Here is a 144,179-nt window from a genome sequence, read left to right on the forward strand (position 1 = left end):
AATCTGAAGATCAAGAAAATCAATAGTGTCTTTATGTATGTGGTGAGTGAATTTCATGCCAATGTCATTGTGATTAAGTATATCTATGAAATCATGAAAAAGTGTAGTGTCACCATCCCAGAAGATCAGTATATCATCAATATACCTCCCCCAGAATAGTATATGACACGTGAAAAAAAGTAGGTCTTCATTAAAAATTAAAGTGTCCTCCCACCACCCTAGAAATAAATTTGCATAAGTGGGTGCACAAACTGTGCCCATTGCTGTGCCTTTTACCTGGTGGTAAAATTTACCATCAAATAAAAAATAATTGTGAGTTAATAGAAATTTGAGAAGTGAAAGTATCAAAGTGTTGTGTGCCTGAAATTGTGTTCCCTTAGTGTTCAGAAAGTACTGTACCGCCTTTAAACCCAAATCATGTTCAATATTCGTGTAAAGTGATTCTACGTCAACAGTGGCGATTAAAGTAGTGTCAGTGACATTGATCCCCTGGATTCTGGTGAGGGTGTCCTTGGTGTCCCTCAGAAAAGAAGGTAGGGCTTTAACAAAGGGCGCCAACATTTCATCAACATATGTACTGATGCCCTGTGTCAGATTGTCGTTTCCAGAGACAATGGGTCTCCCAGGAACAGGTCTTGTGTCCTTGTGAATCTTTGGAAGTGCATAGAAAGTTGAAATAGTCGGAGTGGAATTGTACAGGAATTTAAATTCATCTGGAGTAATAAGTTGTTTAGATTTAGCATCATCCAATAGAGAGCAAAGTTCTGATATAAAGAGATTAGTAGGGTTCCTCTCCAGGATGACATATGTGGATCTGTCATCAAGTAGTTTGTGGACCATGGATGTGTAATAAACACGGTCCATGACCACAATGTTGCCACCCTTGTCTGAGGATTTTATAATAATTTCATCATTATTGCACAGTGTGTCTAGTGCAGCCTGTTCCATTTTATTCAAATTATGATTGATGCCATGTTTGTTGGCTTTAAGTTTCCCCAATTCGGAGCTCACCAATTTGACAAAGACGTCGATATGTGCATATTGTGCAAAGGGAGGGGTCATCTTTGATCGAGGTCTTAGAGACGAAAAAGGGCCTATGGCTGAACTGATACGATGTTCATTTTCATCAGACAAATCCTCAAGGGCCTGTAAAGTCCTACGTTCACTAAAGTCCATTTGATGTTCATCACTGGTTTTGGTCTTAAAATATTTATGCAATGCCAGCTTCCTGGCAAAAAGATGAATATCCTTAACCCAGGAGAACTCGTCAAAAGCAAATGTAGGAGTATAAGAGAGACCCCTACGTAAGAGCGACTCTTGATGGAGACTTAACTGTACAGAGGAAAGATTGTAAATCTGTAAATCATCTAAAGTGTCACTAACAGATGTTATTTCGGTTGGTTCCATGGAGTGTGGTGTGTCCCTAAAAAAGGAAAAGCATTCAGGGGGCCACTCATCAAAGAGCTGGTGGACGATGTAGATATAGGGTTTCTCCCCAGAACGTCTACACTTGAAATCGTCCCCATGATATTTGGGGTTGATGGAATATTTGTGGTCATAGTTGTGAAGGAGGGACGAGCCAGAGTGGAGACTGATGGTGTAAAGGAGGAAGAAGAAACTGGATATTGTCCGCTGCGAGGAGAACATGGTGCAGTGAATCTCTGAGACGTGGCAGGTGCTCTCTTCGACGGATTATATTTATTGCCTCTAGTTTTACGTTTTGCTCCTAACCTGTTGTCATCAGAAGATGGTCTCGAATCTTCTGTTCCAGATACATCAGACTCTGAAATGTCCCCTGGTCTATATGTACGGTTAGGGAATGAAGCAGCTGGAATGCGAGAGCGATAGGTATACACCTGCCCCGTGTCAAAATCCCTGCGATCACGTATATATTTTCGGTGTTTTCTCTCTTTTATCTCTTTTTGTAGATATTCTATATTTTTTTGTAATTTAGACTCACACTCTGCAAATTCAGGAGTAGAACTGAAAGTGCGTATTTCTACAATCTCTTTCTCCAATTGTGCACCTATCTTGCTAAAGTCTCTTCTTTCGAATTCCAGCAAGTAATGTAACATACGGGATGAACAGTCACTCAAAATCTGCTCCCATCCCTTCCTAAAGGTGTCATCATTGCGGTATGAGTTTGGAATGATATTTATGCGCAGTCCCCTATAAACAATTTTCTGCTGGATGTATGTTTCTAGGCTGGTTATCTCCCAGCAGGAGCGGACATATTGTTTATAAGTTTTCTGCAAATCTCTAAAAGCCGACTGCACGTCACACTTATTCAGAGGAATATTTTCAGTGGAGAAAACAAATGCCGCATCTGATGATAGAACATCAGGGTTTAGGTCTCTAGACAGGAAACCGGCCATAGCAAGCAAGAAATAATAAAGAAAGAAAAACCTTTAATTATGCTGAAAATAACTAGAAGATAGTCAAAATGAACTAATGATGTATAACGAAGACTGAAGTACCGAAGTACAACATAGCGGGGTCCAAATACGGGTGATTAACCCAATTCAATATGAAAAAGCAGAAAGGGGACCCCCAAGTGGCTGGCAGGGATAATTAAACAATGAAGAGAAATGTGCCTAGGCACAAAGTCCCAATTTCCCAGCCACCAGTCAATTAGTCGAAATGTCAGTAAAGGCAGTTAAAACATAACTTTTATTAATGTATCAGACAGACAAACGACACTGAAGGGTTAAAATTGTATCAGAAGACGGCCAGTGTGTAGCAAAGAGTCAATGTGCATGCATCCAGTACAACACTGGACGCAGTGAGAGAAACTGATTCGGCAGCTGCAGACTGCCGTGCATAGAAACAGTTCCCCCGGGTAAAGGCAATAACTGGACCGTCAGTGATATATTAAAATGGCGATAGCCCCCCCGACATGTTTCGCTGCAGAAGCAGCGTCCTCAGGGGATAACACGGGGCTAATGAGCGCGCGTTTTGAAAAATGCTCCCTATATAGACTCGCATGCCCACGTCTGCATGACGTGCGACGGCAACGATTCTCCTCAAAGCCAATCAGGTGGCCACAACAGACAAGCCCCCACGCCAAAAAGAATGGCATGACAACAAGCCAATAGAACACCGGAATCAGGCATCCAGTCACCACGGAGGCTGAGCGCAAGCGCACATCAGTCACAGTGGGTGATAGTCATTCAGAGAATACTGTATGCGGGGAGATTGACAGCATGAGCAGCCAATAAGGAGTGCAAAACGGCACCCAATTGGGATAGCAAAATCCAAGTGGATACCGTAAAAAGCCTCAATACAGGATAACAGCAAATGCATACAGCACAATATACGTGTCATGCTAGCCGCAGGGAGAACAAATTGCAGTCACACAGCACAACATGCAGAGTCGGCATACGTGAGTGCATAACAATATATTGATTAAACACAATACATCCATTCTAGTCAAGTCCAATGGACAAAAACGAATAGTAGGAGAGAGCAGGGATCAGAGCGAGTCGTCTGTTGGATTGATAACAACATCAATAATAATATACATGCTCACCAAGCATAAATAAGGTTAGCTAAGTTTCTTACAATATGGTAGCTTCCATCCACCAGCACTCAAGAGGGGGATACCTATCGGTCAGTATCTTAGGGCCAGAAGGAACTGTTCCGATGAACACACTTTCAAATTAGAATGTGATGCCCTTTTCCATAAATTCTCGGCAAGAGGCTACCCCAAAAAAATACTACACCGAGCTTATGCCAGAGCTAGGGCCACTCCCAGAGAGGAACTGCTCTTTGGCAGAAATACTAATGTTGAGGAAAGATCTGGAGGTTCCAATATTAGGTGTATTGGCAATTTTGACACTTGTTCCACTCAGATCTCTAGGATTCTAAAGAAGCATTGGGCTATTTTGCGGTCTGACCCTGATTTAGTGGACGCCATTTCGGACATTCCTAGTGTGACCTTTCGACGCGGTAAGAACCTCCGTGAATTTCTTACGCGGAGTCATTATTCTAGACCACTCATCCCTCGCGATACATGGCTCTCAGCTCCTGCGGTGGGCTCCTTTCCTTGTGGAAGGTGCTCTTTCTGTACATATATGCCCAAGACCAAATGTTTTACCAACCCCCTAAATGGTTGTCAATTTATCATCAGACACTTTATTAACTGTCAAACTACTGGTGTTGTATATGCTGCCAGATGCCCCTGCCCCAAACTGTATGTTGGCAAGACCACTCAGCAACTCAGGAGACGAATCTCCAGACATGTCAGTAGTATCAATATGAAAGAGGATACTTCCATTTCTAGACATGTGAGATCTTTTCATGGGAGCGACTCCAAGGTCCTTCAATTTTGGGGCATCACGCAATTAAAACTTGGACCTAGGGCCGGCAACTTGGACAGAAGATTACTGCAGGAGGAGGCACGATGGATACATAGGCTCAGCTCTCTGAGTCCTAATGGCCTAAATGAGGGGTTCACCTTCATGGCTTTTTTGTAGTTGGCACTGTACCCTCTCTTCTCTTTTCTTATTATCATTAACCTTTATTGCTGAATTAATTTTCTCTGCTGAATATACTTTCCCTCATTATACCTCTGTCGTTCTGACAGTTATGTGACACATTGATTATCATTGCTGTCTTGATGTGTACTTAGCTAACCTTATTTATGCTTGGTGAGCATGTATATTATTATTGATGTTGTTATCAATCCAACAGACGACTCGCTCTGATCCCTGCTCTCTCCTACTATTCGTTTTTGTCCATTGGACTTGACTAGAATGGATGTATTGTGTTTAATCAATATATTGTTATGCACTCACGTATGCCGACTCTGCATGTTGTGCTGTGTGACTGCAATTTGTTCTCCCTGCGGCTAGCATGACACGTATATTGTGCTGTATGCATTTGCTGTTATCCTGTATTGAGGCTTTTTACGGTATCCACTTGGATTTTGCTATCCCAATTGGGTGCCGTTTTGCACTCCTTATTGGCTGCTCATGCTGTCAATCTCCCCGCATACAGTATTCTCTGAATGACTATCACCCACTGTGACTGATGTGCGCTTGCGCTCAGCCTCCGTGGTGACTGGATGCCTGATTCCGGTGTTCTATTGGCTTGTTGTCATGCCATTCTTTTTGGCGTGGGGGCTTGTCTGTTGTGGCCACCTGATTGGCTTTGAGGAGAATCGTTGCCGTCGCACGTCATGCAGACGTGGGCATGCGAGTCTATATAGGGAGCATTTTTCAAAACGCGCGCTCATTAGCCCCGTGTTATCCCCTGAGGACGCTGCTTCTGCAGCGAAACATGTCGGGGGGGCTATCGCCATTTTAATATATCACTGACGGTCCAGTTATTGCCTTTACCCGGGGGAACTGTTTCTATGCACGGCAGTCTGCAGCTGCCGAATCAGTTTCTCTCACTGCGTCCAGTGTTGTACTGGATGCATGCACATTGACTCTTTGCTACACACTGGCCGTCTTCTGATACAATTTTAACCCTTCAGTGTCGTTTGTCTGTCTGATACATTAATAAAAGTTATGTTTTAACTGCCTTTACTGACATTTCGACTAATTGACTGGTGGCTGGGAAATTGGGACTTTGTGCCTAGGCACATTTCTCTTCATTACATGTTAACATAGGACCCCTTCTTTGATATCACCTTCACAATTCCATTTGGAATTTTGAGGCAGATTTTGCTCTGCCTGCACACAGATTTTCGCTGCGTTTTTGGCCCGCGGCCATTGAGCGCCGTGGGAAAAAAACGCCACAAAATATGCTATCTCTGCCTCCCATTGATGTCAATGGGAGATAAGGACGTAAACGCCCGAAGATAGGGCGTGTTCCTTCTTTTTCCTGCGAGCCATTTTTTACGCTCGCGGAAAAATAACGTCTCCGTCTCCCATTGAAATGGGAGGCATTTTCGGTCATTTTTTGGCGCCTTTTCCGATGCGGTTTTTGCGTCAAAAATCGTGTAAATAAAACTCAGTGTGAGCTAACCCTTAGTATGGCCTGTTCAGTGATTTTAAATTAATATAGTTCTTTCTCAGTGATTTGTTAGAGTATGTTCACGCGGCCTATTTTCGGCCGTTTTTCGGGCCGTAAACGCGTGAAAAACGGCTGAAAAATCGGAAGCAGAACGCCTCCAAACATCTGCCCATTGATTTCAATGGGAAAAACTGCGTTCTGTTCCGACGGGTAGTTTTTTTATGCGGCCGCATTGAAAAACGGCCGCGTAAAAAAACGGCAGCGAAAAAGAAGTACAGATCACTTTTTGAGACGTTTTTGAAGCCGTTTTTCATAGACTCTATTGAAAACAGCTCCGTATTTTCAGACATTTTTGAGTTTGTGTGTGAACATACCCTTAGTTTTAATGTATGTGTGAAAAAAGAATTGTTATGCAACTTAACATACAGGGCAACCATAGTGGGAAAACTACACAAGATTCTTAAAGGAACATTCCAGGAAAAAATTACACACTATTGTATGCCTACATATACCACAAAGAGACAGAAAAGAGCCTTTAACTCCAATATATATATATATATATAAAAGTATAAATCTTTATTACACAAAACACTGTACATAATTTAAAATAACATAAAGAGACTCTAGTATAGAAAAGCGGAGACTGCATCAAATGTTATTGCTACCTGTCATACAAGAGTAATGCTACGACTATTTCAGCAGTTCTCTAATTATCAGTTATCAAAACTATGTATAAAATTGGTGCTTGTGGCTAGACACATATATTGGGAGTATTGGAAGTATTCTATCTTTAACTCATCTGGGTGTGTATTGATGCATTCTCAATACTTTAATCATGTGATGGAGGGGATATCCCAATCTTAGGGATGAAATGTTTATTCATTTTGTGGGATTTATCTATGCAATTATGAAATTAATGCACTTTATGTACTGTTTTTTATGTAACACCTAAGGGTATGTTCACACGGCGGGGGTCCGTAACGGCTGAAATTACGGGGATGTTTCAGCCTGAAAACATCCCCGTAATTTCAGCCGTACCGGCATGTGCAGGCGCTTGAACGCCGCGTCCATTACGGCCGTAATTAGCGCTGCTATTCATTGGAGTCAATGAATAGCGGCTCCAATTACGGCCAAAGAAGTGACAGGTCACTTCTTTGACGCGGGCGTCTAGTTACGCGCCGTCATTTGACAGCGGCGCGTAAATATACGCCTCGTGTGAACAGACAAACGTCTGCCCATTGCTTTCAATGGGCAGATGTTTGTCAGCGCTATTGAGGCGCTATTTTCGGCCGTAATTCGGGGCAAAAACGCCCGATTTACGTCCGTAAATAGGCCGTGTGAACATACCCTTATACTTACTTTATTATATATTTATGTTTTGTTTTATATTTATTTATATTTCTATTTATTATATATCTTCCTTGCACTTTCCCCTTTTTCCCTTCACTCTATGGCACATGATGTTTTCATGTGTTACTTATAAATGGGTTACCCCTGATTAGTAGCACATATATTTACAATACACATATATATAAAAAAAACTCTTTTGGCACGTTATGTATCACATTTTGCTATGTATATCCCCTTTTCTTCTCCCTTCCTCTTATATTATACTTATAAAAGCCCACATATGTCCGGTTTTGTTTATATAAACCCTTTCACACTAACATACATATGAACATAAACATATATAATGAAATAAAAATACCTCTTTCTTTATTTCGTAAACATATTACTCTATATAGCCAAGATACAAGGATACATGGGGGTAGTTTATGGCCAGGGATATAGGTCTATGGCCATGGCCATTTAGTTTATTAACAAGTTCCGCGACAGCATTATTTATAGTGAGCGGTTCATGGGATCAATTGACATGAGGTCTGGATGCAGGGTTTTACACTCAGACTCTGGTGCCGTTGTGCGCATGCTCGCTGTGGCGGCTGTCGGCGGTGCCGTCCCCCTCTGCTTCCTTCGGCGCACTGCGCATGTCCGGAACTCCCATTACGCGTCGGGAGCCCGGACGTGTGCTGCCGTGCTGGGAGCAGGATGTGGGGACTGCCTCGCTTCCGGCGGTCCCAGTGTGGATGCGCCGCTGTACGACACCACAGTCTGATTACTTAGGACACCATATAAGGGCTAACATGGAGCATACAGTAGTATACATCCCCCTGAGGAAGCACTACGTGTCGAAACGCGCATCAGGGTTTATGCAGCGGAGCGGACTTCACTCCTTTACACTCACCTGATTCTTTCCATGGGTAAGTCTGTGACTTAGCAGCCTTGCTTTGAGCATACTATTGTTTGTTATGACATACACTACACCTTTGTTCCTTGATATACTTGTTACCTATGGAGACATTGTTCTCCCTTTCCTTTTCTTACAATTTAAGGATGGTGTACTATGGTTTTGATAACTGATAATTAGAGAACTGCTGAAATAGTCGTAGCGTTACTCTTGTATGACAGGTAGCAATAACATTTGATGCAGTCTCCGCTTTTCTATACTAGAGTCTCTTTATGTTATTTTAAATTATGTACAGTGTTTTGTGTAATAAAGATTTATACTTTTATATATATATTGGCGTTAAAGGCTCTTTTCTGTCTCTTTGTGGTATATGTAGTATCATAGAGCTGCCTATATGATATGGGGGGACGGTTGTGATATAGACAGTCCCCAGCCCCTGTTACTACTCTGTTTGGAGTCTATATATCTGATACTATTGTATGCCTAGTGCAGAGCATGAAGGGGCAGTGCATCATTCACAGCCTCTTATTTAGAAATTAAAGCCTCCTGTTGCTTATTATTTATTTTCATAATTCATCATGAATTCTCTATTATTTAACGTAGTGTCAAATGAAAGGCTATAGATATTAAGCCATTAACCCCTTTCCGCAAAACACCGTCTCTGGTACGTCAAAGTGCGGGGGGAATGTATGGCGCACGCTCACGCGCTGAGCGCTCTCCACACGCTGTAAAACACAGCCGACACCCGAGACTAAGGCCGGATTCACACGAGCGTGTTCAGTGCGGGATATATGGTCCGTATGTCGGCAGTATTTCCCGGACTGAGCACACTGCAGGGAGCTGGGCTCTTATCGTCATCGTTATCTATGACGCTAGGTGTCACTGCCTCGCTGCGGGAAAACTGTCCCGTACTGTAATCATGTTTTCAGTACAGGACAGTAGTTCCGCGGAGATGCAGGGACTCCTAGCATCATAGATAACGATGATGCTAGGAGCCCAGCTCCCTCCACTATGTTCGGTCCGGGAAATGCGGCCAACCTGCGGACCGTATATCACATACTGAACATGCTCGTGTGAATCCGGCCTAACTGCCAGGAACAGTGATCGTGCCTTTCCTGGCTGTTTAACCCCTCAAATGCTGCAGTCAATCGCGACCGCAGCATCTGAGGTGTTGAAAAGAGGGGGGCGGACCTGGGAAGTGATGTTGGTTATCATGCCAGCCCAGGGGCCTAATGAAGGCCCTCAGGGCTGCGTTCACTCTGCCTCTGTTGCAGGGCTTAAAGAGGCTCTGTCACCAGATTAAAAATGCCCTATCTCCTACATCATTTTATCGGCGCTGGAATGTAGTTAACAGCAGTGTTTTTTGTTTTGAGAAACAATCTTTTTTCAGCAAGTTATGACCTTTATTACATTTATGCAAATTCATTTCTTAATGACCAAGTGGTCATTTTTTAACTTGTAACCAAGTGGGCGTATTACAAAGAAGTGGATGACGCTGACCAATCAGCATCATACACTTCTCTCCATTACACCCAAGCTTGTTTCACTGAACAGCGTGATCTTGCGAGACCGCGCTGTGATGTCACTTCCGCCCACAGGTCCTTCATACCTGAGTCTGAAGACTGAACATAGATCGTCTCCAGGCGTATGAGATGTTAGGCTGGGTTCACACGACCTATTTTCAGGCGTAAACGAGGCGTTTTACGCCTCGAATTACGCCTGAAAACACGGCTCAAATACGTCGGCAAACATCTGCCCATTCATTTCAATGGGTTTGCCGATGTACTGTGCCGACGACCTGTAATTTTACGCGTCGCTGTCAAAAGGCGGCGCGTAAAATAACAGCGTCATCAAAAAAGTGCAGGACACTTCTTGGGACGTTATTTGAGCCGTTTTTCATACGCCCACTTGGTTAAAAGTTAAAAAATGCCCAGTTGGGCATTAAGAAACTAATTTGCATAAATGTAATAAAGGTCATAACTTGCTGAAAAAAGATAATTTCTCAAAATAAAAAACACTGCTGTTAACTACATTCCAGCGCCGATAAAATGATGTAGGAGATAGGGCATTTTTAATCTGGTGACAGAGCCTCCTTAACAGAAGCATGGTGAAAATGGCAATATACTGTAATACATTAGGGTATGTGCACACGTAGTGTTTTCAGCTGTTTTTCGGCTGAAAAATCGGAAGCAGAACGCCTACAAACATCTGCCCATTGATTTCAATGGGAAATACGGCGTTCTGTACCGAGGGGGCGTTTTTTACGCGGCCATTTTTAAAAAATGGCACGTAAAAAGACGCCCGCGAAAAATAAGTGCATATCACTTCTTGGGACGTTTTTGGAGCCGTTTTTCATATACTTGTATGAAATTCCAATATTTCTCCTGAATTTCACAACGCAAGCGGTTTTGCTTCATTAGTTTACCATGTACTGTATATGCCCCATGTCTTTTCATACAGAACAGCTGCTTCGACCTATTGTATGTGTGTTTCTGGTTTTTCACTCTGTTCTTTATTATACTGCTAAGTTGCCAACAGCTGAAGAAACAAAATAATGTAAATTGCTTTTACAAACTGCTACACAAAATCTCAACTGCACTTTCACTGGAGGCTCAGCTACTGTTGTCCAGGGACAGCAGAGGCAAGGAAAAAGTGGTCTATGTCTAGGTTTATCTGTATATTTATAAGGCTATGTTCACACGCTTAACAAAAATGGCTGAAAATACGGAGCTGTTTTCAAGGGAAAACAGGCTCTGATTTTCAGCCATTTTTTAAGCAACTTGCGTTTTTAGAGCTGTTTTTCTATTGAGTCAATGAAAAATGACTCCAAAAATGGCTCAAGAAATGACATGCACTTCTTTTTACGAGGCGTTTTTTTACGCGGCCGTTTTTAAAAATGACCGAGAAAAAAATACCCCGTGGGAGCGAAACTTCGTTTTCCCCATTGAAATCAATGGGCAGATGTTTGGAGGCGCCCATCCCCGCATTTTTAGCCCTTTTTCGGGGCATTTACGGGCTGGAAACCGACTGAAAATGGGCCGTGTGAACATACCCTAATACCCTGAAGGTGTCTGGATGGAATAGTATAGAATATACTATAGCAAGGAACATTGTACAGTATAATTAAAGTTATAATATATATATATATGTGTGTGTTATGGTACAGAGGAATATAGATCTGCAATTTGAACCCGAGGAGAAATCTTGCAGCCTTTAATTGATAGTGGTAAAAACAACAAAAAAAAGATCAAGGATGGAGCAAAAGTATAAGGGCCTGTTCCCATCAGCGTCGGCCATCCGTTCATGGGTTCCGTTCGACCTTTCCGTCAGAGGAACTGATGAACCGAACGCTAAGGGTATGTTCACACGACAGCGCAAAATACGTCTAAAATTACGGAGCTGTTTTCTGGCGAAAACAGCTCATGAATTTCAAACGTAATTGCTCGTACTCGCGTTTTTTACGGCGTCCGTTACGGACGTAATTGGAGCTGTTTTTCAATGGAGTCAATGAAAAACGGCTCCAATTACGTCCCAAGAAGTGTCCTGCACTTCTTTTGACGAGCCGTCTTTTTTACTCGCCGTCTTTTGACAGCGACGCGTAAAATGACAGGTCGTCGGCACAGTACGTCGTAAAAGCCATTGAAAGTAATGGGCAGATGTTTGTAGGCGTAATGGAGCCGTTTTTTCAGACGTAATTCGCCCGAATTACGTCTGAAACTTGGTCGTGTGAACATACCCGGTACGTAAACTATAGCTTCTGTTTGCATTACCATTGTTTTTGAATGGTAATGTTGGCTTCCGTTTGTTTCCGTTCTGTAAGGTTTCTGTTTTTTTAGCGGAAACAGTAGCACAGTCGACTACGCTATTGCTTACGTAAAAAAACCCGAAACCTTACAGAACGGAAACCAAATGCAACAGAAGCATTAACAGTGAAAACAATGGTAATGCAAACTGAAGCTATGGTTTCCGTTTGCCTTTCCGTTCATCGGTTCCTCCAACGGGAAGGTCTAACGGAACCCATGAAGGGAAGGCCGATGCTGAGGTGAACAGGACTTAAGTTTGGTAGAGGTCAAGGAGCTAAGGTGGGGTCATGTTATGAATGGATTTCAAGGTGAAGCACAGCAGTTTGAATTTATCTCTCATGTTTATAGATTTGCCCAATAGTCATGTGGTGAACCCCATAGCTGTGGTGTTTTAATTCCAAACAAAAGCTCTGCTGATATAAGAATTGTTTAGATTTCTCACTTGCTAATTGACTCTTTTTTTTTTCCAACGGGGCATGTACGGATAAACAAACATAGAAAAACTCACGCAAACTGCTTTGCAGTGAAAAAAGTTCCAGAGTTTTAATAAAATGACTGTATGTTTTAGAACCACCCCCTCACCTTTTCGAAAAAAGCTTAGGCCAACAACTGATATATAATTTACATGATAAAAACTCTCTGTGTTACTCCACACGCACACGCACAAGCACACACACGCACACACACATACGTACAAGCACGCACACGCACACACACGTGCACACACACACATACGCGCACACACACACGTACACGCACACACATACGTACACACGTGCACACATGCACACACACACACACACATACGCGCACACACATACGTGTGCACACACATACGCGCGCACACACACACAAACACACATACGCGCACACACACACATACGTGCACACACACACACACACATACGTGCGCACACACACCCACACACATACACACACACACACACACACACACACACACACACACACACGTGCTTATAAAAAATATTAGTATAATTGTTTTAAACGTCTCTCCTTTCCGAAGCTGCTAGTTCCCTATACTTCCCAATGATGAATCTTTCAATGGTGACCTAGGGTTAAGGAACATGTGGGGAAGGTATCTTATTCTTTCTTGCAGTTGTTTCATTTCATCCTATTTGATAACTATTTATATGCAGCTGTTGCTTTTGTGTCTTTTTTGGCAGCAATTTCTAAGTTGTACTTTTACAGCCCCGTCATCTGTTGATGTTAACAACTTAACAAGTGCCACATTGTCACCCTCTTTGGTTGAATTTAGCTAGGTATCAGCTGTCACTGAGTAAGTACAAGTTTGAGTTAGTGACACAGGTGCATAATCTCCAAAAGTTTTTGGGGAATGTAGATTTTATGTTGCTGTCAATATTCCTTTTTGGTCATTAAATTGTTTCTGTGAGTATAATGAGAGTAGTGTTGTTTCACTTGTGTTAAAGTGTAACTAAACGTTCAACAAACTCTTGACATGTCATAGAGTTTTGACTGGTGGGGGTCCGAACACTGGGACCCTCACCAATCGCTAAAATGAAGCGGCAGATGTGCTCGTGTGAGCGCTCAGCCGCTTTGTTTCTGTTCGGCTTTTTCCGGAAATCAATGTATCAGTGTACGGGCTCAATAGAAAGTCTATGACCCCGTACACGGTTACATCGGCTTTCCGGAAAAATTCTGTTGCTTCGTTTTAGCGATTGGTGGGGGTCTCATTGCTCGGACCCCCACCAATCAAAACTTCTGACATGTCAAGAGTTTGTTTTACGTTTAGTTACCCTTTAAAACAGATAAGGGAAGATTCACATGGGGTGTTTTTGTACCATCTTATGTAGCATCAAAAACGACAGTAACCTTATGTAACATAAAAGTCAGTGGCAAATATATAACTTTTGCATTTTTTTAAGTAGTTTTTTTTGGCATTTGTTTGTATGATGATAAACAATACAGTTGGATTAAAAGGGTTTTCCACGGATAACAATAGTTTTTGTTAAGCTAAAAATATACTTTCCTCTCCAATAATCTGCTGACAGTGTCCTGTGCCCCTAAACACACTTGTCTCATTCTGTGTGATGACATGTTGTTCATGGCATCTGTGGTCATCTGATGTGTCATCATGGACCACACATTATCATGAAGGGTAGGACACAAGAAGAGGCAGGTGATGTGGGACTAGACAGAAATTGGTAAGGTGAGTATTGTTACAGCTGCCACTTCCCACCACTGTATACTTACCTCTCTATGACATCCTCTGGCTCCTGGCCAGCGCCGCGTTCCTCCCTCACTCTCCTCTGGTCAGTCTTCCTCTCCACCTCTCTCTTTCTGCATCTCTTGCACTCCTTAGTGTGCACTCACTGATCCTTCCTCCCTTAAAGGGCCAGTACTTGTCAAATTCTACGCAGCTTTCCCAGGGTATAAAAAGGTACCACCCTTTCCAATCCTCATCTGAGCAATTGGGTTCCTCCTAGCTTGCTAGTCATAGTAACGATTGCTGATTCCAGAACATAGCTCCTTGTGAAAGGAGCAAACGAGCGCCGATCAACAAGCTGTCTCGTTGATCGGCGCAGGTTTACATAGCCCACATAGGGATGTGTAAGGGGACCCTTAAAGGGGACACCAATCACCACTGCCATCTCTGGTTCAAGAGTCTTGACATTCAATTCATAGTGCCAGCACTCCTTTTGATGTCACCGCCTAACTTGCCTCTACCTGTAACATCATCTCCTGTGATGTCACCACTCATTTTAGGCCTTAAAGGGAACATTTTACTGACCGTTCCCATTATAATGTCACCACACATTTGACGTTGCCAACCCTTTGACACCAGAACCCTTGTGGCTTAACCACCCTTGTGAAATTATTTACCATATGATGTCACCACATGCACTGGTGCCCTACAAAGAACTAACAAGCCTATGTTCATGACAACCCACTGATGTCATTGCTGTGATGTCACCAAGGCAGTGATGTCATGCCCAAGGCATCACTACCTGCTCAGGAGACTTAGAGAGGAAAAACAAATATAGTCCAGCATTGGCCAGCCCGGTTCCCGGTCGCATCCACTATGACTGTCTGGCAGCTGCTGGACTCTGTGCTCAATTGATTTGGGTAGTACCCCTTGTGATGTCATTGCACAAACCTGTGACATCACCTGTAACATCATCACTAGAGATGAGCGAACCGGGACAACCGAACCTGGTTTCGGTCCGAACATCCGGAAAAGTTCGGTTCACAGCGAATCCGAACTTCACCGGGTTGGGCCGAACTCATTTTGACCGAACTCGGTCAAAAATATTATACAAATCGGCAGCCACTTGTCTCTATCAATCACTGATAGAGAAAAGAGGCTGCTGATTAAAAATAAAATAAAAAGAATTTCATACGTACCCGGTCGTTGTCTTGGTGACGAGTCCCTCTTCTTCCTCCAGTCCGACCTTCTTTTCTGACGCGGCAGCCTGTGATTGGCTGCAGAGGCCTCTGCAGCCTGTGATTGGCTGCAGAGGCCTCTGCCGCCTGTGATTGGCTGCAGAGGCCGCGGCAGCCTGTGATTGGCTGCAGCGGTCACATGGGCTGTATCGTCATCCAGGAATGTCGGGCCGGATGTCGAGAGGTACGCGTCACCAAGGCAACGGCCAGGAGACCGGACTGGAGGAAGTAGAAAGTTCTCGGTAAGTATGAACGTCTTTTTTTTTTTACAGGTTACTCTATATTGTGATCGGTAGTCACTGTCCAGGGTGCTGAAACAGTTACTGCCGATCAGTTAACTCTTTCAGCACCCTGGACAGTGACTATTTACTGACGTCGCCTAGCAACGCTGCCGTAATGATGGGTGCACACATGTAGCCACCCGTCATTACGGGGCCTCATGCACACGACCGTAAAAACACCCGTTATTACGGGTCGTAATTACGACCCGAAATAGCGGGCCCATAGACTTCTGTTAGCCACGGGTACCTTCCCGTTTTCTCACGGGAAGGTGCCCGTGCCGTTAAAAAGATAGAACATGTTCTATTTTTTTTATTTTACGGGCCGTACTCCTATACTTTATAATGGGAGCACGGCTCGGAAAAACGACCGGCTGCCCGTGGCCGGCTGTGCTCATCTCCTGAAATACTCTGTGCTGCCTTAAACTCTGTGGACAGGTCAGGATCCTGTTTCTTTTAAATGCTGCTAGGGAACCCGCTCGATCCACTATATAAGGCTGCGCTACAGTGCAGCATTTAAAAGAAACAGGATCCTGACCTGTCCACAGAGTTTAAGGCAGCACAGAGTATTTCAGGAGATGAGCGTGCAGATTCAGTGCTGCTGTGAAACTCTGATCTTACCATTACGTAGCTCTCAGTCTGTTACCTCTCCTCCACTACTGTCCTCAATAACACCTTCATGATTGGCAAGTCACCACGTAATGGTAAGAGCAGAGTTCACAGCAGCACAGAGTATTTCAGGAGATTAGCGTGCGGATCTTGTGCGGGGTGGTGACTTGCCAATCATGTGAAGGTGTTATTGAGGACAGGAGTGGAGGAGAGGTAACAGACTGAGAGCTACGTAATGGTAAGAGCAGAGTTCACAGCAGCACAGAGTATTTCAGGAGAGGAGCGTGCAGATTCTGTGCTGCTGTGAACTCTGCTCTTACCATTACGTAGCTCTCAGTCTGTTACCTCTCCTCCACTACTGTCCTCAATAACACCTTCATGATTGGCAAGTCACCACGTAATGGTAAGAGCAGAGTTCACAGCAGCACAGAGTATTTCAGGAGATGAGCGTGCGGATCTTGTGCGGGGTGGTGACTTGCCAATCATGTGAAGGTGTTATTGAGGACAGGAGTGGAGGAGAGGTAACAGACTGAGAGCTACGTAATGGTAAGAGCAGAGTTCACAGCAGCACTGAATCTGCACGCTCATCTCCTGAAATACTCTGTGCTGCCTTAAACTCTGTGGACAGGTCAGGATCCTGTTTCTTTTAAATGCTGCACTATAGCGCAGCCTTATATAGTGGATCGAGCGGGTTCCCCAGCAGCATTTAAAAGAAACAGGATCCTGACCTGTCCACAGAGTTTAAGGCAGCACAGAGTATTTCAGGAGAGGAACGTGTGATTGGCTGCAGAGGCCGCTGCAGCCTGTGATTGGCTGCAGAGGCGGTCACGTGGGATGAAGCGTCATCCCTGGAGGCCGGCCTTCTGACGTCATCCTGACGTGCGTGACCGCCACTACAGCCTGTGATTGGCTGCAGCGGCGACATGGATGAAACGTCATCGCTGGAGGCCGGACAGGAGGAATGTAAGTATGAACGTATTTTTTTATTTTTTTTATTGCATTAAAATTTTATTTTCCGCGCACCGAGCATGTACTGTCAAGGTTGCTGAAAGAGTTAGTGCAGCCCATTAACTCTATCAGCACCCTGGACAGTACCATGCTCGGCGCACGGAAATTACAGGTTCGGTCCGAATCGAACTTTTTCGTGAAATTCGGCGAACTAGCCGAACCGAACTTTTCATAAGTTCGCTCATCTCTAATCATCACCTTAAAGGGCACCAGTATCCACTCATCACAGAAGCACCTAGTCAGCACAGCAACACAATTATCCCCCTCTCAGAGTACCACGTCCTCACTTTTTCACATAGCAGCACATCCCCCTCCTTCCCTATAGCAAGACATTTTCACTGTTTTAGCACAGCAGCACATTTTACCCTTAGCAGCATATACTCCCTTCACTGTAGCACATTCTTACCTTCCTTCCAGTAACACATTCCCTTTTCCCTAAGCCTCAGCACTATCAACAGTTTATCCTACCCCTCACTACAGAGGAACAGTTTTCAGATTAAACCCATCCCCTATATTCTCCTACCATTTCCCTCCCAGCAGCACATCTCCACCTCAAAGCAGCATTGTCTCTCACTTTCCTGTCAGAATTAAAGCCTCCTTTTCCCCTTCCCCAGCAGCACATGAGCTCTTCTGTCCCCTCATAAAGCATGTGTCATCACCAGGGGCCGGACGAGAAGTAAATGAAGTAGGCATTGCCGAGGGCGTTATTGGAGGGGTGCAATTTATGATAAAAAAAAAAAAAAAAAAGATTTATCAATACTGTCCTAAAGTTAGACAGGATATAAAATAATATATACATTTAGACAACTATAATGCTAAAATTCATAGACTGAGGGGAGCGCATTCTAAAACCACCACTTTGGGCACCAACAGTTGTTGTCCCATTCCTGATCATCCCAATGCCATTCATGTGAGAACTGTTACTTTACGATGGAATTCTGTAAAAATATTTTTTTGCCCATTTTATCCAGAAAACTCCTGTTGATGGTGTTGCCAAAACAAAAATGAAAATAAATCAATAAAAAAAAATGAATCCTAGTATTAAACCTAGGGAAGTAAACTATAATTCCAAAGCATTGCTTTCAGGAGTAAAATGTAGGTCATTGTATACAGCTGCTATGTTGTGTTGGGTCATTTAAAAAGAAGTATAATCTGCCTGACCTGAAACTCAATAATAACATATTAGTTCAAATATATCCAGTGCTTTCAAGCCAACAGGTGGGGAGGGGGCGTTTACGAAATGTTGAAGTTGAGCAGAGAATGGGCTTTGTGGCCTGGATACTGAGTCAGTTTTAACAGTTGTCTCACAGTCGAGTCATAATTGGCAATAAAAAAATACTTGGCTATTGTACATATATTGTTTTTAAGCAAAATATTTAATCATCAGTTTACAGAACATGATAGAAAGAGGCGACATGTATAAAAGCTGGCAACGAACTGTGCAAATCAGATCTTATCGAAAATTAATGAAAAAACACTGCTCAGCCATTATATCATAATACTGCATGTTTTTAGAAATTCGGCCTAAATGTCAGATGTTCAACATAAACTTTAATATGTGAAATGATTGTTCAGTAAAATAAAAATGAGTTAAGATTAGTCTATCTATCTATCTATCTATCTATCTATCTATCTATCTATCTATCTATCTATCTATCTATCTATCTATCTATCTATCTATCTATCTATCTATCTATCTATCTAATATTTATCTATCTATCTCATATCTATCTATCTATCTATCTATCTATCTATCTATCTATCTATCTATCTATCTATCTATCTATCTATCTATCTATCTATCTATCTATCTATCTATCTATCTATCTATCTATCTATCTATCTATCTATCTATCATCATCTTGCAAACTAGCTTATGATAACATATATTGAACTATATGAACCACAATATGGTCAAATCTTTTGTGATGTCACAAGGGTGCCCACAACCTTTTTTCTTATAAAATAAACAGAGAGTTTGGGACAAAGCAAACCTGCTTTTTTACTACGACTTGCACGCATCCAAAACTCATCATGTAGACACAGCCTAAATGTAGCATTTGCATTTTTTGAATGTTGCTCTATACAGAATGACTGCCCAGTAGAGGCAGTAGACTGGAGATCTAGGGTGTAGGGATATCGTACATAAACTCATTGCATGAAATTCTTCCGTTTGGCTTTTCCTTCTAGTACACAGTGTATTTAGCCTTGAGTATTTTCTATAGTGTTGGCTGGAAATTGTGATTTTATGCTTTGCTATAGCATTAGAAAGTGACTTTATTTTTTTTATTATTATTAAAATTGAAACAGTTCAATTTTGAATATAACAAATGTAAACTGTTAGCAAACTGTTGTAATAAAACTTCTAAACAGCTTGGTGGTCAGTTTTAACTAGGTGACTAGTAAGAGAGTAAGGATGATAGGGAATGTCTTCACTGCAAGATATTGCTCTCTTCAGGATTGCAGAGCTGTGAGCGGACAACGATTATTCCAATTCCTACACTACTACTAGGTATTAAGTGATCAACCGAAAGGAATTCCTCATTGATTCACTATGGACTGTATATGTCTTCCCAGCCTAGCAGCAGGGATGTATTATGTATGTACCCTAGCATCCAAGGATGGCGGTATAGTATTTATGTATCTTGGTTAGCCTGGAATCATAGAGCATTGAGTAGACCAGAGACCTAGAGATTGAGACTGGACAACCCCATTATTATAGAAAACACTGATCCTACTAGGATTCCCTGCCAACATCCCATTATGTTTCTATAACTATTTAGGGGAGGGCGCCAGGTAGGTACATACAGGGTTATGGGTAAGCAGCTACTATAAGTGAATTTTTATTTTACTCTAAACTAATATTTCTTACCTTGATAAGGGCTATTATAATTATCACTGCTCCTATTATTGTCTGCTTTTTTGGGTGTAGAGAAAATTGTTCCTGATGTGTATATACACCTATTGTATTGCTATATGTGGCTGTACTGGGTCTGATCAGTAAGGCTGGATTCACACGAGCATGTTTGGTACGTAAAGGACGGACATATTTCGGCCGCAAGTCCCGGACTGAACACACTGCAGGGAGCCGGGCTCCTAGCATCATAGTTATGTACAACGCTAGGAGTCCCTGCCTCGCTGCGGGACAACTGTCCCGTACTGAAAACATAATTACAGTACGGGACAGTTGTCCGGCAGCGAGGCAGGGACTCCTAGCATCGTACATAACTATGATGCTAGGAGCCCGGCTCCCTGCAGTGTATTCGGTCCGGGACTTCCGGCCGAAATACGTTCCGTCCATTACGGACGTAATGTGCTAGTGTGAATCCAGCCTAACTGTGCGACTCATTTTCTCTATAGATTTTTTTATATGTACTTTCAAGTGATTCAATAAAATGTTACTTTTTATACATTTCCACCCGATGTGTTGTTTGATAATCACTCCATCTTTGTGTAGGTTTAGTATTTAGTAAAGATGTAACAATATAAAATAGTAATTTAGTAGAATAATCATATACAAATATACAAATGTAACTCTTCTTATAAAACACTACATAATAAAAATGAGATCATAATAAGATGGTAAGATAATCATTGAGAATAATATTTTACTTGCTCAGCCAAAGCCCAGGTAATTTTTCTCCAAATATAAATATCAATTTATCTGCTAATTAAAATGAAAATTGTAAATTCAGGATTAATATTTTACATACTCATATGGTTAGAGGAAAAGGATTATGTTATTTGATGACTTTGTCACGCACATTAGGTTTCTATTACTCATTACATAGTTTTCAGAGCGTCTCATACTTCCCTCTAGTGGTCACTTTCAGTATATTCTCTACTATTTCTATGGTGAAAATTAGGTGGCTATATGTATTTTATTGCAAATTATATTTATCTTTATGTTTCCATAAAAAATAAATACCTACTTTGCCTAAATAAAAAATATGGCACAGTTTCTCTTTTGTTTTTGGAAAACATAAATATAGGACACTATATTGCTATTAGTATTATCAAATATATGTAATACTATTAGTTATTTTGTTTGTCTATTTGATGAAGAATTGTGTATAGAAGAATAGCCAGGTCTGAACTGATTATATATTTGAAAGAATTAACTTAAAGGGGTTTCTCATCTGAAGCATTTATGGCACATCCACAGTATATGCCATAAAGGCCTGATAGTTAGGGGCCCCGCTTGATGATGCAAAGTGGCCACCAGCTGCATTGGCTTCATATGAGAGGTGGCGTGCATCTCCCTCTCCATTGAAGTCTATGGGAGTTATGGAAAGAGAGAGTGTTGATTGAGTTTTTGGATATATGGGGAAGAAATACTATGCATTGTTCTCCAATTCCTCAATCGAAAACATATTTGCCTAAATTAAAGTAAATAGCAATGAGTAAATGAATCTAATAGCCAATAGCACTTTCTTAGGTTATCCTTGCAAATTTCATGTTCAGTAGTATGTGATTTACACACATTATTATGATGTACTGATAACTTCAAGTGTGCTTTTACATGCAGTACCGTAATGTATGAGTGATTCCAGAAAAACGACAGTAAAAAACACATTTATACTGTAAACATGTGGTTTGCCGAGGTTTTTTTGATTGAGGTGGCACAAGTGGAGTATAACACTAGCAAGCTAGAGTATGAAGCCTAATTGCTCAGGCATGGAGCAATGTAAAAGGATTTTTTTACACAGGCAAACTGAACGGAATTTTGACACGCACTGGCCCTTTAAGAGGAGAAGGAGCAGTGGCAGAAGAACCAGGAGGAGAGCGCTGGCAGCGTGGGAGGCTGCCAGCAGCATGGACAGGAGGAGAGGAGTGGTCTTAGCCAGGAGCCTGTAGATGCCAGGAACCAGTAAAATCATGGCAGCGGTGGCCATTACAAACTTCAGGACTCTGTACATATAAAATACAGAGGGGTTTAAATACATAACAGACAATAAAAACAAATCAAATACAATAGATGACATGACCTTACAAGAAAATCAGATTGGCACTTAAGAAAAGATTGCCCTGCCTGCGTAGGCTTATAATATGAGACCTCACTAAAATCTAAAGGATTTAATTTTTTTTTACTTTTACTAGGTATATATTAAAATATTAGTATAGCTATATATAAGACATAATAACAATCACTATGTAGACAGAGATATTATCAGTGTATCCAGTATTTAGATATCTAGCTGAAAAAGTGGTCAAACTGTACAGCTAGCCATACATTCTTTGTATCCCTAGTACTGTAAGGACCGAGAGTCCTTGTACAGGTTTAGTCCACCTACTTTAAAGGACTCCCTCTAGTACAGGCCTTAGTCCACTTCACTTAAAGAGACTCTGTCACCACATTATAAGTGCCCTATCTCCTACATAAGGAGATGGGCGCTGTAATGTAGGTGACAATAATGCTTTTTATTTTAAAAAAACGATCTTTTTTCACAACGTTAGGAGCGATTTTGGGTTATGCTAATGAGCTTTCTTAATGCCCAAGTGGGCATACTTTTACTTTCGACCAAGTGGGCGTTGTACAGAGGAGTGCATGACGCTGACCAATCAGCATCATGCACTCCTCTCCATTCATTTACATTGCACTAGCGATATAGTTATATCACTATGTGCAGCTACATACACAAGCCCTGGACGTCATGTGTACTCAGAATCCTGACACTTCTGAATCTTTTCTGTGAGATTTACAGCAACGGATACGAAATCTCGTTTACCTCGTAATCTCGCGAGATTTCGTATCCGTTGCTGGAATCTCACAGAAAAGATTCAGAAGTGTCAGGATTCTGAGTACACATGACGTCCAGGCTGGATGGTCATGTATATTCATTATCAGGACACTGTAGTAATGTTAGGGTTTGTGTATGAGGCTGCACATAGTGATATATCGCTAGTGAGTGTAAATGAATGGAGAGGAGTGCATGATGCCGATTGGTCAGCGTCATGCACTCCTCTGTACAACGCCCACTTGGTCGAAAGTAAAAGTACGCCCACTTGGGCATTAAGAAAGCTCATTAGCATAAACCAAAATCGCTCTTAACGTTGTGAAAAAAGATCGGTTTTTAAAATAAAAAGCATTACTGTCACCTACATTACAGCGCCGATCTCCTTATGTAAGAGATAGGACACTTATAATGTGGTGACAGAGTCTCTTTAAAATAACTCCCACTAGTACAGGTCACAGGACTTTCTCTACAGGGCCCACACTAGGCCTTTGGGCAGCCACCTCCCAATAAGCGCTGGTTACTATCCCCCAAGGCTGACTCTTTCACAAAGAAGCTAAACTCCCCCGTAAATCTCCAACACTGGCCCCTCCCAACTAGCTGTTCTGAAGCAAGGCTAAGCGCCAAAACATAGAAGAGTTTTTGAAAGAAAATCCTCAGCACATCCACATTTAGAAAAATATAAAAAGAGCTTTATTTCGGCATAGAATAAAAGTCCATTGGACACAGGTGGGACGTGTTACTGCTAACGCGTTTCGAACGGAGTGTTCTTACTCATAGCATACCGTAAAACAGTTAGGACATGTGTTTTAAAATCAACATCAACCAATCCTGTAGCATTTGAGGTCAGAAAGGAACTACCACCTTTTGAGAAGCAAATTAATTAGGCTGCAGGTTTGCGGCAGCCACACCTATACATAGAAGCTAGTTCACACTAGTTAGATGAAAAAAACATACGGTATTGCACAGGCTTATAGGAAGAAACCCATAGTATATATGAATAAAATTGAATAAACTATGTCAAACATAACGAAAAAGAACAAATGATATATATATATATATATATATATATACACAATGAATGAATATATAGTGCAAAAACACATGTGAAGATATAGAATTTATACTATTGAATGTGTTAATTCCACTCCTTCCACCCTATTTTTCATTTACAAAAATTTTATTGAACGAAAAAGAGGGAGTTAGTTGCTGTAGTTGAAATACTTGTACAATTAAAAAAGATTATGGATTTAAACAGCCGGGGGACATGCTAAAATTTTGGATAACGCATTATGTGTACAGTAGCCGCTTCAAGCCATATGTGTATACAGTATAGTACAGTTGAAAAAATGTAATATTATTTTCTTTGCATTATTTAAAAACAAAAATTATGTGCACTGAATGTGTATATGCATTTGCTCATAACATATTTGAGAATTATTGTCTGCATGTCTTGATGCAAAGGGACGAGCTGGAAAAAAAAAAAACTAAACTCCCCCGTAAATCTCCAACACTGGCTCCTCCCGACTAGCTGTTCTGAAGCACGGCTAAGCGCCAAAACACTTGACCCTATGTCAGTGTAGTGCTCAGCACGGGCCCACACTGATGCCCGGCACCTTCTCCTGCAGTGACATTAGAGCCTAGGGGCGGCAGCCGGGTGTAATAGCCCGCCAGCCTTCCAACAACTAAGACAAGCTTGGTGCACCGTAAACATGACATTACAAAAGTGAACTGTACAATAAATACATAATGGGCAAATATCAAACATTTAAAGTGATATGCACACAATTAAAGTGATACAAACACAATTTGACATAAAGTGAGGGAACATGCAGGTTTCCAGCCTAACATGCTTGTAAAAGTTTGGATGGTGAGGAAGAGTCTGATGTGTTCAGGTAGTGAATTCCAGAATATGGAGAATGCAAAGGAGAAATCTTGGAGACCATGATGAGAACGGCAGACAAGAGGAGATCAGAGATGAAGAACAGAGATCAGAGAGAACTTGCGAGGATCTATCAAATTGATTGCGTTTCAGTATCTTTAGTTATTTTAAATAGTTAATGACCTTGATTTCCATGGAGTGGGCGGAGGTTATTGCTAACTTTGCATTAGTTGCCAAAATAGCTTGTCTTACCACTGGATTACATTAGATCTCATCTAAGTTCTCCTTATTGCATTTAAAACAAAAGACAATTACATATAGTAGGGGTAGGACAGGCTAACATACTACATTCACGTATATATTACTATAGGGGTTGTTTACACACATGCACATAAAAAATGGTAAAAGCAATGTAATATTCAGTGGTGAACAAAGGTCATCTTGGGCACTCTGACAGAAATGCAGCAAGCTGCAATGCACTGTGCTCTGACACCTTTCTATCATAGTCAGCATTCATTTTATATGGGATTTGTGCTACAGTAGCTCTTCTGTGGGATCGGACAAGACAAGCTAGCCTTTACATCCCACGTGCATCAATAAGCCTTGGGCAACCATGACCCTGTCATCGGCTCACCAGTTTTTCTTGGACCACTTTTAGTTGGTACTAAACACTCCATACCATGAACAGCCCACAAGACCTGCCATTTTGGAGTTGTTCTGACCCATTCGTATACCCATCACAATTTGGCCCTTTCGCTCAGATCCTTATATTGCCCATTTTTTCGGCTTCCAACACATCAACGTCAAGAACTGACTATTCACTTGTTGCTTAATATATCCCGCCTCTTGGCATGCGCCATAGTAAGTAAATAATCAATGTTATTCACATCACCTGTCAGTGGTTTTAATGTTATGGTTGGAAGGTGTATATGATGTGCGCAGAACTATGCGGTTCTTGTGTATATGTTACGTTTTCTTTTATATCATGTGGACGGCTGGGTGCATGAGCGTCACTTACCTGGGGAAAAGATGGCACCAGGCTACACTGCGGGAAGAAATCAAGCCAGCGGAGGCAGTGTGATGCTCTTGGCAATGTTCTTCTGGAAAACCCTAGGTCCTGATATTCATGTGGATGTTACTTTGACACATACCACCTACCTAAACATTGTTGCAGACCAAGTACACCCCTTCATGGCAGCAGTATTCCCTAATAACCATGACCTCTTTCAGCAGGATAATGCGCCCTGTCACACTGCAAAAATTGTTCAGGAATGGTTTGATGAACATTACCAAGTGTTCAAGGTGTTACATTTTCCTCCAAATTCCCCAGACCTGAATTTGACCGAGCATCTGTAGGATGTGCCGGAAAAACACGTCCGATCAATGGAGGCCCCACCTCACAACTTACAGCACTTAAAGGATCTGCTGCTAACTTTTCGGCACCATATACCGCAGTACATCTTTAGAAGACTTCAATGGGTCAGTGCTGTTTGGGGGGGGGGGGGCATATACAATATAAGGTAGGTGGTTTTAATGTTATGGCTAAACAGTGTAGGTTCAGCTTAATTGATTTAAAAGTTCCTTTGTTTAGGGAACGACTATTGCTAACTTGTAATGTATAGGTATAGCTCGTTCTGTAGTTTAGCACTGGGTATGTATAACATATAAATATTTCCTTACCTACATTGGCTATATCACTTTCTTATCTGATGTCCACCTGGAACACTGTCTCAGGCTGCATGAGGTTGTCTGCTCTTTAGAACTGTTGGCAGCTCCAAAGCAATTGAGCACTGTGTATCACTCTCATATCTGTCCTCACAGAGATCCTGTAACGTTCAGTTCGAGGTTCATATGAACAGAATATATGGGATAGCTCTTGTGGCTAGATGGCGTCCTGTCTGCAATGCAAAACACCTGCTGTCGGAACACGGTATACTTGTTGGAGCTTTTATCCAGAAGGCTCACATATCCACATAACAATTGAATTAAGCAGCTATGGGATGATACCTGAGGTAATTCACTTTACCATCCACTGGTGAAGTAACTGTGTTATGTGCTTACATTGGTAACAGAGTAATAATACAGCAATTCACTACAGGCCGCGTTTCATGGTGATATGGGGAATATTGCACATAGGCTTTTCATGTTACACATTCCTAATTATCTTTAATAATACAAATACTGTAAAAAAATAAATATTGCTGGTCTTTAAAGTTAACAGAGGAAACTTTTTACCCTTTTGACCTTAGCACTGCAATTCTAAGTGATAAACTAAACATTCATGAAATCTTAATGAGATGGGAAATTAGTCTATTCTCATATTTCAACAAGTGACATTACACCACGGTCCTCTCATTGGCAGATACACCACTACTAGTGCAAGACGTTTATCCTAAAACTGTTTTTTCTTATATTTTTTAAAAAGAAAAAAGTAACTTGCAAAGAACACCTGCAAAGTAGGAATGCCCAAACACCAAAAACTTGTGGCCTCTGAAAATGAAGGTAATGCTACACTGATTGTGCAACGTTATCTCACTTTACTTATTTCAACAGTTTCTTCTTCACTTTTCAATTCCAAATATTTCAATGGATTTCTTCTTCTAACAGGGTGAATTTAGTACTATTTATACTAGTACTATCTATACTTCTATTTATTCTTGTACTATTTATACTACTATGCATATTTTCACTATTTATACTACTAATTTGTATACTACTGTTTATACTACTACTATGTATACTACTGTACTATTAAGGCTCTGTTCAGATCTGCGTCGTGGCCTCCGTTTATTACAATATAGTGTCGGTACTGTTGTATGGCGGATACCACTGGTGCCCGAAAGACCCCATTAACTTATAAAGAGGGTCTGACTGGCTGTGTCTTGGTGTCCATCATTTTTACGGAAAGAATAGTGTTGCATGCAGCTCTATTCTTCCCATCAAATCTGACGTAGAGGAGGATCCAAATAGTGTCTCCAATTCAAATGTGAACAGAGACTTATACTAGTACTATTTATACTAGTATTATATGTACTACTATTTATACTAGTACTATTTGTACTACTATTTATACTAGCACTATTTATACCACTATTTATACTAGCACTTTATATACTATTGATGTAAATGTTTGAAGGAAAGTATCTCCTTCTGCATACACTGAGCATGATTCAGCTTTTCAGTGTTTTTGTTGAGTATTTGGTTATTCTAGTATTTCACATTGACATAATAAAGCATAAAACTACATTAAACAAAATAAACTATCTGTATTTACTGAATTGTGCAATTATGCATTAAGAGGTTACTTGCATTTAATTATATACTTTGGGATCTATAGACACACCTTAGTATACAATAGATAAATATGGTATTTTTTTTTACTTGTTTTATATATTGATTTGAAATCAGTAATGTGATTAATAAAAACATTTGTGTAAATATTCCACATATATTCTGTATATTTGTATGCTTTTTTTTCCTTTGTATAGGTACTTATACGGCAAGGGATATAGATTGAACTATATGGTAACATCACTGAACTATTGTATTCTGTTTTTATCCTGTCACAGGGGTGTCATTGTGTTTAATGGTCAGTATATTGGATTTTGCTTCTTTCAGTTGGTATTCTAAGTAAACCAAATATTTTTCCAGAATATGTGCTTTATTTTTGTATATGGTACTTTGACCACTAGGGGCACTACTTAAGTAAATATTTAGTCCTTACTTAGGTACGTAAACATCTGTGCAGTATAATTGTTATGAAGACTGATGTTATTATGTGTCTACTATATTTAAATCCAATGATTTAAATATTAATTGATATATATATATGTTTTTTGCCCACAGTAAAAATTAAGGTGGAAGAAAATGAAGGTAAGATGTAAAAACTGGTTACTCTTTTTTTATATCGATACAATAGAATTCTATTAGGGTTAGTTCACACAGAGTTCATTGGGGCTGATTTTGACATGTAAACCGCATCGGAATCAGCACCGAAAAAAGAACCCCCCCCCCATTGATTTCAATGGGAGGCAGAGGCGGTTTTTTTCACGGACTAATTCTGTCGGCTTCCGAGGAAAAAAAAATGGCATGTTCTTTTTTGCTGCCGTATCCACCTATGACCTCCTATTCAAATCAATGAGAGGCAGAAAAAACCCGCGGCGCTCGTTCCTCAGCGTTTTTTTGCGGCTTCTTTTGCCCATTTTCTTTGCATTTGATTCAACAATCGCAGGCAAAAAAGCAGCGAAAAACTTGGGAAAAAAAGGGAGTTTAAAATCTGCCTCAAAATTCCTGAAGGTATGAGACTGTCAGCACTGATTTATCCGAATCAGAGTGTTTAGGGATAGGCCCAATTGACAAGGTAAATGGTTACGCCCAGTCATCAATTTATTCATACATTTAGAATAGCAGGGGAACAACACAACTGAGGGTTCCAATCTGTCTTTAAAATGCCAGAATTCTACTGTATAGTGTATTATATATATATATATATATATATATATATATATATATATATATATATATATATATATATATATATATATATATATATAGAGAGAGAGAGAGAGAGAGAGAGAGAGAGAGAGAGAAAAACAGAGAACACAGTAACTGCACCAGGACTTCAAGGTGGATGAAAAAGCAGGGTGAATTTATTCACCTCAATACAGCAACGTTTCGGTTCAACAGGAACCTTTCTCAAGCCATAAAAAACTGAACAAAGTGTCAAGTACAAATAGGAGGAGCATACATTAATCAGCAATAAAGTAATCATATGTACAATTCCAATAAAACGTGTATACATATACATCCGTGTATCAAAAAGATCGATCGTGGAGTGCACATATTTTTTCAATATCAGACATACATAGACAATATAAAATGCATGTTTAGTGAATTTATAATACTCAAAAACAGTGTAAAATAGGGCAATTAGGATAATTGGAAAGCATAGCGGAGGCCAATTCAATTTTTATGTAAATAAACTTACTATTTAGTAATCAGTCCATGCAGGGAGGGAGACATCCACATGTCAGGTTCGCGCGTGTCTACTGCGCATGCTCCAAAGATGGCGTCCACACCGGATGTTTAGTCCGGTGGAACGCATCGAGGAGCAAATCGCCATTGCGCATGCGCAGAAACGGAACATGCGTTCCATTCCTACTGCGCATGCGTCAACGGCGATATCAATATATAGAATTTAAACCGATTCAAAGGGAATCATAATCATAACTGGACATAGTCCAGATGATTCAAAGGGCGCAACCATGTATCACTCAAGAAATTTATTGGGTTTTTTACACCATGGCGTTCATAAAGTAAGGCAAGTGCAATAAAAAAATGACAGTACTGTCAGTAAAGCACTGACTCCTATCAGGAATGATTATCACAGCCAGAATCGTCCTAGTTCAATATAATGTGACTATAGTCACCATTAGAGTAGGTAGAGTTATAATGATATAAGGGAAAATTATCATCTCAAACAGGGATATCAAACAATTCCCTAAAAAAAACGCAGCACGGAAAAAACGCATAGTCTGAACATAACGGACCTGCATTAGTTATCAATATAAACTCACTTTTATTAGAATGAATATGGTATAAACATACAAAAAGGAGAAGGTTCCACTCTGAATCTCAACTGAATTATACAATCCATATACAGACACATAACCAAACTTCCTCACTGCATTATAAATTGAATCAATTTAGTCTGAAGAATCTTTTGACTTATACTCCCAATAAAGGGACGTTATAGTCCCAAAGACAAGGCCTCTGCTGCTTTCCAATATCTCTCATATTGCTTAACATACAGTTGTGTATCTGGAAAATATTGAAAAAAAAGGGGGGGGGAAAATATTAATATATAATATCTGTGTAATATAAAAATGAACATAAAATATGTATATTCAAAAGAAAGGTCAAAATAAGACCACAAATTATTTATACATACAAGACACAAATTATACCATCAAGGACATAGACCGATCTCATCCCTATAATTATTATAAGGGGCAAGTTACCCACTTCTATATCAAATATGTGGGCCACAAGGATACTCTATATTTAGCCCCTTAGGAGACATGATTTCCAGACTAAAGATCCACTCTAGCTCTTTTCTTTTAAGAGCCAGACCTCTATCACCACCTCGTCTCAGTTGAGGCACTGAGTCAATAATTCTAAATCTCAACTGTGATAAACTATGTTTTTTTTCCACAAAGTGTCTTGACACCGGTAAATCCTGTCTCTTAGTATTGATGTTTGATTTGTGATTTCTCATCCTGAGGCACACTTCTGTGGTGGTCTCACCAACATAATACAAGCCACAAGGACAACTCAACAAATAAATAACATAGGAAGATTGGCACGTAAAGAAACCTTTGATGTTCATTATTTTCCCTGTTTGTGGATGGTTAAAAGTACCACCCTTAATCATATTATCACATATGTTACATCCTAGACATGGGTAACAGCCATGTTTCGGAGGGGCAAGAAACATTTAACCTTTCCGGTTTGACCCAATATCGGCCTTGACCACGCTATCTTTGATTGTTCTACCTTTCCTAAATGCCATCATCGGCCTTTCTTGAAATTCCGCAAACTTAGGAAAAGCTCTACTCAGTATCTTCCAATCTTTCCTCAAGATCTCTACTCCCTTCAGAGGACAGCACAAACAGGCTCTAACCAGAGTAGAAAGAGAAGTGGGAGGCCCCGCTGCACAACTGAGCAACAAGACAAGTACATTAGAGTCTCTAGTTTGAGAAATAGACGCCTCACAGGTCCTCAACTGGCAGCTTCATTAAATATTACCCGCAAAACGCCAGTGTCAATGTCTACAGTGAAGAGGCGACTATTTAGGGAAGAAGCAGGCAGCTGATATTCTATCTGTAATGGAGTGGCCAGCGCAGTCACCAGATCTCAACCCCATAGAGCTGTTGTGGGAGCAGCTTGACCGTATGGTACGCAAGAAGTGCCCATCAAGCCAATCCAACTTGTGGGAGGGGCTTTTGGAAGCATGGGGTGAAATTTCTCCCGATTACCTCAGCAAATTAACAGCTAGAATGCCAAAGGTCTGCAATGCTGTAATTGCTGCAAATGGAGCATTCTTTGACAAAAGCAAAGTTTGAAGGAGAAAATTATTATTTCAAATAAAAATCATTATTTCTAACCTTGTTAATGTCTTGACTATATTTTCTAGTCATTTTGCAACTCATTTGATAAATATAAGTGTGAGTTTTCATGGAAAACACAAAATTGTCTGGGTGACCCCAAACTTTTGAACGGTAGTGTATATATATATATATATATATATATATATATATATATATATGGTACATGGTACATAGTTAGGCTGGGTTCACACGACCATGTTACGTCCGTAATGTACGGAACGTATTTCGGCCGGAAGACCCGGACCGAACACACTGCAGGGGGCCAGGCTCCTAGCATCATAGTGATGTACGATGCTAGGAGTCCCTGCCTCTGCGTGGAACTATTGTCCCGTACTGTAATCATGATTACAGCACGGGACAGTTGTCCTGCAGCGAGGCAGGGACTCCTAGCATCATACATCACTATGATGCTAGGAGCCCGGCCCACTGCAGTGTGTTCGGTCCGGGTCTTCCGGCCAAAATACGTTCCGTACATTACGGAAGTAACATGGTCGTGTGAACCCAGCCTTACATAGTTTGTACGATTAAAAAAAGACCCATGTCCATCAAGTTCAACCAAGGGATGGGAAAAGGGAAGTAAAACATTTCTACACTTAGGATCTAATATTTTTTTGTTCTAGGAAATGATCTAAGCCTTTTTTAAAGCCATCTACTGTCCCTGCTGTGACAAGCTCCTGTGGTAGACTATTCCATAAATTCACAGTTCTCACAGTAAAGAAGGCTTGTCGCCTCTGCAGGTTGAACCTTTCTTTTTTCCAGACGGAGGGAGTACCCCCTTGTTTTTTGAGGGAGTTTTACATGGAACATGATTTCACCATATTTTTTGTACGTGCCATTCATATATTTATATAAGTTAATCATGTCCCCCCTTAGTCGTCTTTTTTCAAGGCTAAATAGGTTTAATTCTTTTAATCTTTGCTCATAACTTAGATTCTCCATGCCCCTTATTAGCTTCGTTGCTCTTCTTTGTAATTTTTCCAACTCCAGGGCATCCTTTCTATGAACTGGAGCCCAGAACTGAACTACATATTCTAGATGAGGCCTCACTAATGCTTTGTAAAGTGGTAATATTACATCCCTGTCCCCAGAGTCCATGCCTCTTTTAACGCACGACAATATCTTGCTGGCCCTTGAAGCAGCTGATAGACATTGCATGCTGTTATTTAGTTTATGATTTACAAGTACACCCAGATCCTTCTCAACAAGTGACTCCCCCAGTGTAGCTCCCCCTAGGACATATGATGCATGCAGGTTGTTCGTACCTAGGTGCATAACTTTACATTTATCTACATTAAACTTAATTTGCCAAGTAGATGCCCAAACACTCAGTTTGTTTAAATCCGCTTGCAATTCACGAACATCTTCCATAGTCTGAACTATATTACATAGCTTGGTGTCATCTGCAAAAATAGAAATAGTACTATTAATCCCATCCTCTATATCATTAATAAATAAGTTGAATAATAGTGGTCCCAGCACGGAACCCTGGGGTACACCACTTATAGAAACAAACAGAAAATAGAGAGATGCCTCCAGCTCACCTTTTGACTGGACTTATATTTTGTAGTCCTAGCGCTCGGGTCCTCGTGACGACACACGACTGACTGATTGTTTGTAGAGAAAAAACTTCAAGCCATGAATAAGAACGCAGACAGCGTTCGAAACGCGTAGGCTATCTACCTCCATTCTATATTCCCAGCATTGCAGGACATTATCACCAATATGCTACCGATCCAATTTTAATGAAGAAAATTAAAACTTAGAAAAAGTTTATTTTTAATTACCACAGCGCTACACCACTTATAACCGGGGACCATTCAGAGTAGGAATCATTGACCACAACTCTCTGGATACGGTCCTTGAGCCAATTCTCAATCCAATTACAGACGATAGTTTCTAAACCTATAGTCCTTAATTTACCCATTAGACGTCTATGAGGGACAGTGTCAAATGCCTTTGCAAAGTCCAAAAACACTATATCCACAGCGGCTCCTCTGTCTAGCCTTCTGCTCACCTCTTCATAAAAACAAATCAGGTTAGTTTGACAACTTCTGTCCTTAATAAAACCGTGCTGGCTGTAACTTATAATACTATTTATTGTCACATAATTCTGTATATAGTCCCTCAATAGCCCTTCAAACATTTTCCCCACAATGGATGTTAAGCTTACTGGTCTATAATTACCCGGGGAAGACCTAGAGCCCTTTTTGAATATAGGCACCACATTTGCCCTGCGCCAGTCCCTTAGCACTATACCAGTCACTAGAGAATCTCTAAATATTATGAAGAGGGGGACAAAAATAACTGAACTAAGCTCCTTAAGAACTCTAGGGTGTAACCCATCTAGTCCCGGGGCCTTGTGTACGTTTATTTTATTTTATTTAGCCTGCACCATATCTACATTCATCCAATTCAGTATATCAACTGATATATTAACATCACTGGCACCAGCTATATCAGCTGCTCTTTCAGGTTTAATTCAAGGGGTTGTACAAAAATATCCCGTGAAATGTTTAGGAATTGCAACCATTTTTCTACACAACCTCCTCATTTCAGGGGCTCAAAAGTAATTGGACAAATTAACATTACCATAAATAAAATGTTTTTGTTTTTTTTAAATCTTTGTAGAGAATCCTTTGCAGGCAATGACTGCCTGAAGTCTGGAACCCATGGACATCACCAAACGCTGGCCTTTACTGAAGCGGTCTTCAGTTGTTGCTTCTTTGTGGGTCTTTCTGCCTTAAGTTTTGTCTTAAGCAAGTGAAATGCATGCTCGATCGGGTTGAGATCCGGTGATTAACTCGGCCATTGCAGAATATTCCCCTTCTTTGCCTTAAAAAACTTCTGGGTTGCTTTCGCAGTATGTTTTGCGTCATTGTACATCTGTACTGTGAAGCGACGTCCAATTAACGTTGCTGCATTTGGTTGAATCTGAGCAGAAAGTAAATCCCTGAACACTTCAGAATTCATCCGGCTGTTTCTGTCTTCAGTCACGTCATTAATAAACACTAGTGACACAGTGCCTTTGGCAGCCATGCATGGCCATGCCATCACACTGCCTCCACCATGTTTTACAGAGGATGTGGTGTGCTTTAGATCATGAGCTGTTCCAAGCCTTCTCCATACTTTCTTCCTCCCATCATTCTGGTACAGGTTGATCTTAGTTTCATCTGTCCAAAGAATGCTGTTCCAGAACTGGGCTGGCTTCTTTACATGTTGTTTGGCAAAGTCTAATCTGGCCTTTCTATTTGTTAGGCTGATTATTGGTTTGCACCTTGTGGTGAACCATCTGTATTTGCTCTCATGAACTCTTCTCTTTATGGTAGACTTAGATAATTATACACCTACTTCTAGGAAAGTGTCCTTCACTTGGGTATATGTTGTGCCAGAGTTTTTCTTTACCATGGAAAGGATTCTGAGATCATCCACCACTGTTGTCTTCCGTGGACGTCCAGGCCTTTTGGAGTTCACGAGATCACCAGTGCGCTCTTTTTTTTTTTTCCAAGAATGTACCAAACTGTTGATATGGTAACTCCTAACATTTGTGCTATCTCTCTGATGGATTTCTTAATTTTTTCGGGGCCTAACGATAGTCTGTTTCACTTGCATTTAGAGCTCTTTTGACCTCCTGTTGTAGGTTCACAGCAACAGCTTCCAAATGCAAAATTCCACACCTGGAATCACCTCCAGACCTTTTACCTGCTTAATTGATGATGGATTAATGAGGGAATAGCCCATGCAGCCCATTAAATAGCTTTTGAGATAAATGTCCAATTACCTTTGGTCCCTTGAAAAAGAGGCAGCTACATATTAAAGATATCTGTAATTCCTAAACCCTTCCTCAAATTAGGATGTGAATACCCTCAAATTAAAGCTCAGAGTCTGCACTTAATCCCATATTGATTATATAACTGTATATTCAATATGTTTTGGTAAACCGCTAAAATGCCAAAACTTGTGCCACTGTCCAAATAACTCTGGACTTAACTGTGTGTGTGTGTGTGTGTGTATATATATATATATATATATATATATATATATATATATATATATATATACAGTTACTCACTCAGTACTTAAAGTGTTTCTCATTAAAGCGTAAAAATTGCTTCTCCTCCAAACAAATGACACCAGCATAACGCATAATTAGTCTACACTTTCTTGATGATAATAATAATAATATATTGAACTAATAATGTCATCTTGTTTTGGAGACATTTTAAAATTGTTGCTTTTTGTCAAAGGTGAAAGGGAAGACTCTGAAGGAGAGGAAAATGAACCTCCAAAACGTAGAGAGAAAAATTGGAGAGTACCTGATATGAAGCCTTGGTTGGCTGAATCTGATGATGAGAACCAAACTCCCACAAATGAGGAGACAAATGAAGAGGATGGAGAAAACAGTCCTAATGGAAGAAGAGGAAGAAAAGGAAGGAAAGGAGATGGAGCAGCAAACCGGAAAGCAAGGGAAGCTGCCAAGAAGAAGGACAAAAAGAAAAAGGATGCTGATGAGTAATTATTACCTTACTTTACCTTATTTTACTATGACTAGTGAATATAAATATTAGATAAAGTAGTAGATCAGAAAATTACGTTTGTATAGCACGTACAAATAATATGAATGCATTTGCCCCATCCAGATACAGACTGAATGGTTTCTGATCTATAAACAAAGTATTGTCAGCGAATCCTATAGTTAGTTTGACTTTGCAGTACATACTACTGTGCTCTGCCCCCCAATGTTGACCACTTTGTGAACTCATTGGGAGTCATGTAGCAAACAGTTTTCTCTATGTGTAATTATGGCAATTATTTTCACCAAAAATATGATGTACATATACAGGCTAGCCTAAAAGTTCAGGCTTCTAGTTCCAGTCCAAGTTGCGATTAACTCATCAAATGGAGTGCAACATTTTAAACATTTGTTGCAGATGCCTCGATTTTGCATGGCATTAAAATTAATACATCATACAAGCAGCACTATTGAGATATAAACAACATTTGTTTTCTGTGATAATCCAATTTTAAAGCACTAATAGAATACTTTACCCTAGAATAAAATTGTAACACTGTTGCTAATAATCATACTAATATTAATATTATAACATTGGATTTTTACAATGGATTAAATATTTAGAAATTCAGGAAAAGAGATGAATACATTTATAAACCAGTAGAAATGATCTCTGTGTCTGTGCCATTGAAGAAGTAGACAGCTTTTTCCATTGCCCCTATTCATCTCTATGAAGATTGGCTGCGCATATGTGGATAGCTTTTCCAGCTGATAATTTATTAAATAGCAACAACCTTCAATCCATGGAATTTCCATAGCTGATATTTAAAGAGGCTCTGTCACCAGATTCTCAAACCCCTATCTCCTGTTGCATGTGATCGGCGCTGCAATGTAGAAAACAGTAACGTTTTGTTTTTTTTAAAACGTTCATTTTTGGCCAAGTTATGAGCTGTTTTATATATATGCAAATGAGCTTTGAAATGGACAACTGGGCGTTTTTTTTTCGTTATGTCCAACTGGGCGTGTATTGTGTTTTTAACTGGGCGTGTTTACGTGTATGACGCTGACCAATCAGTGACCAGTCAGCATCATACACTCATCTCCATTGATTTACACAGCAGCGATGTGCAGCCACATAAACAGAGATTAACGTTAATCAAGTGTCCTGATAATGAAGTGTCAGGATTCTGAATACACATGACGTCCAGGCTGGATTTCATGTGTATTCATTATCAGGACACTTGATTAACGTTAATCTCTGTTTATGTGGCTGCACATCGCTGCTGTGTAAATCAATGGAGATGAGTGTATGATGCTGACTGGTCACTGATTGGTCAGCGTCATACACGTAAACACGCCCAGATAAAAACACAATACACACCCAGATAAAAACACAATACGCGCCAGTTGGACATAACGAAAAAAAAAAACGCCCAGTTGTCCATTTCAAACCTTATTTGCATATATATATATATAAAATAGCTCATAACTTGGCCAAAAATGAACGTTTTAAAAAACAAACAAACGTTACTGTTCTCTACATTGCAGCGCCGATCACATGCAATAGGAGATAGGGATTTGAGAATCTGGTGACAGAGCCTCTTTAAGACATTGTGAATAAGTTTAGAAATAATTATTTTTGCTATTGTTATGTAGGTCTGACGAAGAAGATGACATAACAGAAGATGAACTAGACAAGCTGAAAGAAGCTGTGGAAGAGAAAAAGAAACTGATTGCTACTATAAGGAACAAACCATGGAAGATGAAACAAAAGCTGGAAGTCCTAAAGTAAGAATTGCCAAAGGTGCACTAATAAGTATAAAACAAATAACTAGATAACTCGTAACACATTATTGGGCAGGGTAGAAAATGTTCTTTCTGCCAACAGCCCCTACGTGTCTTTGTATTCTTGTGACCATCTACAGACTAGCAGTAAAGTCTCCTTTACAAATCTAATAAAACCTATACACATTACCACCTGATATTTCTACTTATCTGCATTATATTCTCTAATTCAAGCACATTTCCACCTACTTATCCCAGGACTGAGAGTTGTCTTCAGCAACTGCTCTTGGCTTCATGGGTGGATTCTGCCTGTCCTGTTCTCTCCCAGGCTATTATTTAAATTATTGTCTGTGAGCATGACATTTAGGTCTATGAGGAGACTAGAATCCTTAGTCACTGAGACAGGAAGTGATGTCATTTGATTGACCGATGCAGACAGGGGGACATCATATGTAGCAGAAGGAGACATTGCACAACAAAATTACTGGAATCATATTACATGGGTTATTGGATCTGTTTCTTAGACTTTATTCATTATGACTAATTTCTGCAACTTAGCTCTTATATACTTTGTTTGAGTTTCAATTCCTCACCACTTCTGTTTGCTGCCTGTAAATGAACACATTTAGACATTCCGGTCTAATTTTATAGCACATCTTGGTTGGCCTACTTTGGACCACTTTTCTTTGCGATATAATTTTCACACAATTTGGTGCATCTTATGCCACGCCCCCTTATTGGACTAGTTCCAAACATCAGGTTTTTTTTGGGCGCATTTCATTGATAAACGTGTCTAAAATGTTTTACAGGAGTTACAACTTAGGCCATAGTTGCCAACAGTCCCGAATTTGCCGGGACTGTCCCGAATTTACAGAGACAATCCCGACAAATTACTGTCCCGGCAACTTGAACTGGCGACTGCCATATTCAATTGTGTCTGCATCCTCATATTGAATACTATGGCAGAGAAGTGAGCCTGCTCCCTGCTCTGCCATTCATTAGGCTACAGGCCACGGTAGGCCTGCAGCCTATAAACGCTGGGACAGGATCCCTGCGAATGCTGTCGTGATTACATGACTGGATCGCGCCAGCCTACATAAGGATCCTGTCTCAGCACCTCATAAATTGCAGGACTGAGGAGACTGTGGAGCTCCGTTCTTATGTGAAGCTGTGTGGCACTATCTACAAAGGGAGGAGTGTGGCACTAACTATAAAGGGGGAGTGTGGCACTATCTACAAAGGGGGAGCGTGTGGTACTATCTATAAAGAAAAGTGTGGCACTATCTACAAAGGGGGAGCGTGTGGTACTATCTATAAAGGGGGGAGTGTGGCACTATTTGTAGAGGGGGGAGTATGTGGCACTATTTACTAAGGGGGGAGTGTGGCACTATCCACAGGGGTCTGTGCATGGCACTATCTACAGGAGACTATGTGGCACTATCTACAGAGGGCACTGTGGAACTATCTACAGAGTACACTGTGCCACTATCTACAGAGGAGACTATCTAAAATGGGGGCTTTATGGCACTATCTCAGGGGGCTTTATGGCACTATCTAAAGGGGGCTGTGTGGCACTATCCACAGAGGGCACTGTGGCACTCTCTACAGAGGGCACTGTGGCACTATCTAAAAAGAGGGTGTGTGGCACTATCTACAGGGTTTCTGTGTGGCACTATCTACAGGGCTTCTGTGTGGCACTATCTACAGGGGGCTGTGTAGAACTATCTACAGTTTGAGTGTTTCACTATCTACAGGGGGCACTGTGACATTATCTACAGGACGCAGTGTGTGGCAAGATCTACAGGGAGCAGTGTGTGGCACTACCTACTGGGGGTAGTATGGGGCACCATCTACAAGTGGCACTGAGTGTGGCACAATCTACGCTGCTTTTTATGCTGCCAGTAGTGGTCAGCACATATCGCCTATCCCTATTGATGAAGTGAGACATCTCTTGCCTGTATACAACCAGATAACCAAAGAGATATACTGGCCGTCATAGTAGTCGTCAGCCAAACTAGTGCAGACATTTTTGTTTGTTTATTTGTATGCAGAAATTCTGAGAAGAAAGCCATGCCCCATTAGCCACGCCCACCAGATAAACCACACCCCCATAAGACACACCAGATAAGCCAGAACCTAAGTGTCCCAGGAAAAATTGTTCAAATGTCAACTATGCACTTAGGCCAGAATTCTGGCGCAGGACCAATAGTAAATGTGACCCATTATTGTTTACATTCAGATCCTGAAACCTGTACAAAATCTTTAACCCCTACCCGCACGAGTAAGTAACTGTACGTCGTTGCGGGAGGCTACTTCCCGCACGAGGACGTATAGTTACTGAGTTGTTTCTGGTGCACACTGTCGGCGACAGTGTTCACTGGGAACCGGGAGGTCAGCTGTCGCCGACAGCTGACACTCAACTCTTGCCGACCAGCGGTCCTTTGCCACTGATTTCGGCGAATTAACCCCTTAAATTCAGCGATCAGTTGCAATCGCCGAATTTTAGGGGTTTCTAACATATCGGCAGACCCCGGACCAAAATCGCGGGGTTTGTCGATTGTTAGCATGGCAAGCGGATACCAAACAATGGCTTCCGTGTCTGCCATGGACGGAAGCCCATCAGGACCAACCTTCGGCTGGTCCTGATAGGCTTCCTGTTAGAGTGACAGGAAGTCACTGTGTCGTTCCCGATGCACACTGTTGGCGACAAGGTGTGCATCGGGAACTGGGAGATCAGCTGTGTCCGACAGCTGACACTCCAGTGTTGCCGATCAGCTCATCGCCGCTGATTTCGGCAATTAACCCATTAAATGTGGTGCTCGATTGCGATCACCACATTTAGGGAGTTTGTAGCACATCAGCAGCAATTGTGGGGGCTGCTTATGCTTGTGATGGCATCCGGAGGCCAACCAACGGCCACCGGGTATGCCTCTGGCTGGTCCTCATAGACTTACTGTCAGAGTGACTGTGACGTCACTCTGACAGTTGGAATACATTACACTACCTAGGTAGTGTAATGTATTCTAGCAGCGATCAGAGCTGCAGGTAAAAAAAATAAAGTGTAAAAAGTAAAATAAAAGTTAATAAACAAAAAAATAAAGTGTAAAAAGTAACAAAAAGTTTAAAAAAATGTTTTATAAAAGTGTAAAAATAAAAGTTTTTGTTTTCCTATAATAAGTAATTTATTATAGGAAAAAAATGAAAACGTTAAAAAAAAGTACGCAAATTTGGTATCACCGTGTTCGTAACAACCCAAACTATGAAACTATAATGTTATTTTTTCCGCACGGTGAACGCCGCAAACAAAATAAACGGAAAACGATGTCAGTATCGCTATTTTTTGGTCACCACCCCTCCCAAGATATAGAATAAAAAGTGATCAAAAAGTCGCATTTACCCCAAAATAGTACCAATAAAAACTACAACCCGTCCCGCAAAAAACAAGACCTCCCACAGCTTTTTTGACGAAAAAATAAAAAAGTTACGGCTCAGAATAGGGTGTCTCAGAAAATAAATTATTTTATAGAAACGTAATTTTATTGTGCAAACGCCGCAAAACTAAAAAAAAACGTTACACATATGGTATCGCCGTAATTGTACCGACCTGCAGAATAACGTAAAGTGTAATTTAATGCGCACGATGAACGCCGTAAGAATTTAAAGCGCCAAAATCGCTGTTTTTTGTTCACCTTAGCTCTAAAAAAGATCCTGTGGGGTCAAAATGCTCACTATACCCCTAGAAAAATTCCTTGAGGGGTGTAGTTTCTAAAATATGGTCACTTTTGGGGGGTTTCCACTGGTTTGGTCCCTCCAGGGCGTTGCAAACCCAACATGGCACTGAAAACCAATCCAGCAAAATCTGCGCTCAAAAATCCAAAAGGCGCTCCTTCCATCCTGAGCCCTGCTGTGGGTCTAAACATCAGTTTATGACCACATATGGGGTATTGCCGTAATCGGGAGAAATTGCTTTACAAATGTTGGGGTGCTTTTTCTCCTTTATTCCTTGTAAAAATGAAAAAATTCTATGTTTCCACAGGAAAATAGGTGATTTTCATCTTCACAGACTAATTCCACTAAATTCTGCAAAAAAACTGTGGGGTCAAAATGCTAACAAAACCCCTAGAAAAATGCCTTGAGGGGTGTAGTTTCCAAAATGGGGGTCAATTTTGGGGGATTCCACTGTTTTGGTACCACAAGACCTCTTCAAACCTGACATGGTGCCTAAAATATATTCCTAAAAAAAGGAGGCCCAAAAATCCACTAGGTGCTCCTTTGCTTCTGAGGCCTGTGTTTCAGTCCATTAGGACACTAGGGCCACATGTTGGATATTTCTAAAAACTGCAGAGTCTGGGAAATAAATATTGAGTTGCATTTCTCTGGTAAAACCTTCTGTGTTACAGATTTTTTTTTTTATTACAGATGAATTTCGGCAAAAAAAATGAAATTTGTAAATTTCACTTCTACTTTGCCTTAATTCCTGTGAAACGCCTAAAGGATTAAAATACTTTCTGAATGTGGTTTTGAATACCTTGAGGGGTGCAGTTTTCAAAATGGGGTGATTTATGGGGACTTTCTAATATATAAGGCCCTCAAAGCCACTTCAGAACTGAACTGGCCTATTGAAATTTTATTGAAAATATGAGAAATTGCTGCTAAAGTTCTAAGCCTCGTAACGTCCTAGAAAAATAAAAGTATGTGAAAAAAAATGATGCAAACATAAAGTAGACATATGGGGGATGTTAACTAGTAACTATTTTGTGTGGTATTACTATCTGTTTTACAAGCAAATACATTTCAATTTAGAAAACTGCAAATTTTTGCACATTTTTGCTAAAATTTGAAGTTTTTCACAAATAAATATTTAATTTATCGACCAAATATTTTTACTAACATAAAGTACAATATGTCATAAGAAAACAATCTCAGAATCACTTGGATAGGAAAAAGCATTCCGAACTTATTAACACATAAAGTGTCCACAATGCCAAAACAGGCTGTGTCCTAAAGGGGTTAACACTTCACACGTTAGAGAGTTTGCTACCGTTGTATCCATTCTTAATCCTCTATGAGCTAAACAGCTCCTCAGGCTCTGCTCACACAGGCGTTTTTTGCCATTCTGCAGGGGTTCTAGTATTTTTTATGGCAAAAATTTTGCTGTCTGCTCCACCCTTCTTGCTGTCAAAATTTTTAGAAAGGCTAATGAAAACCTGTCAGGATTCATGGGGATCCATTTAAAAATGGATCAGGCACAGCTGTCATGGCTCTGTTATGAATAGAATCCATACAAGTAGCGAGATACAATGAACAGGTTCCTTAAACTAAATAGCACAGCGTGTTGCTGCAAATGTGAAAAACACTAACGACATGACTTGCAAAGGAACACATAATAAAGAAGCGTCCACGATTATAATGCAAATTTTATAAGGTATAATATTCCGCAAATTGTTGTCAAAAGCATTTAAAAAACAAACTTAGAATCTAGATCCATAGACTATAATAACGGACCGGCTGCAGTATTCCCACAAAATAAGGTGTCTATTATTATTCTATATGCATCTAGATTCTATGATTTATTTTTTTTAAATCGTAAATATGGTACCTAATAAAATTTGCATAATTACTATGATGGATGGGTGTGCGCATCTTTATAACATGTTCTTTTGCAATAGAATCTATGATACTTTTTTTTTTTATCAAACTATTAGGATAATAGAGAGATTTGTACTGCTGATAAGTTTAGCTCTACATTTTAACCTCACTTTTTCCAATTGTAGGGAAGCTCAGGAATTTGTGGAAAAATTTGAGGGAGCACTCGGAAAAGGAAAGGGGAAAAAGTTTTATGCCTATAAAGTCATGATGCTTAAAGTAAGTATGCTCAAACCTCTAGATATTTTTCCTGGAAAGGGAAAGGCAGAACAAACTATAGCTTATCTGCTAGGGAAATAAGAGATCGGCGGGTACAAAAAATTTGTATGAAATTCAGTGATATCCACCAATGAATATGTGATGTAAGTAGTTAATTTAACCACCTTTGGTCTAATCTAAAAAAAGGTTTTATTTTTAGGTAATGCATAGTATTTACAAAAGGGTTACTATATAATGTTTTAGATTTCAGCACTGACTAGTATGTATTTTAGCAGCTAGTTAGGAATGAAAATGCAGTCTTTTATTTCAGTTTTTGGTGACACTAAATGCTTACGGTTGTTGTACATATGTTGCATATGGAATCCAAGAGAAGACATATAGACACACACACACACACACACACACACACACACACACACACACACTATACAACTCACTCCCTCACTCATACTCACATTCTCTCACGCTCAGATTTGCTGACCTAGGCTGACATTGTTGGACACATATCTAACATACAAATCTTACTTTTGTTAGTAGTCTAACACCTATGGACAAGGCTTTGAAAAAATTTCACTGTCCTGATGATACTCTTACCAACATTGGAATTATAGTCCTTCAGTTCTAATCTGATCAACACTATAATCCAAAAAATAGATATCAGTTGCTTAATTAATCTTTAACACATGTAAAGGAGGTCCTTTATTCATTTATCACCCAGTGGAGAGTGGGTAACAAGTAATAAGTAACAAAGGACTTTCCTCCGTCAGTAGTACCCAGCATGTTCATGCATTGCACAGATAGCCCATTACTTTTAGGGGGGATTCACACGAACGTGTATTCGGTCTGTGCGGGCCGCATGGTTTTCACGCGCCACGCACAGACCAATACAAGTCAATGGGGCAGTTCAAACAGTGCGTGATTTGTGCGCAGCGTTTGTTGGCTGCGTACAAAACGCGACAGGTTCAATATCTCCGCGTATTTCGCGCATCACGCACCCATTGAAGTCAATGGGTGCGTGAAAACCACCGACTGAAACAGCGCACCAGCTGTCAAAAGGATGAATGTAAACAGAAAAGCACCACGTGCTTTTCTGTTTCCAAACATCCAAATTGAGTGTCTTTGAGATGAGCGAACCCGGACAATCGAACCAAACTTCACCGGGTTCGGCCGAACTCGTTTTGGCCGAACCCGGCAAAAAAAATTCCGGTACGCGACGTCAGGAGATAGTCACTGTTCAGGTTGCTGAAAGAGTTAAACTGTTTCAGCACCATGGACAGTGACTACCGATCCCAATAAACATGAACCTGTAAAAAAAAAAACGAAGTTCTGACTTACCGATAACTCCCGGCTTCTTCCTCCAGTCTGACCTCCCGGGATGACAATTCAGTCCAAGTGACAGCTCCAGCCAATCACAGGCCAAGCACAGGCTGCAGCGGTCACATGGACTGACGTGTCATCCAGGGAGGTGGGGCCCGATGTCAAGAGAGGCGCGTCACCAAGGACGCGTCACCAAGGCAACGGCCGGGAAGTTCTCGGTAAGTACGAACTTTTTTTTTTTTTTTAACAGGTTTCTCGATATTGTGTTCGGCATTTACTGTCGAGGGTGCTGAAAGAGTTACTGCCGATCAGTTAGCTCTTTCAGCACCTTGGACAGTGACGGGCGTCGACTAGCCTCATCTCTATGATGGCGGCTGCGCGAAAATCACGCAGCCGCGCATCATACACGGATGACACACGCAGCTGTCAAATGTTTTTTGCGCGCGCAAAACGCTGCGTTGTTTCCGTGCGCAAAAACGCAACGTTCGTCTGAATCTGCCCTTAGGGTAAGGCCACACAGTGCGTCGTTGACGCGGTTTTGTTGCGTTTGAAAACTGCATGCGGTCAGCGGCATGCGTTTTTTGTCTCTGTAATGCTGCAGTTCTGTTGCGTTTTTAAAGGAAATAATTGATGGACATTGTTTTCACCCGTGTTGAAGTTTGTTAGGAGCTTCCTGTATATAGTTCATTATAATACATTGCAGAACTGTTAGCAAAAACGCAAGCAGTTCAGCAACAACTTTGGCAGCGCGGTCATTAACCAAATGCAGTCGGACATTATGAAGATGGGGTTAACTGCACAAAAAACACATTGTAATATAATAGCAGCAGTCTGTCCATAACAAACATTTCACCATTGACTTTTATTGAAAAATGACTTGCTGCGGTTTAAAACGCAACATAAACGCACCGTGACTGCAGGAAAAATGAATACTTGCCGACGAGTTCCCTTAGATTACAGCTGATCGCTGGGTGTGTAATCACTGAAACATCACTAGGAATCAACATAGTGTCGAGGGACTCAAAAAAAGCTAGTCCAAAGGGGACAACCTTTAAAGTTGCAGCTTTCTTGAAATACTCAGATAAATGCCAGTTTTAATAGTCTATTAAAACCAAAAACATTTTATTATAGTTCAGGAAGCACAATATATAACAATCTGAAATAACAGAAAAGAGGTGATCTATATAGCTCATAATAATAATAATAATAATAATAATAATAACAAAATAATAAATAATAAAAAAATAATGCAAATAATAATTTCAGAAGTTATATTTTGCTCCATGCATATTTTTTCCTCTAGAAATGGATGAAGTTTCAAAGAGATTTTGAAAATTTCCGAACCGCCTGCATACCATGGGAAATGAAAATTAAAGAAATTGAAAGTAAGTTTGTGTTAACTGCATGCCAATAGAATAAAATGAAACCTGAATTTATATTGGTTCTTTAGGAACCTAGAACGTCACATGTAATAAATAAAATACTGTTTATAAAATAAATAAGGTGCTAATCTTCTTACCACATAATAGAAAATGTCACAAACCAATTTTTTCATTATCATGAAGACATAATTTCACCTAATAGACCTTCGAAGAGACTACAAATGAAACCTTAAAAACTACAAAATAAATAATTTTAAGTCTATGTTCACATATTTTTACATATATGCTGACAAAACGTCCAGACTTATACGTTAACCGTGATGGATGCCTAGCAGCAGACTATGATATGTCATAAAAAACGATTGAAAAGTTCATGATATATCCATTTAACGATTACCTGTCATCTATAGGCTATCGTCTTAGAAAAAAGAATACATTTTTGCTGGAATTCACGGGATGGAAAGGCGTAGTTTACTATTCTATTTCATACCTAGTTTTTTGCAGTATACTAACATAGACCTACCTGATGGAGGACAAATGGACATTCTTTTAGCCTCCGTTTGTCAATGGAGCCCTATAGACTTGTTTAGTGTGTACGTCAGAAACTCTCCCGACATACACTCTAAACGTAAAGAAAAAACATGATGTGAACAGGGCCTTGAGATATATGACAGGTGTAGTTATATCAGCAGTTCACCAAGTCCATATTGACCACTCTTAATTCTACTGGACTAAGTGGACAAGGTCCATCTGTTAGGCACATTCATACTAGCATTTTATTATTTTGCAGCATGTCTTTTGTTATGTATGTCGTAATCTGTTGCTTTCACAAAAACATACTGCAAAAAACCCTAGTGTGGACATGTCTTTATACCTTATTATAATTGAATAATTTCCATTACTACGCTTACCTTTTTACAGTCTATTTATATGGTCAAACTAGAACTAACCATACAGAAAGATTGTTTGTTACAACCTTTTACAGTATTTTTTTTTTTATATATGTGTGGACACCTTTATTTTCCAACATTGAAACCTGTTTAGCAGTTATGAGCTATTACTTAGACACTTATAATTTTTAGGACAGCCATAACCATAATCTATACTTCTATAACCAGGTCACTTTGGCTCTTCAGTTGCGTCTTATTTCATCTTTCTTCGCTGGATGTATGGAATCAATATGATACTCTTTGGACTAACATTTGGTCTAGTCATGGTGCCTGAGGTATTGTATTCAACAGGATGTCGAATATTTTACCCTTCAATGAGTAATATGACTGTGAAACGGTGGCCTCTATGTTTCAGAAGCTGCTCTTTAGTCTTTAGTGCCATGCTTTTTTCTTTGTTCTTTACGTTGTTCTAGCCGCACAGATAATTCATCCAATATGATGTATAACAAGCATTCATTCCATGTGTCTGTAATATAAAAGGATTCATTCCAACTGATGGAAATCCTATCATTTCAAACACATATCTAACCTGCTTCAAAATATTTAGTTTACTTGTTTTGTAGCACTTAACAGGAATCAGAGAATTTCCATGTGACGCAAAACAAATATTCCTGCCAGTCTTCTGAAGTTTCAATTTATTGAATAGCATTAATAAAATCCATACATTACTATTCTTTATCTGATATGGATTGAGTTTGTTGAGCTTTTTTTATTCCCAAAAGCATCTACTGTATGTTTGGCGAATAAAGATGTTCTCCAGTAGATACAAACTTAATTCATTTGTTTCTAAACAATTGCTTAAATTTTGTATTCCAGATGCTGGTGAGTAACGTCAACAGCAGTACCCACCTGTTCTATTCACATTATAGTTACAGGTGCCAGCACAGCCATAAGCTCCCCCCTCCCCCCATATTACCCCTGGAGCGAGGCCATTTTGGGATAACGTCGATTGATTACATGACATAATGCTCATATTTGAATATTAGACTAAGGCAGCATCAGGCTAAAGATAAAATGTCATACTATGAATTATCTATCTCATTGTGTATATCTATCTATCTATCTATCTATCCTATCTATCTATCTATCTATCTATCTATCTATCTATCTATCTATCTATCTATCTATCTATCTCATATCTATCTATCTATCTATCTATCTATCTATCTATCTATCTATCTATCTATCTATCTATCTATCTATCTATCTATCTATCTATCTATCTATCTATCTATCTATCTATCTATCTATTATCTATCATCTATCTATCTATCTATCTATCTATCTATCTATCTATCTATCTATCTATCTATCTATCTATCTATCTATCTATCTATCTATCTATCTATCTATCTATCTATCTAATAATATTCAAAAAATAGGCAGCACTCCGCAGTAAATGTGAAAATAGGGTACTTTTATTGCCCCCTGTGCAACGTTTCAGCTCTGTCCTCTAGAGCCTTTCTCAAGCAAATAACATGTGATACATTCCAAGTATATAACATAGTGACAATCAAGTAAGTGAATCAAACATAATCAAAGAAAAAGTATATAACAGCAACAAAAAAATAGCGTAATAAATATATAGTAAAAAGTGACACATCAGAATTAAACATATAGTGTCAAAGTAAGATGGATAAGCAACAGTTAATGTGCATATAACTCACAATACAGTTAAAGTATCCAATTAAGAGTAGTGTTCACAGTAGTGAACATGTGTGAAGAGTAGTGAATCATGTGTGAAACATAAAAACAAATTAAAATTGAAAATCACCTCATAGGACGTACTATCACGGCGCCGCCATAGCGGTAAGCGAAAAAACGCTATTGCGCATGCGTTGGAATATTGCCATGTTCTAAATATTGCGGATATCCGGTATGCATTCGCGCATGCGCAATGAAGCGCAGACGCGATGCAGCCATCTTTAAATAGGGAAAAGTCCCATTTGTTTAGGGTTATATCAAAAGGTATGTGTATATATATCTTAAATAACCGAATCATACCATAATGGGGACTATATAGCTCCCAATCTAAGATAAAGCTTTATCAATGGAGAGTGTGAATACATTCAAATGAATGTCCCAACAGGGCATCCAAAGAGGAGATAGGCATAAGCGCAGCGGTACAGCCCTGTTCACACCAGAGTTTTAAGTATTGTTGTTAGAAATGGAGTTCAAGGTGTGGCCGGTGGCCATTCTATAAATGCCCATCCCCACCTCACTAGTGGTTAAACAAATGCAATGCAGACATGTCATATGTCCCCTTGCCGTATTGTTTCCCGTAACTCCTATATTTGTTCTTTGAGAAGTCAAAATAAATACCGCATCTACGTCCAAACCTCTCAATCCTATAGGTTCTATCGATATGTATATAATACACCCTCTAGAGATATAATGGCATACTACATATACTGATATATATTTTTTTATAGAATATTATAATATGATATCCGCAAAAAATAAAAATTGCAAAAATTCCATGAAAAATATAATAATTTTTAATAATATTGGATAATAATTATACACAGAAAAATCCGTGATATTCTTCGTCTGTCGAGGTAATCTTTAAACAAGTTCAAAAGAACGCTCTAAAGAAAAATAGAGAAAAATAAATATCAATATTTCAAACAGGTAATAAAACCAATAAGTATACATGTTAATAATTACTGATAATAACATCAAGTGTATCAACATAATGGGGCATGATGGAAAGAGGAAGAAAAATCTCTCACATTACTCCACTAAACGCATAATCGACATTGAGCCCATTTGGTTTCAGGGTGTTGAGCCTATTGATCCATTGCAACTCCCTAGTTTTTAATAGTCTAGTCCTGTTGCCACCTCGTCTCAGGGGGGGTATGTGATCCAAGATCCAAAATTTTAGTTGCTGTTCTGTATGGCCCATCTCCGAAAAATGTTTCGAAACAGGTAAATCCAAACGCTTTTTTCTAATCGTATACCTATGTTGGTTTAATCTGATTTTTAACTCAAGTGTGGTTTCACCCACATATAGTAGATGACAGGGGCATTGTAGAACATAAACAACAAAATCTGTGTTGCACGTTAGAAAATGTCTAATCTGGAAGATTCTTTGCGTGATGGGGTGTGTAAAAGTGGGGCCTTTTTGTATAAGCTTACAATTTATACAATTTAAGCAGGGGAAACAGCCAACCCTGGGTTTAGCCAGATATGTCTGTCCAGTGGATTTAAGGGACCCAACATCGGTTTTCACCAATCTGTCCCTAAGGCTTTTGGATCTGCGATAAGAGAGCAGCGGATATTTCGAGAATTCAGGAATATGTGTCAAACAATTGTTTAACATAGGCCAGTGCCGTCTGATAATATCTGTAATAGCCTTACTCTGATCTGTAAATGTTGAAATAAATGGAATACGATCCATTTTTGATTTAGTTTCCTTAGGTCTAAGAAGTGTGTCCCTATCCATTAGAGCTACTTTTGACCTATGCTTATTCAATATTCTTGCTGGATAACCCCGAGTACGGAATCGATTGATCATGTTTCCGAGAGTCACGGTGGCGGTGTCTGTGTCACTGACTATCCTTTTGACCCTCATCAGTTGACTAGTTGGTAAATTCTCAACCATACTACGTGGGTGGTTGCTGCTATATAGAAGTAGATTGTTGCAATCTGTAGGTTTTGTGTAGAGCTCAGTACTGAAGGTGTTGTTATTGATCTTAACGAGGACATCTAGAAACTGAATCTCAGTATCTGACTGTACCAATGTAAATTTGACCTTATCATCATGCATATTAATGCATGAAAAGAAGTCCAAGAGGGTATCACTATCCCCTGACCAAATCATGAAAATATCGTCTATGTAACGCCACCACTTAATAACATGTTTAAAGTGGTGGGATCCATAGACAAAGGCCTCCTCAAATGATCGCATAAATATATTGGCGTAAGTGGGGGCAATGTTTGACCTCATCGCCGTTCCTTGTAGCTGGAGATAAAAATTGTCACCAAAGAGAAAGTAATTCATACTTAGAATAATCTCTAATAATTGCAAAAGGAAGGTGCAGCAGTCAGGTGTATAATCCGATGAATTGAGGAAATTATTGACCGCCTGTATACCCCTGGTATGGTCTATCACAGTGTATAAATTAACCACATCGAACGATACTAATGTGACTTTCGTATCCACAGGTAGAACTACTTCATTAAGTTTATTTATGAAATCAGATGTATCCCTAATATAAGAGGTCGCCCCGATGGCATATGTTCTTAAAATCTTATCCAAAAAAATGGCAATGTGGCAGAAAATAGAATCAACCCCTGACACAATGGGTCGACCCGGAGGGTCAACTAGGGACTTATGTATTTTTGGAAGTATGTATAAAATAGGGGTTCTAGGTTGTGTGATGTATAGATACTCTGCCAAATTCTCATCTATAATCCCACCCGTTTTAGCTTCATCTAATATATTTCTAATCCTCCTACCAATTTCAAATTTGGGATCATATGGGATTTGTTTATATACTGTATCATCATTAAGCTGTCTCATGATTTCTCTAAGGTACATAGTAGTATCCATTATCACTACTGCCCCACCTTTATCAGCTGGTTTTATAGTGATATCAGTGTCACTAGCCAATTCCTCTAATGCTTTGGACTCCTCACTGGTTAAATTAGGATGAGTAAATTTAAATACATTAGTACATTGTGTTTTAAGATTCTCAATTTCACCTTTTACAGCTGCAACAAATGCATCAACAACCGGTAAATTAATTGGTGGCATAAAATTGCTCTCTTTGTAAAGACCAAATTTTCTAAGATTTAATTCAGAATCAGTATCAACATTTCGATCAGATATAGGTTTACCAGAGAACCAGCATTTCAATTTGATAGCTCTAAAGAATTTAAACAGATCAGCTTCAACCTGGAACCAATCCGTCAGAGATGAGGGGCAAAAAGAAAGCCCCTTATCTAGAAGCCTTTGTTGTGGTTCAGACAGTACCTTGGAAGATATGTTTACAACTAACGTTTCCGTAATGCCATCGCTCCCCTTTTCATCATCTGTCTCGGTCTGCTGCCTCTGTAGTTTACGTCGCCAGTGTTGCCTTGTTCCCCCACGTCTGGTACGCTTCCCGCTGGTGTGGAAGTCGCCGGGGTCTCCCCCAAAAAAGACGGGGAATCAGTCGTGATAAGTCCACCTTGTGCAGTAGATTTCTTCCTTCTCCTATTATCCCGATAGTTGAATCTGTCTCCATTATCCATATTCTGCCAATTGTAAACCCGACCTTTGGAATAATCATCCGCATGTCTATTCCATTTCCTTCTTTTAACCTCTTCTTGTTCCATCCTTAATCTCTGTACTTGCATTTTAAGATTATCAGAAAATCTAGTATATTCCTGGTCATCAATCGTGGATTTCAATGTAGTATCAATTTCTTGTATATTTCCATGTACCGTCTGGATTTCTTGTTGCAAAAATTCAAGATTTAGCAAAATCACATCAAGCGCAAATTTGTTGGATATTTGTTTCAATCTATTGCAGTAAAACTCATTTTGTGAAAATAAATTTGGGCTCACATTTGAACGCATTCCTCTCGGTATCCGTTGATGTTTATAATATTCCCCCAAGGTCATCAAATGGAGCTGTAATGTAGTCGCTCTTTTTGTTTCATTTTCCAATTTTCTCTTAAGATCAGTAGAGGAAGGAGTAATAAGAAAATCCACCTCACCATCAAGGCCCATCAGGATCCGCTTGATATCCTCATCAGTATATACAAAGGTTTCAGGAGGCAAAGTACTTCTGGCTTCAGTAGTAGTGGTAGTCATTCTTGTAGAAAACCGTGCAGGCTAGAAGGTCAACTATATGGATAAACAAATATATCTAGCAGCACCGGTGTATGGTAGGTGCAAATCCTCAGGAACAGACCACGCTCCAAACTTGATAATATTCAAAAAATAGGCAGCACTCCGCAGTAAATGTGAAAATAGGGTACTTTTATTGCCCCCTGTGCAACGTTTCAGCTCTGTCCTCTAGAGCCTTTCTCAAGCAAATAACATGTGATACATTCCAAGTATATAACATAGTGACAATCAAGTAAGTGAATCAAACATAATCAAAGAAAAAGTATATAACAGCAACAAAAAAATAGCGTAATAAATATATAGTAAAAAGTGACACATCAGAATTAAACATATAGTGTCAAAGTAAGATGGATAAGCAACAGTTAATGTGCATATAACTCACAATACAGTTAAAGTATCCAATTAAGAGTAGTGTTCACATGTGTGTGAATCATGTGTGAAACATAAAAACAAATTAAAATTGAAAATCACCTCATAGGACGATATCTTAAATAACCGAATCATACCATAATGGGGACTATATAGCTCCCAATCTAAGATAAAGCTTTATCAATGGAGAGTGTGAATACATTCAAATGAATGTCCCAACAGGGCATCCAAAGAGGAGAGAGGCATAAGCGCATATAGTCCCCATTATGGTATGATTCGGTTATTTAAGATATATATACACATACCTTTTGATATAACCCTAAACAAATGGGACTTTTCCCTATTTAAAGATGGCTGCATCGCGTCTGCGCTTCATTGCGCATGCGCGAATGCATACCGGATATCCGCAATATTTAGAACATGGCAATATTCCAACGCATGCGCAATAGCGTTTTTTCGCTTACCGCTATGGCGGCGCCGTGATAGCACGTCCTATGAGGTGATTTTCTATTTTAATTTGTTTTTATGTTTCACACATGATTCACACACATGTGAACACTACTCTTAATTGGATACTTTAACTGTATTGTGAGTTATATGCACATTAACTGTTGCTTATCCATCTTACTTTGACACTATATGTTTAATTCTGATGTGTCACTTTTTACTATATATTTATTACGCTATTTTTTTGTTGCTGTTATATACTTTTTCTTTGATTATGTTTGATTCACTTACTTGATTGTCACTATGTTATATACTTGGAATGTATCACATGTTATTTGCTTGAGAAAGGCTCTAGAGGACAGAGCTGAAACGTTGCACAGGGGGCAATAAAAGTACCCTATTTTCACATTTACTGCGGAGTGCTGCCTATTTTTTGAATATTATCAAGTTTGGAGCGTGGTCTGTTCCTGAGGATTTGCACCTACCATACACCGGTGCTGCTAGATATATTTGTTTATCCATATAGTTGACCTTCTAGCCTGCACGGTTTTCTACAAGAATGACTACCACTACTACTGAAGCCAGAAGTACTTTGCCTCCTGAAACCTTTGTATATACTGATGAGGATATCAAGCGGATCCTGATGGGCCTTGATGGTGAGGTGGATTTTCTTATTACTCCTTCCTCTACTGATCTTAAGAGAAAATTGGAAAATGAAACAAAAAGAGCGACTACATTACAGCTCCATTTGATGACCTTGGGGGAATATTATAAACATCAACGGATACCGAGAGGAATGCGTTCAAATGTGAGCCCAAATTTATTTTCACAAAATGAGTTTTACTGCAATAGATTGAAACAAATATCCAACAAATTTGCGCTTGATGTGATTTTGCTAAATCTTGAATTTTTGCAACAAGAAATCCAGACGGTACATGGAAATATACAAGAAATTGATACTACATTGAAATCCACGATTGATGACCAGGAATATACTAGATTTTCTGATAATCTTAAAATGCAAGTACAGAGATTAAGGATGGAACAAGAAGAGGTTAAAAGAAGGAAATGGAATAGACATGCGGATGATTATTCCAAAGGTCGGGTTTACAATTGGCAGAATATGGATAATGGAGACAGATTCAACTATCGGGATAATAGGAGAAGGAAGAAATCTACTGCACAAGGTGGACTTATCACGACTGATTCCCCGTCTTTTTTGGGGGAGACCCCGGCGACTTCCACACCAGCGGGAAGCGTACCAGACGTGGGGGAACAAGGCAACACTGGCGACGTAAACTACAGAGGCAGCAGACCGAGACAGATGATGAAAAGGGGAGCGATGGCATTACGGAAACGTTAGTTGTAAACATATCTTCCAAGGTACTGTCTGAACCACAACAAAGGCTTCTAGATAAGGGGCTTTCTTTTTGCCCCTCATCTCTGACGGATTGGTTCCAGGTTGAAGCTGATCTGTTTAAATTCTTTAGAGCTATCAAATTGAAATGCTGGTTCTCTGGTAAACCTATATCTGATCGAAATGTTGATACTGATTCTGAATTAAATCTTAGAAAATTTGGTCTTTACAAAGAGAGCAATTTTATGCCACCAATTAATTTACCGGTTGTTGATGCATTTGTTGCAGCTGTAAAAGGTGAAATTGAGAATCTTAAAACACAATGTACTAATGTATTTAAATTTACTCATCCTAATTTAACCAGTGAGGAGTCCAAAGCATTAGAGGAATTGGCTAGTGACACTGATATCACTATAAAACCAGCTGATAAAGGTGGGGCAGTAGTGATAATGGATACTACTATGTACCTTAGAGAAATCATGAGACAGCTTAATGATGATACAGTATATAAACAAATCCCATATGATCCCAAATTTGAAATTGGTAGGAGGATTAGAAATATATTAGATGAAGCTAAGACGGGTGCGATTATAGATGAGAATTTGGCAGACTATCTATACATCACACAACCTAGAACCCCTATTTTATACATACTTCCAAAAATACATAAGTCCCTAGTTGACCCTCCGGGTCGACCCATTGTGTCAGGGGTTGATTCTATTTTCTGCCACATTGCCATTTTTTTGGATAAGATTTTAAGAACATATGCCATCGGGGCGACCTCTTATATTAGGGATACATCTGATTTCATAAATAAACTTAATGAAGTAGTTCTACCTGTGGATACGAAAGTCACATTAGTATCGTTCGATGTGGTTAATTTATACACTGTGATAGACCATACCAGGGGTATACAGGCGGTCAATAATTTCCTCAATTCATCGGATTATACACCTGACTGCTGCACCTTCCTTTTGCAATTATTAGAGATTATTCTAAGTATGAATTACTTTCTCTTTGGTGACAATTTTTATCTCCAGCTACAAGGAACGGCGATGGGGTCAAACATTGCCCCCACTTACGCCAATATATTTATGCGATCATTTGAGGAGGCCTTTGTCTATGGATCCCACCACTTTAAACATGTTATTAAGTGGTGGCGTTACATAGACGATATTTTCATGATTTGGTCAGGGGATAGTGATACCCTCTTGGACTTCTTTTCATGCATTAATATGCATGATGATAAGGTCAAATTTACATTGGTACAGTCAGATACTGAGATTCAGTTTCTAGATGTCCTGGTTAATATCAATAACAACACCTTCAGTACTGAGCTCTACACAAAACCTACAGATTGCAATAATCTACTTCTATATAGCAGCAACCACCCACGTAGTATGGTTGAGAATTTACCAACTAGTCAACTGATGAGGGTCAAAAGGATAGTCAGTGACACAGACACCGCCACCGTGACTCTGGGAAACATGATCAATCGATTCCGTACTCGGGGTTATCCAGCAAGAATATTGAATAAGCATAGGTCAAAAGTAGCTCTAATGGATAGGGACACACTTCTTAGACCTAAGGAAACTAAATCAAAAATGGATCGTATTCCATTTATTTCAACATTTACAGATCAGAGTAAGGCTATTACAGATATTATCAGACGGCACTGGCCTATGTTAAACAATTGTTTGACACATATTCCTGAATTCTCGAAATATCCGCTGCTCTCTTATCGCAGATCCAAAAGCCTTAGGGACAGATTGGTGAAAACCGATGTCGGGTCCCTTAAATCCACTGGACAGACATATCTGGCTAAACCCAGGGTTGGCTGTTTCCCCTGCTTAAATTGTATAAATTGTAAGCTTATACAAAAAGGCCCCACTTTTACACACCCCATCATGCAAAGAATCTTCCAGATTAGACATTTTCTAACGTGCAACACAGATTTTGTTGTTTATGTTCTACAATGCCCCTGTCATCTACTATATGTGGGTGAAACCACACTTGAGTTAAAAATCAGATTAAACCAACATAGGTATACGATTAGAAAAAAGCGTTTGGATTTACCTGTTTCTAAACATTTTTCGGAGATGGGCCATACAGAACAGCAACTAAAATTTTGGATCTTGGATCACATACCCCCCCTGAGACGAGGTGGCAACAGGACTAGACTATTAAAAACTAGGGAGTTGCAATGGATCAATAGGCTCAACACCCTGAAACCAAATGGGCTCAATGTCGATTATGCGTTTAGTGGAGTAATGTGAGAGATTTTCCTTCCTCTTTCCATCATGCCCCATTATGTTGATACACTTGATGTTATTATCAGTAATTATTAACATGTATACTTATTGGTTTTATTACCTGTTTGAAATATTGATATTTATTTTTCTCTATTTTTCTTTAGAGCGTTCTTTTGAACTTGTTTAAAGATTACCTCGACAGACGAAGAATATCACGGATTTTTCTGTGTATAATTATTATCCAATATTATTAAAAATTATTATATTTTTCATGGAATTTTTGCAATTTTTATTTTTTGCGGATATCATATTATAATATTCTATAAAAAAATATATATCAGTATATGTAGTATGCCATTATATCTCTAGAGGGTGTATTATATACATATCGATAGAACCTATAGGATTGAGAGGTTTGGACGTAGATGCGGTATTTATTTTGACTTCTCAAAGAACAAATATAGGAGTTACGGGAAACAATACGGCAAGGGGACATATGACATGTCTGCATTGCATTTGTTTAACCACTAGTGAGGTGGGGATGGGCATTTATAGAATGGCCACCGGCCACACCTTGAACTCCATTTCTAACAACAATACTTAAAACTCTGGTGTGAACAGGGCTGTACCGCTGCGCTTATGCCTCTCTCCTCTTTGGATGCCCTGTTGGGACATTCATTTGAATGTATTCACACTCTCCATTGATAAAGCTTTATCTTAGATTGGGAGCTATATAGTCCCCATTATGGTATGATTCGGTTATTTAAGATATATATACACATACCTTTTGATATAACCCTAAACAAATGGGACTTTTCCCTATTTAAAGATGGCTGCATCGCGTCTGCGCTTCATTGCGCATGCGCGAATGCATACCGGATATCCGCAATATTTAGAACATGGCAATATTCCAACGCATGCGCAATAGCGTTTTTTCGCTTACCGCTATGGCGGCGCCGTGATAGCACGTCCTATGAGGTGATTTTCAATTTTAATTTGTTTTTATGTTTCACACATGATTCACACACATGTGAACACTACTCTTAATTGGATACTTTAACTGTATTGTGAGTTATATGCACATTAACTGTTGCTTATCCATCTTACTTTGACACTATATGTTTAATTCTGATGTGTCACTTTTTACTATATATTTATTACGCTATTTTTTTGTTGCTGTTATATACTTTTTCTTTGATTATGTTTGATTCACTTACTTGATTGTCACTATGTTATATACTTGGAATGTATCACATGTTATTTGCTTGAGAAAGGCTCTAGAGGACAGAGCTGAAACGTTGCACAGGGGGCAATAAAAGTACCCTATTTTCACATTTACTGCGGAGTGCTGCCTATTTTTTGAATATTATCAAGTTTGGAGCGTGGTCTGTTCCTGAGGATTTGCACCTACCATACACCGGTGCTGCTAGATATATTTGTTTATCTATCTATCTATCTATCTATCTATCTATCTATCTATCTATCTATCTATCTATCATCTATCTATCTATCTATCTATCTATTTATCTATCTATCTATCTTCTAATATCTAATATCTATCATCTAATATCTATCTAATATCTATCTATCTATTTATTTGCTTGATTTAATAAGCTTTATTTTTTTGTTAAATCCATGATCCTCTCATGTTCACCCTTTGTAGGCATTAATGGGAAAACCACATGGTTCGATTCCAAGAAAAACTGTTCCACGAGCTGAACAACCCTCTGCTATGAATTTTGCCACACTGTATGATTTTAGTGTAAGTGTTTTTCCTATAGAGTTTTATTAATGGATGCTTTATCCGAATACATGTTCCATGTGTTTATCTGTATCTTCTCAGTAAATCAATTCCTACCAAATTCAAGGAAATGTTTCATAATTATGGTATTGAGAAATGCATAATTCCTTACATCAGTGTTTTCCAACTTTTTAGGTATTTGGGAACCTTTGAAAAAAAAAATCCTATCTCAGGGAACCCCTACCAATTATTATTTTTTACAAAACAAAAAAAGGCTAAAAACAAATAATATGCAATACTTATAAATCACCACCTGCTATTAGCACCTGAATTTTGTTTTAAAAAGGGCTTCGCTGTATACCTGGTCTTGCTTCTTTTTGAAAATTCCCAGATGATCGTCAGTGAGCTTGGGCTAATTTCTACTCCTCAACACCATGTGGCTAGTCTAAAAAATAAGATGCATTTTATATACTTTATAAACAGTCATAACAGCCACTGCTCTACTTTACAGCCACAGTGTTCCACAACAGCTTCTGTGCCACCCTACATTAACAGCCACAGTGCCCCTCTAATGGACACCATGCCCTCATACTGTAGCTGACTCAGGACCTTCATAAAAGCCTCAGTGCCCCAATAACAGCCAAAAAGCACTTATACCATTGTCTGCAACCTCTGTACCCCCACAACAGCCACTGCTCACTTAACAGCCACAGTCCCCACAACAGTTACTGTGCCTGCCACCATAGTGTCACTATAATATAAAGTCTGCTAAATATACCCCAGCCCTGCACACACACACACACACACACACACACACACACACACACACACACACACACACACACGCATATATTTGTATCTATCTATCTATCTATCTATCTATCTATCTATCTATCTATCTATCTATCTATCTATCTATCTATCTATCTATCTATCTATCTATCTACACAGTATATATATATATATATATATATATATATACATATATGTATGCCCATATATACAGTGGTACATATATACAGTAACCCTAGGATTAGAGATGAGCGAACTTATGATAAGTTCGGTTCGGCTGGTTCGCCGAATTTCTTGAAAAAGTTCGATTCGGACCGAACTAGTTCGGACCGAACCTGTAATTCAAGAAAGCCCATAATAAATCATGTATGGAGCTCCCGTAATGACGGGTGGCTACATGTGTGCACCCGGCATTATGGCAGCGTTGCTAGGCGACGTCAGTAAATAGTCACTGTCCTGGGTGCTGAAAGAGTTAACTGATCGGCAGTAACTCTTTCAGCACCCTGGACAGTGAATTCCGATCACAATATAGAGAAAACTGTAAAAAAAAAAAAGAAAAAGACGTTCGTACTTACCGAGAACTTCCTGCTTCTTCCTCCAGTCCGGCCTCCCGGCCGTTGCCTTGGTGACGCGTCCCTCTCGACATCCGGCCCGACATTCCTGGATGACATTTCAGCCAATGTGACCGCTGCAGCCAATCACAGACCAATCACATGCTGCAGCGGTCACATGGACTGTCGCATCATCCAGGGTTGTCGGGCTGGATGTCAAGAGAGGGACGCATCACCGTTGCCTTCGTGACGCGTCCCTCTTTCGGCATCCAGCCCGACCTCCCTGGATGTCCATGTGACCGCTGCAGCCTGGGATTGGCCTGTGATTGGCTGCAGCCTGTGATCGGCCTGTGATTGGCTGCAGCGGTCACTTGGACTGAATCGTCATCCCGGGAGGTCAGACTGGAGGAAGAAGCACGGAGTTATCGGTAAGTAGGAACTTCTATTTTTTTTTACACGTTGATGTATTTTGTGATCGGAAGTCACTGTCCAGGGTGCTGAAACAGTTACTGCCGATCGCTTAACTCTTTCAGCACCCTGGACAGTGACTATCTCCTGATGTCGTGTACCGGAAAATCAGTGACTCATAAGCCGGGTTCGGTCAAAACGTGTTCGGCCGAACCCGGTGAAGTTCGGATTCGCTGCAAACCGAACTTTTCACGATGTTCGGACCGAAACCGGGTTCGGTTGTCCCGGTTCGCTCATCTCTACCTAGGATATCTAGGCCCTGACTAATCAGCACGTGTGACATATACCAGAATGTGTATGAATGTATATATGCCCATTTGTACACTCCTCAACATAGATCAATAGACATGTTTATGATATGTAAATGATAAAAAAATGAAAAATATTCCAAACATCTTGATTTATTCAGTATCGAGTATGAGCGCCACATGCAGAAATACACGCACTTACACGCCTTGGCAAGCTATCAATGAGGTTATTAATGGTTGTCTGAGGAATGTTATGCCACGCTGAATGCACTTGGGCACGCAGATCATCAAGATTGGCTGCTGGCAGCTCCATTTGCAATTGCCGACCAATGATATCCCAGATATGCTCGATGGGAGACAAGTCCGGAGACGCTGCAGGCCATGGTAGCACATTTAGGCCACGCAGGCTGTTCACAGTAGCATGAACAACATCCTGTTGAAAATCGGCTTCTGGGACGTTTTGGAGAAATGGCCGTACCACTGGTTCCATGACCAAATCAATGTAACGCCGAGCTGTTAGTGTACCTGAAATGAAGACTTAGAGGGGTCTGACTACCGTACATTATCTCATCCTATACCATAATCCTGGGAGTAGGGCCGGTGTGAAGTTCCCTTGTGAAGGCCTCTTCATGGCTTTACTCACGTGGTCTCCAGACCAATGTCCGGCTATCATTGCGTCCGAGACAAAAGCGTGACTCATGGCTGAAGAGGATAGACCTTCATTCCAGCCTCCATTGCCATCTTGCTGTGCACCATGATAGCCTATGAGAGCGGTGGCATGTAGTCAATAGAACACCTGTAGCTGGATATCTGGATTGTAGCCCAATGTCATGCAATTCCTTCTGATAGTTGGTGCCGACACTGGTTGCCGCCCTAGGCTTGGGATGTGATGTCCAATTTCACTTGCAGTACAGAATAGATCACTACGTGCAGAGTTTTGCCTCCCGGCACCTCTTGCTGTCATTCCCATTCGTTGTTGTTCTCCTAACCTCCGGGTCACGCAACGCTGAACAGTGCTGACATTTCAGCCTAGGCATGTAGCGATCTGCCGGAGTGATAAACCAGGGTCTCTCGGTTCAAGAATTCTGTCCCTGTCTGTGGCTATAACTGGCATGTCGACGAACTGGAGGCATCACACAATCATCCCACACCACTTGATCCGATTTTGAAGTTTCATTTGGCTAAAAAACTTGCTTGTATGCCTCCCACATGCCACAGATTGGAGCTAGGTGCTTGAAAATGTGATAATTTGCATATCTGAGCAACACCTGCTACTTCCTAGATTTACATAACCTTATGGCTTTTCCTTCATGGTGTTGCAATGTCAACGTTGAGGAGTGTATATATCTATATATGTGTATAAAACGACCATAGAACAAAGTAACGGCACCAGGACTTCAGAATAGATTAAACAGGGTGGATTTATTCACCTCAAGTGAGCAACGCTTCGGCATATGCAACTGCCTTTCTCAAGCTAGCCGAAACGTCACTCACTTGAGGTGAATAAATCCACCCTGTTTCATCTATTCTGAAGTCCTGGTGCCGTTACTTTGTTCTATGGACGTTTTATATTGAAATTTGGGAACTGATTCATCCCCTGGAAACGAGCACATGGCCCAATTTATGGTATGTTGCAGTGCTGTGTTCATCTGGTTTTGGACTATATATGTGTTCTGTATGTGTGTGTATATATATATATATATATATATATATATATATATACATATATACATACACTACCGTTCAAAAGTTTGGGGTCACCCAGACAATTTTGTGTTTTCCATGAAAACTCACACTTATCTTTATCAAATGAGTTGCAAAATTACTAGAAAATATAGTCAAGACATTGACAAGGTTAGAAATAATGATTTTTATTTGAAATAATAATTTTCTCCTTCAAACTTTTGCTTTTGTCAAAGAATGCTCCATTTGCAGCTATTACTGCATTGAAGACCTTTGGCATTCTAGCTGTTCATTTGCTGAGGTAATCGGGAGACATTTCACCCCATGCTTCCAGAAGGCCCTCCCACAAGTTGGATTGGCTTGATGGCCACTTCTTGCGTACCATACGGTCAAGCTGCTCCCACAACAGCTCTATGGGGTTGAGATCTGGTGACTGCGCTGGCCACTCCATTACAGATAGAATACCAGCTGCCTGCTTCTTCCCTAAATAGTTCCTGCATAATTTGGAGGTGTGCTTTGGGTCATTGTCCTGTTGTAGGATGAAATTGGCTCCAATCAAGCTCTGTCCACAGGGTATGGCATGGCGTTGCAAAATGGAGTGATAGCCTTCCTTATTCAAAATCCCTTTTACCTTGTACAAATCTCCCACTTTACCAGCACCAAAGCAACCCCAGACCATCACATTACCTCCACCATGCTTGACAGATGGTGTCAGGCACTCTTCCAGCATCTTTTCAGTAGTTCTGCATCTCACAAATGTTCTTCTGTGTGATCCAAACACCTCAAACTTCGATTCGTCTGTCCATAACACTTTTTTCCAATCTTCCTCTGTCCAATGTCTGTGTGCTTTTGCCCATATTAATTTTTTCCTTTTATTAGCCAGTCTCAGATATGGCTTTTTCTTTGCTACTCTGCCCTGAAGGCCAGCATCCCGGAGTCGCCTCTTCACTGTAGACGTTGACACTGGCGTTTTGCGGATACTATTTAATGAAGCTGCCAGTTGAGGACCTGTGAGGCCTCTATTTCTCAAACTAGATACTCTAATGTACTTGTCTAGTTGCTCAGTTGTGCAGCAGGGCCTCCCACTTCTCTTTCTACTCTGGTTAGAGCCACACAACATTGTAGGAAATCTTCAGTTTCTTGGCAATTTCTCGCATGGAATAGCCTTCAATTCTAAGAACAAGAATAGACTGTCGAGTTTCACATGAAAGCTCTCTTTTTCTAGAAATTTTGAGAGTTTAATCGAACCCACAAATGTAATGCTCCAGATTCTCAACTAGCTCAAAGGAAGGTCAGTTTTATAGCTCCTCTAAACAGCAAAACTGTTTACAGCGGTGCTAAAATAATTGCACAATGGTTTTCAAGTGTTTTCTAATCATCCATTAGCCTTCTAACACAGTTAGCAAACACAATGTACCATTAGAACACTGGAGTGATGGTTGCTGGAAATGGGCCTCTATACACCTATGTAGATATTGTATCAAAAACCAGACGTTTGCAGCTAGAATAGTCATTTAGCACATTAGCAATGTATAGAGTGTATTTCTGATTAATTTAAAGTTATCTTCATTGAAAAAAACTGTGCTTTTCTTTAAAAAATAAGGAAATCTCTAAGTGACCCTAAACTTTTGAACGGTAGTGTATATATATATATATATATATATATATATATATATATACATACATATACAGAACACAAGAAAATGGCGACAGCGAACACTAATGCCACCTAAGCCACTAAATATAAATAAATATGCATTACTGCTAAATCTACTTACAATAGGGAGGTTCTTAGCACACATTTTGATCAAATTGTGTGAGCCCACCTGCCACGACAAGGCGTCCCCCATGAGGTGGGAACCTACGCTGCACATACACCCAGAACTGGGAGTAAGCCTACATATACTTTGGGATGTCAGGAACCAGTATATATATATATATATATATATATATATATATATATCAGACTTTTCTAAATTTTGAATCCATACATAAAGTCTGCTAAATATACCCCAGCACTGCACATACAGTATATATGCCATATGTATCAGTGTGAGGACGTTCACTAGGTGTGTATTAAATCACTTCCCGGTCCGGAACCTCGCAGCAGATATTCACGAAACCCCATTGGTTATGATTTGCTGCCTTAAATTGTATATGCATTTTATTTGAACCTTTTTTTAATTTTTATAGGGATTTGCTCAGTATTCTGTCCTTTTCTATGGTTATTATAATAGTCAAAGAACCATTGGATGGCTGCAGTTTAGGTTACCTCTTTCTTACTTATTAGTTGGAATTGGCACCATTGCATACAGCTTCATGGTTGTCATTAGAACGTAAGTATGTTTGGTTTTGAGTTTCTATCCTATAAAAATAGCACAAAATTAAATAGACTTGTTGTAAAGGATCTGCCAGGCACAGCTTCTGTGTCAACGCCCATAGGTAATCAGTCTGCACCTGCTTCTATGTCTGTGAGACTGACTCCATCTTCCACCACTCAGGATGGCAGGCTTAGGAGTGGGAGAGCCTATAACAGCCTGGCCAGACGGAGCTAGCTCCCGCCCTCTGTCTATTTATACCTGCCTTTCCTGTTCCTCCTTGCTTGTGATTCTTCTCGTTTGGTTTCCTGGCCCTGCTGCAGCTTCTGAACTATTTGACCCTGCTTCATTTTGACCCTGGCTTACTGACTACTCTCCTGCTCTGCGTTTGGTACCTCGTACACTCCTGGTTTGACTCGGCTCGTTCACCACTCTTGTTGCTCACGGTGTTGCCGTGGGCAACTGCCCCATTTCCCTTAGCTTCTGTGTACCCTTGTCTGTTTGTCTGTGGTGCACTTATTAAGCGTAGGGACCGTCGCCCAGTTGTACCCCGTCGCCTAGGGCGGGTCGTTGCAAGTAGGCAGGGACTGAGTGGCGGGTAGATTAGGGCTCACTTGTCTGTTTCCCTACCCCCATCATTACATAATTACAAGCCAGTTACCTAGTCTACCCTGGTCCCTCACACTACTATGGACCCCCTTGAGACCCTGGCTCAGCAAATGCAGGGTCTCTCCCTACAGGTCCAGGCCCTGGCTCAGAGGGTCAACCAGCCTGATGCTACCATGGTAGTGCCCCTCACCTCACCTCTTGAACCCCACCTCAAGTTGCCTGACCGGTTCTCAGGGGACCGGAAGACTTTTCTTTCCTTTCGGGAGAGTTGTAGGCTCTATTTTCGCTTAAAGCCCCACTCCTCAGGTTCTGATAGCCAGCGGGTGGGTATAATTATGTCCCGGCTCCAGGAAGGGCCCCAAGAATGGGCCTTCTCCTTGGCTCCTGACGCCCCTGAACTTTCCTCCGTTGATCTTTTCTTTTCTGCTCTCGGACTCATTTATGACGAAACTGACAGGACTGCCTTTGCCGAGAGTCAGCTGGTGACCTTACGTCAGGGTAAGAGACCTGTTGAGGAGTATTGCTCTGACTTTAGGAAGTGGTGCGTAGCTTCTCGGTGGAATGACCCTGCCTTAAGGTGCCAGTTTAGGTTGTGTTTGTCGAGCGCCCTGAAAGACCTGCTAGTTTGCTATCCCTCTTCTGACTCCCTAGACCAGGTTATGGCTTTAGCGGTACGACTTGACCGACGTCTCAGGGAACGACAACTTGAACGTTTTTGTGTTTTCCCCTCTGACTCCCCCATGATGCCTCCCGAGGTTCCTAAGTGATCATCGGGGAGGTCACTTGGGCGCACAGGTATTTCCCGTAAATATGAAACGTAATAAAATCTTGCTTCCCTTTCAGGTCTCTTTTGGTGGTAGGTCTGCTACCGGCAGTGCCTTTGTGGATTCAGGGTCTTCTGCTAATATCATGTCTGCGGAATTTGCTATGTCTCTAGCTATGCCTTTGATTGATTTGCCTTTCCTGGTAGTGGGTATCGACTCCGCTCCTCTTTCTAATGGTTATTTTACACAGCATACACCTGTTTTTGAACTCCTTGTTGGCTCCATGCATTTGGAGCAGTGCTCTGTACTGTTGATGCAGGGATTATCGTCCGATTTGGTTTTAGGCCTTCCCTGGTTGCAGTTGCATAATCCCACTGTCACGGGCACTGGGTTTGTGGACCCACTAGGCCGCTCCGCCGTAGCGAGGAGGCAGCTGACCAGGTCACAGTCTATGTGAAAGTAGATAGCAGACAGTAATGTTTAGGTACCTGTAATAGTCCGGACGGTGACTGTGGCCTCAGCACGGATGGAGACAGGTGTGGAAAGTGGCGCCAGACGTGGCGGGCAGTATCCGATGAGCCGATGGTACTTGACGTGGCAGATGGCACTTGACGTGGCTGATGACACTTGACGTGGCAGATGGCACTTGACGTGGCAGATGGCACTTGACGTGGCAGATGACACTTGACGTGGCAGATGGCACTTGACGTGGCAGATGGCAATTGACCACGGGTAGGCACAGGCACAATGCAGAATACAGGAACGGTAACAGGGCACGGGTAACAGCAGGAACGGGAGACACTAAGGGACCATTTGCGAGACAGACAGGGAAAGACTAACAACACTCAGGCAAGGATCAGAAGGGCTGGGGCATTCTTATAGAGCAGGGAATCACGTGGGTTAATAATCATTGATTCCATGTGCGCGCTGGCCCTTTAAGAGCGGGCGCGAGCGTGCGCGCGCACCTTACGGGACCCGGCCGGAGGGAGCGGAAGCGAGCGCTGGCATCTCCTAGGAGGGAGACGGAGGCTAGCGCTCACAGATCCATGGCTGCGGGCGTCGGGAGGTGAGTGAACCCGACGGCCCGCGGCCATGGGCGCTACAGTATCCCCCCTCTTACGCCCCCTCTTCTTGGGGCCAGAGTGAGAGAGGAACTTTTTAATAAGAGCAGGAGCACTGAGGTTCTCTTCTGGCTCCCAGGACCTCTCCTCAGGACCAAACCCTCTCCAGTCCACCAGATAGAAAGTCCTTCCTCCTACCCTCTTGCGGTCCAGGATCTCCTTTACCTCGAATACATCGGAAGGGCCGCTGGAAGCCACTGTGGAACTAGAGGTCTTGCTGTAGCGGTTCAGGACCACTGGTTTCAGGAGGGACACATGGAAGGAGTTAGGGATTCTGAGGGTAGGGGGCAGCCGCAGCTTATAGGAAACAGGGTTAATTTGTTGCAGGATCTCGAAGGGACCAAGGAACCTGGGAGCAAACTTGTATGAAGGCACCCTCAAGCGAATGTTTCGAGAGGACAGCCAGACTTTAGTCCCAGGAAGATACTGAGGCGGCTCTCTTCTTTTGGTATCTGCCTTACGCTTCATGCGTTCGACCGCCTGCAAAATAGAGGACCGGGTCTGTTGCCAGATTTGCAGGAAGTCCCCATATGCAGAGTCAGCAGCGGGTACCTGAGATGAAGTCGACACTGGAAGAGGAACTCTGGGATGTTGACTGTACACAATGTGAAACGGAGTGGAGGTGGTGGACTCACTTGTGTGGTTGTTATATGAAAACTCCGCCCATAGAAGAAGCTGTACCCAGTTATCGTGCTGTGAAGAAATGAAGTGGCGGAGGTAATTTTCCATGATCTGGTTGATCCTCTCAACTTGCCCATTGGACTGGGGGTGATAGGCAGAGGAAAAGTCCAAACTCACATCCAGGAGTTTACAGAGGGCTCTCCAGAACTTGGAGGTAAACTGAACACCCCGGTCGGACACAATGTGAAGAGGCAAGCCATGCAAGCGGAAGATGTGCTGAATGAAGAAGCTTGCTAGTTGAGGAGCAGAGGGTAGGCCGGTTAGCGGGATAAAATGTGCCATCTTAGAGAACCGGTCCACCACCACCCAGATGGTGTTGCATCCTGCTGAGAGAGGAAGGTCCGTGACGAAGTCCATAGCAATGTGCTGCCAGGGGGCACTGGGTACAGGCAGGGGTTGAAGCAGGCCGGCAGGCTTGCTGTGAGCCACCTTCTTAGAGGCACACACCGTGCAAGCAGAGACAAAGTCCAGAACATCTTTAGGTAGCGTGGGCCACCAGAAGTGACGAGCGACCAGGTCTTGGGTTTTACGGACACCAGCGTGCCCAGCCAGTTTAGAACTGTGTCCCCAGTGGAGAATTATTTTTCTGTCAGCCAACCGAACAAAAGTTCTCCCTGGAGGAATATCTCTAAGCTGCAGAGGATTGGCGGTTACAACGCAGGATGGGTCTATGATCGTCTGAAGGGACTCCACCGTGTCTTCCGTTTCGAATGATCTGGACAGGGCCTCACGTTCTTGTCCGCGGGACGGTAGTGGAGCAGAAATTGGAAACGGATGAAGAACAGTGACCACATGGCTTGACGAGGGTTCAGTCTTTGAGCGAACTGAAGGTAAGTGAGATTCTTGTGGTCGGTGAAGATCAGGATGGGGTGAGCAGCGCCCTCCAGAAGATGTCTCCACTCCTCCAGGGCCAACTTGATAGCCAGTAGCTCCCGATCTCCAATGGAATAATTGCGCTCAGCAGAGGAAAATAGTCTTGAGTAGTAGCCACACACTACTGCCTTTCCTTTGGAGCTCCTCTGGAACAGAAGTGCGCCTGCACCAACAGAGGAAGCGTCCACCTCCAGTGAGAACTGCCGAGATATGTCAGGGTGATGGAGGATCGAAGCTGAAGTGAAGGCCTTCTTGAGGCTAATGAATGCGGACTCTGCCTCCGGAATCCACACCTTGGCGTTCACACCCTTCTTGGTAAGGGTAGAGATGGGGGCCGTCAGAGAAGAAAAGTTCGGAATGAACTGCCGGTAGAAATTGGCGAAACCAAGGAACCGCTGTATGGCCCTTAGGCCTTGAGGACGTGGCCATTCCAGGACAGACTTTAACTTCTCAGGGTCCATCTTAAGGCCTTGATCCGAGATGACATAGCCCAGGAAGGGCAGAGACCTCTTTTCAAAGGTGCATTTCTCTAACTTGGCATACAAGCGATTCTCTCTTAGTCGCAGAAGAACTTGACGAACGTGCCTCCGATGGGTCATCAGATCTGGGGAGAAGATTAGAATATCATCGAGATAAACGACAACACATGTATAGAGGAGATCTCGAAAGATGTCATTAACGAAGTCCTGAAATACTGCGGGAGCGTTACACAGTCCGAAGGGCATCACTCGGTATTCGTAGTGCCCATCGCGGGTGTTAAATGCCGTCTTCCATTCGTCACCCCGGCGAATCCGGATTAGATTATAGGCCCCTCGCAGATCTAACTTGGAAAAAATTTGGGCTCCTCGTATGCGATCAAACAGCTCGGAAATGAGTGGCAATGGGTACTTGTTCTTGACCATGATCTGATTGAGACCACGGTAATCAATGCAGGGTCGGAGAGATACATCTTTCTTTTTAACGAAGAAGAATCCTGCCCCGGCCGGGGAGGAAGATTTTCGAATAAAACCCCTCTCCAAGTTCTCCTTGATATAGGCTGACATCGATAAAGTCTCTGGCAAGGAGAGAGGATATACTCGTCCACGGGGAAGAGAAGCATTGGGAACCAGTTCAATGGGACAGTCATAATTCCGATGTGGAGGCAACGTCTCAGCCTCTCGTTTGCAGAAGACATGCGCAAAACTGGCATACTGAGGAGGTAAATTGGAGAGTGACTGCGGCAGAGGGGGCACAACAGGACGGACTTGTGACAGGCAATGGCTATGGCATCTGGAACCCCATTGAAGAACTTCTCCAGAACTCCAGTCGAGTGTCGGGGCGTGTAGACGGAGGCATGGCAGACCCAGCAGGATAGGATTGATAGCCTTGGGTAGTACCAGGAAGGAGATCTGTTCTAAGTGAAGAGCTCCGACCTGTAATGTCACCGGCTCAGTGATGAGCATTATTGGATCAGGCAGCGGTAGACCATTCACAGAGGCAACTGCCAGGGGTCTCTCCAGACGGACTGTGGGTAGTTGAAACCGATCCACTAGATCTTGGTGGATAAAATTAGCAGCCGCTCCAGAGTCAAGATAGGCGGAGGAAGGATGTGATGCATGTGATGCCTGTCCGGTGGCCACAGGTATCGATAATTTGGAAGAGGTTTTAACGTTTGGAGACGTTCCACCTAGAGTTGCCTCTCCAACCAACCCTAGGTACTGGAGTTTCTCGGTTTCTGTGGGCATTGACGCACAAAATGACCCTTGAGGCCGCAATACATGCAAAGTCCAGAGGAGCGTCTGCGCTGCTTCTCCTGTTCAGATAACCGGACTCTGTCTACCTGCATGGGTTCCTCAGGTAGCGCACTAGGAGTGAACAATTGTGGTCTCTGGGCAGGGGGTGCTGGTCTGTGGACCCGGCTCTCCTGACGAACCTCTAGAGAGCGCTCCCGGATTCTCATATCAACTCGGGTGGCTAACAGGATGAGGGCATCCAAGGTAGAAGGAAGGTCGCGGGCTGCCAGTTCGTCCTTGATGTGAGAGGACAGTCCCTGCCAGAAGGTCGCCACCAGTGCCTCATTGTTCCATGCCAGCTCGGCTGCTAGGGTACGGAAGGAGATCGCATACTCCCCTACTGTGGAGCCTTCTTGCTTGAGGGTCAACAGAGTGGCTGCGGCAGAGGATGTTCGACCCGGCTCCTCGAACACGGCACGAAAGGACTGCAGGAACAAGGCTAGGTCCGCGGATACAGCACCTTGTTGCTCCAAGATTGGGTTTGCCCATGCGAGGGCCTTGCCAGCGAGGAGGGAGATAATGAACGCTACTTTAGCCTCCTCGGAGGGGAAGAGATGAGGCCGTAGCCTAAAATGCACCGTGCATTGATTAAGAAGTCCTCGGCATGCTCTGGGATCACCGTCATAGCGAGGAGGAAGAGGCAGAGGAACTGAGGATCCGGAACAAACAGGGGGAGCCACAGGCAGTGGCACGGCAACAGCTTCTGGAGGAAGATCCGGGGGTGGAACAGCGAGTAGATCCAGGCGGACCAGAATAGAATTCACCGCCTCAAGGAGTTGATCCTTACGAGTGCCTAGGTCATGCATCTCCGTCTGAATTTTCTGTACTGGGGTCTTGGGCTGGCCAGCGGGTTCCATGGCCTGAGCGTACTGTCACGGGCACTGGGTTTGTGGACCCACTAGGCCGCTCCGCCGTAGCGGGGAGGCAGCTGACCAGGTCACAGTCTATGTGAAAGTAGATAGCAGACAGTAATGTTTAGGTACCTGTAATAGTCCGGACGGTGACTGTGGCCTCAGCACGGATGGAGACAGGTGCGGAAAGTGGCGCCAGACGTGGCGGGCAGTATCCGATGAGCCGATGGTACTTGACGTGGCAGATGGCACTTGACGTGGCAGATGACACTTGACGTGCCATATGGCACTTGACGTGGCAGATGGCACTTGACGTGGCAGATGGCACTTGACGTGGCAGATGGCACTTGACCACGCGTAGGCACAGGAACAATGCAGAATACAGGAACGGTAACAGGGCACGGGTAACAGCAGGAACGGGAGACACTAAGGGACCATTTGCGAGACAGACAGGGAAAGACTAACAACGCTCAGGCAAGGATCAGAAGGGCTGGGGCATTATTATAGAGCAGGGAATCACGTGGGTTAATAATCATTGATTCCATGTGCGCGCGCTGGCCCTTTAAGAGCGGGCGCGAGCGTGCTCGCGCACCCTACGGGACCCGGCCGGACGGAGCGGAAGCGAGCGCTGGCATCTCCTAGGAGGGAGACGGAGGCCAGCGCTCACAGATCCATGGCTGCGGGCGTCGGGAGGTGAGTGAACCCGACGGCCCGCGGCCATGGGCGCTACACCCACGTTTGACTGGAATACTGGGGATCTTACCAAATGGGGTAATGAATGCTTGACGTCATGTTTTTCTGTTAATTCTATTTCTCCCCCGGAGGAGGTGAACACGCTACCTGAGTTTGTTCAGGACTTCGCTGATGTTTTCTCTAAGGAGGCCTCCAAAGTGTTACCTCCTCATAGAGAATACGATTGCGCTATCGATTTGGTACCAGGAGCTAAGCTCCCTAAGGGTAGGATATTTAATCTCTCTTGTCCCGAACGTGAAGCCATGAGAGAGTATATCCAGGAATGCCTGGCCAAGGGTTACATTCGCCCCTCTACTTCTCCGGTAGATGCTGGCTTTCTATTTCGTAGGGAAGAAGGATGGTGGTCTTAGGTCATGCATTGACTACCGTAACTTGAATAAGGTCACTGTAAGGAACCAGTATCCCCTACCTTTAATTCCTGATCTCTTTAATCAGGTTCAGGGGTCCCAATGGTTCTCTAAGTTTGATCTACGGGGGGCGTATAGCCTTATCCGCATCATAGAGGGGGATGAGTGGAAGACTGCGTTTAACACGCCCGAAGGTCATTTCGAATACCTCGTCATGCCCTTTGGGTTGTGTAATGCTCCCGCGGTCTTCCAGAATTTCATAAATGAAATTTTAAGAGATTACCTGGGGGTATTTCGTGTAGTGTACCTTGATGACATACTTGTGTTTTCCAAGGACTGGTCCTCCCACATTGAGCATGTCAGGAAAGTGCTCCAGGTCCTTCGGGAAAACAAACTGTTTGCGAAGTCCGAAAAATGTGTGTTTGGGGTGCAGGAGATACCATTTTTGGGTCAAATCCTCACTCCTCATGAATTCTGCATGGTCCCCGCCAAGGTCCAGGCTGTGGCGGAATGGGTCCAACCTGACTCCCTGAAGGCGTTACAGTGCTTCTTGGGGTTCGCTAATTATTACAGGAGATTTATTGCTAACTTCTCGGTCATCGCTAAGCCTCTTACGGACCTCATTCGCAAAGGTGCTGATCTCCTCCACTGGCCTCCTGAGGCTGTTCAGGCTTTTGAGGTCCTTAAGAAGTGCTTTATCTCGGCCCCGGTGCTGGTTCAGCCCAACCAAATGAAGCCATTTATCGTGGAGGTTGACGCGTCCGAGGTGGGAGTGGGGGCTGTCTTGTCCCAGGGTACCAGGTCACTCACCAATCTCCGTCCCTGTGCCTACTTTTCCAGGAAGTTTTCGCCCACTGAGAGTAACTATGATATTGGCAACCGCGAACTCTTAGCCATTAAATGGGCATTTGAAGAGTGGCATCACTTCCTGGAATGGGCTAGGCACCAGGTAACGGTCCTTACCGACCACAAGAATCTGGTTTTCCTAGAATCTGCCCGGAGGCTAAACCCGAGACAAGCTCGATGGGCGTTATTTTTTTACCAGATTCAACTTTTTGGTTACCTATAGGGCTGGGTCTAAAAATATTAAGGCTGATGCACTGTTGCCTCCAGGTATAATCATTTCCTCTATTGATTCTGATTTAGTCTCTGAAATTGCGGCTGATCAAGGTTCAGCTCCCGGGAACCTTCCTGAGAACAAGCTGTTTGTTCCCCTGCAATTCCGGCTAAGGGTACTTAGGGAAAATCATGACTCCGCACTATCTGGTCATCCAGGCATCCTGGGTACCAAGCACCTCATTGCCAGAAACTATTGGTGGCCTGGGTTGCCTTAAGACGTTAAGGCCTACGTCGCCGCTTGTGAGGTTTGTGCTAGGTCCAAGACTCCCAGGTCCTGACCAGCGGGCTTACTACGTTCTTTGCCCATTCCCCAGAGACCTTGGACCCATATCTCCATGGATTTTATCACCGATTTGCCTCCATCTCAAGGCAAGTCGGTGGTGTGGGTTGTAGTAGACCGCTTCAGTAAGATGTGCCACTTTGTGCCCCTCAAGAAACTACCCAATGCTAAGACGTTAGCTACCTTGTTTGTCAAACACATCCTGCGTCTCCATGGGGTCCCTGTCAATATTGTTTCTGACAGAGGGGTACAATTTGTTTCATTGTTTTGGAGAGCCTTCTGTAAAAAGTTGGAGATTGATCTGTCCTTCTCCTCTGCCTTCCATCCTGAAACTAATGGCCAAACTGAGAGGACTAATCAGTCTCTAGAACAATATTTAAGGTGTTTTATCTCTGACTGTCTATATGATTGGGTCTCATTCATTCCCCTCGCTGAATTTTCCCTTAATAACCGGGTCAGTAACTCGTCAGGGGTCTCCCCCTTTTTCTGTAATTTTGGGTTTAATCCACGGTTCTCCTCCGTTTCACCTGGTAGTTTCAACAATCCCGAGGTAGAGGTCGTTCATCGGGAACTGTGCACAGTCTGGGCCCAGGTTCAGAAGAACCTAGAGGCGTCCCAGAGCATACAAACAACTCAGGCAGATAGAAGACGTTCTGCTAACCCCTTGTTTATGGTCGGGGATCTGGTGTGGCTATCGTCAAAGAACTTGCGCCTTAAAGTCCCGTCCAAGATGTTTGCTCCCCGGTTTATTGGGCCGTACAGGGTCATTGAAGTCCTCAATCCTGTCTCCTTCCGACTGGAGTTGCCCCCATCTTTTCGAGTATACGACGTGTTTCATGCCTCCCTCCTTAAACGCTGCTCCCCGTCCTTGGCTCCCTCGAGGAAACCTCCTGTCCCCGTTCTCACCCCTTAGGGGGTGGAATTCGAGGTGGCCAAGATTGTGGACAGCAAGATGGTCCAAGGCTCCCTCCAGTACCTGGTCCATTGGAGAGGATACGGGCCTGAGGAGAGGACTTGGGTACCCGCCTGGGATGTTCACGCTGGGGTATTGGTCAGGAGGTTCCACCTTCGTTTCCCCAATAAACCAGGTCCACCTAGAAAGGGTCCGGTGGCCCCTCATAAAAGGGGGGGTACTGTAAAGGATCTGCCAGGCACAGCTTCTGTGTCAACGCCCATAGGTAATCAGTCTGCACCTGCTTCTATGTCTGTGAGACTGACTCCATCTTCCACCACTCAGGATGGCAGGCTTAGGAGTGGGAGAGCCTATCACAGCCTGGCCAGACGGAGCTAGCTCCCGCCCTCTGTCTATTTATACCTGCCTTTCCTGTTCCTCCTTGCTTGTGATTCTTCTCGTTTGGTTTCCTGGCCCTGCTGCAGCTTCTGAACTATTTGACCCTGCTTCATATTGACCCTGGCTTACTGACTACTCTCCTGCTCTGTGTTTGGTACCTCGTACACTCCTGGTTTGACTCGGCTTGTTCACTACTCTCCTGCTCTGCGTTTGGTACCTCGTACACTCCTGGTTTGACTCGGCTCGTTCACCACTCTTGTTGCTCACGGTGTTGCCGTGGGCAACTGCCCCATTTCCCTTAGCTTCTGTGTTCCCTTGTCTGTTTGTATGTCGTGCACTTATTGAGCGTAGAGACCGTCGCCCAGTTGTACCCCGTCGCCTAGGGCGGGTCGTTGCAAGTAGGCAGGGACTGAGTGGCGGGTAGATTAGGGCTCACTTGTCTGTTTCCCTACCCCCATCATTACACTTGGGCTCTGTTATATCAGATGCCCTTCCTGCTATACATGCTGTTTATAAGATATACAGTATATAATTTCTACATTTACACAGGTGTTGTTTACTTACCAATACTATAAAGCATACATTTTTTTCTACTTTGTGTACTTCGGTGACCAGGCATTGACCATTGCTGAATTCTTCTCCTTGTCTCTTTTTCTTTTTATGTATGCTTCATTATTTCAGAATATGTAACTATTGCTGATGTAGTGGCACCAACTATTTGTGCCTCTGAATTCTCAAATGCATGTGTTTTCATTTTATTTTATTTTTTTTATTCAGACATTTTCTATTTCTAAAACTCTTTTCTTAATTGTCCTTAAGAATGGCCAAGAATGCTAATGATGATGGTGGAGGAGATGACAACAGCTTTAATTTTAGCTGGAAAATGTATACAAGCTGGGATTTTCTTATTGGAAACCCTGAAACAGCTGACAATAAATTTGCATCTATTACTACAAGTTTTAAAGTAAGTCAATATTTCCAGTTCTTCTTAATCTCAGTTTTAGATCTAATCAATCTGATCTAGACAATCTGAAAATTGACAGCATATATGACTACAACTGTAGTTCTGGTATAGTCATTAGAGGTATGGAATATATATAAAAACATTAATTATCATCTTCCAGGTTCTCTGTCCCCATTACACCTGAAAGCCAACCAATAGTTGTAGAAATGTTTCAGTATACCTATATTGTTACAGCTAAAGCAGTCATCTCACAAAGACATCCCCTCCAGACAATTGGCAATCAAGCAGAGAATGTAGCACTGTATACAAAGCAAATAAAATATAGTAAGGGACCTGCTGACAGATTTACTTTAAATGTAATATATATATTATACGTTTTCTCTGCAGAGAAATAACATGTTTATTATCCTTTTTTTTAAAATGTTTTTGATATTTATTTAAAAAAAACTGTGCGCTGAGACACACCTCCTGTATTGTCCATATAGACAGTGCAGCAACGCTTGTGTGCTTTATGGCAGCTGAAATTAATGAAAGTTAGGGTATGCACACTGGCACGGAGCCTGTACATCAGTGAATTGAGCCTTTGGTACAGAACCATACATCCTTTAGGGCAGGGGCATAACTAGGAAAGACTGGGCCCCATAGCAAACTCTTGACCCCCCCTCTGGGTGCCACAAGCAGCCCCCCTTATAAATAGTGCCCCCTGTAGAATGTGCCAGACAGCCCCCCTGTAGACAGTGCTATATAGCCCCACCTATAGACAGTGTCACACCCCATTTGTAGATAGCGCCCCACCTCCCGCTTGTAGATAGTGCCATGCAGCCCCCCTGTAGATAGTGCCATACAGTCCCCCTGTAGATATCGCCATAAAGCCCCCACTGTATATAGCGCTATACAGCTCCCACTGTATATATAGTACACACAGCCCCCCTCCCTTGTATATAGTGCCACACAGCCCCCTCTAGTAGAAAGTGCCACACACAGACCCCTGTAGATTGCGCCACACTCAGCCCCCTGTAGACAGAGCCACAGCCCTCCCCCTTGTAAATAGTGCCATACAGTTCCCCATGTGTATAGTGCCACACAGCTCCCCCTTGTGTATGTAATGAGTGGGGGGTAGGGAAACGGACAAGTGAGCCCTAATCTACCCGCCACTCTGTCCCTGCCTACTTGCAACGACCCGCCCTAGGTGACGGGGTACAACTGGGCGGCGGTCCCTGCACTCAGTAAGTGCACGACAAACACGACAAACATACAAGGGAATACAAGCAAGGGAAAGGGGCAGTTGCCCACGGCAACACCGTGAGCAACCAGAGTGGTGAACGAGCCGAGTCAAGCCAGGAGTGTGCGAGGTACCAAACGAAGAGCAGAAGAGTAGTCAGTAAGCCAGGGTCTGTATGGAGCAGGAACAAAATAGAAGGAGCTGTAGCTGGGCCAGGAAACCACACGAAAAAGAATAACAAGCAAGGAGGAACAGGAAATGCAGGTATAAATAGACAGAGGGCGGGAGCTAGCTGAGTCTGGCCAGGCTGCGATAGGCTCTCCCACTCCTAAGCCTGCCAGCCTGAGTGGTGGAAGCTGGAGTCAGTCTCAGGGATGTAGATTCAGGTGCTGACTGATTAATTAAGGGAGTTAACCCCGAAGCTGTGCCTGGCAGATCCTTTACAGTACCCCCCCTTTTATGAGGGGCCACCGGACCCTTTCTAAGTGGACCTGGCTTACTGGGGAAACGCAGGTGGAACCTCCTGACCAATACCCCAGCGTGAACATCCCGGGCGGGTACCCAAGTCCTCTCCTCGGGCCCGTAACCTCTCCAATGGACCAGGTACTGGAGGGAGCCTTGGACCATCTTGCTGTCCACAATCCTGGCCACCTCGAATTCCACCCCCTCAGGGGTGAGGACGGGAACAGGAGGTCTCCTCGAGGGAGCCAAGGACGGGGAGCAGCGTTTAAGGAGGGAGGCATGAAACACGTCGTGTATACGAAAAGACGGGGGTAACTCCAGCCGGAAGGAGACAGGATTGAGGACCTCAATGACCTTATACGGCCCAATAAACCGGGGAGCAAATTTCTTGGACGGAACCTTGAGACGCAAGTTCCTAGACGACAACCACACCAGATCCCCGACCATAAACAGGGGGTTAGCAGAACGTTTTCTATCAGCCTGAGTTTTTTGTACGCTCTGGGACGCCTCTAGGTTCTTCTGAACCTGGGCCCAGACTGTGCACAGTTCCCGATGAACGACCTCTACCTCGGGATTGTTGGAACTACCAGGTGAAACGGAGGAGAACCGTGGATTAAACCCAAAATTACAGAAAAAGGGAGAGACCCCTGACGAGTTACTGACCCGGTTATTAAGGGAAAATTCGGCGAGGGGAATGAATGAGACCCAATCATATTGACAGTCAGAGACAAAACACCTTAAGTATTGTTCTAGAGATTGATTAGTCCTCTCCGTTTGACCATTGGTTTCAGGATGGAAGGCAGAGGAGAAGGACAGATCAATCCCCAACTTCATACAGAAGGCTCTCCAAAATAATGAAACAAATTGTACCCCTCTGTCCGAAACAATATTGACAGGGACCACATGGAGACGCAGGATGTGTTTGACAAACAAGGTAGCCAACGTCTTGGCGTTGGGTAGTTTCTTGAGGGGCACAAAGTGGCACATCTTACTGAAGCGGTCTACCACCACCCACACCACCGACTTGCCTTGGGATGGAGGCAAATCGGTGATAAAATCCATGGAGATATGTGTCCAAGGTCTCTGGGGAATGGGCAACGAACGCAGTAAGCCCGCTGGTCGAGACCTGGGAGTCTTGGACCTAGCACAAACCTCACAAGCGGCGACGTAGGCCTTAACGTCTTTAGGCAACCCAGGCCACCAATAATTTCTGGTAATGAGGTGTTTGGTACCCAGGATGCCTGGATGACCAGATAGTGCGGAGTCATGATTTTCCCTAAGTACCCTTAGCCGGAATTGCAGGGGAACAAACAGCTTGTTCTCAGGAAGGTTCCCGGGAGCTGAACCTTGATCAGCAGCAATTTCAGAGACTAAATCAGAATCGATCGAGGAAATGATTATACCTGGAGGCAAAATACAAGCAGGATCTTCCTCCGAAGGAGGGCTGGCCATGAAGCTACGCGACAGTGCATCAGCCTTAATATTTTTAGACCCAGCCCTATAGGTAACCAAAAAATTGAATCTGGTAAAAAATAACGCCCATCGAGCTTGTCTCGGGTTTAGCCTCCGGGCAGATTCTAGGAAAACCAGATTCTTGTGGTCGGTAAGGACCGTTACCTGGTGTCTAGCCCCCTCCAGGAAGTGGCGCCACTCTTCAAATGCCCATTTAATGGCTAAGAGTTCGCGGTTGCCAATATCATAGTTACTCTCAGTTGGCGAAAACTTCCTGGAGAAGTAGGCACAGGGGCGGAGATGGGTGAGGGACCTGGTACCCTGGGACAAGACAGCCCCCACTCCCACCTCAGATGCGTCAACTTCCACGATAAATGGCTCCATTTGGTTGGGCTGAACCAGCACCGGGGCCGAGATAAAGAACTTCTTAAGGACCTCAAAAGCCTGGACAGCCTCAGGAGGCCAGTGGAGGAGATCAGCACCTTTGCGAGTGAGGTCCGTAAGAGGCTTAGCGATGACCGAGAAGTTAGCAATAAATCTCCTGTAATAATTAGCGAACCCCAAAAAACACTGTAACGCCTTCAGGGAGGCAGGTTGGACCCATTCCGCCACAGCCTGAACCTTGGCGGGGTCCATGCGGAATTCATGAGGAGTGAGGATTTGATCCAAAAATTGTATCTCCTGTACCCCAAACACACATTTTTCGGTTTTGGCAAACAGTTTGTTTTCCCGAAGGACCTGGAGCACCTTCCTGACATGCTCAATGTGGGAGGACCAGTCCTTGGAAAACACCAGTATGTCATCAAGGTACACTACAAGAAATATCCCCAGGTAATTTCTCAAAATCTCATTTATGAAATTCTGGAAGACCGCAGGGGCATTACACAACCCAAAGGGCATGACGAGGTATTCGAAATGGCCTTCGGGCATTTTAAACGCAGTCTTCCACTCATCCCCCTCTTTGATGCGAATGAGGTTATACGCCCCCCGTAGATCCAATTTAGAGAACCATTGGGCCCCCTGAACCTGATTAAAGAGATCAGGAATCAAAGGAAGGGGATACTGGTTCCTTACCGTGACCTTATTCAGGCTACGGTAGTCAATGCATGGCCTAAGACCACCATCCTTCTTCCCCACGAAGAAGAAGCCAGCACCTACCGGAGAAGAAGAGGGACGAATGTAACCCTTGGCCATGGATTCCTGGATATACTCTCTCATGGCTTCACGTTCGGGACAAGAAAGATTAAATATCCTACCCTTAGGAAGCTTTGCTCCTGGTACCAATTCGATAGCGCAATCGTATTCTCTATGAGGAGGTAACACTTCGGAGGCCTCCCTAGAGAAAACATCAGCGAAGTCCTGAACAAACTCGGGTAGCGTATTCGCCTCCTCAGGGGGAGAAATAGAATTAACAGAAAAACATGACGTACAACATTCATTACCCCATTTGGTTAGCTCCCCAGTATTCCAGTCAAACGTGGGATTATGCAACTGCAACCAGGGAAGGCCTAGAACCAAATCGTACGATAATCCCTGCATCAACAGTACAGAGCATTGCTCCAAATGCATGGAGCCAACAAGGAGTTCAAAAACAGGGGTATGCTGTGTAAAATAACCATTAGCAAGAGGAGTGGAGTCGATACCCACTACCGGGACAAGTTTAGGCAAATCAATCAGAGGCATAGCAAGAGACATAGCAAATTCCACAGACATAATATTAGTAGAGGACCCTGAATCCACGAAGGCACTGCCGTTAGCAGACCTACCACCAAAAGAGACCTGAAAGGGAAGCAAGATCTTAGTACGTTTCCTATTTACTGGAAATACCTGTGCGCCCAAGTGACCTCCCCGATGATCACTTAGGCGCGGAAGTTCTCTGGCTGCATTCTTATGCTTAGGACAGTTGTTCACTTGATGCTTGTCATCCCCACAGTAGAAGCAGAGACCATTCTTCCTGCGGAATTCTCTACGTTGTTGGGGGGACACGGAGGCCCCGAGTTGCATAGGTATCTCTGAGTCTTTCCTGGAGGAACGAAGCAACGGAACTTCGGGAGGCATCATGGGGGAGTCGGAGGAGAAAACACATAAACGTTCATGTTGTCGTTCCCTGAGACGTCGGTCAAGTCGTACCGCTAAAGCCATAGCCTGGTCTAGGGAGTCAGAAGAGGGATAGCTAACTAGCAGGTCTTTCAGGGCATTCGACAGACCCAACCTAAACTGGCACCTTAAGGCAGGGTCATTCCACCGAGAAGCTACGCACCACTTCCTAAAGTCAGAGCAATACTCCTCAACAGGTCTCTTACCCTGACGTAAGGTCACCAGCTGACTCTTGGCAAAGGCAGTCCTGTCAGTCTCGTCATAAATAAGTCCGAGAGCAGAAAAGAAACAATCAACGGAGGAAAGTTCAGGGGCGTCAGGAGCCAAGGAGAAGGCCCACTCTTGGGGCCCTTCCTGGAGCCGGGACATAATTATACCCACCCGCTGGCTCTCAGAACCTGAGGAATGAGGCTTTAAACGAAAGTAAAGCCTACAACTCTCCCGAAAGGAGAGAAAAGCCCTCCGGTCCCCTGAGAACCGGTCGGGCAACTTGAGGTGGGGTTCAAGAGGTGCGGTGAGGGGAACTACCAAGGTAGCATCAGGCTGGTTGACCCTCTGAGCCAGGGCCTGGACCTGTAGGGAGAGACCCTGCATTTGCTGAGCCAGGGTCTCACGGGGGTCCATAGTGGTGTCAGGGACCAGGGTAGACTAGGTATGGGCTTGTTATTATGTAATGACCGGGGGGTAGGGAAACGGACAAGTGAGCCCTAATCTACCCGCCACTCTGTCCCTGCCTACTTGCAACGACCCGCCCTAGGCGACGGGGTACAACTGGGCGGCGGTCCCTGCACTCAGTAAGTGCACGACAAACACGACAAACATACAAGGGAATACAAGCAAGGGAAAGGGGCAGTTGCCCACGGCAACACCGTGAGCAACCAGAGTGGTGAACGAGCCGAGTCAAGCCAGGAGTGTGCGAGGTACCAAACGAAGAGCAGAAGAGTAATCAGTAAGCCAGGGTCTGTATGGAGCAGGAACAAAATAGAAGGAGCTGTAGCTGGGCCAGGAAACCAAACGAAAAAGAATAACAAGCAAGGAGGAACAGGAAATGCAGGTATAAATAGACAGAGGGCGGGAGCTAGCTGAGTCTGGCCAGGCTGCGATAGGCTCTCCCACTCCTAAGCCTGCCAGCCTGAGTGGTGGAAGCTGGAGTCAGTCTCAGGGATGTAGATTCAGGTGCTGACTGATTAATTAAGGGAGTTAACCCCGAAGCTGTGCCTGGCAGATCCTTTACAGTGTATAGTGCCACACAGCTCCCCCTTGTGTATAGTGCCACACAGCCCCCCTTTGTGTATAGTGCCACACAGCCCCCTCCCTTGTGCATAGTGCCATACAGCTCTCCCTTGTGTATAGTGCCACACAGCCCCCCCTTGTGTATAGTGCCACACAGCCCCCCTTCTGTATAGTGCCACAAGGCAATGCCGCATACGAGAAAGTTGTATCAGCCAGGGAGACGTCACTCAAACATGGAAAGGTGGGTTTGGAGGCAGGACTATGTGACTCTCCAGGATAGCGGCACCGCCCCATGACCCTCTAATGAGTAATTAGCATATAGTGTGCACTGTTTTAAAAGTGGATTTTAAGGATTTTGGTGCATCTGAAAAAAACATACAGGGGAATGTTTGGAAATATTGTCAGGTCATGTATTACTGCATGGTGGCGGTTCAAGGGGTTAAACCTACCAGACAGGTTCCCATTAAATATACAATGAATTGAGAACAATTCCTTCTGCTCTACATTTTTGTTATTATAAATTTATCCTATATAATTACAGATCCAGAACCAAGCTCTGACATATATACAGTACCCCAACCAAGCTCAGTACATAAATACAGCACCAGAACAAAGCTCAGTACATATATACAGCACTATAACCAAGCTCATACATATATACAACACCAGAACAAAGCTCAGTATATATATACAGCACTAGAACCAAGCTCAGTACATATATACAGATCCAGAACCAAGCGCTGACATATATACAGTAGCACAACCAAGCTCAGTACATAAATACAGTACCACAACCAATCTCAGTACATAAATACAGCACTAGAACCAAGCATTGACATATATACAGCACCAGAACAAAGCTTGGTACATATATACAGCACTAGAACCAAGCTCATTACATATATACACAGCACCAAAACCAATCTCATACATATATACAGCACCAGAACCAAGCTCAGTACTTACATACAGCATCAGAACCAAGATCAGTACATATATACAACACCAGAACAAATACAGCTCAATTTAGTGCAACCCCTGCCGTATAGGTTTGTACGGCGTAAAACTACAGCTCCCAGCATGGCCCGAACAATTGTAAGGATATGCTGGGAGATGCTGTTTCACAAAAAAAATCATATCATAATCACACCACCCATCATCTCGCTGCAGATCATACAGTAACTACAGTACTGATTAGAGGCAGAATAAACGTTTACATTAAGTGACTCACCGGTGATGTCTCAGATGCTAGTTCTTTTCTTCTCCCGTCGGTCCAGACATCTATGATGGATTACTACCGGCCATGACCCATTTCTGCAGTTTTCCGCTCAGATGTCTTCAGCTTCTCACTATTAAAACATTTCTGCACCTAATAACAAAGTTAAAATTCTCAACACCTCTAAATATAATAAAGCACCATACACGGCACCTCTAACTATAATAGCGCCATAGACTGTGTCCCTGATTATAATAGTACCATACAGTGCACCTCTAACTATAATAGCACCATAGACTGTGTCCCTGATTATAATAGTACCATACACTGTGTCCCACATGCACACACCGTGCCCCTGTAGATAGTGCCCCCATAGCCCCCTGTAGATAGTGACCTACATAGAAGCCCCTGTAGATAGTGAACCACATACAGCCCTCTGTAGATAGTGCCTACATATGGACTCCAGAGCTGCAAGACAATTCTGCAAACCACTGAGCTACCGTGCTGCCCTACATATAGCTTCTCCTATAGACAGTGCTCCACGTATAGCCCACCACTGTAGATTGTCTCACAAGTAGCTCCCCCTGTATATAGTGTCCCACATATAGCCCACCCCTGTAGACAGTACCCTACATATAGCCACCCTGTTGCTAGTGCCCCACCGGTAACCCACCCCTGTATATAGTGTCCCACATATAGCCCACCCCCATAGAAAGTGCCCTAAAAATAGCTCCCCTATATATAGCACTCTACAAATAGCCCACCCCTGTATAGTGTCTCACATATAGCTCCCCCTGTATATAGTGCCCCACATATAGACCCCCCTGTAGATAGTGGCCCAAATCCTCACATATAGACCCACCCCCCTGTATATAGTGGCCCACATCCCCACATATAGACCCGCCTGTATATAGTGACCCACATCCCCACATATAGACCCCCCATAGATTGTGCCCCACATACAGACCACCCCTGTAGCTAGTGCCCCACATCCCCACATATAGACCCCCCTGTATATAGTGGCCCACATATAGACGACCCCCCTGTAGATAGAGCCCCTACTATATATAATGCCACTCACAGTTTTATGAGAAAAAAACAAAAAGCTTTACATACTCACATGATCCCGTTCCTGTTCGCTGGCGATGCAGATCTGCTCTCTTCTGAGCGGGTCTGCAGGAGCTGAATGAGCGCCATCCAATGACACTGATTCATTGTAAGTCATTGTAAGGCGCTGAAATGGCCGGGGACGGAACATGCACGGCCATTCAGCGCTAGTGCATGTATTTGGCTGTCGCTAGCACCGGGGCACCCTCCGGTGCTAGCGACGCCTACAGGCATGAGAGGGCCTGTGTCGCCCGGCCCATACTTGTTGGAGGCTCGGCTGCGCAGACCCCATAGTAGTGGCGCTACCGCTGTAGCAACTATAACGACTGCTAGCGGCACCACCGGGCATATGGGGGGCGTGTCAGCTGGCGGCACAGGCCCCCTCAAGCCGCGGGCCCTGTAGCAGCTGCTACGGCTGCTACCGCGGTAGTTACGCCACTGCTTCAGGGACTACCGTACAGGCTTTATCAGATTCCGTCTGTATGGAGATATACACCCCTAAAAGATGTTTTAAATTTACTATACCGCACAAACAAACCTCCACATGCCTCCATATGAAAGTGGAGGCATACTGAGGTACAGTAGTGGGCTCATGCACCTTTCTGGCAACCCTATTGCACCTGTACAAAATGGAGCCGTAATACAGCCATATGCATAATTCCTTAATTGTCAAATAATTGTCAATATACTATTACAGTCTCCAGCAATCATGAATAGCCCCTCCCCAAAAATTCGGACGTAACAGAGGAGATGCATACAGAACTGGTAGTGCAAATATAAGTATGATCCGCATCGCTACTCTAGATCCAATGTAGTTCAATGCTGAAAATGTACTTTTAAAGGATAATTAATCTTTAACAAATCTTCTGACATGTCATAGTGACATGTCTTAAGTTTTGATTGGTGAGGGTCCGAACACTGAGACCCCCACCGATTGCTAAAACAAAGCGGCAGAAGTGCTCAGGTGAGCACTGAGCCACTTAGTTTCTGATCGGCTTTTCTCTGAGAGCCGAGCAGTTGGGGTACGGGCCCATAGACTTTCTGTTGAGTCCAAACACCAACTGCTCGGCTCTCCGAGAAAAGCCGTTCATAGACCAGGCTGGGCAGTGCTAGACCCAATCGCTTCTGCCACTTCATTTTAGCGATCGGTGGGGGTCTCAGTGTCACTATTACATGTCAGAAGTTTTTCGAAAGTTTAGTTTCCTTTTACTTCTGATGTGTTACTGGTACAATTCTAATTTAATTTTACTCTTTTTTGTAATTCGTAGTGCAAAGTAATCTTTGCTATTATTTCATTTTATATAAGTATATTATCTTTTGTGTAATTTTAGATGAACGATTTTATTTTCATTTTACTTCCGCAGGAATCAATTCTAGAAGAACAGGAGAACAGGAAAGAGGAAAACATTCATTTAGTCCGATTTCTCCGGGTTCTAGCAAACTTCCTAGTACTATGTACACTCGCTGGAAGTGGTTATCTCATTTATTTTGTTGTGCGTAGATCCCAGCAATTTGCTTTGAAAGGTCTGGAAAACTATGGTTGGTGGGAACGTAATGAAGTTAGTATCATTATTAAATATTCTGTATTTTCCTAGTCTTACAAAAGGAAGTTGGTAATGTTGCTTGTTTCAAAACAGAGAGACATCCAATTTTTCCAGTGAGCTGCTGCTATAAAGCAATTTTATTTTATTTGTCTGGCTTATTTTATTAGCTTATCTCTCCCCTTTCTCCATTACGGATGATGAAGACAGAGTAGGATTCTGACTTAGCTAATAAACTGAGCCAGACAGCGAGCCCCTTTATACACATCACCAAAACAGGAGGAAGGGGGGGTGGGTGGTTTCGCCGCCACCTGAGCTTACAGAAGAAGCCCGGAACTTCTGAGATCACGCCCCGTGATCATTCCCCGAAATACGCCTGAAAACACTGCGGGTGCACATACCCTTAGTCTACAGAGTAAAAATGTAGTAGAATCCGTAAAGCGTCACGTATGCACTGTGGAGATATGTACTATGGAGCCTTAGTGTTTGCAATACAATGGCTGAAATTCGCAGCATGCCCTATCCCTTGCGGTGATTCTATTGAAATTGCTGTACAATCTTCAACAGACAGGGTATGTTGTAGATTTTAATTTTCCCAGCATGGCCTCAGTTCCAGATTTTTTATTATTTTTGTATAACCTTATTCACTTGCCTAGTATACTTTTGGTGTAACAAATTCATATCATGGGAATTCACACGAAATCCCCTGCTAAATATAAAAACACAGGCCAAATGGGTAGAATGCTGGGGATAGATTATTGAACTACATTGATATCTAGACTGTCATTTTCAGTTTGGTATAACCTTATAAATTACAGTATATTGCAATTTTCTGAAACTGCACAACCCCTTTAAAAACCTGTTAACCATACCTCCCGACCATCACGTTTTTTGTGGGATTTTCCTTCGAACAAGTCACAAAGTGGGTAGGGTTTGTGTAAATTTGCATGAAAGTATTCATTTTCAAGATAGTTTGTCGGCGTTCCCGGGCTGATCAGAGGAGGTGCTTAAAAGGGTCCAACAAATGGGGATGCAAATGTTGGAAGGTATGCCAGTCACCTGAGAAATATATGTATGTATGCACAGAGCAATATGAACTGATCATGACAATAAGGCGTGTTTGTGCTTGTTTTGGTAGGTGAACACTGTTATGTCTCTGTTAGGAATGTTTTGTCCAACAATGTTCGATGTTGTCAGTGGATTGGAAAACTACCACCCTCGTATAGCTCTAAGATGGCAGCTCGGCCGCATATTTGCCCTGTTTCTGGGAAACCTCTACACATTCCTCATTGCTTTGATGGATGAAATTAATCTTAAGGTACAATGAATATAATTTCATAGAATACAATAAGGGGTTATTCCTGTCTTATAAGCGATGGCATATCCCTAGAATATGCCTTCACCGTTACTTTATGATTGGTGGGGGTCCAACCTCTGTGACCACCACCGATCCTGACAATGAAGTGGAAGCAGCGCTGCTTTAGCCCCTTCTAAGTTTTACTGCAAAGCAGTGCTCCCAGCCACACGGCTGTGCAATGATGCCAAAAACAGTGCTTTATTTTTAGTATTGGTGGGTGTCCCACAGGTCAGACCTAGGAATGGGCCATCACTTTATAAGATGGGAATACCCCTTTAAGTATTAAATTGCTCTTTACATAATATATCAAACCTTTTTTTCTTTTTTTGCTTTGTCCTTTTTCTAGCGTCAAGAAGAAAAGATTGTGCAACATAATATGACAATGTGGTATGCTAATATTTACAATGGATCTTATTCAGAAAATTCAACTGGTCCTCCTTTTCAAGTTGACCCATCAGATGTTCCTAGAGGACCATGCTGGGAGACAATGGTGGGCCAGGTTAGTGAAGTCAATGATGCTTACCTTATTTATTTACATGTGCAGCAGCAATGGTGAACATGCATTGATGGCAGTAACGTAATGTGCTTATCAAATACATGCACATGAAAAAACTAATATAGTATGCAATGAGATGTATTGTGGTAAGTAAACAATCATGATTCATCAAAATACAGATAATTAAACAGGGATTATGTGTACTCCCGTATAAGATTTAGGTTAAAGGGAATGTGTCGCTAGAAAAATATATATATTTTTTTAGTTAAACTGTTAGTATATAAATGATTACACATTGTTCTAATTTTTGTAATTTTTTCACAAGTCAGGAAATATTATAAATTAGATTCTAATTTATAACATTTCCATGTGCTCGTCTCTAGAGGGAGCAATTCCCAAAATTGCAGCATTGGCATGTGGTAAAGCAACCTCATTGCTTTATGCTGCAAAATTGGAGAAGACACACTCGCTCTAGCGTCCTCAAACAATCCCCCCTCCTTTATCCTGACTAGTGCCAGGAGAAAGAAGGGGGTTGAATGTTCAAACCTCCTACACTGTGTGCCGCCATTTTTTGAGCGAATGCACAGTGTAGGAGGATTAGATACAGTGGTAATCACACAGTATAACACAAACATACACACACATCACATACACAAACATAACTTACCTGCTCCTGCCGCCGCCGCTGACTCCGCTCCTAGTCCATGCTTCTGAACATATGGACGGAAGCCGCGACCGGAAGTAGTCATCTTACTGTCCGGCCGTGGCTTCCGGTCCACATGAAAATGGTGCTGGATGTCGCTCTGACAAAGACCTTCCTTTTGGACTGTGTGGGAGCGGCGCACGCTATAGTGAATGGAACGGCTCCCGTTCACATTCCCTATGGGGATGTATGTGCCGTATTCCATCTCTGTATGTGTCGTTAATCGGCACATACAGAGATGAAAAAAAAATGGCAGCCCCCATAGAGAAGTAAAAAAAAGAAAAATGAAAAAAGTAAAACACAAAAACACAAATAAATAAAATGTATTTTAATAACATACTAAAAGCAATAACATATAAAAAAAAATGTTTTCATGACACCTTCCCTTTAAGCTTACTGTATTGACGTCTAAAAAAGGCTTCCATAGCAGAGGTGTAACTTGGAGCTCCAGGGCCCCACTTCAAAATCTGGAAAGATTTATGATACTGGTGTCTTATGTGGCTTTCAGTCATTTACGTTCAATCTAATACATACATTCAGGGCCGTATTTACAACTAGGCACTGGGGGTGCAGTGTCTAGGGTATCCAGGGTATTTATTATATATATTTTCAGGTCACTCACAGGGCAAGGGGGGTGGGTGCGCTTCACCATCACTCCTTTGTCTGTAAGACACGCCCACTGTTAATGGATTGGCCAGAGCAGCTGTTGCCAATTCAAGAACAGTGGGCGTGTCTTAGACTCAGTCTAAGAAGCGCTGTAGGGGGAGTCAATGGCAGCGCAGCAGGTCAGGTAAGTATTGCTACATGTTTAATGTTGGGTTGCACAAGGCATCGATACTATTTTGATGCCGTGCACCCTCAAACGTTTCAATACCATTAATTAATGTATTGGGATATTAAGCTGTGCGGCCGCACAGCTTAGTATTGTTGTACACGTATGTAATCAGAGCTGGGCTGCAGTTGTGTAATAGTCATTTTCCCGCACCTGACAAGTGTGTGCGCGCAGTCAGCATGAGGTGTTGTGGCCGGCGCTGCACTACTGGGTGCCAGCACTGAAGACATAGAACATGGCGGGCGCACTGAAAAACCCCCATGTTCCCTGTCTTCAGTGCCGGCGCCGCCACTCATTAGTGCAGCGCTGGTCACATCTTTTTGTGCTGACCGCTCGTGCACACTTGGCAGGAGTGGGGTAATGGTTGTATTACACAGCCGCAGCCCTGCTCTAACGGTGGAGATCAGAGAATCTATGACGCTAGGTGTCTCTGCCTCTCCGTGGAACTACTGTCCCATACTGAAAACATAATTACAATACGGGGCAGTTTTCCGCAGAGGGTTAGGGACACCTAGCGTCATAGATAACTATGACGCTGGGAGCCCGGCTCCCTGAAGTGTGTTTGGTCTGGGAAATGCGGCCGACATACGGACCGAACACGCACGTGTGAAAACGGCCTTATGAGTTTTGAACCTCCATGTACCTCTCATTAATTGTAATTAAACCCATCATGTACCTCACAAAGTAACCCAACGTTATCCATTATGACTGAGGAACACGATGGGGTTCATTACTATTAATGTGAGCCACACGGAGGTTCAAAATTCATCACACCACGTGCCTCCCATCAGAAAATGGAAGAACTTTTTTAATATTGATGGCAAAGTATCGTTTTGGTGTTTTGGTAGTGAGAATCGCAATACTACATGAAGTATCGGTATCGAAGTCCAAATTCTGGTATCGTGACAACCCTAATGTAATGTACTGTCTTCAATTATATCCGCGTCCTTAGGAAGCGGATACAATTAAAAGCACAGGTGAAGCAAGGGAAGCATTAGTTCCATTACTCATCATTCGACGCTTCCTTGTGGCGCAGGCGGTGCGATGACGTCATCACGCCGCCTGCCGTCGTTCCGCTGGAGCAGGCCTGATCAGAAAAGACCAGGCCTTCCTCAACAGAAACTTTATTGCTGTGCCCCGCCGACGCTAGTAACTCCTAGTGCGGGGATTCCTTTGTATCTGAAGCAGTCCCCACGCTAGGTTTATAGTGGCACACACACCCGAGATGCGCCAAAATTCTGGGGCATCTCGGGTTATCCTGTGTCACAAGGCTTAGTAAACTAAGCAGTGACAGCTCTTAGCTGTCATTGGTTAGTTTACATCACGTGGTGGCCGGTTACCTAAGTTCATTGGCCTACTTTTAAAAGTATGAACTGAGGTAACCTGGGACCACGTGATGTAAATGAACTGATGACAGCTAAGAGCTGCACCTGCTTAGTTAAATGGAACCTGTCACCAGCATTTCCCCTATTAAACCAGCAATAGTTGGAGCAAGTGGGTGAAAAATCACTTTTATGTAGCCTATAATTATCTTCTAAGTAGGCTCTGTATCCTTTAGTATTCAGTTTTTTAGTGTTCTTGCGCCATATGCTAATGAACAAAAAAAGAGTCATATCTTCATTAGAAAAGAGTCAGATCTTCATTCCTCAAGCCTTTCCAAGTTAACTCCGCCTCCTTACTTTTGATTGACAGCTCCCCGCCTCCCCCGAGCACACATGAAATCCCGTGCTTGTGCATCGATGTTCTGGAGGGTGTGCACAATGGGACACCATATCGACGCATGCACAGTAACTAGATTTGAAGCAGGGAAGGGTATCGGACCATACATGAGGGGCGCATGCGCTCTCAGACAATATTTTGGCATTCAGAGTGGGCCCCTTTTCAGCGGTGGGTGGGCATAAAAAGAGAAACAAATGAGACTGCTGGATTATTGCAATAAAAGGCGCAAAATGTTTGCAGACCATTATTTAAGGTCGGAGGAGGATTTTAGGAGAGGGGATAATGCCAATGAACATTTGATAGCAGCGGCCAGCGAGGGGTGAGTAGAGTTCAAATGGTGAAATGCTGGTGACAGGTTCCCTTTAACTGTCACGGACCCAGGAAGGTAAGTATGATAATGGTTTTGCTTTTTTACTGATTAATGTTACTGTTGTATTTTTGTGTTTTTGTTCGGTCGTTGGATACGAGGACTACTTAGATATCTGCATTTTTATTTTCAATAAATTGGTTAACGAGGGTTGTGTAGGGGGTTTTATTTCAATAAAATATTTTTTTCTGTGTCTGTTTTTTTTTGTTTTACATTTATTACTACTGCCTCAGTAATGGTGGCTGTCTGATAGACAGCATCCATTGCTAAGACGGGGCTTCGTGTTAGCTGGTGCAGAGGCTAACACTAACCCCTCATTATTACCCCTGTACACACCGCCACTAAGGGTGCCATGAAGAGCCAGGTAAGGTCCAGTACCTGACCACCTGAAGTGATGGTTGGGCACTGGGGTGGCAGGCTGGTATTATTAGGCTGGAAAAGCCCAAAAACAATTGGCCTGCCCACCCTGGTAATACTAAGCTACTGCTGCTATTTTGTTATGAAAAATGGGGGGGCCCCACGTAATTTTTTTTAAAATAAATAATTGAAAAAACAACTTGGGGTCCTTTTTATTTTTCATAACCAGCTAGATACAATAAAGCAGCTGTAGCCTAGCATTACCAGGGTTTTTGTGCTTTCACAGCCTAATAATACCAGCCTGCATCCGCCCCAGTACACAACCATCACTTTAGATGGTCAGGTACTGGATTATACCCAGCTCTTCCTAGCACCCCTGGTGGTGGTGGGTATCGGGGTAATAATGGGGGGGTAGTGTTAGCCTCTTCACCGGCTAACACTAAGCCCTGCCTTAATAATGGACGCTGTCTTTCAGACAACTGCCATTACTAAGGCAGTAGTAATGAAGTTAAAAAAAACACCTACACAGAAAAAATATTTTATACAAATATAAGCCCCCCACACAAGCCTCGATATCCATTTTATTGAAAAAAAAAAACACTGTCATCAAAGTAGTCCTCGAATCTGACAAAGTTCAACAACCGAACCTGTAAAAAAAGCACACACAAAAACAACACATTAGTAACACTAACAACTAAAAAAGCAAAACGATTATTATACTTACCTTCCTGGGTCTCGGACAGTAAACTGAAAGTAGTGACAACTCTAAGTTGTCATTGGTTAGTTTACATCACATGGTCCCAGGTTACCTCCGTTCATTGGCCTACTTTTAAAAGTAGGACGATGTACTGAGGTCGACGGCCGGGCGTTTTTTGCTCCAGGCGGGAAGGGGGGGCCGCTGCAGGAGTGTTTTTTTTTCCTAAAAAAATAACAAACTGTGACCTGATCAATACTCGGGGAAATGGGCACCAGTGTTCATGTGGGGGGGGGGGGCAGGGGAGGGAATGTTAATAGGGTAGCACTGAGCATTTCTGTTAGGGTGTGTCCACATGTAGCGTAAACACTGCAGATTTTACGCAACGCATTTCATTGCGAAAAATCCGCAGCATAATACAGTAGCAGTAGAGTGGATGATATTTGAATAAATATCATCTACATGCTGCGTAAATAACCCATTGAAAAACTGTTCATAAATTCATAAAAAGTTTTTTTAATCTGCAGCTTGTCAATTTATGTTGTGGAATCGCTGGTTTTCTGTTGCAGGTTTTCCCTATTGAATTCAATGGGGAGGGAAAACCCACAATAATTAGCACATTTTGCGATTTTTCGGCGGAAAAACTGCGTTATGGGGGGGGGGCGTCAGCCCTACATGTGCCTAGGGCAGCACAAACTCTAAATACGGCCCTGCATACATTGTCATTTTTATATATCTCTCACACTATTCTATTCAGTTATATGCACCAGGAAATATATATCAGGGCTTTTGCCATATTATTAGGGCCATAATGGATTGACCCACATCCTGTAGTTGTGAATTTATATATCTGGGTAGCTCTAGTGTATAATTTCTTTTTCCACATGATAAAATTGCATTAGGTATAATCTTCCCAATTTAAATTTTATCCTAGGAATTTGTACGACTTACTGTAAATGATATCATGACGACATATATCACTATATTAACTGGTGACTTCCTACAAGCGGTCTTTGTACGGTTTTTTAATTATTGTTGGTGCTGGGATCTGGAGTATGGATGGGTATGTAACTATTTATATTATCTGAACGTACAATTTTTAGACATATTTTTGCTATAACAAAATTATGCATGTTCATGCTTTAATATGTGTTAGAAGATGTTATAATTGTTATAGAGGTTTAGGGGCTTCAAACATCTAATGTGTAGACCTTTACATGGCAAATTTTTTTCAGGTACCTCTCTCACCCCACCGGCACCCTGCGATAAGATCGCAGGGTGCGAATGTTTTCTATGCCAGTTGGGGGCCTAATAAAGGCCCCCAGGTCTGCCTCTAGTTAATGCCTGCTAGAGGCATGGCCTAGCAGATGCCTGTCCATTTTACAAGGACAGGCAGTAATACACTGCAGTAAAGAAGTATTGCAGTGTATTATAAAAGTGATCGGATGATTGCATAGTGAAGTCCCGTAGTGGGACCAGTAAAAAAGTTAAAAAAAGTTTAATAAAGTTAATAATAAATAAGTGAAAAAAAATTAAAAGTAAAAAAGTTACACATATTTGGTATCGCCGCATCCGTAATGACTCCAACTATAAAGTTATTACATTATTTAACCTGCTCGGCGGTCGCCGTAAAAAATGTAATAAAAAACAATGCAAGATTTGCTGTTTTCTGTGAATCCTGCCTTAAAAAAATGTGATAAAAAGTGATCAAAAAGTCGCACGTACTCCAAAGTGGTACCAATAAAAGCTACAAGTCGTCCCGCAACAAAAAGCCCTCATACAGCTGCATCGACAGAAAAATAAAAAAGTTATGCCTCTTCAAACATGGAGACACAAAAACTAATAATTTTGAAAAAAAAAAAGTGTTTTTACTGTGTAAAAGTAGTAAAACATACAAAAACTATACAAATTTGGTATCGTTGCAATTGTAACAACCCACTGAATAAAGTTATTGTGTTATTTATACCACACGGTAAACAGTGTAAATTTAGGATGCAAAAAAGTGTGTCAAAATTGCTGTTTTCTTTTTATCCCACCAAAAAAAAAAAAGTTTATAAAAGTTAATTAATAAATTATATGTACCCCAAAATGGTGCTATTAGAAAATACAACTTGTCCCGCGAAAAACAAGACCTTATACAGCTATGTCGACGCAAAAATAAAAAAGTTATAGCTCTTTGAATGAGACGATGAAAAAACTTAAAAAATAGCTCGGTCATTAATGCCTAAAATAGTCTGGTCACTAAAGGGTTAAATAATGTCCAATTTCTTTAAGACCACAATTCAGGTCTTAGGAGAAAATCCCAAACGTTCTTTGTTTTTTCTCCGGTTTGGCATTTGCTTAACTGCTGCTAAAGTAGGGCAGTTGCTTTCATAACACATAACGAGGGCAGACTCTAGCTTTTCTGCTGCCTGAGGCGAAAATTGAAATTGCGCCCCCAGATCTTGATTGACATCCCCCTGTCTGCAGCCTCCTCCAACGCTTGCGGATACTGCCATTGCCTTGTACTCCCCTGCCATGAGTGGTGCAGGGATGAAGCCGGGCAGAGTACACCTCGCTGCACGATGCATACCCATGGAGTACAAGGCAACGGCGCATCAAAGAAAGTTGGAGGAGACTGGTAGTGATGTAGAGCAGCCAGGAAAATGTCAAGCATGGAAAGGTGGGTTTGGAGGCAGGACTATGTGACTGTCTAGTATAGCGACATTGCCCCATGACCCTTTAATGAGTAATTAGCATATAGTGGGTGCCATTTTAAAAGATGATTTTATAGATTTTGCTGCATCTGGAAAAAACATACAGGGGAATGTTTGGAAATATTGTCAAGTCATGTATTACCACATGGTGGTGGTTCAAGGGGTTAAAACCACCTGACGGATTCTCATTAAATAGACAATGAATTGCAACAATTTCATCTGCCCTGCAATTTTGTTATTATGAATATATCCATTATAATTACAGCACCAGAGTCAAGCTCATACATATATACAGTACCAGAACCACACTCAATACATACATATATATATATATATATATATATATAGCACCGAAACCAAACGCATTACGTACAAACTGCAGCAGAACAAAGCTCAGTACATAAATACAACATCAGAACCAAGCTCACTACATATATACTGCACCAGAACGAAGCTCAGTACATAAATACAGCACCAGCACAAATACAGCTCAGTACAAATATCATTTGCAAATTTAGTGCAACCCCAGCCGTATTGGTTTGTACGACGTAAAACTACAGCTCCCAGCATGGCCTGAGCAATGGTAAAGATATGCTCGGAGTTGCTTATTCACCCAAAAAAAAATCATACCACCCATTATCTCGCTGCAGATCATACAGTGACTACAGTACTGATTAGAGGCAGAACATTTGCATTGAGTGACTCACATGTGACGTCTTCTCAGATTCTAGTCATTCTTTTTCTCTTTTCTTCTCCATCCGATTCAGATCTTTATGAGGATTTCTCCCGGCTATTGCACATTTCTGCAGTTTGCCACTCAGATGTCTTCAGCTTCTCACTTTTCAAACCTTTCCGCACCCATAAACGAAAATAAAATTCTCATGGTGCCACACACTATGCACCTAAATATAATAGCACCATACACTGTGTCCCGGATTGTAATAGCACCATACACTGTGTCCCAGACACACAGTGCCCCCTGTAGATAGTGCTCCCTGTAAATAGTGTCCCCCCATAGAGCCCCCTGTAGATAGTGCCCCTCATAGAGCCCCCTGTAGATAGTGCCCCCCATAGATCCTCCTATAGGTAGTGCCCCCATAGAGCCTCCTGTATATACTGCTCCCCATAGAGCCCCCTGTAGATAGTGCCCCCCTGGAGATAGTGCCCTACATAGATCTCCCTGTAGATAGTGGCCCCCATATATCCCCCTGTAGATAGTGCCCCACATACTATCCCCTGTAGATAGTGCCCCACATATAGCTCTCTGTAGATAGAGCCCCCTGTAGATAGTCACCCACACTGTTAACTGAAAAAAACAAAAACTTTACATACCCACTTGATCCTGTTCCCACACCGTCCTCTAGCAGGCCTGCTCTCTTCTGACCAAGTCTGCTGAAGTTGAACGACGTAAGCGGCGCGATGATGACATCACACCACTTGCATCATTGAAAGGTGCTGAATGGCAGGGCAAGGCACATCCTTGGTCTGCCATTCAGTGCCTCTCAATGACGCAAGTGGTGTGATGACAACATTGCGCTGCTTGCGTCATTGAAAGACGCTGAAGGTTAGGGCAAGGAACTAATGTTCTTTGCCCTGCCAGCGCTAGTTACCCATGTAATTGTATCTGCATCCTATAGACACAGATACAATTATAATGCAGGAGGGGGTGGCGGTTGGTATCAGTGGTGCCGCTGCCAACTCAGAGAGGTAGCAGGCCGCTGTCTGAGGCGCGATACTCACCTCAACTCATGGACGGTGCGGCCCTGCACATAACCTCCATGTATAATTGTAGCCAAAATACAAGACTAGTTTTGGTGAAAAATGATAGAACCCCACAAGACTGTAGGTGACATCAAGTTCTTGATAATATAGGTAATATAGCATGCAATTATTCTAGGAAACTGGGAAAATATCTAGCACCCTCTACAGTCTTCCCTTTGCCTCTTCCTGGGTGTCCCCCTTTCACTCCTTTAGCGTTATATGTGCCTTAAATACAGTAAATAATAATACATATTTACATAGAAATTCACAATGCTTAGTTGTGTTTTCATGTTCAATTTTCCTCTGTCAGATGCACTATTGGTTAGAACAAAGAGTAAAAAATTCTAGTAATTTTTGTATAATGATTTTTATTTTTACTTGCAGCCTTCATACTGTGAATTTGATATCAGTGGTAATGTGTTGGGATTGATTTTCAATCAAGGAATGATTTGGTAAGTACCCTCTTATAGAAACAATATAAGCCATAATAGGCTCCAGTGTATGAATTCACCGAAACCAAATTTCTAAAATTTGTAATTATGTGAAAATATATTTTCATTGCATTATACATAGCTAATAAAACTGGAAAGCTTTGCATACTGTATATGTTAAATAGTGGCACTGTTGCTTTACAGCATTGGAGCTACAAGCTCAAATCTTACCAACATCTAGGTTTTAAAGGTATGTTTACACAGGGCAGATACACTGCGTATTAGCAAACAGCGTATCCGCCTTGGGCGCCACAGGGAATTTCGGACCAAAAACCGCACATTGTGGTGCAGTTTTTCGACCGGAATGTCCGCTGCGGAAAACTGCAAATAAAAAAAAAAAGTTTAATACTTTTTTGGCTGCAGCGGTCACATGGGATGAAACGTCATCCCAGGAGACCGGCCTAGATGAAGAAACAGAATTCTGGGTAAGTATAATATTTTTTTTTTTCTGAGTTGCTTTTTTGTGGCGGAATCGCTGCTTTTCCGCCGCAGAAAAATGCAACATCTGCCATTTGTTGCGGATTTTACCTCCTATTGAATTCAATGGGAAAAACCCGAAACATGAAAGCAGCGATTACGCAAATACAATTGACATGCTGTGGATTAAAAAAACCGCAGTCAATTTCGGAATGTTTTCTTCTGCTCATCATTTACGCAGCGTGTAGATGAGATTTGTGAAATACTCATTCACTTTGCTGCTACTCTATTATGCTGTGGATTTTCCGCAACAAAATCTGTTGCGGGAAAATATGCAGTATTTACGCCATGTGTGAACTTACCCTGAGGGAGTTGCTCACTACCCCCTCTAATATGAGGTTGTTGATTGCGTTTGCTTCAACTTCACAATAATAGCTGATTGCAGATCATACTTACTGAGCTACAATAGAAAAGAAAAAAAAAACAGCTTCATCCGCAGCGCAATATAATTAGAAAACTCAGCAAAAAAAATTTCTGTGTTGCCTTATTCTGAGACCCATAACTTTTTTATTTTTTCCATTGATGGAGCGGTGTGAGGACTTGTTTTTGGCGGGTCAAGCTTTTTATTATTAAAACTTTGGGGTACATGCGACTTTTTTATTACTTTTTATTCAATCTTTGGCGGGAGCGAAGGTGACCAAAAAAAAACAGCATCTAAGGGGTTAAAATACACAGCTCACAGTTGCAGCGTATAGAGCGGACTAAGCCGTATATGTTCGGAGGTTGTTGGTAAGGGGTTAAAATATGGGTGCTAACCTTTTTTTTGTTTTTTTCTGAAAATTTCTTTCATTTTATTCTTAATTTATATTATTACAAAAATAAAAATAACATTACGTATTTATATTACCCATCCACCCACCCCAGAAGGAGAGGAGTACTGAAGAGGAGGAAAGAAAAATAAAAGAAATACAAAAAACACATAAACTCATTATGGTCCTGTAGTCATCCTCAGAGGTTATAACCATGGATTCCGGCCAGAAAAAAAACAAAAAACTGCTTGTTTTTCTTATTGGATATCCACCTCACTCTAAATATCACAAGATTAAGCAGATCTTTCCAGGTTACAACTGACAGAATATTATTTGACAACCAAAGTCATAGTCAAAATTTTTGCCACGAAGAAGGTATTAGTAGTACATTTATTTTTATTTTTATACACAGAAGTCCTCAATTCATAACTATCACCGAATCTAAATAGTAGGAGCTGAGACATCCGGATATCCAACATGTGCATACGTTTTAACTTTTCAGTCACTTCATTTTAATACAAACATATTTTTGAACATTTCCAAGGCATATGGTATAAAGCAGGGGTCTCAAACTCGGCCGGGTAAGTGGGCCACATAATGAAAAAATGGGAAGTGGATTCAATACAAAATTATTGTTAATCAATTACTAATTTGATCTACTATAACACTATATTACTATAATAATAATGCTACGTTACTATAATAATACCGTTAGGTTTAAAATTTGAGAGAATTCTGCATGTGCTTATTTCAACAATCCAGTTTTACAGTTTAAGTGTCGCTAAATGCAGTCCGGCGGCTCAGTTGGCAGCGTTTGGCAGACACACATGTCAAGATTGGGCAGCCCCTTTTTAGATAGTGAAACAGAGTCCTCTGTAGATAGTGCCACAGAGTCCTCTGTAGATAATACCACAGTGCCCTCTGTAGATAATGCCACAGTGCCCTCTGTAGATAATGCCACAGTGCCCTCTGTAGATAATGCCACAGTGCCCTCTGTAGATAATGCCACAAGGCCCACTGTAGATAATGCAACACACCCCTAGATAATGCAACAGTGTCCTCTGTAGATGCTGCCACAGTGCCCTCTGTAGATTCTGCCACAGTGCCCTCTGTAGACTCTGCCACAGTGCCCTCTGTAGATGCTGCCACAGTGCCCTCTTTAGATGCTGCCACATTTTCCTCTGTAGATGCTACCACAGTGCTCTCTGTAGGTATACCACAGTGCCCTCTGTAGATGCTACCACAGTGCCCTCCGTACATACTGCCACAGTGCCCTCCATAGATGCTGCCACAGTGCCCTCCATAGATGCTGCCACACTGCCCTCCGTAGATGCTGCCACAGTGCCATCCATAGATGCTGCCACATTGCTCTCCGCAGATGCTGCCACATTGCCCTCCGCAGATGCTGCCACAGTGCCCTCTGAAGATAATGCCACACACACCCAAGTAGATAGCTCCATTGGGGCTCCCTCTAGGAGTGGAATCCCCAGCCAGAGCGTTGACGACACTTTGGCTGGGGATTCCTCTGCTGTTGGAGCCCCTGACGTCACAGTCCATACACAGTGAAGTCAGGGGATCCTCCTGGATCGGAATGTGATATCAGGGACAACCCCAGAGCCGGTGTCCCGAAACAGAGCACTAGTATAGGCTCTGCGCCGGAACTCTGGGGATGCCACTTACATCAGTGTCCATATATGGACAGTGATGTCAGGAGATTGCCCAGAGCTGGGGTCCCTGAGCAGAGCCACTTCTAGCACTCTGCCTGGGATTCCAGCACTGCTCCTGACATCACTGTCCATATATGGACATGAATGTCAGGGGCAACCCCAGAGCTGGAGTCCCGGGCAGAGCGCTAGTAGGCTCTTCCTGGGACTCCAGCTCTGCTCCTGACATCACTGGGACTCCTGCTCTGGGGAAGCCCCTGACATCACTGTCGATGTATGAACAGCGATGTCAGAGTCTTCCCCAGAGTCCCCTATACTAGCGCTCTGCCCGGGACTCCGCTCTGGGGAAGCCCCAGACATCGCGGGCCGCGTGTTTGAGACCCCTGGTATAAAGCAACCCTGTTATCAAAACCTTAGTTTATGTATCATAAGGATAAATTTTAGAAATAAATAATCCTATACATTTTTGAAAAACATCACTCCAAGATGCTTAAAAGAGGAACTATGCTTGCAGTATCGATATTTATAAAAGAGAGTTCCTTGAGCTCCAATGCATCCTAAAGCTTCTAGAAAATTCCCTTGAAGAATGACAAAATGTAACAACTAAAATGTGAATGATCTGAGATCCCCTAGTTCTATATTCTACTTTTTGAATCATTCGCAGACAGGTGTTACCGACTAGAGCCATATCTATATGGGAAAATGTGTTACAAGATTTTAAATAGCAAAGATATTGTTTAATTGGTCGATTATATACCCTCCATACATCGTCCCACTCAAATACATGTATAAGTCTAGAGAATTCCATCTATCCAATTAAGGTTCAATGACAATATTCAAAAACGAGTACTGGAATCAGAGCTGTCAACAGCCGGTCCCTCAATCAATGGGAGAGAAGGAATCCACGCCAGGATGGTACACTTGAAGCAGCAGGACCAGCGTTGAAATGCTTTAAATTTTTTTTACTAATAAAGCCATTGTAAGTGTACTATCCTGACATGGATTCCTTCTCTATCGTTATCGTTGAACTGGCTGTTGACCGCGCAGATTCTAGTCCTCGTTTTAGCTCCACTGAGCCATAATGTCTATGCTTAATGTCTGTGCAGAATCATTGCAGTAAAATCAAGTTTTCTTGCATAGAAAAGTTGTAAAAGGGCCCAAAATTCGCAATTTACAGTGCAAATTTAGATTTTTGGTCTTTTTGCACCACCCTCGCCACTTTTGTAAAGAGGCGGCGTGGCTTTGGAAAAGGAGGCAGGCCCATAGCGACCTGACAAATTAATTATTATTTATGCCAAAAAAATGGCATCAATTATAATGGAAATCTACACCAGCTCCCAGCTGGTGTAGATTTCACTCTGTGGTCGCATAGGAAGGTAGAGGCTCGTGTTGGACTCCCTACCTTGTCTCCCCCTGATCAGACTATCTCCCCTGCCCCACCCCTTTGGATAGTTAAATAACCAAAAACATAAAATACCCAAATTTTTTTTTATTATACCCACCAACGCTCCTCTTCTCTACTCCGGGTCTCCTCATCACTCCAGCGCTGCAACGTGCTGTGTGCAGCACAACGGCTTGTGCAACGTTAGGACGTTGCATGCGACACAGCACTAATGACATTGAAGTGTTGCGGCACGTATAAGGCCCTTATATGAGCATGCTAGAATGATGAAGGGACCTAGTGGGGAGAAGAGGAGTAGTGTGTTGAGTATGTGTTTTTTTAATATTTTATTGCTCATGTGGGGAAATGGATGGTGCATGTCCATGGTCATTGTACCACGGCCTGGCTGAAAATTGCGACAAATTTAATTAAGAAGCTTTTGCCTCTTAATTAATGTGTTTCTGTTTACTCCCGCTTTTCTTTCTATTAAGACTGATGCATGAAATGCCAGACTTGATAAATTGCCCCCAATGTGTCCAGTGCTGGTGAGAGGAAGCGGCTTCTAGTGCACTGATTATAATTGACTGGCCTGCATATTGGCATGAATCACTCCGCCACCCATGTACAAGGATCTCAGCAGTGAGACTGAGTTACTAGGCACGTATGACCACCAGCACTGGACACATAAAGGGCATGTCTGCAATGTATGTGTGGGATATCTTTTCTCTGTGTCATTCAAAAGAAACGCATTAATGCATTTTTCTCAAATAAGTATGTGTATATAGACAGTAGGAGCATTAAAATAAGTTGCCATGAAAAACTGTACCAGTGAACTACTGATACTGCAATCAACTCCATTATGCATGCAGTGTAAATAGTTAGGTACATATAACGTAGTGTCTATTTCATTTTCTGTTTATTTATTTTATATATTTAATAAATAATTCACATTTTCATTTCTTTCCTTTTAGGATGGGATCATTCTATGCACCTTGCCTTCCGGCCATTAATGTATTCCGTCTTCATACGTCCATGTACTTACAATGCTGGGCAGTGATGTGCTGCAATGTTCCCCATGCGAGAGTTTTTAAAGCCTCCAGATCCAACAATTTCTACATGGCTATGCTGCTCTTCATACTCTTCTTGGCCATGTTGCCAGTCATCTATACCATTGTCTCCATTCCACCATCCTTCGATTGTGGACCGTTTAGGTAATCAGTTTCACAATAACTTCTCAACTTACACTTTAATATACACTTTAACCCCTTCGGGACACAGCCTGTTTTGGCCTTCAGGACACAGCCAATTTTTTCAAATCTGACATTTTTCAATTTATGTGGTAATAACTTCGGAATGCTTTTACCTATCCAAGCGATTCTGAGATTGTTTTCTCGTGACACATTGGACTTTATGTTACTGGCAAAATTTACTCGATACATTAAGTATTTAATTGTGAAAAACACCAAAATGTAGCGAAAAATTGCAAAAATTAGCATTTTTATAAATTTATAGGTATCTGCTTGTAAGACAGATAGTAATACCACACAAAATTGTTGCTAATTAACATCACCCATATGTCTACTTTAGATTGGCATTGTTTTTAGAACATCCTTTTATTTTTATATGACATAACAAGGCTTAGAACTTTAGCAGCAATTTCTCACATTTTCAAGAAAATTTCAAAAGGCTCTTTTTACAGGGACCAGTTCAGGTGTGAAGTGGATTTTAGGGCCTTATATATTAGAAACCCTCGATAAGTCACCCCATTTTAAAAACCCCTCAAAGTATTCAAAATAGCATTTAGAAAGTTTCTTAACCCTTTAGATGTTTCACAGGAATTAAGGCAAAGTAGATGTGAAATTTTCAAATTTCTTTTTTTTTGTTGCAGAAATTCATTTTTCATCTATTTTTTTTGTAACACAGAAAGTTTTACCAGAGAAATACAACTCAATATCTATTGCCCAGATTCTGCAGCTTTTAGAAATATCCCACATGTGGCCCTAGTGCACTTATTGACTGAAGCACAGGCCTCAGAAACAAAGAAACACCTAGAGAATTTTGGGGCCTCCTTTTTATTAGAAAATATTTTAGGCACCATGTCGGGTTTGAAAGGCTCTTGCGGCGCCAAAACAGTGGAAATCCCCCAAAAGTTACCCCATTTTGGAAACTATACCCCTTGAGGAAATTATCTAGGGGTATAGTGAGCATTTTGACCCCGCAGGTTTTTTGCAGAAATTATTGGAAGTAGGCCGTGAAAATGAAAATCTACATTCTTTCAAATAAAATGTAGGTTTAGCTAATTTTTTCTAATTTCCACAAGGACTAAAAAGAGAAAATGCACCGCTACTTTTGTAAATCAATTTCTCCCGAGTAAAACAATACCCCACATGTGGCCATAAACGGCTGTTTGGACACACTGCAGGGCTTAGAAGGGAAAGAGCGCCATTTGGCTTTTGAAAAAAAAGTCCATTTAGGAAACTACACCCCTTGAAGAATCCATCTAGGGGTGTAGTGAGCATTTTGAACCCACAGGGGTTTCATAGATTTTATTAGAATTGGGCAGTGAAGATAAAAAAAAATCCTTTTATTCCAATAAGACGTAGCTTTAGCTCAAAATTTTTCATTTTCTCAACAAATAAAGGAATAAAAGAACCCCAACATTTGTAAAGCAACTTCTCTGGAGTACGGCAATACCCCATTTATGGTCATAAACTGCTGTTTGGGCACACGGCAAGGATCAGAAGAGAAGGAGCGCCATTTGGCTTTTGGAGCACAGATTTTGCTGTATTGGTTTCCTGACACCATGTCACTTTTGCAAAGCTCCTAAGGTAGCAGTACAGTGGAAACTCCCCAAAAGTGACTCGATTCACGAAACTACACCCCTTGAGGAATTCATCTAGGGGTGTAGTGAGCATTTTGACCCCACAGATGTTTCATAGATTTTATTAGAATTGGGCAGTGAAAATAAAAAAAATCCTTTTTCTTCAATAAGACGTAGTTTTAGCTGAAAATGTTTCATTTTCTCAACAAATAAATGAAAAAAAGCGCCCCAACACTTGTAAAGCAACTTCTCCTGTGTACGGCAATACCACATATGTGGTCATAAACTGCTGTTTGGGCACAGAGTAGGGCTCAGAAGGGAAGGAGCGCCATTTGGCTTTTGGAGTACAGATTTTGCTGGATTGGTTTCTGGGCGCTATGTCGCATTTGCAAAGTCCCTGTGGGACCAAAACAGTGGATCCCCCCCAGAAGTGACCCCATTTTGGAAACGACACCCCTCAAGGTATTAACCCCTCAAGGTGCATATTAACCCCACAGGTAATTGGCAGAAATTGGTGTGCACTTGATGTTGCAGAGTGAAAATGGGATTTTTTTCCATAGATATGCCAATATGTGGCGCCCAGCTTGTGCCACTGGAGACACACACCCCAAAAATTGTTAAAAGGGTTCTCCCGGGTATGCCGATGCCATATATATGGAAGTAAACTGCTGTTTGGGCACACTGTAGGGTTCAGAAGGGAGGTAGCGCCATTTGGCTTTTGGAGCGTGGATTTTGCTTGTAGTAGTTTCGTTTGGAGTCTTACTGGTGTTTCTGTTTATAATGTGGGGGTACATGTAAGCCGGGCGGAGTATATAAGGGGCATAGTCAGGTGGTATAATAATGGGGTAAAAAAAAACAATAAAATTATCCATAGATGTGTGTTACGCTGTGACACAATCCTTTCTGCACAGGCCGGTGTCGCACTAATAAATTGTTTTTACTTATTCCCACTCGGGATCTTTGCAGTTTAAGGAATTTTGCTGGGAAGTGTTGTCCTGGTATAATACGGGCACCCTCGCTTCCAGCAGATATGTTTGGGCCCTCCCCTTCCTGGTTCCCTAATTTTAGGGGCCTTGATAATTCACCACTTGAAACAGACGAAATGTTCCCATCGGGGCCGGCACAACTGCATATTTTTATTTCCTGGCTTATTGGAGCCTTAACTAATTTTATTTTTTCATAGACGTAGTGGTATGACGGCTGTTTTTTTTGCGGGACGAGCTGTAGTTTTTATTAGTACCATTTTGGGGTACATGTGACATTTCGATCACTTTATCACGTTATCCTTTATTTTTTGGGAGGCAAGGTGAACAAAAAACGGCAATTCTGGCATATTTTTTAAATTCTTTTTATACAGCGTTCACCATGCGTTATAAATTACATGTTACCTTTATTCTGCGGGTCAGTCCGATTCCGGTGATACCTAATTTATAGCACTTTTTATGTTTTACAACTTTTTGCACAATAAAATAACTTTTGTAAAGAGAATGGATTTTTTCTGTCGCCAAGTTGTGAGAGCCATAACGGTTTTAATATTTTTGTCGACGGAGCTGTATGAGGGCTTGTTTTTAGCGAGACGAGTTATAGCTTTTATAGACACCATTTTTGGGTACATGCGACTTTTTGATCACTTTTTATTTAAATTTTTGGAAGACAAAGTGACCAAAAAATAGCAATTATGTCAGTATTTTTGAGGTTTTTTTTACGGCGTTCACTGTGCGGAATAAATAACATTATATTTTTATAGTTAAGGTCGTTACGGTCGCAGCGATACCAAATATGTATGGCTTTATTATTTTTTTCAATAATAAATGACTTGATAATTTAAAAAGGGTGATTGTGTTTTGTGTTATTATTTGAAACTTTTATTGTATTTTTTCCAACTTTTATTTTTACTTTTTTTACACTTTTCTTTAGTCCCACTAGTGGACTTGAAGGTCCAACTGTTTGTTTGATGTTCTAATACATTGCACTACCTATGTAGTGCAATGTATTAGAACTGTCAGTTGTTCACTGACAGCAAGCCGATCAGGCTCCGCCTCCGGGCGGGGCCTAATCGGCTTCCGTAATGGCAGATAGGAAGCCATTGTTAAGCATCCTGTTGCCATAGTAACAGTCGCCAGCCTTGCCATCGCATGGCAGGGCTGCCGATTTCATACAAACCACTTTGATGCAGCGATTGCATTGAATCGCTGCATTGAACGGGTTAATGGCAGGAATCGGAGCTAGCTCCGGTTCCTGCCGATAGATCGGGGTGTCCGCTGTAACATACAGCGAACACCCACTGCTAATGACGCCGGCTCAGCCTCTGAGCCGGAAGCTGAGCCGGCGCCATCTTGCCGATGGTACCGGAAGCCTCCTGGGCCCCGCCGACGACGGGGCGATCTCTATTGAACGCAGCATGTGAGGGGTTAAACAGTCGGATCGGAGGCTAGGTCCGGTCCTGGCCGATACCTCAGGGTGCCAGCTGTAACATACAGCTGTCACCCGGCGGTGATGTCGCTGGCTCAGCTCCTGAGCCAGCTCCATCTGTTTCACGTACAGTTACGTGGAGTTGAGGGAAAAGACCATCTCCCATCACGTAACTGTACGTGAAATGGCGGGAAGGGGTTAATATACAACTATATCCTTGCCCTGCAATGAACAGCTTATTTTACTATTCGTGACACCAGAGCCGGCTTTACCTAGGCACAGTAGGCTTGTGGTTTTTTTTAGGCAGCTTTAACGGGCTGCAGCACTGGTCCTTGTGCCTGCAGCCCGTTAATATATGTGTGCTCCTAACAGAGCACACAGGCGCTCCCCACAGCCCGGCATCTCCCAGTACAGGCTGCTACTAGAAGCCTTAGTACTGGGGAAAACATTGGGTCGCATCACAGCCAAGATCCCCGCCGATTAACCCCTTAGCGACTGCCGCATTTAAGTTGTTATAACAACATCGGCACCACGATTGCGGGGGCTGATTGTTGCTATGGCAACCGGAAGCCTAACAAAGGCATCCGGTCTGCCATCTATGGAAGGCGATTAGGTCCCGCCAGAGGTACATAAATATTGCAGGGTATTATAACAACGATCTAACAATTGGATCCAGTGGCGGTTTAAGAAGACCATGGGCCCTGGGCTGTTACCAAAACTTGGGCCCCCCTTCTCCACCGCCACCCTGCCACGCCGTGACTATTGCTAACACTACCTTTTTGCACAAGCATTAACAAATGGGTGTTACGATTCCCCTTTCACAGGGCTGTGTCCCTACATACTGACAGTATCACACTGTGCAGGGACACAGCGCCAACCCCCCATGTAGACAGCGCCACACACACACCCCCTGTAGCTAGAGCCACACACACACCCCCCTGTAGATAGAGCCACACACACACACACACACACACACACACACACACACACCCCTGTAGATAGAGCCACACACCCCTGTAAATAGAGCCACACACACACCCCCCTGTAGATAGAGCCACACACACCCCCCTGTAGATAGAGCCACACACACCCCCCTGTAGATAGCGTCACACACACACACAACCCCCTGTAGAGAGCCTCACACAGCCCCCCCCTTGTATATAGTGCTACACAGCGCTCCCCACCTTGTATATAGTGCTACACAGTGCTCCCCCCCCCCTTGTATATAGTGCTACACAGTGTCGCTACACTGCAGCCCTGGGATGACATTTTAACCCATATGACTGCTGCATGCCTGTGATTGGCCTGTGATTGGCTGCAGCGGTCACATGGGGTGATACGTCATCCCAGGAGGCCGGCCCAGACGAAGAAACAGAATTCTGGGCAAGTATAAGATTTTTTCTAAATTGCGTTTTTACATAACATCTGCTATTTGTTGCAGGTTTTACCTCCCCATTGAATTAAATGGGGAAAACCCGAAACAAATGAGCAGTGTTTACGCAAATACAATTGACATGCTGCGGAATAAAAAAATGCACCGCAGGTCAATTTCTGAGCTTTTTTTTCCCCACCTATCATTTACGCAGCGTGTGATGAGAATTGTTCACATCTAATCCACTCTGCTGCTACTGTATTAGGGCTTGTCCACACTTAACGGAGAATACGCAGAATACGGTAGTGGCAAAGTGAATGAGATTTACCAAATCTCATCCAGAGGCTGCGTAAAATTTCCGACCAGACATTTTGTCCTGCGGTGCGTATTTCTTGAACTGCAGCATGTCAATTCCTGCTGCGGAAAGTGGACAGAATTGCTGCATTTTTTCACAGGAGACGTCACCATCCCCCAACATCGAGAAAAACGCAGCAAAATACGCACCATTTTCTGCAGCAAAAATGCAGGAAATGGTGCAGAAATCTATATATACACACGCGCACGTACACACGAGTATGCACATTATACACATATAAAGTACACACGAGTATGCACATTATACACATATAAAGTACACACGAGTATGCACATTATACACATATAAAGTACACACGAGTTTGCACATTATACACATAAAGTACACACGAGTATGCACATTATACACATATAAAGTACACATGAGAATGCACATTATACACATATAAAGTGCACACTGTAAACACACACGAGTATGCACATTATACACATATAAAGAACACACAAGTATGCACATTATACACATATAAAGTACACACGAGTATGCACATTATACACATAGAAAGTACACACGAGTATGCACATTATACACATATAAAGTACACATGAGAATGCACATTATACACATATAAAGTACACACTGTAAACACACACGAGTATGCACATTATACACATATAAAGTACACACGAGTATGCACATTATACACATATAAAGTACACACTGTAAACACACATGAGTATGCACATTATACACATATAAATTACACACGAGTATGCACATTATACACATATAAAGTACACACTGTAAAGACACACGAGTATGCACATTATACACATATAAAGTACACACTGTAAACACACACGAGTATGCACATTATACACATATAAAGTACACATTGTAAACACACATGCACTTACCTTTTATGTAGGATATTTGTGAGTCTTCACTGCAGCTCTTCTCCTGCTCACAGCCCGACACAGAGCCCGCCGACAGTAACCCCTCCCCCATGTCCCGACAGCTAGCAGCAGGAGGAGAGATGTTTAGAGCAGGGAAGGGGGGCTGGAGGGGGAGCTTCTAAAGCAGCACAAACCACGGCTGCTAAGTGGGAGTGAAGCTCCGTTCGTCTGATGACAGGTGCGGTCCTGGCACCAGGGCTCCCTCCAGGGCTAGCGACGCCACTGGGCATGAGGGGGTTTGGGTGGCTATGGGCCCCCTGGGAGCCTTTGGCCCCGGGCGGCCGCCCGAACCGCCCTAATGATAATCCGCCACTGATTGGATCGTCAAGTCCCTAGTGGGACTAAAAGAAAAAAGGAAAAAAAAAGTTACGTTACATTTCAAGTCCTTTATTATTAGAAAAATATAAAATAAACTATGCATAATTGGTATCGCCACGTCCGTAACGGCCTGAACTATAAAAATGTAATGTAATTTATCCCGCACAGTGACGGCCATAAAAAAAATACTAAAAAAACGATACTGGAATCGCTATTTTTAGTCACTTCAGCTCCCAAAAAATGGAATAAATAGGGATCAAAAAGTCGCATGGTATCAATAAAAACGACAGTTTGTTCCTCAAAAACCAAGCCCTCACACAGCTTTCTTGATGGAAAATAAAAAAGTTGTGGTTCTTAGAATATGGCGACACAAAAACAAAATAATTTTTTTAAAACCGTGATTTTATCGTGCAAACACTGTAAAACATAAAAAACCTATATACATATGGTATCACCGTAATCGCATCGGCCCACAGAATAAATGAAATATGTCATTTGTATTGCACGGTGAACGCCGTAACAAAAAAGAATAAAAAACAATAGAAATTTTCACGACCTAATTACAATAAAATTCAGTAAAAAACCTATGGGATCAAAATGCTCACTATACTCCTAGATAACTTCTTTTTAGGGCAGTAGTTTCCCAAATGGGGTCACTTCTGGGGGTGTCCACTGTTTTGGTGCCTCAGGGACTTTGCAAATGCGACATGACACCCGAAAACCAATCCAGCAAACTTGAGCTCCAAAAGACATATAGCGCTCCTTCGCTTCTGAGCCCTGCCGTGTGTCCAAACAGCCGTTTATTAGGCCATGTTCAGACGTGGCAGAATTTTTCCGCTGCAAATGTTGGTGCAGATTCGGGGCAATTACGCAACGAATCTGCACCAACGTTTGCATATTTGACAGGTAATTCAGACATTGCAGATATCACAGCGGACTTGCCACAGATTTCAGTTTTTGCATTGCAAAGGCTGAAATCCGCAGTGAAATTCCGATTCTTCTTCGCAACATAATGAGCATGCTATGGAGGGAAAATTCTGCACCACAGCCTAAATTCCACACAGTTATTTTCCGCAACGTCCGAACTAAGTTTTCTAAAAATGTATAGAAACAAATGTAAAAAATGGCTGATGCAGAATTTCACTGCGGACTGACCGCAGCGGAATTCAACAGCAATTCCGCCACGTCTGAATGTGCCCTTACCACATATGGGGTATTGCCATAATCAGGAGAAATTGCTTTACAAATCTTGGGGCGCTTTTTCTTCCTTATTCCTTGTAAAAATTGATAATTTCTACGTTTTCTTTTTTACGGACTAATTCCACTAAATTCAGCAAAAAATCTGTGGGGTTAAAATGCTCCCTATACCCCTTGATAAATTCCTTGAGGGGTATAGTTTGCCAAATGGTGTCTTTTTGGGGGTGTTTCCGCTTTTTTGGCCCCACGAGACCTCTTCAAATCTGACATGGTGCTTAAAATATATTATAATAAAAAAGAGGCCCTAAAATCCTCTAGTTGCTCCTTTGCTTCTGAGGCCGGTGCTTCAGTCCATTAGCACACTAGGGCCACATGTGGGATATTTCTAAAAACTGAAGTATCTGGGCAATAAATATTGAGTTGCGTTTCTCTGGTAAAAACCTTCTGTGTTACCGGGAAAAAATTATTAATATGGATTTTCTGATAAAAAAAAGAAATTTGAAAATGTCTCCTCTACTTTGCTTTAATTCCTGTGAAACACCTAAAGGGTTAAGAAACTTTCTAACGGCTGTTTTGAAAACTTTGAGGGGTGCAGTTTTTAAAATTGGGTGACTTAAGGGGGTTTCTATAATATAAGGCCCTCAAATCCACTTCAGAACTGAGCTGGTACCTATAAAATAGGTTTTGGAAATTTTCTTGAAAATGTGATAAATTGCTGCTAAAGTTCTAAGCCTTGTAACGACCTATAAAAAAAAGGATGTTCAAAAAATGATGCCAATCTAAAGTAGACATATAGGAAATGTTATCTAGTAACTATTTTGTGTGGTATTGCTATCTGTTTTACAAGCAGATACATTTAAATTGAGAAGAATGCTAATTTTTGCACATTTTCTCAAAATTTTGGTGTTTTTCACAAACAAATACTGAATTTATTGATCACATTTTTCCACTAACATAAAGTACAATATGTCATGAGAAAAGAATCTCAAAATCGCTTTGATAGGTAAAAGCATTCCCAAGTTATTACCACGTAAAGTGACACATGTCAGATTTGAAAAAATCGGCTGCGTCCACAAGGCTAAAACAGGCTCAGTCCTGAAGGGGTTAAAGGGACACAGTAAAAATTGTAATACACTGCAATACATAGTTCAGTATATTGTAACAGAGATCAAGCGATTGCTTGTTAAAGTCCCCTAGGGGGATTTAAAAAAAAGAAATAATAATTTAATAAAGCTTTCAGTAATGTACAGAAAGGTTAAATGAAAAGTTAAAATTTTTTACTTTTCCCATTATTTCTCTAAAGTAATGTACAAAATAAACATAATTGGTATCGCCGTGTCTGCAAAAGTCTGAATTATTCTAATATAATGTTATTTAACGCGCTGGGGGAACGGCGTAAAATTGAGTGGTGATTCACACCACTCAATTGATCGAAAAATGAAAAATTTATGGCTCTCATGACACAAAATAATTTTTTTTTAACAAATTTTTTTTTCGTTATAAAAGAAGTAAGTCATAAAAACACCTATATACATTTGTTATCATCGTAATTATATTGCCCCGCAGAATAAAAATATATTGTTGAATTTCTGCAGTGTATTCCCAAGAAATCAAATTATTTAGAATTATGTGTATAGATGAATCTTAAAGCCACTAGAGGGCACTGTGCTGCTTATGTAGAATTTCACCGCAACAAAATATTCTGCACCACTTTACAATTCACAGGGTGAATATGCACACAACAGACAGCACAGGAGGACAAACTCTGGTAATAATCAAACAAAAAGAGAGCTGGCCCTGCTCATTAGAGCTTACAATCTTGGGCTTCGTTCATATCTGCGCTAGGGCTCAGTTCCGTCTGAGCTTTCCGTCAGAACGGAGCCCTGACAGACACAAACGGAAACCATAGGTTTCTGTTTCCATCACCATTGATTTCAATGGTAACAGATCCAGTGTCAATGGTTTCCGTTTGTCTCCGTTGTGCAAGGATTCCATCGTTTTGATGGAATGAATAGCGCAGTCGACTACCATATATGGACAGTAACGTCAGGGATTCCCTCTATGAGTGGAGTCCCCGGCCAGAGCATCGGCAACTGACGTCACTGTCCATATATCGAGAGTGACGTCAAGGGCTTCCCCGGGATAAGCGCTTAAAGTATCAGATACAGTTGACACTGGGAGTCTGGGACATACCACCGGCCGCCTAAGACAGCAGGGCACCGCCCGAAATCCGGAACGGTTGGAAGGTATGCTATTACTGAACTGGGCCATTTGCTTAGCTTGATGAAATACATTAAAAGCCATATATGAACAGTAATTCCATTAAGAAACATAATCTGCATGTAGTATATGGTGGTTAGTTATTATATATACGTCTCTGTTTTCATTAGTGGAAAGCAACGAATGTTTGAAGTTATACAGGAGACCTTGCAAAACGACTTCCCTGCATGGTTTGCAAAAGTATTTGGATACGCTTCAAACCCCGGACTAATTTTACCATTCATATTGCTAATGGTGTAAGTAAAATTTTTGGAGGGTCGAAACAAATCTGTCATTTGATTAATAACTAGTTTAGTTCTTCTTAGTGTCATTGAAAAATTTACCGTAAAGTTCAGTATATGTACATCTACAATATGATTATTGTCAAGGATCTTTCACTAGGGTAGCTTGATATCCAGAGACCAAGTACAAAATGTAAGCAGGATAATTTTAAGGGTCTATTCACCCTGGGTTTGCAGTGTATGTTTGGCATATGCTGAATGTATCCATTCAGCCTTTTGGCATGATGAGGCATATGCCGATATAGTTTTTTTCTCTACTCTATGGCATAGCATATTTGACTACGCTATACCATACAGTATATGTTATTTTTTTTTTTTTAATGGGAGCCTATGGCGAATGTATACCACTGTTTAAGTCAGAGGCTTTAGTCGGAGGTATACTTCGGGAAAGTAAACTGAGAACGCAGTGTGAATAGACATGGTGGTGGAGGATACTGGTACAGATTTTCCATCTGTCCATGATTTTTGGTAATATTGTTTAGAAAAAAAGAACTAAAAAAGGAGGTGCGCTTAAGATATAGATCTGCAGCTTGAGAAACAATGTTTTCTTAGGCCAAAGTAAAGCCATACATTTCCTTTGAAAATATTGTCCATAAAACTGAGCTGTTATATTTTTTCAAGATTTTGGCCACTACCATACAAGCAACATTAAAGGGGTTGTCCAGTCTCCAAAAATTTATGGCCTATTCTCAGGATAGGCCTTCAAAATCTGATCGCTAGGCGTCCAACTCCCAGAACCCCGCCGATCAGCTGTTTTGAAGGGGTCACAGCACTCGTACAAGCGCTGCTTTCCCTTCATTTCTTTTACTGCTCACACTGTAAATTGCCAACACATTAGTATCGGTGGTTCACAGTATTACAGTCTTCTCCCATTGAAGTGAATGAGATAAGGCTGTAATACTGTGAAACGCCGCTACAAGTGTGTCGGCAATTCACAGTGTGAGCAGTAAAGGAAATGAAGGGGAAGCAGCGCTTGTATGAGCACTGTGCCCCCTTCAAAACAGCTGATCGGCAGGTGTGCTGTGAGTTGGACTCCGACCAATCAGATATTGATGGCCTTTCGTGCTGCACAATCCCCTTAATAAAAGCCTTTTGGGCCAGGTACATTGAATATTCTCTGTCTACAGCCAGTCATGATAAGTATTGCCTCTTGACTCCTATAATCAATGACTAGTAATTGCTTTTATCTTGGTTTATTTTTTTCTTGTATGGATAAGACATCCGGACATCCGATATGAACCTGTTAATTTATGACTTTCATTTATCTTGTGTCTAGCATGAGTATATATTACCTTAATGCTACATCAAAAGGATACCAGGCAGCAATTCTGGAATTGAAGAAAAAACTGCAAAGTGTAAGTATAAACATGTTATCCCCTCTATCCATTACTTTATGCTAAATGTTTCATGGTAATATCATCTGTATTATAGCAAGCTGAGGAAAATAAGAAGAGAAATAAAAAAATTGCAGAAAAAGCAGCAGAAGCTCAAGACGATCCCTCGAAACCAAAAGACAGTTCCCCTGGTAAGTCTTCGAATATTAAAGGGGAAATCTAGGAGAATTATATTTTGAAAAAGTCATAGATAGGTGTGAACAATTCCGGAAGGAAATCTCAAACGGGTTTGAGCTCTCTGTAGAACCTTTTCATCCTGGACATCAGTGATAAAGTTTAGCTGCAACTAATGCATGGAATTGCATTCTTAAACAACATCACCAATCCCTAGAAGTGAATGGAAATTGCTGATGACCACTATAGTTATATGAGATTTCCATTGTCTACTTTAGCGATATTTTTTTAGCATTTTTTTGCATCATCACATTCCAAGAGCCATAAAAAATGTTTTTGTTTTCCATCAACGTAGCTGTGTGATGGCTCGTTTTTTGCAGGACAAATTGTAGTTTTTATTGGCTGCATTTTGGGGTACACATAATTGATTGATTAACTCTTAATAGCTTCTGTGCCACGATCACCAGAATGTACTATTACGTCCTATTTGTTGTAGAGTTCTCAAATGCAATGTGTTTAATGCAATAGAGCTGTTAAAAAACAATTGTATTTCAGGAGGTCAACCCAATAAGAATATTGGTTCAGCAGCTGGTGCTAAAGGAAAGAGTCTCGAAGTTCCTCCTCGTATTGCTGTAACTAGACCACCTACATCTAAGGGACCACCAGTGCCTTCCTGAAGACCAGAATTAACAAACGTGTGGTCATTACATACAGTACAGCATGGAGTAATATTAACCATTGCATCACATATATTATTTATTTTCCTATATTATTTAAACTGAAATATAGAATTTACATTACTGCATCCCGAAAATACATTTATAAAGAGCTAAATAATAATAAACAATTGTCTTATTCCGTTTAACCATGGGGGTGGGTTACCACTTTGTCACTGTCCGATGTTGTTTTGACCCCTTTTTGCACTATATTGTGGTTTTTGAAATCCATTGTACAGAAATTTTGCAATAAATACGAGGATGAGTCAAAAATTATCCACACTCTTGCGGCTGTAGAATTTATTTTAATCAACTTTCAGAAAAGACAAATTCTCACATTAAAAAATGTTTTAGGCTGAGCTGCGAGCCACGAATGCACCGCTGTCTTCACCAGAGGCATAATTAGGAAAGACTGGGCCCCATAGCAAACTTTTGACTGGGCCCCCCATCTAGGTGCCACACACAGCCCCCCTTATAGATAGTGCCTCCTGTAGATTATGCCTTACAGCCCCCCTGTAGACAGTGCTATACAGCACAGTGCTGAGACAGTGTCACACCCCACTTGTGTATAGCGCCCCCACCTTTCCTTGTAGATAGTGCCATATAGCCCCCCTGTATATAGCGCCATACTGCTTCCCCTATATATAGTGCCACACAGGCCTCCTCTCTTGTATATAGTGCCACACAGCCCCTCTTAGTAGATAGTGCAACACAGCCCCCCTTAATAGATAGTGCCACACACAGACCCCTGTAGATAGTGCCACAGCTCTCCCCCTTGTAAATAGCGCCATACAGCTCCCAGTAGATAATGCCACACAGGCTCCCCTTAGTAGTGCCACACATCCCCTTGTATATAGTGCCACACAGCTCCCCCTTGTGTATAGTGCCACACAGCCCCCCTGTATAGTGCCACACAGCCCCCCCTTGCATATAGTGCCACACAGCCTCCCTTGTATATAGTGCCACCCTGCTCCTCCCCTTGTATATAGTGCCACACTGCTCCCGCCCTTGTATATAGTGCCACCCTGCTCCCCCCTCGTATATAGTGCCACACAGCACCCCCCAAAAGAAATGTATTGTACTTACCTTGCCCCATTCAGGCTCCGGTCGGGACACATGCGCAGACCAGCATGATGCAGTGACATCATCACCCCGGCCTGCGCAGGGAGTCTTCCCAGCATCTTATAGGATGCAGATGAAATGAGTGCCCTGCAGCCTTGGGGCCGATTCTAGCTTTTCTGCTGCCTGAGGCGAAAATTGAAATGGCGCCCCCCAGATTTTGATTGACATCCCCCTGGCTGTTCTACATGACTGAAATCCAAAATAATACCCGATGTAAAAATAACACCAAGTAGACAACAAAAATAAAATATATAAATCTTTATTATCCCATACGGGAGAAATTACCCACAAAAAACATACATTTAAAATACAAAGAACTAAAAACACCCCGGATAGAAATGTGCACCAAATCCCATGGAATTGACCATATGTTATAACATGATGACAGCATAAGACATACTAGTAGAATAAATGAGATCCAGTATCTAGAATAATCATCCTTAAACGGCAAGATATGACTCAATATTTATGCAAAAGTACATCAAAGTCTATCAAAGTCTAAATAGATCGTCATTTACCTGAAGTGGACATGGTGAAAGGAACGCACACCGATCCGAGGAACACCTCGACGCGCGTTTCGCTTCCTTCGTCGTGACCTCCTGACGAAATGACGATCTATTTAGACTTTGATAGACTTTGATGTACTTTTGCATAAATATTGAGTACCAGGGGCGTAACTAGGAAAGACTGGGCCCCATAGCAAACTTTTGACTGGGGCCCGCCCTCCCCTGGCTGTCACACAACCACCCCTTGTAGATAGTGCCTTTTTTACAGCCCCCCCATAGATAACGCCATACAGCCCTACTGTAGATAACGCCATACAGCCCCCTGTAGATAATGCCATACAGCCCCCCTGTAGATAGCGCCATACAGCCCCCCTGTAGATAGCGCCATATAGCCCCCCTGTAGGTAACGCCATACAGCCCCCCTGTAGGTAACGCCATACAGCCCCCCCTGTAGATAACGCCATACAGCACCTCCTGTAGGTAACGCCATACAGCCACCCCTGTAGGTAACACCATACAGCTCCCCCTGTAGGTAACGCCATACAGCCCCCTGTAGGTAACGCTATACAGCCCCCCCTGTAGGTAACGCTATACAGCCCCCCCTGTAGGTAACGCTATACAGCCCCCCTGTAGGTAACCACCTGTAAAATCTGACCTATAGTTTGTCCTACAAAAGACATGTATCCCCTATCCACAGGATAGGGGATACATGTGTGATCGCTGGCAGCGATAGGGAGAACAGGGGACCGAAAGTCCCCTGAAGTTCTCCATGACTAACCTCTGACTTCCGCCGTCTGCGCAGCTCAATAAAAATTAAATGAGCGCTGGTCACGCATGCGCACAAGCGCGACCGGCACTCCATTCATTTCTACAGAGCTGCCGACACAGACCCCGGAAGTCGAGGCTTGTGATGGAGAACTTCAGGGGACTTTCGGTCCCCCGTTCTCCTTATCGCTGCCAGCGATCACACATGTATCCCCTATCCTGTGGATAGGGGATACATGTCTTTTGTTTAATGGCAGAGCGGGGAGATACCTCCCTGCTCTGCCATAGTGTTCAGTGGCGTCGCGCTATAGTAGCCATAGCGACAGCTAGCGGAGCCTCAGGCCATGGTGGGGGCCCGTGCCGGCGGGCGACATGGGCCCCCTCATGCCGCGGGCCCCGTAGCAGCCGCTACGGTTGCTACAGCGGTAGTTACGCCACTGCTCCGTACATAAATACAGCACCGGAACCAAGCTCAGTACATATATACAGGCCCAGAACCAAGCTCAGTACATATAATCAGCATGAGAACAAATACAGCTCCATTTAGTGCAACCCTTGCCGTATCGTTTTGTACGGCGTAAAAGTACAGCTCCCAGCATGACCCGAACAATGGTAAGTATATGCTGGGAGATGCTGTTTCACAAAAAAAAAATCGTATCATAATGAAACCACCCATCATCTCGCTGCAGATCATACAGTGACTACATTACTTATTAGAGGCAGAATAAACATTTACATTACGTTACTCACCGGTGATGTCTCAGATTCTATTTATTTTTCTCTTTTCTTCTCACTCTGGTCCAGACCTTTACGATGATTTCTCCAGGCCACAGCCCATTTCTGCATTTTTCCGCTCAGATGTCTCCAGCTTCTCACTTTTAAAACATTTCTGCACCCATAAAAGGAAGATACAATTCTCAACATCCCTAAATATAATAGCACCATACACTGCACTATATTTATAATAGCACTGTGTCCCTGATTATAATAGCACCATTCACTATACCCCTGATTATAATAGAACCATACACTGCACCTCTAATTATAATAGCGCCATACAATGTGTCCGTGATTATAATAGTGCCATACACTGTGTCCCACACAGACACACCATGCCCCCTGTAGATAGTGCCCCCATAGCCCCCTGTAGATAGTGACCCCCTAGAGCCTCTATAGATAGTGCCCTACATAAAAGCCCCTGTAGATAGTGCCCCACATACAGCCTCCTGTAGATAGTGCCCACATATGGGCTCCAGAGCTGCAAGGCAATAGTGCTAACCACTGAGCCACCATGCTGCCCTACATATAGCTCCCCCTATAGATAGTGCTCCACATACAGCCCACCTCTGTAGATAGTGCCTCACATATAGCTCCCCCTGTATATAGTGTGCCACTTATAGCCTACCCCTGTAGACAATGCCCTACATATAGCCCACCCCTGTAGATAGTGCCCTACAAATAGCTCCCCCTATAGATAGTGCTCCACATATAGCCAACCCATGTATATAATGTCCCACATATAGACCACCCCTGTAGAGAGTGCCCTAGATATTGCTCCCCCTGTATATAGTGCTCCACATCTCCACATATAGACCCACCTGTAGATAGAGCCCCCTGTAGATAATGCCACTCACAGTTTTATTAGAAAAAAAACAAAAATCTTTACATACTCACATAATCCCATTCCCGCACTGTCCGGTGGCAATGCAGACCTGTCCTCTTCCGAGCAAGTCTGCTGGGGCTGAACGACACAAGCAACGCGATTACTTCATAGCGGCTCTAGCGTCGTTGAACGGCGCTGATTGGCAGAGCAGAATGACTTTCCCGGTCAATCAACGCCTTTCAACAGCGGAAGCGTCGCGATGATGTCTTTGCACCGCTAGCGTAGTTGAAAGGCGCTGATAGGCGGGGCAGGTCATTTTGCCCCGCCAATCAGCGTCACTGTAAGGCGCTGAATGTTCGCACACGGAACGTGCCCAGCCATTCAGCGCTAATGCATGTATTTGTATCTACTGGTTTCAGTGGCGCCGCCGCCCCCTCAGAGAGACAGCAGCAGCCTATAATATTCATTTGTATCTACATCCAGAGGATGCAGATACAAGTGAATGTGGCTGTCACTAGCACTGGGGCCCCCTCTGATGCTAGCGACACCTCCAGGCATGAGGCGGCCCGTGTCACTAGGCCACTAAATGTTAGAGGCCCAGCCGTGTGGGCACCGTAGTGGCGTCGCTACCGCTGTAGCAGCCATAATGGCTGCTAGCTGCACCACCGGGCATGAGGGGGGCCCTGTTTCAGTGGGCGGCACGGGCCCCCTCATGCCGTGGGCCCCGTAGCAGCCGCTACGGCTGCTACAGCGGTAGCTACGCCACTGGTCTTCACCTTTTCATCAGATGTGAATCTTCGTCCTCGTAGGGCTTGTTTCAGGGGACCAAACAGGTGATAGTCTAGCCAATAGAATCAGTTCACGTGCACGCCCAATGTTGTCATCAGTCGTGGATGTGGACGGGCGTCCGGCTCCTTCTTCATGGCTGACACATGTGCGACCTTCCTTAAACTTTTCTATACATTCATACACACTTCTTCCCAACAAAACACTTTCTTCAAATCACAAGTGGGGCAGCCATTGTATCTCACACGGCAGTCACAAATAAACAGATGTAATATATTGAAACCTGCACAGAAGTGACTGAAGAGACAGAGACCTCATACAGAAAGCGCTGATAAGTGCGGCAAACAGACGTTTTAATAGAACCGGAATGCGGATAATTTTTGACTCACCCTCATATATATACAATGCATTCAGAAAATCTCTAGACCCTTTAAATTTTTTCACATTTTGCTGTATTGAAATAAAAAAAACTCCCATCATTCTGCACTCAATACCCCATAAGGACAAAGTGAAAACAGAATGTTAGTAATCTTAGCTAACTTTTTGAAAAGGAAAAACTAAAATATTGCATTGACATAAGTATTCAGACCCTTTACTCAGCTCTTAGTTGAAGCACCTTTGGCAGTGATAAGAGCTTACAGTCTTCTTGGGTATGATGTCACAAGGTTTGCACACCTGGATTTGGGGATGTTCTGACATTCTTCTCTGGAGATTCTCTTAAGCTCTGTCAGGTTGGATGGGAACCGTTGGTGGACAACAATTTTGTGGTCACTCCAGAGATGTTTGATTGGGTTCAAGCCAGGGCTCCTGTGTTGTCTTGGCTGTGTGCTTAGGGTCAATGTGTTGTTGGAAGGTGAACCTTCGGCCCAGTCTGAGGTCCAGAGAACTCTAGTGATGGTTGACCTTCTGGAAAATTTCTCCCATCTGTACACAGGATATTTGGAACTCAGACAGAGTGACCATTGGGTTCTTGTTCAACTCTCTTACCAAGGCCCTTCTCCCCCGATTACTTAGTTTAGTGCGGCAGCCAGTTCTAGAAAGAGCCCTGGTTGTATATAGACAGGGGCTTGTCTTTGTAAAGCATGTCGAATCAAATTAATTTATCACAGGTGGACTCCAATCGAGGTGTAGAAACATTTCAAAGATGATCGATAGAAATGGGAGGCCCTCAGAGATAAATTTCAAGTGTCATAGCAAAGGGTTTGAATACTTATGTCCATGCGAAATTTGAGTTTTTCATTTTTGATACATTTGCAAAAATGTCTAAAATTCTGTTTTCACTTTGTCATTATGGGGTATTGAGTGCAGAATGACGGGGAAAAACTTGACATTTTTATTATTTTAGCACAAGGCCTCAACATAACATGTAGTGATAATGGGAGATTTTAATTACAGGGATATTAATTGGTGTCATGGTTCGGCTTCAACTGCAGAGGGGAGAAATTTCCTCAAAATGTTGCGGAAAATTTTATGGGCCAGTTTGTGGAAGACCCGACTAGAGGTGAAGCTCTGTTGGATCTGGTCATTTCTAATAATGCAGAGCTTGTTGGGAATGTCAATGTTCGTGAAAACCTCGGTAACAGTGATCACAATATTGTTACATTTTACCTATACTGTAAAAAACAAACATGGGCTGGGAGGGCAAAAACACTTACTTTTAAGAAGGCCAATTTCCCCAGGATGAGGGCTGCAATTCAGGATATAGACTGGGAAGAACTAATGTCAAATAATGGTACAAATGATAAATGGGAGATTTTCTAATCTACTTTGGGTAATTATAGTGCAAAATTTATTCCTATAGGTAACAAGTATAAACTACTAAAATTAAACCCCACATGGCTTACACCTTCTGTAAAAAGTGCAATACATGACAAAAAATGACATTTGAAAAATACAAATCTGAGGGTACAGCTGTAGCCTTTTTAAATTATAAAGAGCTTAATAAAATCTGTAAAAAAGTCATAAAATCAGCAAAAATACAAAATGAAAGGCAGGTGGCCAAAGATAATAAAACAAATACCAAAACATTCTACAAGTATTTAAATGCAAAAAAACCAAGGTCTGAACATGTAGGAACCCTAGATAGTGGTTATGGGGAGTTGGTCACAGGGGATGAAGAGAAGGCAGAGTTACTAAATGGGTTCTCAGCTCTGTATATACAACAGAAGAAACAGCAGCTGATGTAGCTGGTGCCAGTGCTGTTAATATATCAGTTGATATACTGAATTGGATGAATGTAGAGATAGTCCAAGCTAAACGAAACAAAATAAATGTACACAAGGCCCCGGGACCAGATGGGTTACACTCTAGAGTTCTTGAAGAGCTTAGTTCAGTTATTTCAGTCCCCCTCTTCATAATATTCAGAGATTCTCTAGTGACTGGTATAGTGCCAAGGGACTGGCTCAGGGCAAATCTGGTGCCTATTTTTAAAAAGGGCTTCCCTGGGTAATTATAGACCTATAAGCTTAACATCCATCGTGGGGAAAATGTTTGAGGGGCTATTGAGGGACTATATACAGAATTATGTGACAAAAAATTGTATTACAAGTGACAACCAGCACAGTTTTACTAAGGACAGAAGTTGTCAAACCAACCTGATTTGTTTTTATGAAGAGGTGAGCAGAAGCCTAGACAAAGGGGCCGCTGTGGATATAATGTTTTTGGACTTTGCAAAGGCATTTGACACTGTCCCTCATAGACGTCTAATGGGTAAATTAAGGACTATAGGATTAGATAGTATTGTTTGTAATTGAATTGAGAATTGACTCAAAATCCAGAGTATCCAGAGAGTTGTGGTCAATGATTCCTACGCTGAATGGTCCCCGGTTATAAGTGGCGTACCCCAGGGTTTCGTGCTGGGTTCACTATTATTCAATTTATTTATTAATGATATAGAGGATGGGATTAATAGCACTATTTCTATTTTTGCAGATGACACCAAGCTATGTAGTAATGTTCAGTCGTTGTAAGATGTTCATGAATTGCAAGCGGATTTAAACAAACTAAGTGTTTGGGCGTCCACTTGGCAAATTAAGTTTAATGTAGATAAATGTAAAGTTATGCATCTGGGTACCTGCATGCATCATATGTCCTAGGGGGAGCTACACTGGGGGAGTCACTTGTTGAGAAAGATCTGGGCGTACTTGTAAATCATAAACTAAATAACAGCATGCAATGTCAATCAGCTGCTTCAAAGGCCAGCAAGATATTGTCATGTATTAAAAGAGGCACGGACTCGCGGGACAGGGATATAATATTACCACTTTACAAAGCATTAGTGAGGCCTCATCTAGAATATCCAGTTCAGTTCTGGGCTCCAGTTATAGAAAGGATGCCTTGGAGTTGGAAAAAATACAAAGAAGAGCAACGAAGCTAATAAGGGGCATGGAGAATCTAAGTTATGAGGAAAAGTTAAAAGAATGAAACCTATTTAGCCTTGAAAAAAGACGACTAAGGGGGGACATGATTAACTTATATAAATATATTAATGGCACATACAAAAAATATGGTGAAATCCTGTTCCATGTAAAACCCCCTCAAAAAACAAGGGGGCACTCCCTCCGTGTGGAGAAAAAAAAGGTTCAACCTGCAGAGGTGACAAGCCTTCTTTACTGTGAGGACTGTGAATCTATGGAATAGTCTAACGCAGGAGCTGGTCACAGCAGGGACAGTAGATGGCTTTAAAAAAGGCTTAGATCATTTTCTAGAACAAAAAAATATTAGAACCTATGTGTAGAAATTTTCCCCTTGCCTTTTCCCATCCCTTGGTTGAACTTGATGGACATGTGTCTTTTTTTCAACCGTACTAACTATGTAACTATGTAACTATGTAAATAACAAAATGTGAAAAAGTGAAAGGGTCTGAAGACATATGTATATATGTATGTGTATATATATATATATATGTATATATGTATGTATATATATATATATATACATATATATATATATATACACGTGTATATATATATATATATATATATATATATATATACACTACCGTTCAAAAGTTTGGGGTCACCCAGACAATTTTGTGTTTTCCATGAAAACTCACACTTATATTTATCAAATGAGTTGCAACATGACTAGAAAATATAGTCAAGACATTGACAAGGTTAGAAATAATGATTTTTATTTGAAATAATAATTTTCTCCATTTGCAGCAATTACAGCATTGCAGACCTTTGGCATTCTAGCTGTTAATTTGCTGAGGTAATCGGGAGAAATTTCACCCCATGCTTCCAGAAGCCCCTCCCACAAGTTGGATTGGCTTGATGGGCACTTGTTGCGTACCATACGGTCAAGCTGCTCCCACAACAGCTCTATGGGGTTGACATCTGGTGACTGCGCTGGTCACTCCATTACAGATAGAATACCGTCAGGCACTCTTCCAGCGTCTTTTCAGTTGTTCTGCGTCTCACAAATGTTTTTATTAACCAGTCTCAGATATGGCTTTTTTTTTGCCACTCTGCCCTGAAGGCCAGCATCCCGGAGTTGCCTCTTCACTGTAGACGTTGACACTGGCGTTTTGCGGGTACTATTTAATGAAGCTGCCAGTTGAGGACCTTTGAGTCGTCTATTTCTCAAACTAGAGACTCTAATGTACTTGTCTTGTTGCTCAGTTGTGCAGCGGGGCCTCCCACTTCTCTTTCTACTCTGGTTAGAGCCTGTTTGTGCTGTCCTCTGAAGGGAGTAGTACACACCGTTGTAGGAAATCTTCAGTTTCTTGGCAATTTCTCGCATGGAATAGCCTTAATTTCTAAGAACAAGAATAGACAGTTGAGTTTCACATGAAAGCTCTCTATTTCTAGCCATTTGGAGAGTTTAATAGAACCCACAAATGCTCCAGATTCTCAACTAGCTCAAAGGAAGGTCAGTTTTATAGCTCCTCTAAACAGCAAAACTGTTTACAGCGGTGCTAACATAATTGCACAAGGGTTTTCAAGTGTTTTCTAATCGTCCATTAGCCTTCTAACACAGTTAGCAAACACAATGTACCATTAGAACACTGGAGTGATGGTTGCTGGAAATGGGCCTCTGTACACCTATGTAGATATTGCATTAAAAACAAGACGTTTGCAGCTAGAATAGTCATTTACCACATTAGCAATGTATAGAGTGTATTTCTGATTAATTTAATGTTATCTTCATTGAAAAAAACTGCTTTTCTTTCAAAAATAAGGAAATTTCTAAGTGACCCTAAACTTTTGAACGGTAGTGTATATATATATATATATATATATATATATATATATACATACAGGAGAAATAAATCTTGCAGCACTCCAACAGGATGAATGAAAAAAAACTGTGATTTCTTCAAGCCAACATACAGCGGTGCGACGTTTCAGTCCAACATTAGGACTTTTTTCAAGCATGCTTGAAAAAAGTCCTAATGTTGGACTGAAACGTCGCACCGCTGTATGTTGGCTTGAAGAAATCACAGTTTTTTTCATTCATCCTGTTGGAGTGCTGCAAGATTTATTTCTCCTGAATATTGATACAGTCCTAGGATCTGGACTGCTTGCTGGCACCCGTTCACATATGTAAGCTTTCTCTTACTGAGATTGAGTGCTGCTGCTTTCTCTGTTTGAATATATATATATATATATATATATATATATATATATATAATACATGGCTTGCGAAAAATCCCAGTAAGCCGGATCGAAACGTTGCCTGTGGGGTGAATAAACGCACCTCATTTTTTCAATCACTACTTTGGGGTGCCGCCTCAATTCTTTTTTACCTGCTATATATATATATATATATATATATATATATATATATATATATATATATATATATATATATATGTATATATATATATATATATATATATATATATATATATACACTACCGTTTAAAAGTTTGGGGTCACCCAGACAATTTTGTGTTTTCCTTGAAAACTCACACTTATATTTATCAAATTAGTTGCAAAATGACTAGAGAATATAGTAAAGACATTAACAAGGTTAGAAATAATGATTTTTATTTGAAATAATTATTTTCTCCTTCAAACTTTGATTTCGTCAAAGAATGCTCCATTTGCAGCAATTACAGCATTGCAGACCTTTGGCATTCTAGCTGTTAATTTGCTGAGGTAATCGGGAGAAATTTCACCCCATGCTTCCAGAAGGCCCTCCCACAAGTTGGATTGGCTTGATCGGCACTTCTTGCGTACCATACGGTCAAGCTGCTCCCACAACAGCTCTATGGGGTTGAGATCTGGTGACTGCGCTGGCCACTCCATTACAGATAGAATACCAGCTGCCTGCTTCTTCCCTAAATAGTTCTTGCATAATTTGGAGGTGTGCTTTGGGTCATTGTCCTGTTGTAGGATGAAATTGGCTCCAATCAAGCGCTGTCCACAGGGTATGGCATTGCGTTGCAAAATGGAGTGATAGCCTTCCTTATTCAAAATCCCTTTTACCTTGTACAAATCTCCCACTTTACCAGCACCAATGCAACCGCAGACCATCACATTACCTCCACCATGCTTGACAGATGGCGTCAGGCACTCTTCCAGCATCTTTTCAGTTGTTCTGCGTCTCACAAATGTTCTTCTGTGTGATCCAAACACCTCAAACTTCGATTCGTCTGTCCATTACACTTTTTTCCAATCTTCCTCTGTCCAATGTCTGTGTGCTTTTGCACATATTAATATTTTCCTTTTATTAGCCAGTCTCAGATATGGCTTTTTCTTTGCCACTCTGCCCTGAAGGCCAGCATCCCGGAGTCGCCTCTTCACTGTAGACATTGACACTGGTGTTTTGCGGGTACTATTTAATGAAGCTGCCAGTTGAGGACCTGTGAGGCGTCTATTTCTCAAACTAGAGACTCTAATGTACTTGTCTTGTTGTTCAGTTGTGCAGCGGGCCTCCCACTTCTCTTTTTTCTCTGGTTAGAGCCTGTGTGTGCTGTCCTCTGAAGGGAGTAATACACACCGTTGTAGGAAATCTTCAGTTTCTTGGCAATTTCTCATATGGAATAGCCTTCATTTTTAAGAACAAGAATAGACTGTCGAGTTTCACATGAAAGCTGTCTTTTTCTAGCCATTTTGAGAGTTTAATCGAACTCACAAATGTAATGCTCCAGATTCTCAACTAGCTCAAAGGAAGGTCAGTTTTATAGCTCCTCTAAACAGCAAAACTGTTTACAGCGGTGCTAACATAATTGCACAAGGGTTTTCAAGTATTTTCTAATCATCCATTAGCCTTCTAACACAGTTAGCAAACACAATGTACCATTAGAACACTGGAGTGATTGTTGCTGGAAATGGGCCTTTATACACCTATGTAGATATTGCATTAAAAACCAGACGTTTGCAGCTAGAATAGTCATTTAGCACATTAACAATGTATATAGTGTATTTCTGATTAATTCAATGTTATCTTCATTGAAAAAAACTGTGCTTTTCTTTCAAAAATAAGGAAATTTCTAAGTGACCCCAAACCTTTGAACGGTAGTGTATGTATATATATGTATATATATATATATATATATGTATATATATATATATATATATATATGTATATATGTATATATATGTATATATATATATATATATACATATATATATATATATATATTTATATATATATATATATATATATATATATATATATATATATATGTATATATATATATATATATATATATATATGTATATATGTATATATATGTATATATGTATATATATATATATATATATATATATATATATATATATAACAGGATCAGAGAGCAAGAGAGCCAGTAACAGCACCAGGACTACAGTATTAGGGAGATGGTGGTTTATTCACCACCAGGTGGAAAAAATTAGCAACGTTTCGGTTCACACCTGAACCTTTCTCAAGATTGAGAAAGGTTCAGGTGTTAACCGAAACGTTGCTCATTTTTTCCACCTGGTGGTGGATAAACCAACATCTCCCTAACACTGAAGTCCTGGTGCTGTTACTTGCTCTCTGTTCCTGTTATCTCATTCCAAGGAGTTGATTCATCCTTCTACTGGTAACGTGCACATGGCCTGATTTTCAGCTTACCTTGAGTGCTGTGTTTCTTGCATCTATATATATATATATATATATATATATATATATCTTACTGTGCAATTATCATGATATGCTGTTGCACTTTATAGCAATGCTTCTACTCACTTGTGAGTCGATCCCCAGCTGTTAGTGAGGCACAGCTGGGGAGGCAGTTTTATCAGAAGTGATTATATACTGAACAGGCTTTTCTACTATTGCAGCAATCTATGGTTTAGCAACATAACATAACTAACTCCTTTAAATTAAATTTTAATTTTTTTTTAAATGAATTTAAATTTAATTACATTTTATTGTTCTACTGATTTCCAGAGACATATGTTAAGATAAATTAACATTATTGTAAGAAAAAGTGTATGGACTACACCCTATGGTAAGGCCCAGTCATCACCATATTTTGACTGGAGAGGTCTCAGTAGAAAAATATTGAGAAGCCCTGGTTTATAGTACTGTTATGATTTAATGTGGAAGAGGGACCTTCTGTTGTCCTAAAGTACCAGTGCCCAGGTGTGACTGCAGTCTCCTCACCGCCTATAGCTTCAATTATGGTTTATTGCTAAAGAGTACACAGGACTTCATTTAGACATGCGGCCTTATTTATCAGAACTGTCTAACAGAAAAACTGTCTGGTGACTGATTACAAAAATACAGGATGACTTTCCAGTAAATTGCCAAGTACAATGCCGGTGACATCTGAGAGGAGTCTGTGTCTTAGTGACTTCTAGGTACTGGCATACACAGAAATCATAGGGCCCCATAGTAAAACGTATAAAATTATGGTCTGATTAATTTCACAATATATCTGTGTGGGCGAGCTCATTTTTTATGAATTAGTAAATTATATATTTATGGCTGCAAGCAGCCAACACTAGGGGGAGCTAGCTGCATATGAAATTTATACATCTAGTATTGAACACAGTTGGAGCTGTATATGCAATAATTTCCCCCTAGTTGCAATTGGCCACTATTACAGTTTTAAGGCAGACTGGACAAGCAGTACCGTGTGCTGCCTGATCTGCTAGTTTGGTAAGTAGTGCACAGCCGTTAGAAAAAAGTGTGTCTATCTGCATGAGAATAATCGCATCCTTTCAATGCAGGAAATCAGGAGCTATAAAACATATACTGTATGTATACACCGTTCAGCCATAACATTAAAGCAATCTAATATAGTGTAGGTCCCCCTCTTATCGCCAAAACAGCTGACCCATTGAGGCATGGACTTTACAAGACCTCTGAAGGTGTCCTGTGGCATCTGTATAGTTACCAACATTTGAAACTGTTTTTCAGAGACAAATGGGGGGGGGGGGGTGTCCTATAAATGGGGCGTGGCTTTCTCCCCTGAATTTTTGCATACAAATAATATTAGAGGAATCTCAAAGTCGCTATGGAACAAATGCTGATTAATTAGATCCAAGGGATTGATATAAAATAACAGGTAGAATTAAATAAAGGGTCCCACGACCCACCAAACCTGAGAATGAAGAGGCCACAGCACTGTATAAACACTGCGGCCACTTCCTTTTTTTCCCGCACCGCGGCACTCCCAGCACCTGCAGCACAGCCCTATACACTTGCCAGTACCCTCACCAATGAGTAAGTAATAAAAACTGTTCTTATGAAGTTTTTTTAATTTCTATAATGATTAGTAAAACATGGCTGCTTTCTTCCAAAAACAGCACCATACCTGTCAACAGGTTACGTGTTGTATTGCAGCTCAGCTCCATTGAAGGGCATGGAAAATGCCAGACCCAACCTGTGGACAAATGTGGCGTTGTTTGTGAAAGAAAGAAACTAATTACTGTTTAGTTAAAGAATGGAACTTTGTTTCCACTAACCTTTAATGCAGAAAATCCTACCTGGTAACTGACACAACATTGCAATGTGCACAAATGACGGGCAATGCACTTACCGCTGGTGGTCGGCTGCTTGTGATCAGGACCGGAGAGAATAAGAGGATGGCACTGATGTTAACAACCCAGCGGAAAAACGAAAGCAACGTTCAGTGTACAAGGCATCGCAGTTCACCCCTATCCAAACAGACCTGTCCCCAACACTGTTAACCCCCCTGCCACCAGGTTTCTGTAAAGGATCTGCCAGACACAGCTTCTGTGTCGATGCCCGTGGTTAATCAGTCTGCACCTGCTCCTAAGTCTGATAGAGTGACTCGATCATCTACCACTCGGGCTGGGAGGCTGAGAAGTGGGAGAGCCTATCACAGCCTGGCCAGACGGAGCTAGCTCCCGCCCTCTGTCTATTTATACCTTTATTTCCTGCTCCTCCTTTGCCTGTGATTCTGTCTGTTTCCTGGCTCTGCTGCTGCTTGTACTATTGACCTCTGCTTCATATTGACCCTGGCTTTACTGACTACACTCCTGCTCTGCGTTTGGTACCTCGTACACTCCAGGTTTGACTCGGCTCGTTCACTACTCTTGTTGCTCACGGTGTTGCCGTGGGCAACTGCCCCATTTTACTTAGCTTCTGTGTACCCTTGTCTGTTTGTCTGTCATGCACGTATTAAGCGTAGGGACCGTCGCCCAGTTGTACGCCGTCGACTTGGATGGGTTGTGCAAGTGTGGTAACGCAGGTGCCGAGTCGCGGTGGGCGGGGCTCTCTGAGCTGAAGTTGGTATTCGCGGCCTTTGGTCACGGTGGCGCACTTTCTCTCTCCCGCGCCTCGGGCCGCAGAACCAGTGAAATAAGTGGTGCTTGTAGGATACACTGTTCTCTGTACCCTGGGATGTTATGTGGTGTACCCCGAAATAAGGATGTTCCAGGAGACAGGGTTCAATAAACTTTCACAGTAGTTTTACTGGCCACAATATGCTTCATATTGACCCTGGCTTTACTGACTACACTCCTGCTCTGCGTTTGGTACCTCGTACACTCCAGGTTTTACTCGGCTCGTTCACTACTCTTGTTGCTCACGGTGTTGCCGTGGGCAACTGCCCCATTTTCCTTAGCTTCTGTGTACCCTTGTCTGTTTGTCTGTCATGCACGTATTAAGCGTAGGGACCGTCGCCCAGTTGTACGCCGTCGCCTAGGATGGGTCGTGCAAGTGTGGTAACGCAGGTGCCGAGTCGCGGTGGGCGGGGCTCTCTGAGCTGAAGTTGGTATTCGCGGCCTTTGGTCACGGTGGCGCACTTTCTCTCTCCCGCGCCTCGGGCCGCAGAACCAGTGAAATAAGTGGTGCTTGTAGGATACACTGTTCTCTGTACCCTGGGATGTTATGTGGTGTACCCCGAAATAAGGATGTTCCAGGAGACGGTTCAATAAACTTTCACAGTAGTTTTACTGGCCACAATATGCTTGGTGGTTACTATTGTTACAGAGGCAATGTCTTTAAGTAGTATAAACATATCACAGGGTATTGCAAATGGTGGTACCTGCTTCACCTCCCTGAATCTGTCTGTAAATCCTCTAAGTGTGCTGTGAGTTCTGCTCCTCTTTCTTCTCTATACTGTGCTGGAAGGTGTGCTGCTGACTCTCCCAATCCAGTTGCACTATCACAGAGGAATGGTGTCCCTTGGGGATTCTAGGTTGTGTGCAAGCTCCTTGCTTTGCTCTAGGCACTCTCAGTAGTGTCCAAGCTCCCTGGCTGGCTTCTGTGCCACATGTAACACACACTGACCTGCACTCCTTTCACTTCCACATGGCTGTTGCTGATCCTCTCACAGTATTCCTCTCAGTTCCACATGTCTGCTGCAGCATCTCACTGAATCCAACTTTAGACACTGACTTGTCTGCTCTCCTCTGCCTGCACGCTGCTGCACACTTCTCCTCACTTCTGCACTGCTCTGCTTCACACTGCTGCAATGGGTGAGGTTCCTTCCTGGGTCCCTAGCTAGCTACACCCCTCCCCTCTTTCTGGAGAATACATCTTAAAGGTGAAGCAGCCCATTTATGTTTCTGCTGAGTCATATAGGGAAGTGAATTCAGTACCAACCATGATTACAGAATAAAGCACATTAAAACCTACATACTAAAGCAACAGTACAATGACAGTAAATAAACAGCAATTTTCCTGGGTATCACATTCGTCCCCGGTAAAATCAGGGTCGTCCCCGACACTGTTTCTCCTGCAACGAAAACGGGACAAAAATATGCAATATAACATATTCACATATTAAAGGTAAACTTTGCATCATAACAGCAAATGTCCATAGTGCATTCCTGAAAGGCAAAAATATTAAGGCAATACTGTAAAACTAGTGTTTCTCAATATATCCAGCAACAACATCCATATGGCAAGACATATTCTGGCGCCATTTGCAAGGCGCATGTTACAGCCGACAATCCTTGCGATGCACTTCAATAGACTCAATAGAGATGTGGCACAACGTGCGCAACATGGGTTTCAAAATAAAGTTCAGGACAGTCTCTGGGTCTCAAAAATCAAATCAAGGCTGCATGAGCCAACTGGGGGGTCAAATGTAACTATAGGGCTCCATAGAAATAGTCTGTAGCATAGACATGTCTATTCAGTCACAGTATCGTTCAGGCATTTTACCTTTGGTGGCTCTCTCCGACCTTCTAGGAGGATCACAAGTAGTAGGGGGCTGAGAGTCAATAAGTTCACAATAGCTCGGAACAACTTCTGGGTGGGACTCAATCGGCACACTTTGGCTAGGGACAACTTGTGGGACACCTAGTTGCATCCAAGGACCGAAAGGCCAGTCAAACGGGAACATATTACCTGCAGTTTCCATGGGTGACTCCAGTCTTCCCTCAGAGGGTGTCTCGTCTGGAATGGTTTCCTCTCTAGAGTCCTTCAACAGGCAAAGTTTCAGCTGATTACGATGTACCACCTAGGTACTTTCTACGTTTTCTTTTCCAATCTCGTAGATTTCTATTTCTGGATGAGGAATGGCTTTCAGAGTGTACGGCCTTGGTTCCCAATAGTCATCTAGCTTGCTGGTTCTGTGGTTCTTCTTTAACCAGACTCGATCCCCAACTTTCAAAGGTTCGGCATTGGCATTGGAATTATAGTCCTCTTCTTGTCTCTGACGTACGACTTTCATCCGGTTCTCAACCATTTCATTGGCTTCATTCAGGCAACGCTGATGGTCTGCTACCCAGTCTGTTTGTGGTAGTGGATTGATGGTATCGCTGACTTGAACTTCCATAGCTATATCAGACGGTAGTTTGCCTTGACGACCAAACATCAGGAAGTATGGAGTGTATCCGGTGGAACAATGGATGGTATTGTTGTACAAATAAGTTAGCTCTGGAAGAAGAATGGGCCAATCTGCTCTTCGATGAGTAGGCACAGTTTTCAGCATTTCTATCAGTGTCTTATTCATTCTTTCGCAGAGTCCAGTGCATTGTGGATGGTACGCAGTTGTTCTTAACTTCTTACAGCCATAGAGGGTGCACAACTCTTGAAACAATTGTGACTCAAACGCAGATGCTTGGTCCGTCAAAATCTGTTTAGGATATCCATAAGGTAGAACAAAGGTTTTCCAGAAGACTTCAGCTGTGGTCTTGGCTGTCAAATCCTTCACGGGCATTGCTACAACAAACTTTGTGTAATGGTCAATGATGGTCAGAGCATGGGTGAACCCAGTTCTGCTTGGCTCCAGCTTCACATGGTCAAGTGCAACTAATTCCAGCGGCTTATGACTCACAATAGGATGTAGTGGCGCTTTCTTGCCAGGTTGCTCTCTTCGGCTCACTGCACATGAAGTACATTCTCGACACCATTTTTCAACGTCCTCTCTCATTCCAATCCAGAAGAACCGTCTTCTTATAGTAGCTTCAGTCTTTTGACACCCAAAATGAAAAGACTGGTCGTGGTAAGCTTCGAGGACTATGCTGGCGTCCTGCCGGGGCACCACAATCTGATTCACACGTTCATAAATGATTGGATCTAGAGTGCATCTGTATAGCTGACCCTTCCCTATGAATAGCCGTCTTCTCTGCCTTAACAGTTTGACCAACTCTGGATCGGCACTGATACGCTGACTCCTGCTGAGTTCTCTTCCAGATTCAAGAAGGGTTTTTAAACTTTCCAAGACTCTACTTTCTTTCTGGACCTGAGCCCAATGTATTTTCTCTGTTTGTAGATTAAGGCCTCATGCACACGACCGTAGTGTTTTTCTGGTCCGCAAATTCCAGGACCGTGTTCCGTGAAATGTCATCCGCAGTTCATCCGTATGTCCTCCGCAGTTCATCCGTATGTAATCCGCAAAATGCGGATGAAAAATAAAAAGCCTAGGTAAAACATGATGACGACAGAACTCATTCCCGGTCGTCGCCTAGCAACACTTCCGCAAATCCGCAAAACTGCGGATGACACACGGCGGTGTATCCGCAATTTCCACGGGCCCATTGACTTCTATTGGCATGTCCGCACCGCATTTGCGGCCCATAATAGGACATGTCCGTAGTTTCTGCGGCACGGATGTGCGGACATGCGGAGAGCCGTGAAAACACGGATAGTGTGTATGGGCCCATAGAAATGAATGGGTCCGCAATTTACCCGTGGATTTGCGGTTGAATTGCGGACGCAAAAACACGGTCGTGTGCATGAGGCCTAAGAGGCACTTGTTTAGATGGGGGCGGGGTTCGTCTCCTTGTTGTCATGCCATTTTGGTTGGCAAATTGTGCATGACCACGCAGACCCATTCGTGTCCTGCAATAAATCATAGTCTCTGTACCTGGTTGCAGCAATATTGGTCGTCTGTCAGTCACTCGGACCTTGCAAATTTCTCCATCTGGGTTGGCAAATTTCTGGTGTCCATGCAACAAGCGGAGAGTTTGCTGGATTACTCTTCTTTCTGACGATGGGGCTAAGCCCAGATCCTTCTTCAGGGCCACCATGAGTTCTTCAAAACAGTTCTGCAGCACATTCATGCCTAGGACCACTGGGGGAAATTCGTCATCGTGAACGTCAACCACTATCAGGCCTTGTTGTGGGAGTTCGGTCTGTCCAACTCTGACTGTTGGCTCCCAATATCCTTGATGGGGAATGATCTGTCCATTACTGGCTATAACATTAATCCATGTTTGTGGAGGTTTCAATAGCTGATCTAGCTTCCAAAGTCGTTCATAATGTGACACTTTTATTGTTGTCACCTGCAAACCGGTATCTAGCAATGCTGCAAACGGGATTCCATCTATCTGGATAGTGACCACAGGACAGCGCCCAATGTATCGGAGAATCCACTCTGACTGATCTGGACCTATGCGCTCTCCTCCCGAGGGTTGGTCCTTGGACTGGGGAGATTCACATTTAAATGCTGGCATTCTCGCTCAATGTGACCACTTCTCCTACACCGCCTGCAAATGGGTCTTCCTTGGGAATCAAACTGGTCAGTGGGCCTTCTCCCAAAATTTCTATAACTGTCCCCAGCGGGGCTGTAATGTTGCCTACCTCTCGGAGACCAGCGATCTTCATCTTGTCGGCGTTGCTGTTTAAGTTCTCTCAGCTCCCGGCACATTTCTGTCAGATCTTTAGCCAGTTCTGCAACCTGCACTTGCAACTCCTTTGCCACATCCTGCACCTGTGTCTGAGGGCACTGCGTGACAATTTCGTTGATGCCAGACATTGGCGCTGCACCGCTGGGGTTCTGTTCAGGGTGGGTTTGGACTGGGTTGGACTCTGATTCGGTCCCTAGGACCCTGATGGCCACCTCTTTAAAGTCTAGGAACGAGCTGTCAGGGTTCTGCAGTGCTAAGATTCTCAATTGCGTCTTTGTAGCCTCTTTCCTTGCTCCTTCAACGAATTGATCCCTCAGTGTTCTGTCTGTAATCAGCACTTCATGTGGATCCACTTGTTTAATAGCATGCAATGCTTCCTGCAAACTGAGGGCAAAATTACGTAACGACTCACCAGGATGTTGCTTCGTGCCAAAGAACCGCATCTTTAGTTCAGAGATAGTCCGGGTATCAAAGGTAGTGCTCAGCCGCTCAAAAATCCGTTCCACTGTCCGTTTTTCAGTGTGAGGCCAGGACTTCACCTCCCTCAAGGCTGCTCCTCCTAACTGACCGATCAGCATTTCCACTTTTTGCTCTACGGTAACCGGGTACAGCCGGAACATGGCTTGCATCTTCTCCTTGAAGTCTCAGGCTGTTTGCATCTCCATTATAGTTGGGGAGCCAGGGCGCTCCAAAACAATACGGCATCGTTATTAGCATTGCGTGCGCTGTGCTGGGGGTCCCACTGCTGCCAGGCAGTTCATGATCTCCCTCCATCGACATCTTATCAGAGACCTTCCGGTCGTGCTGTCTTTACTTAACAACAGTCTGTCCCTGCAGACAATACGCAGCAAGAAAACAGTGCAGTCATCCACTTACTGTCACACACACAGAGCGATCTCACAGTCCTGCGCTCTCCAAGCAAATCGCGGCTTCCTTCACAAGATGGCTGCCGCAGGACCTCCTGTTTAAGGTCACACCTCATGGTACATCCTGTTCGTGACGCCAATTTGTGGTAACGCGGGCGCCGAGTCGCGGTGGGCGGGGCTCTCTGAGCTGAAGTTGGTATTCGCGCCCTTTGGTCACGGTGGCGCACTTTCTCTCTCCCGTGCCTCGGGACACAGAACCAGTGAAATAAGTGGTGCTTGTAGGATACACTGTTCTCTGTCCCCTGGGATGTTATGTGGTGTACCCCGAAATAAGGATGTTCCAGGAGAAAGAGTTCAATAAACTTTCACAGTAGTTTTACTGGGCACAATATGCTTGGTGGTTACTTTTGTTACAGAGGCAATGTCTTTAAGTAGTATAAACATATCACAGGGTATTGCAAATGGTGGTACCTGCTTCACCTCCCTGAATCTGTCTGTAATTCCTCCAAGTGTGCTGTGAGGTCTGCTCCTCTTTCTTCTCTATACTGTGCTGGAAGGTGTGCTGCTGACTGTCCCAATCCAGTTGCACTATCACAGAGGAATGGTGTCCCTTGGGGATTCTAGGCTGTGTGCAAGCTCCTTGCTTTGCTCTAGGCACTCTCAGTAGTGTCCAAGCTCCCTGGCTGGCTTCTGTGCCACATGCAACCAGGGCCGCCATCAGGGGGGTATTAGGGGTAGTGGTGTGAGGGGCCCGGCCAAACCTAATTGAAAGGGGGGCCCGGCCACTGCTGCGACTTGTCTTTGGTAGAAAAAAACGGGTCCCTGCAAAGGGGCCCGTTTTTTTCACCAAATGAATGTCGTGAGCTGCGGGCCCCCCCTCTCATGGGGGCCGTCAAACACCGCCGACCGATGACGCGCACCCGCAAACTCGCGACCGTCCGAGCACGCACCCGGCAAAAGCGCGCAACCGCGACAGCACGGGCGCTCGCAGAAGCAACAGCACGCACGCTCGCAGCCTCGACAGCACGCGCGCACCCGCGATCGGCCGCGCGCGCACTTGCGATCGGTCGCGCGCGCACCCGCGAACGAAGCGCGCGCACCCGCGGACACACATGGACCCAACTTACCTGGAGCCTGGCTGGAGGTGAAGGACTGGACGTCTGGACCGAAGACCTCGCCTGGAAGACCTCGCCTGAAGGACCTCGCCTGAAGAGGACTGGAGTGGGAGCAGCAGCTCTTCTGACACGGTGAGTAAAGTGTGTCAAAGTGCTGTTTATGTATGGCCCTGTTCACACAAAGTATTTTGCAGGCAGAAAAAAAATCTGCCTCAAAATTCCTTAAAGAATTTTGAGGCAGATTTTGACCTGCCCACACTATCTTGCCGCGTTTTTTTGCTGCGTTTTTTGCCCGCTGTGATTGAGGACAGCAGGCAAAAAACGCCGCGAAAAATGCATTTTCTGCCTCCCATTGATTTCGATGGGAGGTCAGAGGCGGAACCGCGGCATGAAAGGACGTGCTGCTTTTTATTTTTTCCGCGACTGGCTCCCATTGATTTCAGATTAAATCAATGGGAGGCGGTTTTGGAAGTTTTTTGGTGCTGATTCTGACGCAGTGTCCGAGTCAATATCAAGGGCCAAAAACTCTGTGAACTGGGCCTTATTGTTAGGGCTTATTCAGACGAACGTGTAATACATCCGTGCAACGCGCGTGATTTTCACGCGCCTCGCACGGACCTATGTTACTCTATGGGGCCGTGCAGACTGTCAGTGATTTTCACGCAGCGTGTGTCCGTGTGTCCGCTGCGTAAAACTCACGACATGTCCTATATTTGTGCATTGTTCGCGCATCACGCACCCATTGAAGTCAATGGGTGCGTGAAAATCATGCCCAGCACTTCCGCAGCCGTATAAACTATGAATGAAAACAGAAAAGCACCACGTGCTACAAACATACAAACAGAGTGTCATAATGATGGCGGCTGCGCGAAAATCACGCAGCCGCGCATCATACGCTGCTGACACACGGAGCTGTTATGGACCTTTTGCATGCGCAAAATGCCACGGTTTTTGCGCGCGCAAAAAGCACACGCTTGTGTGAATCCGGCCTTAGGGTAGGAACACACTAGGCATGAACACTGCAGATTTTATGCAACACATTTTATTGTGGAAAATCCGCAGCGTATTACAGACGCAGCAGAGTGGATGAGATTTGAACAAATCTCATCCACACGCTGCAAAAAAAAATGGACCTGCAGTGTGGCTTTTGGCTTTTTAAGCAGCAGCGTGTCAATGTATTCTGTGGAATCGCTGCTCCTCTGTTGCGGAAATGCTGCGGTTCTGCCGCAAAAATCACAAATGAGAAAAAAAAAGAAGGTACTTTTTTAAATTGATAAAGTTTAGACTTACCCCGGCCGTAGTCCTGGTGACGCGATCCTCTATTCTTAGCGCAGCCCCGCCTCCTGTCATGACGTTTCATCCCATGTGACTGCTGCAGCGGTCACATGGTCTACAGCGTCATCCCAGGAGGCGGGGCTACGTTCAGAAGAGAGAGTCACCTAAACTACGGCCGGGGCAAGTCTAAACTTTTTTTTCCCTGCAGGATTCCCGCAGCGGACACGCCTCACGAAACCTGCGCCACTATTTGGTGCGGTTTTGCTGGCAGAATTCCCTGCGGCTACCTGGGCGGATAAGCTGTGTAGTTTTACTCAGCATATCCGCCTAGTGTGTCCCTTATGATGTCGCTCCTGGAGCTGCTGCCGGTCTCTAAATAGGCAGTTGGTCCAGTAGAATTTGGAATTATTTTTTTTTGTGAACCAGCTTAAAAAAATACAAAACTTTTGTGTTAGGGCCTGTTCACATCACCGTTCGCTTCCATTCCGGGGTTCCGTCTGAGGTTTCCGTCGGGTGAACCCCGCAACGGAAAGTGACAGCACAGCTTCCGTTTCAGTCACCATTGATCTCAATGGTGACGGAAACATCGCTAATGGTTTCCGTTCGTCACCATTCTGGCTGGTTTTCGGACGGAATCAATAGCGTAGTCGACTGCGCTAATGGTGACGGAAACGGAAGCTGTGCTGTCACTTTCACTTTCCGTTGCGGGGTTCACCCGACGGAAACCTCAGACGGAACCCCGGAACGGAAGCGAAAGGTTATGTGAATAGGCCCGAACACAAAAGTTTTGTATTTTTTTTAAGCTGGTTCACAAAAAAAAATAATTCCAAATTCTACTGGACCAACTGCCTATTTAGAGACCGGCAGCAGCTCCAGGAGCGAAAACATAAGGAACACACTAGGCGGATATGCTGAGTAAAACTCCACAGCTTATCCGCCCCGGTAGCCGCAGGGAATTCTGCCAGCAAAACCGCACCAAATAGTGGCGAAGGTTTCGGGAGGCGTGTCCGCTGCGGGAATCCTGCAGGGAAAAAAAAGTTTAGACTTGCCCCGGCCGTAGTCCTGGCGACGCATCTCTCTCTTCTGAACGTAGCCCCGCCTCCTGGGATGACGCTGTAGACCATGTGACCGCTGCAGCAGTCACATGGTATGAAACGTCATGACAGGAGGCCGGGCTGCGCTAAGAATAGAGGATCGCGTCACCAGGACTACGGCCGGAGCAAGTCTAAACTTTTTTATAAATTTAAAAAAGTGCCTTTTTATTTTTTCTCATTTGTGATTTTTGCGGCAGAACCGCAGCATTTCCGCAACAGAGGAGCAGCGATCCCACAGAATACATTGACACGCTGCGGCTTAAAAAGCCAAAAGCCACACGGCAGGTCCATTTTTTTTTCAGCGTGTGGATGAGATTTGTTAATATCTCATCCACTCTGCTGCGACTGTAATACGCTGCGGATTATCCACAATAAAATGTGCTGCATAAAATCCGCAGCGTTCATGCCGAGTGTGTTCCTACCCTAAGGCCGGATTCACACAAGCGTGTGCTATTTGCGCGCGCAAAAACGTGGCGTTTTGCGCATGCAAAAGGTCCATAACCGCTCCGTGTGTCAGCAGCGTATGATGCGCGGCTGCGTGATTTTCGCGCAGCCGCCATCATTATGACACTCTGTTTGTATGTTTGTAGCACGTGGTGCATTTCTGTTTTCATTCATAGTTTATACGGCTGCGGAAGTGCTGGGTGTGATTTTCACGCACCCATTGACTTCAAAGGGTGCGTGATGCTCGAACAATGCACAAATATAGGACATGTCGTGAGTTTTACGCAGCGGACACACGGACACACGCTGCGTGAAAATCACTGACAGTCTGAACGGCCCCATAGAGTAACATAGGTCCGTGGGAGGCGCGTGAAAATCACGCGCGTTGCACGGATGTATTACACGTTCATCTGAATAAGCCCTAACAATAAGGCCCAGTTCACAGAGTTTTTGGCCCTTGATATTGACTCGGACACTGCGTCAGAATCAGCACCAAACAACTTCCAAAACCGCCTCCCATTGATTTAATCTGAAATCAATGGGAGCCAGTCGCGGAAAAAAGAAAAAGCAGCACGTCCTTTCTTGCCGCGGTTCTGCCTCTGACCTCCCATCGAAATCAATGGGAGGCAGAAAATGCATTTTTCCCTGCGTTTTTTGTCTGCTGTCCTCAATCGCCGTGGGCAAAAAACGCGGCAAGATAGTGTGGGCAGGTCAAAATCTGCCTCAAAATTCGGTGCGCGGTTCCAGGCGGTCGCGGGTGCGCATGCGCGGGAGTTTGCGGGTGCACGTGATCGGTCGCACGAGCGGCGGTCTTTGACGGCCCCCATGACGACCCCCATGCTACCCAGGGCCGCCATCAGGGGGGGTATTAGGGGTACTGATGTGAGAGGCCCGGCCAAACCTAATTGAAAGGGGGGCCCGCAGCTCACGACATTCTTTTGGTGAAAAAAATGGGCCCCATTGCAGGGGCCTGTTTTTTTTCTACCAAAGGCAAGTCGCGGCAGTTTGCCGGGCCCCCCTTTCAATTAGGTTTGGCCGGGCCTCTCACATCAGTACCCCTAATACCCCCCCTGATGGCGGCCCTGGGTACCATGATATAGTTCTGGACGGAGTACCGTTAACAGGCGGTGCCACGGTAGGGGGGCCCAGAAAATTTAGCTGTAGGGGGCCCTGAAATTCCTGATGGCGGCCCTGCATGCAACACACACTGACCTGCACTCCTTTCACTTCCACATGGCTGTTGCTGATCCTCTCACAGAATTCCTCTCAGTTCCACATGTCTGCTGCAGCATCTCACTGAATCCAACTTTAGACACTGACTTGTCTGCTCTCCTCTGCCTGCACGCTGCTGCACACTTCTCCTCACTTCTGCACTGCTCTGCTTCACACTGCTGCACTGGGTGAGGTTTGTTCCTCTGTCCCCAGCTAGCTACACCCCTCCCCTCTCTCTGGAGAATACATCTTAAAGGTG

General features: G+C 42.7%; 1 protein-coding gene across 1 annotated transcript; it reads left to right on the top strand.

Moving 5' to 3' along the window:
- The first annotated feature begins 27,406 nt into the window (after nt 1–27,406).
- Nucleotides 27,407–117,623, top strand: TMC1 (transmembrane channel like 1). Its single transcript, XM_075852111.1, has 20 exons — nt 27,407–27,446; nt 28,791–28,817; nt 36,358–36,622; nt 38,280–38,411; nt 44,183–44,273; nt 46,894–46,975; nt 48,091–48,197; nt 59,849–59,947; nt 65,862–66,004; nt 77,267–77,411; nt 87,565–87,759; nt 88,880–89,059; nt 89,445–89,597; nt 95,201–95,329; nt 99,108–99,175; nt 104,457–104,696; nt 115,268–115,393; nt 116,715–116,793; nt 116,870–116,963; nt 117,502–117,623. The coding sequence occupies exons 1-20, from the start codon at nt 27,407–27,409 to the stop codon at nt 117,621–117,623; spliced, it is 2,517 nt and encodes an 838-aa protein (XP_075708226.1).
- The last annotated feature ends 26,556 nt before the right edge of the window (nt 117,624–144,179 follow it).

Source organism: Rhinoderma darwinii, chromosome 1, assembly GCF_050947455.1.
Source record: "Rhinoderma darwinii isolate aRhiDar2 chromosome 1, aRhiDar2.hap1, whole genome shotgun sequence".
Classification (NCBI taxonomy): domain Eukaryota; kingdom Metazoa; phylum Chordata; class Amphibia; order Anura; family Rhinodermatidae; genus Rhinoderma; species Rhinoderma darwinii.

Coding starts and splice junctions, on each gene's coding strand:
- TMC1 (XM_075852111.1), top strand. CDS start 27,407: ATGCCCAAACACCAAAAACTTGTGGCCTCTGAAAATGAAG. Junction 44,274..46,893: donor ATAAAGTCATGATGCTTAAA/GTAAGTATGCTC, acceptor TTTTTCCTCTAG/AAATGGATGAAGTTTCAAAG. Junction 89,598..95,200: donor GGGAGACAATGGTGGGCCAG/GTTAGTGAAGTC, acceptor ATTTTATCCTAG/GAATTTGTACGACTTACTGT.